Raw genomic sequence first — 121,896 nt, forward strand, 5'->3', positions numbered from 1 at the left:
CGATCTACTTTTCTTCCGCCAAGTAAGTTTAAAATAGCCAGACAGCAGGCTTAGTCAAACATATTCATATCCAAGTCTCGATAAAAATTTTGATGGTCCCATGAAATGTGTAGTAACAACGGCCATTGCAGAGTAACAATGTGAAGTTCAAAATAGAATGCATGTGTACTCACCTGATCTATCAATCGTTTAATAGGGCGGTGAAGCGATTCAATTGTTGTCTGCTCATGTAGTCTTTTCAAGAGGATAAGAGGAATGGTGGCTACTTCTGGGAAAGATATGTGGTAGCTCCATTGGGCAAAATGTGCTGATAGAACCTGGATTGCTGAAAGAACACACTCCTCTTGGAAATCTCTGGATTTCAGCATATTCTTTGGCACCTATGCAAAGAAACAATAATTAATCTAAACCATTCTCAAGATAAACAAACTTCATATCAATGCACTTGTAAGTCGTAACACATAGAAAACATTGCATAGCTACTTCATACAGTAGTAATCTGACATTTTTGTGATTTCAGAACATACACAAAAGAACATAAAAATTTCTAATTGTTATCATCCAGATTGTTCAGTACAAGTGCCGTACCTTCAATAGCGATAAGAAGTTAACCTTTGTTTTTTGTGTTTGTTCTTTTTGAGAGATCTCTCTAAATTCGAGGCAGTCAAATAGCAATGATGGAATGGGAAAGAACATCTGACTGCAAGTGGAAAGCTCATTCAGCATCTGCGCAAGCTTCAATCTTAACGGTAAGTACCGTGTGCCTGGGAATAAGTGAGCCACTCCTCTTAATACTTGAAGCACTTGAGAAAATAATGGATGGAGATTGTAATCCTTGTAGTTACAACACAGAAACCGAACCCATAGGTTCACACAATTGATATATTGCCAGTTATCTATCTTCCTAAGGTCTTCCTGCAGCCACAAGGAAACAATTGTTCATATAAAATTACCAATAGAACATATAGAAGACAACATCATGAGGCTAAACCTCAGCATGCAAAAGCTTCTGTTCTTTTAGGCCAGTGCAAAAAGGGCATGTATCTCCATAAGGGTCGTCTTGTACTACCACAACTGATCTTTAGGTAGGCTTAGGGAGAATATGCTATTGACATGTTACAGACTTTCAACAGCCAAGAAGTTGTGCCAAGGACAACATAATGAAATGTTGTGACTTGGGAACTCACCTCATCATTTTGTGCATCTAACAGCTGTAAAAATCTTATTTAACCTCTCCAGACAGGAGAGAATAAAAACTAACAGCTAGTCGAACTGGACTTAGACAGAATTCGTGTTGGCTTAATACTTCAAAAACTGTACTATTATAACTGACATCCAGACACATCTTTGGGATCTGTTTGGATGCATGGGACCTAGCCCAATCCACAGTACTTAAAAAGGACCCAAGAAGGCACCAAGACTCAGCATGGGAATGATACAATAAGAACTTGATACCCCTGGTCCAAATTACACAATGCAGATACATGTCCAGATATAAATACCTTTTCCTTTGTTTTAGAAGCCTGTCTAAGAATAGCATTCAGTTGCCCCACAGAGGTTACTGCCCTCTCACATGAGTTCTGAACATCCAGAGAATACAGCTCTACCAGACAGTTCATCAGAAAATCAATATGCTTTGTATTTCTGTCGTTCACAAGCTTGGTACTGGCAAGGTATGTATTGTAGGCTTTAATTAAGCAGAGATCCAAACAATCGGGTAACAGTGAAGCTACTTCTCGGATCATAAGAAATGCAGACAGAGACAAGCTCTGATCACCACTTGCCCACAAGCGAAATAAAATCTGCAGTGTTTGCAGAACATGACAAGTTAAAAGTGCAGCAAAAAAGGAGGAAATAATTTTACAAACAAAAAAATGAAGCTACTATTTCACATGTGGTTGTATAATAATTGAACACCATGTGAATTTTCGACCTCAAGAATTCAAGACCAACCAGCTACTATCTAAAAACTGCCACAATACCAAACATTGTAGTATATTCTTAAAGAGCTATCAAAAAATAAACATATAAATAATAACCAAATAAAGATTTCAAAACAATAATCCTTCTAAAGGTCAATCAAACCATATACAAGAAACAGATGACTAGAAGTCAAGGATCCCCTATTACCATCATACAATCATAATAATATCATAAAATAAGGTCTAGCTCTGGCCAAATGACCAGCCTTATGAAATAACACTCCTTAACATATAACAGGATCAGATGATTAAGAAACATATTTAAAGAATTCAAGCCTATTGCCATTATACAATCACAAATTCACAATTTTCATGTAATAGGATCTCGATAAAAACAGAACCATGTTTCTCCACATCTCAATGCCTCCATAGAAACAAATTAAGTGATTATCACTAATTTATTGTAAGTCTAAAATAAACATATTACCTAGTAAATAAAATTAATTCCCACAAATCATTAGACATGATTGGCTCAACTAGCTTACACGAATTCACTTTCATAAAACAATAAAATTGGCTTGACTAGCTTTATACACAAATTCCCTTCAATAACAAATGAACATGCAAAATTAGATCACAATCTCAACAAGCAAGATCATCAAAAGAGTAAAAGACAACACTACCTTGAGAAGCGTACTTGCTGTTGATGGATACGCAGAAAAAAGAACCGCTGACACTCTCAGCCGAGTCAAAACAAAGGCAAGTATTTTGTTATCAGTAAGTTGACTAAGCAGATTAAGAGAACTCCGTAAGTAGGACTTTAAGAGAGGATCAACAGTTTGCCATTTCTTTGAATTTTTCAGATTCATAATTCTCCCTTTGTTGGCATCATCCGGAATTTCCAAAAGAGCACGAAAAAGGTTGTCTGACTCAGAAAGGACAAATGTTATTATCTGATAAAACACTCTGGTATTTTGAAATCTCTGCATCGAGGGGCTATCGGAGTGAACACCATATCGACAAGCATCCCGAAAAGCATTTAGCAGATTACGTAGTGCAGGTGATTTAGGTTCCTTTGACACTAACTGGCACCATTCACTTATAGTCTTGCTTGTAAGGATCTTAGCATTTGGATAATTTCCATCATTAGAGTCATCATCATCATCCATAGCATCCATCCCATCTTCTTCATCAGAGTCCTATTGGAGATTGAAAATGAGTCACAGCAAAAGAAAAACTAATTGGTCAGATCAGGAGTAGAAAGAACAATGTAAACAGAAAAGTGCAAAAATGTATCCACATTTTAGAGCAGCTAAAGGAACAGCTATAATACTTACTTCTTTACTTCTGTAGCTCTCCAACTCTGCTTGCCACTTTTCAAGGAAGTTTGCAAACTCAGGATCCTACAAACAAGATGTCACTTAAAATCCACATTGAAATCACTAAAAGCAATGTGCATCACAAGCCTAGAAATCCATTTGACATGGCAGTGACTTCTCTTTTTTAGGAAGGGCAGTTACTTCTTTTATTTACTTCCTTTTTGGCTGTAGCAAGTAGTTTGAAGCATGTACAGCAAGTTGTAACATGAAAAACTCACTGGAATTAGTACAAATTCCCTACCAACTGAAAATAAGATAGAGAAACTATGTAATTTGTTTACTTCAATTACTAGTTTACTAAATAAATAGGACTGGAAGTTCCAGGTAGAACTGATCTAATCTAACAATTAGCTTATCTAATAACCTGGGCAGAAAATTGTATTAAAGACTATGGTACAAACAACTATTAGCTACAGCCTACAGAAACTCCGCCAAAAAATTTCTACCCACACATTTTTGTTCCAGCCCCCACTATCACTTATATGATGACGAGTTTGGTATGCTGAAAATTTATATGTAACGAGAACGAAATACAAACATGTCACCTGCTAAAGCAAGTTGTAAACTGTTCTCTATTATGAAAAAAGACTATTGATTTGCAACAAGGAGACAGGTATCCTAAAGCAGACAGCCTGCAATTGTAAGAAGAATGTTGATAATTTAAATGAGCAGATTCAGGTCTGTTGGTGAAAGGATGTTTAACCTTATCCAGCAACTTCTTCAGCTTTTTCTTTTGTTTTTTGATATCCAGATTCATATCATCGTTCTGTTTGTCCAAACCATCTTGCATGATACAATCTGCATAAAACGTTGAGATATTTAAAAACTAGCACTCTGCTACCACCCGAGCTCAATTAGTGTTACGACAGCACACACTAACCTTTGACATCATCTCCATCCTCACCGTCAGAATAGTACGGACACCCAGGGTCCTGCATATCATGAATCAAGCAACTGGCTATAAAAGCATGTAACAGCCGAGAAATGATAAATGGTGTTCATAAACTCTTTCAAGCATAATCGCCCAAACAATTGAAGATTAGGTGCTGTTGCAGCAGGAAGATGCCAAAAAGGGTAATGGCACACATAATCAGTAGACTTCGTTGTGAATAACAAGCCTGCGTACAGGATAAACAGACATACCTCTGAAAGATAGCCATCACTGTCAGATAGATCTGCGTCTATTTCAACATCATCCTCTGGAAACTCAAGGCCACTGATCAAAGCATCAGCAGCATCATTGGTGGCCCTACAGGATAAGGCATTTTGAGCTTAGTTAAGCAAAGGAAAGAATGTGTCTGATGAATGCTGGCGCAAGACATTCTCCTGATTATTGGCAAACTAGGTCGGTTTCAGATTACTATAACCTATAAGCTAAAGGTAGTGAAACCAGGACAGACCCCATGAGCCTCAACATTCAAAATTGTTAGTACTATGGTTGCTGCAGCTCAGCACTTTGGAAGCTGTCCAGAGTTGTAGAAGAGGTTAGAGAAAAAAAATGAACCTTTATGCAAAGAGACTAACTAAAAAAGTCAATTCAAACCAGTGGCATAGCTAGGGGTATTCATAGTGAATACCTATGATTTTGGACAAAAGCTCTACTATAAGTAAACTTTCAGTGTTAATACATGTATAGAGCCACATCACACACTATCCCAGCTAAGAAATCTCTATGTTTTTTTTTTACAATAAATACCCAGGTTGAGAATGCTGCCTAAGCCACTGATTCAAACGCTCACATAAGGTGGATGTATCAAGCAAAACTACTCGCACTGGAGTGTGCACTATTACAGCAGAGCATTTGAACAAGCCAAGTTACACAGAGCATGGTAAGAGAACAAGAAGATGATGATGGATTACATGGTGGAGGCATCGTCGACCCGCTGAAGCAAGTCCTCGTCTCCATCCTCCCGAGCGCCGCTCCCACCTGAAAAACGACCCGAGCAAGCTCTCAATTAGACCCCTGGCACAGCCAAGCAAGCAGGCGGAGACGAAGTTGGTCGGGCGGCACGACGTGGGGCTCACCTCTGCGGGGGCGGCGGTGGTTGAACTGGTTCCGGATCTTGCGGTTGCGCTTGGCGGCGGACTGCAGGTTCTTGCGCGCGAACTTGCGCGCCTTCTTCCCCAGCTTCTTCGCCATCGCCGCCTCCTTTGCTCTGGACGGCGGGCGACGGGTGGAAGCGGCGGCGGGGTTTAGGGTTTGGATTTCCCTTTTCTTTTTCCGCCCTCTAAGTTGTTGCTTGACCAGCTGTAGTCTGAATTGTGGGCCATTTGAATTTCAATGAGGGGCGGCCTGCGAAGGGCCTACTAGGATGGCTGGCGGCCTTACGCAACAGACGTCACGGCCCATGAGATCAGCAGGCTTTCCTAACTACTGAAGACACACACGTTTATGGGATTTTTTTTATTTTTATATTTTTTATTTTATGAATTTGCAGGCGATCCAAAAAATGGCAGAAATAGACCTCTGCCGTCGGATCAAATGGCGGTAAAGGGCTACCGCCATCTCAATCAGCGGTAAAAGAAGCTATAGCCGGGTGAAACGGCGGTAGTTTCCGCGTCCGCCACGTCAGCTGGCAAATCCGCTTACCGCCCTCTAATCCGGCGCTCGGCACACGGTTTACAGCGGCGCGTGGGACGAGGCTGTTAGCGCCGTTCCATCTGGCAGCATCCGCTTTCCGCCGGATGAGCGGGCGGTTACAGGACCCACCATTTCAAACGGCGGTAGCGGAATAGCTACCGCCGACTGATTCGGCGGTAGCTCTCCCGCGTCTTAAAAGCCGCGGAGCGGCTGTCGAGCGCACGCACGCCATTTTCTTCCGCGCCCAAAACCGAGCGAGAGAGGAGGGAGCTGAGGGAGCACTCGGGAGAGAGGAGGAAGAAAGGGAGGGACGAAAAGAGAAAGAAAGGGAGGGAGGGAAGGAGGAGAGGAGTAGGTTGGAGATTGAAGCCTAGATCTTCGCTTCGTTTGAGGTATTATTACTAATCCCCTAGTTTAGCTTAACTCCTAGTTGGTAGATGTAGTACTTGATGTAGTACTATACAAATGGTGTAGTGTTAATTAGTAGATGAAATCTAGGTGTTGATATGAGACATAGAAAAATATAGGTTAGTCGGCATAGTGGATTTAGCTTAGGTATTTCTGTTATAGTAAAATTAGTTTGTTAATTTATTTAGATAAATTTAAGATGAATATTATTCGCAATGTAAGAGTTATATTTTGTATAGGTATTGAGAATATAGGTGTGTTGAAATTATTACATTTAGTTATAATTTTTGTTCATGTCGTGCATATTTTTATATATGTTTCCGGAATGTTGGGGTGTTTAGGGTTAGTTAAATTTAGTAATATTTAGTAAATGGTCTCTGTTAATGTCGTGTATATTGATCGAGTAAAATAAAATGAATTTGTTCATATATTTAGATAATTCTAAAATTGTTGTTATTGGCAAGGCTCGAGTTAGATATGTCTATCATATGTTGAAATATAGGTGTTGTTGGAGTTAGTTAAACTAAGTACATGAAAGTAATAATATATGTTTGTGTCGTGTATATTGACAGGCATGTCGGAAAGTTTATTTTTCCAAGTGTACTACGGTCGGGGGAGGTTAGATATGATCCAGAAGGGGTAGATTTGTCTGAATTTCAGTCGTTCTACAAGCAATTACCAAAAGCAAGAGAGGACTTGGGCTTCAATATGCAACTAGCTATTTAAGGCTTTCGATCTTGATAGAGATCAAGTGGAGCTGCCTGTTATGGTTATAGTGAGGTTACGGCCTGATATAAACTTTTGGGAGTTGATGCCGCTTGAAGAAACCTAGAACTAGAGGCCTATGTAAATGGTTGTACTAAACACGATTTACCGCTGATATTGTTTGTTGAAGCGTTCTGGAAGATTGGGTCTAGCAGTCAGATGTAAGAATAAGTGGGAGGTGCTGAAATTAGAGCCGAGGAAGGTGTAGAGAGTACTGATAGGCAAAATGAAGAAGATAATGAAGATAGGGTAGAAGAAAGAGATGCAGAGGATGAAGATGCAACCCGTGAGCCAAATGGCGAGGCTAATGAGGGGGAAAACATTTCTGGGTTAGTTGAGCAGGTGGAGAGGGAAAGAGAAAAGACCAATGGTGCCATGGATGATGACTTATCGGATGAGGATGATGTTAACCCTATCCCGCGGAACTGGTGAACTTATGACCATTCCAACCTATAGGTCAATGTAGGGAAAAATGTCCCTTGGAAGTACAAGTAGAATGAGGTCTGGTGGGTGCTTTGTACCCTAGTGGGGATGAGGTGAAGGTAGCTGTGAAGTGATGGTCCACTTTATCTTTGCAACGACAGTTCAGGGTGGTGCAGAGCAACTTGATAGTGTATGATGTGTGTTATGTTAGAAAAAATTACCCGTTTAGGATGCACACATACAATGGGAAGTGGAAGGATTACTGAGAGGTGACTAGAGTTGTGGAGCACAAATGCTTGCTGGATGAATTGGAAGGACAACACCGCAACCTCACTACTGATTTTATTGCTCAATACATGTATCGTCAGATAGTGGAGAATCCTAGCAACGAGCCCAAGTCGATTGTTTGTGCGAACAGGGGAGGCAGCGGACTAGGACGGTGCCGCTGTAGCCTGTGCGGTCGTGGCTACAGTGTATCACCCGAATACTGTGGCGAGTCACGTCGAGGAGCACGGGCGCCTTTCTGCGCGCCAGAGCCGCGTCGCATTTATGGCGAGGTTGGTGGGGGCCCACGAGATCTGCGCCCTCGTCCGCTGGTCTGCGCCCGAGGCGGATCCTTGTCTTGTGGGCCCGGATGAGTCCGACCCTCTGCGCCCGGGGTCGGGCGAGGCGGAGCCTTACGGCGAAGGGTCGGGCGTATCCGACCCTAGGACCGTGGGTTGGGCAAGGCAAAATCTTGCGGCAAGGGGTCGAGCGTGTCCGACCCCGGGACCATGGGTCGGGCGAGGCGAAGTGGAATACTCTCTGCCCATGCCGAGTCGGCGGAGGTCACCGTCGCCGCAGGTGTGCCTGGGCCTTTATGATCGTTGTTTAAGGATCATAAGGAGGTCGTTAATATTTCACCCCAACAGCTTTTAAGGTTCGTCGGTGGAGACAGCGAAGACTTCCCGATCTATTGACGTAGAGCTTCCGTCGTCGCCCTCGCCGTAAGGGTTTGGGGTTAGGGCGAAGCGAGGGACCTCGAACTCGCGCAGTCCGGAAACTGGGTGGGTTCGGGTGGGTCATTAGATTTGATCTCAAAAGACTACACTAGTTTTTCGGAAAATACGGCAGCTGAGTTCTTGATGCCAAAAGGGGCGTGAGGAGAGCCCTAAGCCAACCTTCTGGGGCGTAGTGCCGCCTCGAAGAGGTTGGTGCACTTAGCAATGGTGTTGTTGATGCGATCTAGCCTCACGATTAGATCGGATGGTGTGGGTGGGTGGGTTGCCGCGAGGATGCGCGGGATCCTCTCTGAGAGAGAGATCGCCGACCTGCTAGGTAAGCGGCGTGATGATCCTCGGGTGAAGACCTTGCTCCGTCGATGTAGATCCGACGGATGCCGAGCTGGCGGCGGAGATCGAGTTGGCGATGGAGGCGGCGGAGTTGGAGTCCACCGGCATGCTCCCAAAGTGGAGCTAGATCGGGTTGGCGAGGAAGTCCTTCATATTCTCGGGGAAGATGATGCCGGGACGGGATGCCATCGAGCTCTCTGGGGAGAATCTCATGATCACCCCTACCTGGCGCGCCAACTGTCGGATTTGGTGATTGGCAGTCCACCATGGGGTTACCCAGGTGGTAGATTTGTAGGCGGGGGGATCGTAAGACCAAGAACTCGAATGGTAACATAGAAACGCAAGATTTAGATAGGTTCGGGCCTCCGAAGAGTAATACCCTATGCTCTTTGTTCTGGCGGATTGTATTGCTGATCGCAGGTGCAAAGAGTTAACATGTAGTGGGATGAGTTGAGATTTTATGCCCTCGGGAAGCATCCCTGGCCGCCTTATATAGGCTGACGACCAAGGGTTACAATCGGATATGATCTAATCCTTGTTGGTTGTTACATGGAAAGCAATCTGAGTCGCTTTACAACAAGTATTCCGTGATATCCGGACAAAATCCATTCGCCCGGCCTCCGAACTTGTGCTCCACATATCTTCATGCCTTGGCCCGTATGGCATGGTTGCGAATAATGCAATATGTTGCATGAAGTTATTATCTACATGCGTGTACGGTCAAAATCATCCAGTTTGTAGACTTGTGGACACCCCACTATACAACACAAAGGAATTTTTGAATACCACCCGTTAAAACTTTAGTACCTGTCACATCAGATGTTTGATACTAATTAGAAGTATTAAATATAGGCTAATTACAAAACTAATTGCACAGAGAGAGTCTAATTCGTGACACGAATCTATTAAACCTAATTAGTCCATGATTTGACAATGTGGTGCTACAGTAACCATTTGCTAATGATGGATTAATTAGGCTTAATAGATTCGTCTCGTGAATTAGGTCAAGAGTTCTTCAATTAGTTTTATAATTAGCTCATGTCTAGTCCTCCTAATTAGCATCCGAACATCCGATATGATACTACTAAAATTTAGCAGCTAATATCAAACACGCCGCACGCCGCATGTAATACGGTGCGTGAAGTTGTTATCTACATGCGTGTATGGTCAAAATCATCCCGTTGGTAGACTCGTGGACACGGTGGCAACTGACGTGGACGCAGCGGCGCTTCAGCTCACACGCGTGAACGCGTCGGGCGTGAGGCAAATCTATTTTCCACGTAACCCTTTGTTTGGGTCCTCTGTGATCGTCGCGCACGAGGTGGAGGTGCGGCGACGATTGCGGGTGATCGGCGGCCGGAGAGAAACACTTCCCTCCCCCTTGAACTAGCTAGATGGAACCACGGCAGCGGAAACTAGGCGACCTCCCTCCCAACTACGGTAATCTTTTGGGTACGATGTGATCTGAATCACCTGATCTGAATCCCTGCCCTACGGACTACGGCTACGGTAGCAGTTTTCCTCTTCCTGAATTGGAATCGATGCGTATGGCGCGAGGAATCAGAAGCCAGACGAGGGAGAAGGGAGCCGCTGCGATCACCTGCGGCAGGAGTTAGCCTAGGCGCTGGCGCCGTTGACGAGTGTCGCAGCCTCGCAGGGCAATCTATCTGTGGCCGTGATTCATACAGATGAGTGTTGCCGGAGAGGCTATCATTGGCCGTGCATTTCGCAGGCTCCATCATGCAGTCAGGTGATCGATCTGCGATTGCTAGCTACAAGAGCTCTACCACGCTAGCCTCCCTTGCCAATCGGTTAAAGCAAACATCATGCAGCTTGCAGCCAGGAACATACAGCATGTAGTTTTATGCACTTGATGCTCCAGCTAAATGACAGCACAAGTAATGGTTACTCCAGATGGCATTTTCCATGGAAGATACGACAGATTAACGTGTGCCAGCTACCAATTTTCTAGACTCAGAATAACCAGACCTGATTCTGACACCAGCTAGGAAAATAACTTCCACATACAACACCTCATAAACAAATATGTAATTAAATAAGTAGGCTGAACAAAATTATTATCCAAGTAACCTTCAGCGCAGAATATGTAAGTCAAACAAGACGAAGAAGAGAACACAAATTCTTTCGGCTCTGGAATTCCGATAAATATGTGAATATCAGCAACAGTTTTCAATTTCAAATGCATCATTGAACAGATACCTAAAATGCTGCAGGTGACAAAAACATCTCGATGCAATAGCAGAATAGTAGAATTGTAGAAACAAGTTGAATAGCCACCGCCATCGCCAGAAAGTATATTATTGCAAGGCTAACCACATTAATGTTCAGAGAATACCGCAAAACTGAAAAGTAAATAGTTTTGGAACATCAAACTAAATTGCGCCCAACTAATGTGGGGCTGGGAAGGAGACAAACATAATGACATTGCTAAACATAAAAGACACGCATCAGAATAAGCTACCTTACTTCATGCTTCATCTATCAAGACTCGATATCTGGATCATGGACTTCTGATCAACTGCAACCAAGGTCCATAGGAAACCAGACTCGCCACTCGCCACCAATTCTAAAGCCCGCTGAAGAAAGGCGGTGGTGGCTCGTCATCACAATCACCGCCATTGTCCTGTCTCTCAAAGAATGCATGCCGAACCAGGCTCTCCTTGAGTGTATACGGAGTAATCTTGAGATTGCGGCCGTTGCAAGGGAAACTTTCCCGCAGAGTCCCGTTCATGTCGTAGTGCAGCAGCTTCTGCTCTGGGGTGACAACCACAACCCCCTCCTCCGACATGAAGAACACGCGCCAGGACTCGTCGAAGACGAAGGTGCTGACCTCCACCTCCGGCAGCCGGACCCGGTGCTCGCAGACCCAAACGTCATTCGCATAATCCCGCAGGACCCAGAGCTCGACCATGGTGACCCGCCCGCCGCAGCTGAACATGGCGAGCTCGCCGTCCACCTCGAGCAGCGACATGTGCTCCCGTATCACAGGAGGGTCCACGAACGTGATCACCTCGGTGACCGTGTCGAACACCATTATCGCGCAGCCTTGCTTCTGCCGCGGCATCCAGTGGAGGCTGCCGTGGGCCAGGACCGGCGGGCCGAGCGGCGCTCCCCGGAACTCGTACCCGACTTTCTCCGACGGGAGGCCGATTCCCCTTCCCTTCCTGGAATCCGGCACCAGGATGTAGTAGTCCGTCGACCAGGGCCGCCAGCTGGTCCAGTTGCCCCGGTAGAAGAGGGCGCGGTACTCGCCGGTGGGCTCGTGGCGGTAGAACCCGGCGAACAACGAGGAGCGGAGGGGCGCCGGGAGGCGCGTCCACTGCTGGGTGGCCGGGTTGCAGACGTAGAAGCGGTCCTCGAAGCTGAGTAGGAGGAGGCCGTCGCAGGAGCCGTGGATGTGGAACCGGCCGCCGGTGTCGTCGAACCGGACGGTGGGGCGGAACTCGTCGGCGCGGAGGTCGAAGGCCTCGATGCAGCGGTCCATGGGGTCCGTGCCCGCGCCCGCGTCCGCCACCGCCTTGCTGCTGCTGGCGGCGCCGCGGAGGAAGGAAACGAGCAGCAGAGCCGGCTGGAGGCGGTGGTGCTCGGGCGCGAATTCGGGGTCGGAGACCATCCGGAGCCAGGCCTTGCAGACGGCGCGGCAGCGGAGGACGGAGCGGGAAGGCAGGCGGAGGAGGATGCGCCGGACGAGGTCGTCGGGGATGTACGGGGAAGCGGAGGCCGAGGCCGAGGCGACTAGCTGCCTCTTCCTCGGCCCCTCCGTGCTCTCCATGGGCGCCAACGCCGCGGTCCGGTCCTGCAAAACCTCTACAGCGTCACGGCCAAAAATGAACGCGCCGCGCTCGTGAGCGGCGAAATGGTCCCCAAATCTCGACCGATTGGGAGGAAGCCGAGGCGGCTCCGCCGATTAACCGACCAAAACCAGAAGGAAACGACACGAGATGCGGCTAGAGCGGTGTCGGGATCGAGAGGGGAATGGGTGATTCGAGCGAGCGAGCTCACCTCTGCCTCAACCTCCCTCGAAATCGTCGTCTGCTTCGTCGCCGCGGTTCTGCCAGCTCGAGACAGGGGAGCGATGCGTCTGGCAATGTATATAGCTCGCGGAGCGCCGCCTCCTGCGCGTTGGATTGTCTCGTGTGAAACCGCACGGCTCAGAGTAGCAACGCGGGGGCCTGGGTATTCTCCTTTGTTTTTTTTTCTTCCAATTTTCCCTATCAATCGTTTTTACAACTCATTCCCACCCAAACTTATTTGTTATATGATCTGTATTTTCCTTAACACGAAATTCTACCTAGTTTCAAACAAAGATGAACAAACAAGACCGTGAGAGCAATTTTGACGTGGTGGTAACTTGTGGGCGCACGACTCCATCCACTACATCCAAATCCTGATGCACGCATGGTGCTCATGCACACCACTTTTAGAAACGAATTACTCTATTTGTTCTAAATTAGAGCACATAACCAAGGGGGCGTTTGGTTCCCTTTGCTTATTTTTAGCAAGTGTCACATCAAATGTTTAGATACTAATTAGGAGTATTAAACGTAGACTATTTACAAAACCCATTACATAACTGGAGGCTAAACGGCGAGACGAACCTATTAAGCCTAATTAATCCATCATTAGCAAATGTTTACTGTAGCAACACATTGTCAAATCATGGACTAATTAGGCTTAATAGATTCGTCTCGCCGTTTAGCCTCCGCTTATGTAATGGATTTTGTAAATAGTCTACGTTTAATACTTCTAATTAGTATCTAAACATTCGATGTGACGGGTGCTTAAAAATAAGCAAAAGAACCAAACCAGGCCCAAATGTCGTTCATGTAATTCCCGATTTACGAAGTTTGACCGCAAAACTAAAACGAAGGCTGAAAAAGGAAGACCTTTTTTTGACAGAATTAAACAAATTTATTGAGTGTATTTTAGAAAGATATGCACGCAATAAATTTAATGGCTGTGTTTTAAAAATATATGCACATAATTAATAAGTAGAAGGTCTGTATTTATTATTATTTGCATATCTGTCTAAGATACAGCCAAACCAATTGTTTAATTACTCTAAATATAGATTAAGTATGTGCATATCTTTTTTTAAATGCATCCAGCAAAGTTGTTTATTATTTAAAATACAGATCTTTGACCCATTAATTATGTGCATATCTTTCTGAAATAAGGCCAGAAAATAGAACTTTTTTGAACCAAGACAAAACAAACAAACAAATTACGTGAAAAAAAAGAACTGACTTTGAAGCCCATGATGAAAAAGAAAGAAGCACAAACAGTAGAGCAATTCTAACTATCCACAAATCTGGATAGAATAAAATCATCCAGGTGGTGGTTAGAAATTTAAGGGGAAAAAAAAGGTAACATTGAAAATCATGTGTTCAAGACTTTGTTGATATCAAAACAATAAGAAAAATGGAGGGAGTGCTGACTACCGCTTTAACAACCTCGGGAATTACCATCCTAGCTAGATATACAGAAGAGCCATCCCACTCCAAGTGGCTCAATTTAAGGATAGTTTTTTGCCCCAAAATTAATCAATCTATATAACTAATTCAAGAGACAAGCGGTAATTCCATCCCTATCCTAAAATCTACTAAATCTCTAACCACATAATTTCAAGAGCAGATTCATGCTAACCTGTTCTTTAGTTCATCATGCTCAGCTGTGGAGAGATGGTCGGAGAAGTCATTAGCCTTGCGATAGTAGCACGGGGTGTTGCCTGTCGTGCGCAATAGAAGTTTGCTGATTACGCGTAGATGGTGACAGGGGTCGACGAGTGCCATAGTGCGAGTGATTATTAGTGGCAGTGGTGGAGGAAAATAGATCTAAAGGCGGAGCCATCGAAGGCGAGCAAGGGGGCAGCAGAAATGGGGGCATAAGATGTCGAAAGAGCTCGCCGGTGGGCCGCGCCGTTGTCGGGGATGGTGACCCACGAGGCACGGGGAGCCGGCGCCCACGGTGTAGACTAGGTACGAGAAGTGGCGGTAGGGGAAGATGGGTAGGGGAGTTAGGGTTAGGAAGCCTTATATTTGAAGCGGGGTCAATGTGAGCCATTGGATTGAATCGTGCGGTGATAAATTTAAGAAATTTTATGGTGGCGGCGGTTCGGTACGTGAGGGTAGGGAGGTAGGGCTAGGAAGGTAATATACTCGAAGCGGTATGAAACTATGTAATGACAGATCGATCACGTAGCAATGCAAGTTGGGCCGAGTTTGTATAGATAAAAGCGAAAGTAGAAAAGCCTACATGAACAGGCACAAATTAGGGAAACAATTTTATTTTCATGAAGCACCTAATTGAACTGGAGAAAGGGGCAACCAGAGGCTCTAAACTCTAAAGGCCGTTCAGAAATCGAGTGCTATCCTCCCCTAAAATTCTGTAGACACTCCCAAAGACCACTCCTCACGGCACCGATCACCTATGCGTTGATCAATCAAACACGGCAAGCTTCTGGTACTCCTTGCCGGCGATCGCTGCCTCCATGACAGCCTCCGGGTTCACCACGCCATCGTTCTCCAAGAACAGCTTAACCAAGTTCTTCGAGAAGCCGCTCACCATCGCGACCCCTGGCTGCGTCGATGTCACGGGCGTGGATAGCGAGTCCCGCAGGTTCCAGAACACGATCTGTGGCACCACGTCGCCGTACCCGGCTTCCTGGAACTTGCGGCAGATGGCCTCGTAGTCCGTCTCCCACCTGCTGTAAGCCGACGCCTCGTTGAACTCCATGTCGCTGAACACGAACACGGTCCTGATCATCTTCTCCCGTGCCAGCCGGGCGTCCACCGCCGTGCTGAGGATCCTGTCGAACACCCCCTGGAAGTTGGTGCTACAACCCCATTCCATTGTTCGAACGAAGCTCAGCTTCTCCTGGAGGGTGTCGCCTTTGATCTCGTGGATCTCCGGTCTCTCGCTGAACGTGATCACCCGGCCCGCCCATGGCTTCTCGCTGAGCTCCGAGATGAGCAAGCCCAGCGCGACGCACACCTCCATGGGCGTGCCGGTCATGCTCCCGGACACGTCGCAGACGGCGATGCAGTTGCTCAGCGAGCCCTTCTCGCGGAGGTCGTCGACCATGCGGCGCCACTGCAGCTCCGACACGTCGTCCTTCAGGCCGGCGTAGGCCGCGGCCGCGATCTCGTGGGGCAGCAGCGCTCCCGCCGCGATCTTGGCCTTGCCCGCCGCCACGTCCTCGAGGTACTTGCCGAAGCGCGCCTCGTCGTGCTTCTTGAACAGGGCCTTGTAGCGCCTCATAGCCACCGAGGCCACGCGGGTGTAGGGCAGGTCGGACCACCGCTGGGCGCTCATGTACACCTCAGGGAGCTCGAGGACCTTGCGCAGCGGCACCAGCACCTCGCGGCGGAGGCGGTGGAGCACCTGGTAGGAGTAGTGCTCCTCCGACAGGTCGGCGTAGTCCGGGTTGGAGTCGCGCGGGAAGAGGCGGCGGGAGACGGCCTCGCAGAGCAGCGTCGACCGGTCGAACGACGAGCCCGGCGTGGGGCACCACTTGGCGGCGAGCCCGATCTTCCTCTTCTTGCCGCCAGGGGCGAGCTGCTTGAGGTCGGAGGCGAGGAGGTCGGCAAAGAACTCGGCGATGCAGTCGAACAGGAAGCGGTAGGCGCGGTCGCCGTAGTACGTCTCCAGCGACTGCACGGCCAGCTTGGCCGCCTTCCGCACCTTTTTGGAGATGACCTTCTTCTTCGTCGCGGGCACCTCCTCCTGCGGTGGCTGTGGCGCCGCCTTCTGATCCACCTCCATCACCTCAAGCTTCTCCGCCACCTCCGTCGCCTCGGGTTTCTGCTCCACCTCCATCGCCTCCTCCGTGTCCACCGGGGCCACGGCTGCCGCCTTCCTGCTCCGCTTGGCCTTCTTGGTCTTGGTCTTGGTCTTGGAGAGCGCGGCGGTCACGTAGTCGGAGAGCGTGGGGCCTCGCGGTCGCGGGACCGTGGTGGCGGCGCGGAACTCGAGGACACGCTGCCTCCGGATGGCGAAACGCGCGAGGCGAACCTTGACGGCCCGGCGCCCCTTCTCGGCGTCGGCCCTGGCCTTGGCGACGGCGCGGACGTCGGCGCCGTGGAGGAGGCGGTAGAGCAGCTCGGGGAAGTCCTTGAGGTAGCCGAACTCGGCGAGCGCGGGGACGTTGCAGGCGAGCGTGCGCGGGTGGCGCTCGTGCACCCAGAGCGCGGCGGCGTAGAACCCGTCGCGGTCCGACTTGCCCGTGCCGCGCACGCCGCGGAGGTTGGCGACGAGCTTGAGCGCCGTGAGCGGGTCGCGCGCCCAGGCGGCGGCGACGAGATCCCGCACGCGGTAGGCCGGCGTGCCGGGAACCACCTGGAAGAAGAGGTCCAGGCAGGGGTTCCCGGAGCCGGCGTAGGTGGCGGAGCCGTTCTCGGTGAAGGCTTTGCGCGGCGCCTTGGCGGCGTCCGGCGCGTCGTCGTTGAAGCCGGCGTCGAGGAGGTCGAGGAAGGGGTGGGAGGCGGGGGCGTCGGTGTCGGTGGCCGGGCGAGCGCCGCGGATGATGGGAGGACCGAGGAGGACGGGGCCCATGGCGAGGAGTGGATGGGATCGGATCGGAGCGGTTAGGGTTTAGGGATGGATTTGACTTGATCCGGATGGATGGATCGGCAATGCGTGGCCACGCCGTCGAGTCCCTCTCGCTATATAGGAAGGACGAAGGAGCAGGAGTAGTTGCCAAGGTTGCGTTTCTTGCGGGCCTCGTACGAGCGAACCACGCGTGCGTCGGTGGAAGAAGATGAATCGCGGCCGTTGTTTGATGGCCCAGATTCGCTCAGTGCCCGTGATTAACGCGCGCAGCAGTTGGGGCATTTTGGTTAACCCTAAGTGGTTTGTTTGGATCACAAAATTACACATCAGTTTTTCTAAAACTAGGATCATGCCCGTATGCTGTACGGACAATAAAAAATTTAAAGCTAATACACTGATGTTGTTAAATTTGTTAAAACATCATTCAAATTTTAACTATCTTGTGCTCAAAGCATAAACGTGCAACTGCATGTGTGCCAACTACATCGAACTCATTGCAGCTTACAGCGCTTGTGCATGTTCCATGTTATGTTTAAGTACTGCACTTTCAGTAATGGAATAAAAACAACATGCAAACATTTCAAGGAAGAAGATGACATTCAATCTCTACATAAACACAAGGTGCGCTCAGCTTGAAGCAGACTGTCAGACAACTCTCCAAAAGAACTCCATGATTTCCACTTATGCACTCAGAAAACAGCAACAAAAAAAACCCTTTGCATCACAAGGGTGGTCCTCTCCAAGAGCTGAACCATACAAGTGATTCACCCACTACATTCTTCGAATTGAGTCTGTATTATTTGAACTTACATACTTTGCAGTCACAACATAAAATGGATAATGGATTTCATGGTATTGCAACGATAATACCGTATGCAGGTCCTTGTGTACCTTCCTGGCTGCCTGCATTGATCTCCCCTCTAATTCCAAGTTATCTGTGTGCAATACATGTAATAAAACTGCACGCAAGAACCAGGAAGAATAGAAAATAAACATTATCAGGAAATTGTGAGGGGAAAGATCACAAAAAGATTGTGACAGGACCGAGAAAAAGTTTGAAGCAGATACTATTTTGGTATTTCCCTTCCTACCCACTTTTGCCTTCTCAGAAAATTACAGAGAGGACAAATATCTAATTCATGCCCAAAAAATATGGTTACAAAGCATCAAAATAGAAAAGGTATTAACCTATTAGGAGACAAACTACCCAAACAATATGAGCACCAATGCACCATCTAAACTACAAAGCTAGTGACAATATGAAACATGTCCGGTAGGGTACTGATTGTTCACAGAATACTTAATATTGCAGAGAAACATATATTCTACTACGTCTAACAGCAAAAAAATATTAGGCAAAATAATTTTCATAAACTTACTCTATCCTGCAGTTTTGGTATAATAACAGTTCGAAGGGAATGGGCACACCCAATTCGGGATTAAATGATAACATACCTCAAAACTCTTGACAATCTTTTATGCTTGATTTTTTTCATGACCTTGCTGCTCTCTCTCCTTGCTAGCTTCTTAGTTCTTCCTTTCCAATGCTCTGTATTACACATATGAAAGCATCTAGATCGATGTTCATATTTCGCTTCGCAAAGCGGAACGAGCATTGGAACTTTTCAACAAACATAGGACTCAGACTGCATGTAGATTATTCCTCCTTTGTGTTAGTTATAAATGTTACGTTTATAAAAACAAATTCTAGAGGGTCATCTGCTCTCACCAACAGGTCATCCATGCTCAATAAATAATTACACATATGCATATCACAACCGTAAATCTGAAGTAAGCAGCGGCGAATATTAAGGAGCAACCTATCTTCAATCACTAGCAGATGAAAAATTGAGAAGGAAAGTTCCAAATGTTAATTGTAGAAAGATAAGGGTATGGTGTCATAGTAACGAGCAACCAGTATGGCCTGATCAACGAAAGGATAATATTTTAGAAGCTAAATACCAGTGTAGTAAATTACCTTCTGTGATTGCACATTGGGGTGGCCTACTCACTACTAGGGAATGTGCCATCAGTACCGGTTGGGAACCCTCTTTAGTACCGGTTTGGTACTACTAATTCGGTACTAAAGGGGGGCCTTTAGTACTGGTTGAAATAACTGGTACTAAAGAGGTATTAAAAAATTAAAAGAAAGTGAAATCCCGCCCGCCAGCCCCCGGCCTCCCGTGCCCGCCCTCCGCCGCCGCCGCCATCCCTCCCGCTCGCCGGCCCCCACCCTCCCGCGCCCATCCGCCCACCCCTGCCCTCCCACCGCCACCGGCCCCGCCATCCCTCCCGCCCGCTAGCCACCGCCCCCGCCCACCCTTCCTCCCCCCCACCCCTAGCCCCGCCCTCCCCCTGCCGCCGGCCCCGCCCCCCACCCTCCCACGCTCCCGCCGCCGCTCTCACCGCCCCAGCCCGCCCGCGCTCCCGCCGCCTCCTGCGTGAGAGAGAAGAGAGAAAGAGATAAGCGCATGAGAGAGAAGAGAGAAAGAGAAAAGCTACGGTCGAGGGAGAGGAGAGACGCAAATTAAATGTACCCGTGATGACCTTTAGTACCGGGTGGGAGCTCCACCCGGTACTAAAGGTCACCCTTTAGCTCCACGCGGTACTAATGTACCTTAGGGCCTCCACCTAGTACTAAAAGGGGTCACGGGTGGCTCCTCGGGGACTATCTGTTAGGCTCGGTACTAATGCTCATATTAGTACCGGGCTAAAATGTAACCGGTACTGAGCCTCGGGATGAATGCTCAGTTTTCCAGTAGTGACTGATCCTTCCTGCTTGCAAGTTACAGCTTATGTGCACTACCCTGATACTTGCCTATGAACAAGATAACCATAGCAGTACATTAGGCCCCCAATACTTTAGGACTCTTTGCTGATGATGCATAGAAAATAGTTCTACTCTAAATTGAGTGTCCAATGTTCTGTCCAAAAATGGGTCGGACCTGATAGAAACCAATTCAAAATTTCAGTGGCATGTCTGAAAAGGAAACCGTAAACATGGAATGGAACAAAATGACCAACACTTTAATTATTGAATATGAGAAATTTCAGGCCTGAACAAATTACGGAAAATCTAGCATGCTCGCACCCTTTTGAAATCTGATATTTCCAATGAATGGTTCGCATCCCTGAGTCATGAGTTCAAAGATGAAATAAATAATCGAAGATATTTCACTGAGAAACTCACTGGATCCAGGGAAGGCCGGCCACAGGAAGGTCGGTAGCGTTGCCTCATAAAGTCAAGCTGGATGGGGAGGTCGCCATACGTGAGGGACCAGCGATCCCAAGCTCATCCAATGTGCATTTCTACAGGTGCCTCTCCACCACCCCTCTGCATTGTCTCTGACGCAGGAACTCGGCAACTGTGGAAAGCAACTGCGTCCGCCTCCTTTGAGATGCTGAGGAGGGGACCACCGCTTCCACAGTAGAATTCCCCATTGCCGCCTCCTTCACAAGCTATAGCTATCGTTGCCGCCGCCGTCAGTTCACAATCGTCAGTTCACCATCTTCCTAGCAAACAAAAAGCAAAAAAAAACATGGTAAAAAGAATGATATCATGAATTAAGGACGCAACATGATGATCAAAGAAAGCGATCACGATAGTGCTTCAGGGAAAACACAACCACCATCAGTTGGTAGTGGTTGTTGAAGACAGAGTGATATCTGATTATCCTAGTAACCTTCCTTTGTACAAAAGCATGAGTCATATGTATAACTACATCCCTAGTGATTTTGCAGTTCTGAAAGCATGGGGCATCCACTGAAGAGAAAAATAAAAGATAAGGAAATAATCCCACCTTAGCCCTGCAGTTTCAAGAATCAAATCCCTGAGTAGAGAGAGAGGACGTTCTGGCCTTCAACTCCATATAGTTAACTTTCCCGTAAACAGGCATTAACATTGATATTAACTTGCTCAGTTTTGCCCGTATACTGAGTGTTGGAGTATAAGTGAATTGCCCATATCTCCCAGTAGCTTAAGCTTTTGGGTTAAACTGGTTGGTGCATGCAACTCAATATGGTATCAGAGCCAGAGGTCTCGAGTTCAAAGCATGACGGACGCGATTAAATAAAATAATTACAGCCAACTCCAATCTCCAGGTATGCGGCCCGAGGGAGCCTGCACGTGAGGGGAAGTGTTGGAGTATAAGTGAATTGCCCACCTCTCCCCATCAGCTTAAGCTTTTGGATTTAACTGGTTGGTGCATGCAACTCAATACTAAGGATTAGCCCCAACACAATAACATTGGAGACATCTCTCTGTGTTGAGCTAAAAAATTGTATGTGATCACAATGAGCAGCGTAATTTAAATGCATGGAGGCCAATGCAGCTTGGTCTGAACTGAAACTAATACGTGCGCAAACAACAATTCTCACAACTTCACAAACCTGTATGTATGCATCTAGTAGCATCCATCTCTTGCTTGAAGCAATGGACCAAGTGATCCTCCACAAAGGTTAGTTAGAAACAAGCAGTCATATTGTACACCGAATTGCCAGTGAAACATCTGACATGAAAGGTGAAAAGAGAAAGCTAAAATCAGGCAGATAAGTAGCTTCACTGTGTATAGAGTGCCAACGAAAGGCTCCAACCTTCTTCATCGCTTTGCTGTGATGATCAAAACCATGACCAATATAAAAATATTCTGGCAGTATGATGTTTAGTAACTCAACATAAAACTTGCTTGGACTATTCAATTAGGGAAGTTCATTGTGATAACTGACAAAGACAATACAGAACCAGCGAAGAAAATATAAAAAGCATGATCAAAGATCTGTCCATGAAACTGATCGATAAGCATATACTTCCAGGACACCTCCGGGACTAATAAGCATCTACACTAACGCCATTCGGGAAAAGGTCATATATGTCTGACCATGCAATGTGTGAGACGATAACAAGGTAGTTAGTGATTACAAGAGGATCAAGGTCTCCCAGCTTGCGACATCAAAAAAAATTTAAGGAAAAACACTCGATGGTATTTAATGATGAAAAAAATTCCAACACAGACCTAGCTTCTTCCTCACTGAAAACATGGACCTAAATTGCCCCAAATTCTATTAAGACGTGCATACATGTTTTTCATTAAGAAGAATAGAATTACAACGATGCCACTTCAGGAGAGATCCCAAAGCGCAGAGTTACAAGAACCACCACCCACGACAAGAACCACAAACACAACAGAAAAGAAAAGAAACCCACAACACCACTACACTAAACACGACCTAAGACAATCGATACTTGCAGGAGAGAAGGGCACTAAGAACACACGCACATCACCGATTGCCTAACAACTCGGAGCAAGCGGAGGCAGAGCGAGAAGGTCATGCAAGATGATGGCTCTAAGGAAGAAGTGACGCTAACACCGCCATCATCCGACTATCCACGGAGGAGCAGTCCAAGTCTTCACCTGGCGAAACTAAATGGATTTGGTGGCCGCAACAACGCCCCCAGCGGGGTAAGCTACGTTAAAGGACGCAACCGTTGTCGGCATCGACGAATGTCAGGCAAAGCTTTCGCCAAAGGCCCATAAAACCATCTCCACGTAGTAGACCGCCAAGGCCTGGGTGAGAGGCAAAGCGATGGGATGGCAGCGAGCGATCCATGGCGACGATGATGAGGAATATCTGCAGGCACCTTTGAGAAGAAGGAAGGCCCTAGACGACCATGGGCGACCAAGAGGCGACCGTGATGACCCAACGTCGATCCAAAGATGCACTAGCGAACAATGAAGGAGCACGCCACCGATGCCCAATGACCAAAATAGCTACGACCAAGCCAGTGCAACATCACCTGAAGAGGGGCGCCAGTAGATACGAGCGGTAGCACAGGCCCTAAAACTCCCACCGCCAGAGCGACCAAAGAGGGACGACGACCAAGGGCCCAGCAATAGGCACCTACACGACCAAGGATGGGTGGTGGAACAAGAGGCTCAAGGGCACCCAACGCCTACACGGGCAGAGCAACAAGCGGCAGCGGCAGCGACGATAACGGCCCCTGAGGCTCAATGATGACGACCAGCGGTGGCAACGACATCTCCTAAGTCACCCCAGCAGCCTGGCGACCCTGCGAGACGACCTCCACGGCCCCTCACGGGCGCCGCAGTAGCCCCAAGAGCCACCGGCGGATGCCAGTGACAGGGAGAGCCACCTCGGGGGAGGGGGAGGGTGCAGATCCATGCTATTGGGGGTGGATCTCCACTGGCAGGGGGCAGATCTGGCGACACTGGACCCGGCATCAACATACGCTGGCGACGGCCGGCGGCAACGAAGGTCGCAAGGGCGACCAAGCGATCGGTGGGGTGCAGTGGGAGAGGGAGAAAGGAGAGACATGTAGCGCCCGCCACCGCACACCGCCGGTGGTGAACGGCCCCCACCCGTGTCCTTCCCACGCCGCCGCACGGTGATGGCGGTGCCGGGTAGGCCCGCGCAACCAGACGACTGAGGAGGTCGATAGGCAGGTGCCCAGGCGAACGCACAACCGGGGAGGCGCGCCCACACAGCTAGCGGCGGAGTCGACAGCGACAGCAGGGTAGATCTAGGGTTGGGGAGGGGGTTTAGGGAGAAGATGGTGGGGACTGAGCTAGCCCTGCCGCCACCCTCCTCGCCGCTCGCCGGGCTTCTGGCTCATGGCTCCAGGGGTGGTGGAGGAGGGAGGGAGGGGGGCGAGCGAGGTGGCCTAGCGCCGGGGAGGCACGAAGGCCACCTGAGTTGCTCAGCTCGAGCGACACGGGGGAGAGAGATCTAAACAACTCCAAATTCCACTCAACCAAGAAAATAAAACATCGCACATCAGAGCACTCTACCAATTTGATCGTGAGTGCATAGTGTTATGCGTGGAGATGTTAAGGTGCCACCGCCATGATCCATGGGGAGCGCCCCAGATTTGTTGCCAGAGATGGATGGGTCGTCACCGATTTGTTGCTGTAGAGGGCCGTCGCCGCTGAAGGTCCCCAGGCGGCTGGCCGCCCTCCATGCCACACCGCCGCCCTACCCGAGACGTAGCCATCGCTGAAGCAGCAGTCCCCAGGGCACCCCTCGCTGAGTCCGCCCCGTTCGCGGGCGTCCGGCGTTGCTCCCGGCCTGCGTCGTGGACAACGGCTGTGGAAGCGGGGACGGCGCGCCCGTCGCACCGCCAAAGCTCCCTAGGCGGCCCTGTGGAGCAAAGCAGCCCTCTCCGCACCCTGGCCTTAGCGCTACCCACACCGAAGCGCAGCAACGGTAGGAGTCATGGATCTGTGCGGAGCATAGGGGCGAGGCAGAGTGTCGGAGAGCTGCCGAGCCGGAGCGTTCTGGGGTGCAGCGGCGGGAGGTGGTGGTGGACTCGCGAGATCTAGGCGGACAATGCCTTGTGGATCTCGAGGTGCAACGCCCGGTGGATCTCAACGTCGTGGGCAAGAGGAGGAGGCTTGGAGGGTCGTGAAGGAGGGTGCGGGCAGCTTCTGCGCCGATGAGGGTGTCGAGGAGGAGGGAGCGGACGGCTGATGGGAGGAGAAGGAAGGGCCGCTTGGATTTTGGGGAGGCGTGGAGGGCGGAGGAAGATCAGGTGTACGACTGTAATCATGCGGAGGGAGGACCACGAAGCAGGGTTCACGCGACGACCGTAAAAGTCTCCTTTTCATTATTTTTAGCTGTAGAGAAGGGAGTTTTACGAGGAGTTTTAGGAAAATCAGTTCTAGGTTGTAGAGCAACTCCAAGAGTCTACCAAAAAAATCTCCCCCAAAACTATCTATTAGGGGCTCTACTAAAAGTATTTTCTCCCAAAATCATGTCATCTCGCAGCAGATCCCCAATAATAAACTCCCCAATACTTCAAAATTGACCACGTCAGCACGTGGATCCCTTTGTTGGGCTCCAGCAGCTTCCCCCCTTCGACATTTTCTGCGCTCTCTCATTCTTTCTCTCCTGGCTCTGACTCTCTCGTGGTCCACCTCCGCCTGATGCAAGGCCCCGCCGCTGGCCGCGCCTGTTGTGCGCCCCGGTCCAGCTGCGGCTCACCGCTGCCCGACGCAAAGGTGCGCGTTCCAGGCGCAGGCCGCAGAAGGAGGAGAGGATGTGGATCTCGTTGTCCACCTTGGGTCGGCGCAGGGAGGGGCGCTTGACGGCGACGGCGCGGCCTGAGGGGAGTACGAGCTTGTAGATGGCCCCATGGCTGCCCCTCCCCATCAGCGCGGCGTCCGCAAAGTGGGATGTGGCCACCTCCAGCTCGGCATAGTCAAACCTCTCGATGGCCACCAGCGGCAGCGTGGCGGGCCTGGAGCCGCTGGAGCCCCTCAAGCGGCATGAGATGGGGAGCGGCAAGATGGCCGTGATGGAGCGGCACGTCGCCACGGACGAGTCCGCGCAGCAGGAGAGGTACCCCATTTGACTGGCGCCCAACTGTGCTTGCGTCTTGGCCGCCTGCCCCGCCGGGTGCGAGGAGTTGGGGAAGAGGGGGGATCAAGAAAAATAGACCGTTTGACGCGGGAAAGAGCAGTTCGGGGGCGATTGGGGAAGGACCGGACTCGCGGATATATGCGGGGCAATGGAGGTGTTTTTCGCGTCCGCACATTTTTACGGGAAGGATGGGGGGGCTGTTAGAGGTAAGTTTTTTTTCCCTAAATAAGGTTTTGGAGAAATTTTAAGGGAGCTTTTGAAGTTGCTCTTAGTTTGTTAGATTTGAGGTTATAGACTACGGTGTTTGGATGGAATGAGCGAGAACATCAATAATATGATTTTCCTGTGCCACCAGTGGTCATCTGTGGATCTAATGAATTAGAAAAGTATCAGTTACGAATTTTGTCATCAGTGGATCCTTTAATCATGCAAGAAAAAAAGATGGAGAATTAACAGAAGCAACACGGGAGATCAGTTTTTGCAAAAACGGGTTGTAGTTGTTTTTGTTAAAACCGACTTTTTGAGTTTTACAAAAAATTAGTTTTTCTTATTCCTAGTATTTTTCGTCTAGCCAAACATGACTTTAGGTGGTTAACCCCTAAATCTAGCTTAACTAAATCTGGTTTGATAACACTCGAGATGCAAACAACCCCTAATGACTCGTTAGATCAGGATTATTAAGCTTAATTTCCACTGCTATTTGCGGTTAAATAAATTGAGGGCGCACCGATGGTGTGCAGCAAAATGCTGGCGCCATGAGAAACGCCAAGGTGTGCTACAACCATAAGCGTGGAGGTAGACAAGGGACGACACGATGCTTTATGCTCCCTATTACCTTCTGGCGGAGGCTTGCTTTCAGCATAGGTCGTCGATCATGAGCGAACAAGGCAAGAGGTAGGATTTGCCGCAGTGCTTGCGGCGGATCATCGAACGCAGACATACAACATCGTTGGCTATGTGTTGCATATGGATTCAGTTGTTTAAGGCAAGTCTCAACCGAGGCCACCATTGTTTTCCATTCCCTAGGGGTGTGATTGGTTCTCTTCCCTGAGGAGCCTGGCTCACACCAGGGAACTAGGCCGACCGGAACCAGGTTCTGGGGATGCAAACGGGTCGTGTTTGGTTCTAGTTTCTGTTGAACCAGGCCGCGAGGATACGGTGATTGGTTGCACGTACGAACCCGAAATTCAAAAAAGAGATGCTGTTTGGTTGGTCGCGTAGAGGCGGTTACCATCACCACTTCAATTCAACCGGTGAAGTTACCAATCCTAGTGCCCGAACATAGTCAAAAGAGGAAACTACAATTTGTAACTAAACTAAAATTACTTAGACTTTGAAACTAAAACCACAATTATTACAGCTTGAACTAGGATAATTAAAGGCTCTAACAACATTAAGATATCTTTACAGTCCCAATGGGCATTCTTCATAATAGGTGTAGCTTCAAATTTTGCACCATGAAAAGCTTGCATCACTTCCTCTTTGGTCTTGTACTTCTTGTAGCATGCTCCCCTGAATCCATTCACCTGATCATGGCAAGCCTCCCAGCTGGAGTACACTCCAGTTTGATGACCAACACTGACAACGTACCAAGACATGTGTTCTAGAAAAATGGACAAAAGAAAGTATCATTGGCCTTACAAATAACCTGACAAGAACTGCTCAGATTCAGAAATGTACAACAGAAATGAACATATCATTGGCAAAGGGCAAATGTTCAGATTCAGAAACAGATGAAAATATATAGCAAAATGACAGAAATTAGCACAGATTCTGAATTAGATGAAAGCATGTAGCAAAATGATAGAAATTAGGACAGAATTCAGATAAATGAAAACAACAGGAATGAACTTATCATTTGCAAAGGGCATAACCTCAGATTCTGAATTAGTTCAAAGCTTATTGCAAAATGAAAGAAATTAGGACACAATTGAGATAAATGAAAACAACAGGAATGAACTTATCATTGGCATTGGGCATATGCTCAGATTCTGAATTAGATGAAAGCTTCTAGCAAAATGATAGAAATTAGGACACAATTGAGATAAATAAAAATAACAGAGTTGAACATATCACTGGCATTGGGCATATGCTCAAAATAACATTAGAACAACACAACAAGTAATTGCACAAATCAGGAGCCATATGCTTAGACAGGCAATGACATGAAAGCAACAAGCAACAGCAGCATCATTGGCAATGGGCATATGCTCAGAATAACATTAGAACAACACAACAAGTAACTGCACAAATTAGGAGCCATATGCTTAGTTAGGCAATGACATGAAAGCAACAAGCAACAACAGCAGCATTGGCAATGGGCATATGCTCATAATGAAAATGACAATAGAGCAACAACAACATCATTGGCAATGGGCATATGCTCAGTCATCACCAGTCAGTCATCACATCAGATAAATCAAAGTTCAGTCACTAATCAGCTACCAGGAGGCTACCAACAAAAGAGGATCAGGCTGACTGCACAAAAGAATGGAGGAGTGGACCAGGAGGCTGATGCACAAAACAAGCCACCATCTGATCAGCAGTCACTGCACAAAAGAATTGTCACCGCACAAAAGTAGGTCTCTGCATGATAAAGAGCCTCACTGCATGTAGAAGTGCTTGGCCAAGTAGGTCCTCAACCACAGGACTCTGTGAGAACCATTCATCTTGACAAAAGCAGCACCATGAGCCTTGTTGCCAAGAATATGTTCATAGGCAGCCATGAGTTCTTCATCAGTGAAACCAGGCATGAACATGATAGCATCATAGAGGTCAGGGTGCACATCCTCTACCTTGATCTGAATAATGGCATTGGCAACATTGTTGACAGCATCAGTCATCTCAGTCATCACCAAAATGTCCCCCTCACTAAGCATGGACCTCTTCCTCTTGTTGCCTGCTTCTGAACCAAGAGGACCACCAGCTTGACACTTCCCTGCCATATCATCCAGCTTGATATGGTCATTCTCTGAATCTGCAAAGTCAGAAGGGGACCCCAAAGGTTCACTGGATCCCATAGCAAATTTCCCTGTTGCCAACCCATTCCCAAAGATCACCTCCATCTGCTGGTAGATCTCAATGGGCTTGTTCAACAGTGCAGCATCCTTTGGGTGTGCCTGAAATCCAAACAAGTAACACAAGGTTAGCTTACTAAAATTTGGGTACCTTACAAACAGATGAGGTAGTTGAAAAAACTTACCTGCACATGGCCCTTGTAGTGCTCATCCTCCAAAGTGATCATGAAGTTGTCATCATCCCACAGTGCACCACTCAGTTCTCTCAGCTTGATCACCCTGACCCACCTCTGTCTCCATTTCCTCAAATGGTTGTAGACCTAAGTTCCTATGACCTCGAGCCCTGAGAACTCATTGACACTCTTGGCAACTTGGTTCAAGTGCACTTCCTTGAACCCCTTGTCAGTTCTCACACCAGTAGAGATTAGTTGACAGAAGCGGCGAAGCACAAATGCAGACATCACATTAGTCCACCTCATAGCAGCCCTGGGTTGCTGCCTGTCGGGCATGCACCCCAGGCCCACGAGTAGGCCCTGAACGGCCCACTAAGGGATGTACTCGGACATGATTAAGACAAGGGGGCTACGCAGCAATAGGCGTATCCCACTCAGACTAGTTAAGTATGCATATGGAAACTACTCGGACCACACCGAGTAGAACTCTGTAATTGTACTTGACTAGGATTCAGACTTGTAACCCTGCCCTCCCGTGTATATAAGGGCGGGCAGGGACCCCTCTCGAAGACAACAACTCCAGTTCATCTAAGATTAATACAACCAAACTCACATGACGTAGGGTATTACGCGATCTAGCGGCCGAACCTGTCTAAATCGTGTTCCTTGCGTCACCATCGACTCCTTGATTCTCGACGACCCTTACCGCATAAAAGACCACCTAGGGTACCCCCTACGTGGGTTGCCGGTCCAAAACACCGACAGCTGGCGCGCCAGGTAGGGGAGCTCGTCGAGTTTCTCAGCGTGAGCTCAATGGCACCAGTCGTCATCAAGCCTGTCTTCATCATCAAAGCAGGCGCAACGTTCATTTTTGGATCCTGGCTCTGCGTCGCCGACGACGCCGGATTGTTTCAGCGCCAAATCATCAACATCCAGGAGAAGAAATCAGTCGATTCGGCCAGGAAAAACCAAAATTTCAAAGTCAACAACCCCGAGTTCGACTACGCATCGGACTCGACCCCAGTTCGGACTAGTCGGTCCCAGTCACTTCTCAAATCAACTTCGACTCAGAAACGGTTCCCATACGGACTCCACAATGTAGCCGAAGCCTACCAAAGTTTCCTCACTCGAACTCAACTCGAACACGGGAAAAACTAAGACGGCGACTCCGACTCGGACTATCTCCCAGAGATCCCACCGACAGGACCAGCCCAAGGATTGGTAATAACTTCAACATCGCAAGGCAGATTCGTCCACTGGCCAGGAATGAGATCATCTCTCCTCGCCCGTGACTACGAGTCACGCCTTGTCACTCATATAGACAACCTCCCATACTAGGAAGGCATCCCACTCACTTCAAGCCGCGAGGAAAGTTCCACAGAAATTACAACATCAAGCTCTGGAAGCTACTACCTAGGTAGAGAAGTCTTTGTTATTAATCAAAATAACAACCCGGGTACTAGCCAACAGAGAACCCTCGGCGATTAGCACAACTCGACAATGTCTCAGAAGACGAGTCAACAGCTAACGCCCCATAAGATGAAACTTTCGATCAAAGGAACCAAAGAAGGATGCGCAATGCTACGCGGGCTGAGCGACGATAAACGCTCCCATCACAAACCTTGAAAGAGCATTTGACGCAGTACAGGCTTAAGAACACAATACTCCACTCGCAGCAATTGCCTCTATCAAACTTATATCAACACTCATACCTCGAGACAAAGACAACGAAGTCATAGCTCAACTTGCGCAGCGCGGCAACGAACTAATCGCACAACTCGCAGAGCAAGCTTATAAGCTACTCAACAAAGAATCACCAATCCCATCTGTTCCCCACATTGCAGCTCATCAAGAAGGCAGTAGAGGTGCTGCAGCTAACAACAACTTCAACAACGTAGTAAACCAACCAAGGCAACACAGCCAAGGTCCGAGTAAACACAACGCCCCAGTACTCCAGAAGGACGTTGGAGAAGTTAACTACACCAACTCCGCAAAAAGTCCTCGCCCTACTCGGAAAAATCACGAAGTATCAAATTTCAGTGATCTACAAGAAATAATCAACAGTCGGTGTGAATGAGAAGTCGACAATTACAACCACTTTCCTGCTTTCACAAGTCGGGTAATGAGGATGAGATTACCCGAGAAGTTCAAACCAACAGGAATCACCAAGTATGACGGCAAGCAAGACCCAATTCAATGGTTACGATGCTATTCGCTGACAGTCCAAGTAGCTGGGGGCAATAACGACACCAAAGTTATCCACTTTCCCATATGCATGGAACCAGCACCGTTGACATGGCTTGAGTCACTTAAGCCTAGATCAATCGATTCTTGGGCAGACTTGACAAAAGCTTTCACCAACAACTATGCCAGCTCTATGGCTAAACCGGGTAACAAGATCTACCTGAGTCAAATAAAACAGAAAGAAGGCGAAACACTACGCGACTACTTGCGACGATTCTTCGAAAACAAAGCCACTATAGTTGACATTTCAGAAACAGACGTCATCGAGTGCTTCCAGAATGGACTCTACGATCGACGAACATATCAAGACTTCGGTAGACGACGACCAGCTAATGTCAAAGACCTCAAAGTCATGGTACAACAGTGGGCAGATGAAGAAGACAAATAGCGAGAACGGTTCGGCTCTCATCGCAACCGCAAACGTGACAACAACAATGACCAGGATAGAACTCGACACAATGATACTCGAAACAACTTTTCGAGTAATCAAAATCGCAAAAGGAAACCCGACAACACCATTGCTTCCATGACTAACTCCGGAAAAAAGGGATCCCGCAAAAATGATGAAGGGCCAACCTTCACCGAGCTACTCAAAAACAGTGCCCATGGCACCCGACTAGCAAACACTCGGCAATAGACTGCTACAGCATGCGCCGAGTAATGCAAGACTTACCCGCGCCACCACCTCCTGAAGAATATAGCAAGAAAAAAGATAAGGGCAAGAACAAAGTCCACAATGACGAAGAAGAAGAAGGCGACTTCTAGACCGCCTCCAAGACAGTCAATGTTATTTTTGGCGGAATCCCAGGCACATCATCCAAGCGGGCCAGCAAACTTGTACTCAGAGAAATTATGGCCATCGAACCAACAGATCCAACACCTCTAAAATGGTCAAAAGTACCCATAACCTTCAGTCGGAAGGACCAATGGACAAAAATTTCAGAGCCAGGCCGATTCCCTCTAGTACTCGACCTCGTTGTGGCAGGATCAAAGCTGACAAAAGTACTTATCGATGGTGGAAGCGGACTCAATGTCATTTTCACCAAAACACTAAGGAAGATGTGCCTCGATGCCACGGAAATGCTCACTCCAACAGATTCACCTTTCTACGGAATCGTACCAGGAAACGCAGCTATACTGCTAGGACAAGTCGTCCTTCCAGTTACCTTTGGAACTAAGGAACACTACCGCACCGAGTACATCAGATTTGAAGTCACCAACTTCGAGACATCTTACCACGCCATACTCGGAAGGCCAGCACTAGCCAAGTTCATAGCCATACCACATTACGTTTACTTGGTACTCAAAATGCCAGAGCCCAAGGGAGAACTAACGCTACGAGGAGATCTACGATGATCTTACGAGTGTGAGCACCACCAACAGCTGCAGCCAGGCCTCTAGCAGCTGCGGCAGCCTGGCCACCAGCAGCTGGGGCAGCCTGGGCAACAGCTTGATGGATGGCAGCTTAGTCAACAACCTTAGCAGCCTCAAGTTCCTCCACCAAGTCAAATTGACTATTCACTTGTGCCATGTCCTAGTAAACATCATTGTATATTGCCCATTGCCTCTAAAAACAGTAAAACATCATTGCATATAGCTCAAAGCCTCAGGAAAATAAACAGAATGCACATATCATCATTGCATATAGCCCAAAGCCTCAGGAAAATAAACAGAATGCACATATCATCATTGCATATAGCCCAAAGCCTCGGGAAAATAAACAGAATGCACATATCATCATTGCACACTTGTCCATTGATTCTAGTTGAATTGGTTGTCTAATGTGTCAGAGTGACAAATAAACAGGAATAACACATCATCATAGCATAGTTGTCCAATACCTCAAAGTGAGAAAGAAACAGGAATAACAGATCATCATAGTATTGTTGTCCAATGCCTCAAAGTGAGAAAGAAACAGGAATAACAGATCATCATAGCATAGTTGTCCAATGCCTCAAAGTGAGAATAGGAATAACAGATCATCACAGCATTGTTGTCCAATGTCTGAAGGTACAAAAGGAACAGAAACATTACAACACCATAGCAAAGTTATCCAATGTCTATAAATGTGCATTACCCCTACTAGCCCACATTTGATTAGCCCATTCATCTCTAACAGTAGCCCAAGCTGCATTGTCATCAATAGGGACCCCATGGCCATTAACGGAATTAGGCTCCCATGTGGACTCAAGAGGAATAACCTCATCAGTGCCATACCCCAGAATCCAATTATGTAAAATGCAACAAGCAAGGACCAACTTCACTTGTGTCTTGAATGGATGAAAAGGTTTGTTGTCAATAATGCAAAATCTATTTTTTAAAGCCCCAAAAGCTCTTTCAACCGTAACACGCAGACTAGAATGCCTCAAATTGAACAGCTCCCTTGGATTGGTTGGGTAATTTCTACCACCAAACTCATTAAGATGATATCTAGTACCCCTGTAAGGAGCACTAGTAGAGAATTGGCTTTCCATGCGCCCCCTTTTGTCCCGGTTTAAAGTTGGCCCGGGATAAAAGGTTCACCAACCGGGACTAAAACTCGGTCACTGGTGGGGGACTCACCAACCGGGACCTTTTATCCCGGTTGCAAAGGCTAGTGGGAAAAAAAGACTCTGAGAGGCCTTTTATCCCAGTTTGAAACACCAACCGGGATAAAAGACCCCCCCCCTTTTTATCCCGGTTGGTGTTTCAAACCGGGATAAAAGGGTCAAGAGCCTTTTATCCCGGTTTGTAATACCAACCGGGATAAAAGGGGGTCATTTATCCCGGTTGGTCTTTCAAACCGGGATAAAAGGGTCCCCAACGAGGTGACTTGAAGGTGACTGGAGAATCTCGAACCCTTTTATCCCGGTTGGAAACACCAACCGGGATAAAAGGGTCCCCCACGAGTTAATACAAAAGGATAGCATCCCCTACATAGCCAGATGTGGTGTGTAGGTGGGATGGCAAGGAAGCTACGCGCGAGGCTGGAGGTTGTGGGTTCGAATCCCACGAACCGCGCACGCGCATATTTCGCGTGAAAAATCGCGTGACTTGTGGGGGCCCTCTTGGGAGCTCGGGATTTTTTTTTGCAGCGCCGGCCGTGGTGGCCCGTTTTATCCCGGTTGGTATTACCAACCGGGATAAAAGGGGGTCTTTTGTCCCGGTTGAGTGACCCGGGATAAAAGACTCCCCCTTTTGTCCCGGTTGGTTTATCCCGGATGGATTTTCGGGATATTTGCACCCTACCAACCGGGACTAAAGCTCAAATCTCTACTAGTGGAGGTAGGAATCCAGGACGGCATGCATATCCAGCATCTACCAGATAGAATTTTCCTAGAAAGATTACAAACAGGTATTAGTCCTAGTGTCAACTAGTTTGTAACTAGGTTTATGGAACTAATTTAATTCATTACCTTGTAGAACCCTTAACCCATCATCTCTCTCTAGTGCATCTGCTAGAATGGTGGTATCATGTGCAGAACTCTCCCAGCCAACCAACATATAAGTGAACTTCAAGTCAAAGTCCACTGCAGCTAGCACATTTTGAGTTGTATAGTGTTTCCTGCCCCTAAATGTTGATTGCATCTTAGCTGGGACTCTAGCATAGATGTGAGTGCCATCTATAGCCCCAACATAATCCTACATAAACACAACAACACTTAATTACAAAATTTTTACTCAATTATGCATTATTTGTCTCCTATGGATACTATTGTGTTACCTTGAAATATGGGTACCATCTTGAGCTGTTTGTAATCTTAAGAGGTGTCTCACTTGATGGAGCCTTAATCATCTCATGCCTAAGTTCACCAATTGCATACAACACCTTCTTGAAATGTCTACTTACTGTCTCTACAGATCTCCTCCAACTTTGATGGATAACTCTAAACCTTTGGTTATGCCCAACAACATAGAGAAACATAGCAAGTTGCTCTTCTACACTGCTATGTATGGTATCTCTAAGCAAGTCCCTGCCCCTAAGCAAATTACATAGCCTAAAGAAAGGGGCTCTTCTCATGCGAAGCATGTTCACACACTCTACATCGTTACAGTTATAAATTTTGTCCAAGTTTTTTTCCTTTCCTCATCCATAGCACTCATTGGGGCATAACTAATCTGAGTACGTGAGGTTTTAGCCATCCTAAGCCTATTCAGGAAGAATGCATACATGGCAGTCACTAGAGCAGCTGCATGAATAATAAGCATGCGTCTCTTGTCTTGAAGAGCCATCTATATGAATAACATGCAAAACAAGGGTCACTGACATGGGCAACAATGCTCAGATCAATATATAAACACATCACTGGCATGGACAATAAGGCTGAGATCAATATATAAACACATCATTGACATGGACAACAAGGCTCAGATCAATATATGAAAACATCATTGACATGGACAACATGGCTCGGATCACTATTGTAAAACATCATTGACATGGACACCAATAATAAGATCAATATAAAGACATCATTGACATGAACAACAAGGCACAAACCAATCTAAAAACATATCATTCACATGGAAAAACATGCTCAGATCCATATACACGCATCAACATCATGAACAAGTGTGCTCAGAGTATGCTGAATCGTCAAACAACACTGGTAGCCATCATTTCCACCACATAGTAAACATCGACAGCATGGTTTTAAGATAACATGCGCATCCAAAGAGGGGTAAGGGCTAGGATATTTTACCACAACAACACCAACAGGGAGAACAGCGTGTGAGACGACGGGGAACTCAGATCCGCAGCCGAACCACGAACAGATCAGCAGCGTCTGGAGGAGGGGGAGTCTGATAGGCAAACCTAGCAACCAAAAAAAGAAGTAATCACTCAGAAACAAACCAAATATCTCAGATCGGGTGCGTAAACTAAAAAATCATACATAAGATCCAGTAAAGAACTCAGATCGGGTGCTTAAACTCAAGAATCATACCTAGGAACAACCGAAGAACTCAGATCCAGTGGGGGCCTGCGTGTATCACATAAGAAATGCACCGGTCAGTGGGATTATCGAACCCTAGGGTTGCGGTTTTGACGAAATCCGAACAAAGAATGAAAAAAAAACTTGCCTTGCCCAACAGATCCGTCAACAACTCCAACCTGCAAACCAAAAAAAACCTATGAGGGTGGTAGATCAGGCCTTCGGAGATCAAAAACAACAACGAAAGGGGACAAGGGTGCAACCCTAACCTGCGAGCCGCCGGTGAAGGAACAAGTCTGCGCGAGAGGGAAGGGAAAGCGGAAGGGTCGGGGTCGCCATTTATGGCCGCGGAATGGCGCGAAATCGCCCGGTAACCCTAGCGAAGGCGCCAAAGCTTCCCGCGTGCATGCGCGGAAGCTTTTTCGCCCGCCGCGCGCTCGACTTGCACGCGCCGCCGCACCCGCGGAGCCTGGCTCTGGGGAGAAGGTCGAATCGGCCGCACCACGGGAGCCAGCATCCGAGGGTCTTTTTGCACCCGGCGAACCAGGCCCAACAACAGACCCAGGTAACCAATCACTCCTTAGTCGCACGCGGGGAGCCCGGTTCCGGGTATGTGTGAGCAACCAATCACACCCTAGGTCTACCATTCCCCTGTGCTGGGCCTGCCGTGCTGCTGTCGACCGGAGGAGGGGAGAGGAGATCCATCCGTCGCACCTCTCTTCTTCTTTCTTTCTTTTGAAAGGACCTCTCTTCTTTTTTGCTGGTAATATCTGCTTGCTTGGTTTGCTTCCATTCCATGGATGCGAGTGTGATGTCTTTTCTTTCTGGGCTAGCTAGCAGTTTATTCTATCTTTCACTGTATCAAAGTGGCCTTATCAAAGTGGCCTATGGCCCAATTAAGGTCCATATTCATCTTTAGGTTGTATACTTCTGAGCTAAAGCTATCTCCCACATATACCTTCTAAACTGGATTGTTCAAGTGTTTGTTTTTGTCCATGTTCGTCAGGTCAACCCATTCGTATTTGTTCCACTTCAATAAATGTGATGTTTTTGTATGCAAGTAGTATTAATTCATCTCTTGTGCTTCTTTATTGAGTAGCAAAAAATGAAAGAGAAACGTTAAAAGCGAAGGCCCACATAGGGTGCGATTTTCACATAATTGCTAAAGGGAAATACTGTGAGCCAATGGGCTTATCAAAGAAGGCCCGATGAAATGCCAAGTCTCTCTGTGTTAGGCCCTCCCTCTCAGGGTGCAAATTAAAGCCCACTAGCCAGGCGGACCCTAGCACAGCACCAACGGATTGTCAGAACACTAGCCATGCTGCCATGGTAGGAGAAATAGGCTTGCAAATGCATCACGACAGAATCGAACCAAGGAGATCCACTGTTGGGGAAAGGCCCGCTGAAGCGCACCAGCATTTCGTCGCGAAGCAAGAGCATTTTCGGGATTGTGTCAGTTCGTGGGTGGCGGATGGAGAACAGATAAAGGCGGACAGGAAGGAGAAAAACGGAAAAGCGACCCATGGCGGGTTAAATTCTAGAACTGATAATTTAATTTTTTTTAAAAAGAGAAAAGATGGCAAGATTTCCCAGATTATTGTGCAAATGTAGGACAGTAGGAGTCGTCCTCAGGAAGAAAATGAGGACTGGATTTCCCAGGTTGCAACGTTTTGAGGTCCGGTAGCAGGTCGATCCAGCCTCGGCCGGAGCCCCGGACCATCATGAAGGGCGATGCAAGTAAGCAGCAACGGCCGCAACCGTCGCAAAAAGCCAGCAACGAATCCCCTGCTGCCCGCCCGTCCCGGTCCCGGAGGCCGGAGTCACAAACAGGCGGCCGCACGCTTCCATGCTTGCAGCCCAAGGAAATAATCGTGCGTGACGGCCGGAACGGAAGCAGTCGCCAGTCAGTAGTCTCGTCCCTGTAGCTGAAATGCCGAAACTGAAAGGTTGGTTTCCCGGCGGCCGGGGCAGGCTGCCGCCGCTGCGCGCTCCCATCGCTGTCCGAGCAAGGCCGGCTCGCGGCCCGCCGACCAACTTGCTCGGCAAGAAGAGGAGGAGCGGGAGGAGCCGGGTTTGATTTGACTTGTGGAAGGAGTTGAATCGGGTTATCGGCGTAGGATCGACGCCAAGAGGCCGGCAGCAGGTGGAACCGATCGGTTTCGGCGGCGCGCGGAGGACGAGGGAAATTCTGCCGCCGCCGACCGCGGTCTCAGAAAAACGGATGGCGGTCAGGTGGTCTGCTCGCCGGACAGCGACAGGCGGCTCCGCTTCCAGCGGTTGTTGCGAGCGACCAAGGCATCACCGAACATCACGGCCGAGACGCCGCGTGAATGCGTGTTGCGTGGTACGGTGACGGGGCGACGCGAGACGTGAGGACGGAGTGTAGGAGTAGGACCATGCTATGGAAGAAGTTTCGGGGGGGGGGGGGGGGGGGGGGGGGGGGGGGGGGGCAACCGTGTGAGGCACGCGGATGGTACAGGCGTACAGCCAGCCGTACAGGCGAAAATAATCCAAAGGCGCAGCAGGCGGGCACACACGACACGCGCAGTTCAGACCTCCGTCCTCTGACCAGGTTGCACGACGACCGTACGGCACGGGTTCATCGGACGGACGCGCTCGTCTCCGTGCGGCCGTACGTGAGGGAGCACGCGCACGCGGCGAGGTCGATCGGCTCAGCACCCGACGCGCACGTGAACGGCGTGAACCCATCCATCGAGTGCTCCCCCGTCCCCGCATCCGCGTGGCACATTGGCCCGGGCGCATGTGCTGGAACTGGAAGTTCCCATGTGCTCTGTAGTTGGTGCCTTGGTGGCCCTACAGCTCCCAAGTTCTCGCACGCTACCATTCTCAATCAGGAAGAGCTCCGCATGAGCACGAGGCGCATGATGATGATTCCGTTTCGCGTACCAGATTTCGGCCCCGCTCTAGTCACCGGCAAGGGCGCAAGGCGGCAACGGCAGTTTAATTTGCGTGGCACGCTACTACTCAATTGCGCGAACCGCACGGCGGGCGGGCGGCATGGGCATGATCTCCGCTGTTTAGGCTTAAGCAGATACGTCATTCTCTGCAGCACACAGTTTTCGCAAGTGATTCCCTGCCTAACCAGGCTAGAACACTAGCTAAACAGTCATGGCCGACGGGGGGCCAGTGGACGAACGAACCAAATCTCACGGCATCGTAGTATCCTTCTCTACCGATTTGAGCATCAAAGAAACAGAAAAAAAGAAGAGAGGTACGGGTATGTGAGGTGCACCGTGCCGGCAATTCTTCGCGAAACCGGAGCGTTTCGCAAGCGGAAACCAGCCGCCGAACAGGGGAAAAAGCACAGTTTTCGCAAAGTGATTTCCAGCTCAACCTAGGACACTAGCCAACTATCTAGAAGCAGTCCTGACGCAATGCCAAATTCTAAACGAACCAAATCTCCGGGCCCGAGCTAGGCTTGCACTCCACCGCGTATGCGACGGCACCCCGCATCCCCACCAGCGGAAACTGGGGGGATCTCGTCAACATGAAACCGTTGCGTCGGTCGCGTGCACACGCCGGCACGCGCGGGCTCGAGTGGACGCGCACCTGCCGTCACCGCCGCCGCCGATCCTGCCGCCCACCAGCCGTTGCGCCTACCTACGCGTCCGTTGGGCGCGGCGCCCCACAAAAACGGCAACAAAAAGACATTTTTTTATTTTTATATTTTTTGATTTTGCACAAATATATAATTGGATAGAAAAATTGTAGATTTGGGCTATTGCCGCCAGCCTACCGCCGCCTCAGCCGGCGGTAAGGCGTTGACCCTGCCGGCCCATGTCATTACCGCCGGCCTAGCCGGCGGTAAGTCACTTCCGCCGCCTAGGCCGGCGGTAAGTCACTTCCGCCGCCTAGGCCGGCGGTAAGGACCCGCCCCCTGCTCCACCACGGTACGGCCAGCGCGGGGGCGATAAGGGTCCTTACCGCCGCCTGGGCCGGCGATAAGGACCCTTACCGCTGCCTGGCCCAGCGGGGGTTCCCCCTACATAACCCCCCGCAGCCAGGCCTCCAGGCCACCCAGCTCTTCTCATTCGGACCTGTTGTTTTTGAGAGGAGAACTAGAGAGGGAGAGAAGGAAGGGAAGGAGGAAAGAAAGAGAGGAAAGAAGGGGAAGAAATCTCCTAGGATTCAGGTTAGTTTTTTAATGTCGTAGTATAGTAAATCTAAAAATACATTGTGCTTTTAGATGCTAAAAATCTAGCTTAGTATGTATAGTAGATTCGGTATTTATTTCATAGTTTAGTATTTAGATCTACAGATATGCTGTGTGATTTTAGATGTTAAAAATGTAGCTTAGTTATATAGTACATTCGGTTTTCAGCTAGAAGTATTTGCTAGTATAGTTTCATGAATTTTTAATATTTTTATTATACAACCGTAGAATGCCAAGGCGTGGAAAAGCTGGTAAAGCAAGGTAATCTCAATGCACGTTATCAACCGTACGTTAACTGGTAGTCGTATGATTTAATCTTAGTTGTTTTCGGTTCTTACAACGAAAATAGTAAAGGTGGAGTGGTGTTCCGTTGACCGGAAATGCCTTCGATCGTTTGCCTCTGTCTAGTGGTGTTCCAGTGCCCATGTGCTTTTGCGGCGATCCTTGCAAGGTAGCTAAGTCCGATGAAGAGGACACGTATAGGCAGAGGTATTGGATGTGTTCCAACTTTGCATTTGAGCCTACACTTTGTCAGCGCCGCATTAACAAGATGGTGAGGAATTGATGTTGTGCAATAATTATTTTGTGCCATATGACATCTTGCATGCTTTTTTTGTTTTGTAATAAATACATTTTTTGTAGACCCCTCCACCGCTCTGTGATTTTGAGCAGTGGATTGACACTGAGATCAAGCCTGAGGACAAGGAGCACATGCAGTATATGTTGCAGTGGGCGGCAGAGAGCAAGGAGAGGATGGAGAAGAGGCTCAGAGAGGAGGCTGCAGAGAAAGAGCACAAGGAAGAGGAGGAAAGGAGGCGTCTTGCTGCGGAGAGGGAGGAGAGGGAGAGTAAGCTTGAGCGTGCACGTCGAGCGAAAGCAGCGATGGAGGAGAACCCCGATGCCCTCAGGAAGGAAAAGTGGCCTCGTTGTACTCAGTAGGCTCTGTTATTGGCTACTACTCCGTTGTGTGCGGTTGTGTCCATGTTTTATTCATGGATAATGTTGTGTACTGTTGGACCTTTTATTGTGTTGTGTTTAGGTCATGTACTCCGTTATTTGCCATATGAAACCCTTCATGAAAAATTGGACATACCATATGATTGGTAAGTCTCTTCTCGTGAAACCATCTATGTAAGCTCGATACCTCGAAGTTCCTTCAAGCGAAACAAACTCCCAAAAGTTTATGTCCGGCTATCTTTGCACTACAACCCTCACTGACACATCCGCTTGATCTCTGTCAACACCTAAATCCCTACAGAGCCACTTGCATATGCCCCCCAAGTTCTCTCTCTTGCTCTTGGAACACACATGGTGAAACAATGGAATCCACTCAAATCTACCCCTTCTGGACTATATCTAACCTCCCCCGGCCCATAGTACACTTGAATATTGACACTATCTGACATGCCTGGCAACATACATGAAACGGGCAGTCCAAATTATTCTCAGCACTATACATAAATTTACTACAATAATTATCTCAATTGAATAAACAAACAACTATGTAACACTAAACCGAGCTTACTAACTTTATCATAGACATGCACCACAACAAATAAATCTAATAATGTGACAAAAGACTATATTGTAATACCTAACAAAAAATTATAATTTACTTACTACATTTATCGCAGTTATTTACCAGAACAAACAAATCTAATATTGTTATCGAAAAACTCTATTCGAATACCTAACCAAAAAATCAGAATTTAATAACTCATTTATTCTAGCCATTTACCATAACAACTAAATCTAATAATGTTTACTCTATTTTACTGTATATGCTAAATTAGTTATACTAACTAAGCTACTTTTTCCTATCTAAAAACAGCTAAAAGTTTCTAAGTCTAGATCTACGTCCACTATTACTTCTAAGTCTAGATGTACTAATATTTCTAAATCTCAGATCCACTAATATTTCTAAATCTAGATCTAAACTATACTATAGTATACTATACTAAACTACGAGATTAAAAAAAATTACCTGCGAAAGACGGAAGAAATTCCTTCCCTCTTCCACCTCCTCTTCCTTTCTTTCTTTTTTTTTTCTTCCCTTCTCCTCCTCTCATTTCTCTATTTTTTTTTCTTCCCTCCTTTCCTCTTTCTCTTCCCTCTTCCTTCTCTAGCTTGCTGCGGGCGCGCACTGGTGCAGGGAGAGGGGAGGGGTGCGGGCGGGTTTTATTCCGTCGCCTGGGGCGGCGATTACGCCAGCTGCTGACTGTTGGCAAGGGGCCTTACCGCCGGCTGGCGGTAAGGCCCCTTCCGCCACCTGGACCGGCGGCAATAGTCTAGATCTGCAATTTTTCCATCCAACTATATATTTCTGCAAAATTGAAAAAAAATAAAAATAAAAAACATTCCAACAAAAATGGCGAGCGGCCCAGCGGTTGCGGCGACAAAATCCCGCGAGGGGCCCGTGAGGCCGTGAGTCATTCACGTGGTCTCTCCGCGGAAACGAACGAACTGGTCCTGGAAACCTATCCAAACTGCGTGCGCCCGCGACGGGACGGGGTTCCCGGGTCGGCTGTGCTTCCGCGTCAGCGCCCACGCGCCGGCCCCAGCCGTTGGTTTTTGGATTGTGCTTCTGCTTCTGGGACTTTGCGACTTGGACCCTGCCGATCTGGTGTTTTGCCGTGAGGTACCAGGGGATACGGCTTTCTTGGGGCAGAGGTTACGACCGCTTGGATGGTTTTCAACGAAGAGCGTTCTGTGGTTTAAAGCTGACTTACGAGTTACACAGGTTTGGGAACCAGCAGTTTACTTGAACGAAAAGGCAAAGTTGCCGTTAGCATGCTAGACTAGGAAATGCTATTGTCTCACTCGCCATCTTAATTCTCAAACTCCTTTTAAAACACTACAACAAAATTTGCTTGATTATTAAACATGTATATGACGCATCAAATGAAACCAAACCATGCATGCACCTTGCGCAAAACGAGTAACGGTCTTGGACAAAAGCAAACGGTATGCTCTCTGGGAACGAGTAAACAACTAACAGCATGGGTTGAAGAAGTATGCCCGAAATAGTGGATAATCAAGGGAGTGAAGTGCTAAAGCGCAGACACATTCTCTGATCCTACGTTCGCGTCAACGTTTCCCCCTCCTCCACTTTTGGCCGCTCCGCTATATATACAAGCTCCCATTGGTCAACTCCACACCATTCCAAACCATCCTAAACAACCCATCCGTGTCCACCACAAGTTTCATGGGATCGGGCCTCTCTAGCAACCACCACCGGAGAAGCAGCGCGTCGCTTCACCAGCCGCCGCCGGCGGCGGCGGCGGCGGCCCTGGTCGTCGCGGCCGACGGCTCGCTGCGGGAGTTCGCGCCGGCGTCCTCCCCCGTCTCCGCATCCGACGTCCTCAACGGCGCCGGCAGCAGCAATGCCTTCGTGTGCAGCTCCGACGCGCTCTACTTCGACGCGGACGTGCCGGCGCTCGGCGCCGACGAGCTGCTTCGCCCGGGGCAGATATACTTCGTCCTCCCCGCGGAGATGCTCGGCCGCCCGCTCTCCAGCGCCGACATGGCCGCGCTCGCCGTGCGCGCCAGCGACGCGCTGGCGGCGAGGCCGCGGGCGGCGCGTGCTGCTTCCCACAACGGGCGCGCGCGCCGCGGCGGGCTCATCACCAAGGCGCGCGTCGTGCCGGCGGCGCACCACGCGCCGGACGGCGACGAGGAGATCAACGAGAAGCTGAACCAGCGGACCCTGGGGGGATTCGAGACGGCCTCGCGGAGCCCGGCGAGAGCCGCCAAAGGATCCGTGCCGGCGGCGCGGCCGCCGATGAGGAGGGCACTCAGCACCATCATGGAGGACGCCGATTGATAAGAAAAACGGCTTGAATTGAAAGCGCGTGTAGTAACTTTCGACCATTCACGGAAAGCATAAGCCTGATTATTGATAGGTTTAGTTTTTCTTTCGATTGATCTCCCATTTTTTTTTTTTTGCATAGATAGGATGTTCAAGATACTCCACAAAGAAGATATATATGAAGAGTTTGACAGGAAACATTGTTGTTTGGTTGACCGGTGTTTGTGCATACTCGATTATAGAGTGGAATGAAATTTTGTCTGTTGACTTCGTTCTTTGTTATTTCAGTTATTATTAGTTGCATAACTTGTCAGGCCTAGGAAGAATTGCAGAGGGGAGAAAATGAACGATGTGAAGATCGGCCAAGTCACCAACCAGTTCTTTGAACTTATAGTTTGTTATTCATCATCTTTATCATAACGTCAGGTTGTTCGCGTTGGTCTAAGGCGCCAGTTTCAGGTACCGGTCTGAAAGGAGCGCATGGGTTCAAATCCTATTCTTAATATTTTCTTTTTTTTCCTCTAGTTTTGTCGATTTACCATCTGTTGCAGCGACTTTTGCGGGGTAATTTCTGTGCCCGGGACAACCGGTAATGCTAGCTTTGAATTTCTTTTTTTTTTCCCTCTAGTTTTGTCGATTTACCATCTGTTGCAGCAACTTTTGCGGGGTAATTTCTGTGCCCGGGACAACCGGTAATGCTAGGCCCTTGTTCACTTCCTACAAAACTCCCAACTTTGTCACTATGCAAAAAGAAGATTCCCCATCACATCAAACTTGCGGTACATACATGGAGTACTAAATGTAGACGAAATCAAAAACTAATTGCACAATTTTATTGTACTTTGCGAGACGAATCTTTTGAGCCTAATTAGTCAATATTTGGACAATAATTCACAAATACAAACGAAACGCTACAGTGTTGCTACAGTAATTTGGCACCTCCCAAATTCACAAAGTAAACAAGGGCTAGCTTTGAATTGTTGCATCCGACACGATGTGATTTTTGACTCATTTTTCACCTCCCTAGCTGTGAGGGCATTACTGAAAACTGAGACGCCGTCCTACAGGCACGAGCTGACCGGAGACTTGAAGCAGCGAGCATTCCGAGGTAACCCTTGACCCCAGCACATACTCATGGCATTGGCGCTGGTGTTGGGCCATGTTTAGGCCTTGTTTAGTTCCCAATTTGGGATAGGCAAAATTGGCATTTTGCTATAAATGCGCAACTGTAGCGTTTCGTTTGTATTTGGGAATTATTGTCTAAATATTGACTAATTAGGCTCAAAAGATTCGTCTCGCAAAGTACAACAAAACTATGCAATTAATTTTTGATTTCGTCTACATTTAGTACTCCATGCATGTACCGCAAGTTTGATGTGATATGGAATCTTCTTTTTGCATAGTGTCAAAGTTGGGAGTTTGGAGGGAAGTAAACATGGTGTTAGTTCGCTCCAAACTCCCAACTTTGACACTATGCAAAAAGAAGATTCCCCCATCACATCAAACTTGCGGTATATGCATGGAGTACTAAATGTAGACGAAATCAAAAACTAATTGCACAGTTTTGTTGTACTTTGCGAGACGAATATTTTAAGCTTAATTAGTCAATATTTGGACAATAATTCACAAATACAAACGAAACGCTACAGTTGCGTATTTATGGCAAAATGCCAATTTTGCCACTCCTAAATTGGGAACTAAACAAGGCCCGGTTGCTAAAGAGTTGGCTATAAAGGTCTCGATCGACAGGACGACAACTTGATCCGATTTCATTGCACTGTTACTAAGATTAGGAACTAGGTAACTGTACCGGTTGAGTTTAATGGGGATGAAACTCCTCTCAGATAGTATGATGAAATTTACCATTCTCTCTCTTCATAAAGACCTAGCCAAGTCAGCAAAAATGCTGATGTGGCATGGAAATTTAATGCCCATAAAACTTTTTATGAAACTTCCACTAAAACTGGTTTAAGCACGCGAGCCGATGACCGTCGTGTCACCTTAAACGGGAGGGAGGGGATGGCTCTCCCGCGATGGCCAAACTATCGACGAGCCCTAGCTGTGAGGTCCCTGTTCCCACGCGCGCACGGTATGCTACGCTACGTAGAACATGGACAAGGAGTCGAGAACAGCCTTGCACTGCTGAATGGAGGAGCCTCGGCGGCCTGGCTGGATGGAACTATGGAAGGTATGGTAGTGGAACAGTGGCCGTTGGCCGGGACCCCACAGAGACGAGCGCGTCAGATGGACCCTATGCGGTATGGTTAGACAGATGACGAGGACGGAGGTCTGACCTGAACCGCGCGCGTGCGTGTCCCCGACTGTTGCGCCTACTGATTGTTTCACCTGTACGGATGGGTGGGTGCACCATCCGCGAGCCGCACACACGGTTCACACCTCCGAAACTTCCATAGCATGATCCTACGTACTACCCTACGCCTCGCCTCGCAACGTACAATCTCAAAGCGGTACTCACTCCGTACCAATATAAATGCACTTATAAGATTTGAACTACTCCCTCCGTTTCAAATTAGAAATCATTTCAACTTTCTTGGAGAGATCAAAATTATAGAGAGGATCACAAAGATTTATGGTACTGAATAGATATACTATGAACATATATTTAATGAATAGATTAATGGTACTTATTTAGTATCATGAATGTTAGTACTTTATTGTATAAATTTGGTCAAACTTGAAATGTTTTGACTCTCTAAGAAAGTTGGAATGACTTATACTCCCTCCGTACCTGGAAAGGAAGTCGTCCGCCTTGACACCGTTTTCTCAAAGCATGTCGCTGAGGCCATAAGATGGACTACTTGGATGTGTTTGCCCCTGGAGAACATTTTGGCTGCCTGCTCGCCCGCTTCAATTCATGCGCTGCCCGTTCACTCGCCCGCTAATCGCTCGCCTCCCTTAATCGCGTGCACGCTCTCCTCCTTCCTCTCCCGTAGCACGCTCGCGTCCCTTTGTCTCCCGCAGCACACGCTCGCTGCTTGCTTCTAGTTAGGGTCTAGATGTTCGCGCGCCTCTCTTCCTCACTGCCCGGCTGGAGTCCGATGCCATGAAGGTCGTTCGCGCCATGGAGGAGCTGCTGGAATCAAAGGTCGCGCCAGACTCGGAGATGACAATGGACTCGGAGATGGCGTTGGATTCGGAGATGGTGCTGGACTCCGTCGAGATGGCGCCGGATTTCGTCGAGGTGGTGCCGGACTCCGTTGAGTCTCCATACGCTCGTTGCAGCACATTCCACGCCAACGACAACGATGGAGAAGCCTGCTTCCAAGCTCGCCGCCATGCTCGCAGGTGTGCCCATTGTGGTCTTCTACATGAAGACTACGATCTGACAGCATGGATATTGCATGACATGGAAAAGTTTGATTGTGAGATGTACATTCCTGATGTGGAGAAGCTTGAAATGAATGGTGAAACCATAATTCTGCCTGAGCACGTTCAAAAGAAGTTGGATGACCACATTGAGAAGATGAAGCAAGGCGCCATGGAAGATGCAAAGAAAGATCAGTAAGGTTACATGTATCATTCATTTAACCTAAGATACATGCATCTCCTAATTTGATTCTTCTAATTTGCTACATAAACTAACTTGCATCTTCTAATTTGCAAGGAGACTAGCAATGGCTTCAGCTAGCACGGAAGCTTCACATGAGATTTGCAATGGCAGCCGATCTTCTCTCTCTAGTTTTTCTTTTTGCATGTGAGGAATCTTGATGTTGTTGCATCCTTTAACCTTCATGGCTTCCTTCAAAATACTCTGAAGTGTTACAAAAATTCTGTTTGCTTTGCGCGGCGAATACTCCATGAATGCCTACAAAATATGTGTTGAAGAAATGAATCAATGAGTACATTATTTGTTCAAGAAACAATATAACAAGTGAACGATTGATCCATTTACCTGTTACACGGCTGGAACTAGATCTTTAATTATTTTTTCATCCTTCTTGTATTGAATAGACTGAATAGCTCTAAAAAACCCCAAGTCTAGAATGTTAAAATCCGGAGAATTGGGTGGTTGACAAATTAGCCGATTGTCAAACCCATCTTGCTTAGCAGCCTAAAAAAAAAAGGATCACCCACTTTTAAATGAGAAGGTGCATTATCTTGTTGTATGAAAATTGGCTTGTTCACATCTTCTCTTGGCCATTTGGCTTAAATGGCAGGCAAAACTCTATTTACCATGAAATCTATGATCACATCCCTTGTGATTGAAGTTATTGGCTTGATTACTTGCTCTCCATGAAGACGATTTTGACTTCTTCTTACAGCATTTTCATAAGTGACAAGTGGAAAACAACCAATTTTTCCATCAAAAATACGCTCTCTATTCCTAAACCTTGGCCGAGCACAAACACACAAAAACATGATCCTAGAGATGTAATTCTTGTTCTTACAAGTGCAATGTGGTAGCAAGTAGTATTTCTCAGATTTTTGAGAGAGGTAGAACCATTTTTCATCAATGAACACAAAGTCAAAAAAATCCTTAAACCTTGGATCACCAACCAAACCTTGCTCAATCATGTGAACACACCACTTCAACTGAATCTTTTTGTTAACATCAATGAGGTACGGTTTGATGCTACTAGAGCGGCGCTTAAGCAAACCTTTTTTTAAATACCTTTGTATCCTAGATTTGCTAATACCAAGTTTACTAGACACATCTTCTATGGTCATTCTTTGCTTGAGAGGAATGTTGCGCAATTGTTCCAAATCAAGAGTGACTGCCTTACGACCACATCTACTCTTCTTTTGACTACGAACCACAACCGGAATGTTATGAGCAAGTTGGTTTTTACCTCACTTCCATAAGCGCTGAACTGATCGAATTTGTACTCCAAATTGATCATCAACAATTCTTGTATCTTTCTTGCCTAGTGTCCCATTCTTGCTTGTAGCCAACAATACTTGGTACACTTGTTTTGTGACTTCTTCTGTTATGTCCTTCCTTCGATGGTTTACTTCAACGGGAGCCTCAACAACATTTCTAGTAAAACAAAAAAAAGAACATTCTTCTTGTTAACCACGGCTTACATAAAAAACAATCAAAAAAGGAATGAACAATCTGGAAAAAAAATTACTAGGTAGGTTTTGTACATAATCGAAGTCAACCGCACCATATTCATCTAGTGTGAAGTTCAAATCAAATGCTGTCAAAAAAAGGAAACAACAAACTCAGAAAATGTGGAGCTCGAAGGAAACAACAAACTCAAAGACGGAAACACATTACCACTGTCGTTGTGATCATCCAATATTAGCTCGTTGAGATCGAAGGCAAAATTGCCGTTATCATCTTCTTCTAAGCGAACATTCAGATCAAAACCACAATCTCTTGGATCAGCTATTGCATGCGGTAGATGGAAAGAGAAGAGGTGGAGAGAGGAAAGGTGGAGCACAGTATAGAAAGACACTGCTTAATCAGGCACGGTGTAACCCAAACGTCGGAGAGAAAAATGAGCCATGTCTTCGATGAACAAGATAAAAACAAGGAAGGAAGGAAGGGAACCAGGCGTTTAAGGAAGGGAACAAGCAAGGTTCCATGCGTTTAAATACAACAAGCAACGAGCACTCGAAGCGTCGGCCGTCTTGAGCACAGTGCGAGACCAAAACTTTCAAAAACCAGTGCCATCATCAAGCAAACTTGAAAACTAACACATGCAGCAAGCACTCCTAGCGTCGGGCGTCCTGAGCACAGCGCCATGCATCCTCCTCTGCGCGCTAGTTTGAAAAAATTGAAAAAAACGCATGCAACGAAAGCAGCAGCTTAGCGCGCGCCATGCGTTGCCAAAACAGTGCCATGCAATACGCCGCACTACAGGATTGACATCTCGCTGCACTAGCCGTTTGAGCTGGGGTACGTTCTCATATGAAATGCACCCGCGATCCTATTTAATACAACCACGTCTTAAACAACTTTGGGAGTAATTTGGAACGCAGGAGTGCAGGGAGGGTGGAAAGCAAGCGGTGGGAAGAAACTACAGTGTTCTAACCTTATGCTGCCGCGCCTGCGCAGGCCGGCCAGTCTGCCAGGCGCCAGGGCCCACCAATCACTCCACGACCATTGTCCTCGCGACCCACTGCGGTCAGCCAGCCTGTTCAATTCTAGCACAGGTAGCCGAGATAGCACAGGTAGCAAGAGGGCTCACGATACTGGTGCACGGGCAGGCATATGTCAGACCTGATGGTCACCTATTGTTGTGTGCGTTTAATTTGGGATTTTTTTGAATTGTAAAAATGCATTTAAAACGGGACAGAAGGAGTATCACACATTCACGCGTTCCAAAGTGTAAGCGTTATTAGTGTATGATGACTATACCTTCTGTTCACGAACCGAAAAGCGGAGAACAATCGTGCCGCCGATGTACCAAACCAGTGCCGTGCATCATCAAATGAGCTTTTTGCGGCCAAAGTGCGGTGGCCAACCGTACGCGTTCGTTCACGCCCGTCTCGACCGTGGATGTTCGGTGACACCCCCCATCAGACGGCGGCTCGACCGGAGACACGTCATTCACAAGATGAGCCGCCCGGCCCCGTCTCTGTCCGGCAAGTAGACCACCATGACCGTCCATCCATTTTTCTGAGCCCGCGGTCGGCCGCCGCGGCAGAGTCCTCCCCCCCACCCCCCGCCCGCGCGCCGCCGAAAACGATCGGTTCCACCTGCCGGCCTTTTTCCCTTGGCGTCGATCCTACGCCGATTAGTAAACCCGATTCAACTCCATCCCAAAAGTCAAATCAAACCCGGCCTCTTCCCGCAGCTCTGACCACACGCGCTCTTGTTCTTGGAGGGCAAGTTGGCCGGCGTCGCGAGCCGGCCTCGCTCCGACGACAGCGACGTGACAACGGCCGCCAGGGCTGCGGCGGCGGCTGCCTGCCCCGGCCGCCGGGAAACCAACCTGCCAGTTTCGGCCTTTCAGCGACAGGGACGAGACTGAGGCCATGTTTAGTTACTCCCAACTTCCAACTTTGACACTATGCAAAAAGAAGATTCCCCATCACATCAAACTTGCGGTACATGCATGGAGTACTAAATGTAGATGAAATTAAAAAGTAATTGCACAGTTTTGTTGTACTTTGCGAGACGAATCTTTTGAGCCTAATTAGTCAATATTTGGACAATAATTCACAAATACAAATAAAACGCTACAGTGTGCTACAGTGCTGTAACAGTAATTTGGCACCTCCCAAATTCGCCAACTAAACAAGGCCTGACTGCTTTCGTTCCGGCCGTCACGCACGAGTTATTCCCTGCCGAAGCGCGCGGCCGCCTGTTTGCGACTCCGGGGCGGGCAGCGGCGACTCGATGCTGGCCTTTGCGACAGTTGCGGCCGTTGGTGGTTACTACAGTAATTGGCCTCTGCCCGGGCAGCCGAGGACCGAGGTCACATTGAGCGAGGCTGCATCCTGGCATCCTCCATGGCCCGGGGAACCGGGCACACTGTGTATCGACCTGCGCCACCGGACCAAAAAAATGATGCAGGCCTGGTAAGGCCAGACCTCGTACGAAACCGTACGTACGTTTCCGGTTCCGGCCGACCAGGTCAGGGTCAGGGATGGAGGCGTCAACCTACTCCAGATGAAGACATAATCATCTGAGTATTAGGTACAAATTCGACAGTGTTTGAAAAAGAAATAAGCTCGTGAAATAAGCATGGCACAGACCCGCAATGAAAACTCTCACATTGTTCCTGGGCAGCGATTGAAAAGGCAGAAGGAAGATTGCCGAGTTGCTTCTTACTCACTGCTCTTCAGGTATTGTATGGTGTATATGAAGGTGAAAAATATTAGTCAAGTTTAATACTCTTCGTTCTAACAAAAGTTCAAACCTGAGCAAATTTGGCTTGGTCCGGCCTGACCACCAGGCCTGGCCTGAAAATAACCGGCACAAAGATGACCTGGTGATGCCCAACAGACGCGTAGCAAAACTCTGCTAGTGGGCTTTTGGTAGCTGGGCCAACAAATTACTATTTCATGATTTAGTACCATACCGTTTGACTAGATGAAACGTATCACACTGATAAGCTGTTCTCCGGTAGCACAGGCACACCTCGCGGTGAGTGAGGTTAGCAATCTCTCAAACCAAACTGATGTAATTGCATAGCGCTCACTACATGCTGTGCATAGCGCACACTACATGCTGTGCTTAGGCAATTGTTTTTTTTCACTTTATTGCTGCTTCATTTTTTAACTTTCATTTTTTAATTCCGAATTTAGGCATATTTATTGTTTTGTTTGGTATGGATTCTTTGAGCTAGTTTAGACAGATCTTCATAAAATCAAACGGTGTATACTCTTCTCTTTTTTGGATTGACGTGGTAATTTCTAAACTCTCTCGGCGAACGTGGTGGCTTCTTTAATACTATTGTATTAAGATAATAGAATGTGTGTTTTCAAGCTAGTTACAATATTTCAATGCACATACTTTGCTTAGTATCCATTTTATTTGCCGATTCTCCTTGAGACCTTGACATATGTGATTGCTTTTTTCAAGCTAGTAATAATATTTTAATGCACATAATTTGCGCTTACATAACATAGTACACTTGAGTTATGTAGTTGTTGAGATTATGATGAAATTGGCCCCTCTTTGACTTTAATCCTAGTTCCGCCACTGCTTGGTGGCATAGAATGTTTTTGCTACATTTGTATTTCAAAGCACCTTTGTCAAATTCCGTGTTACCATGAATTACCATGTATACCCAACAAATATGAACAAAAACAAATTTTTTTAGACTTCACCGAATCAAATTATATCTTTCAAATAACGAAAGGAGGTTTCTGTGCACGGCTTCTTGCTTTAGTAACTTTGATGAGAGGAACTCGGCTAGCATGTATGCACCCAAAAAAAGAAAAACAAAAATAGAGAAGCAAAAGATGGAGCCCAACCCGAGCGAGGGCAGCCCAACCCAACGCGCCAAGCTAAACTCTACTAGTGGGCTTTTGGTCGCTGGGCCAATAAATAACCATTTTATCATTTAGTACCATACCGTTTAATTAGATGGAGCATATTACAGTTATAAGCACTGTTCGGAGCACTGTTCTCCGAGCAGTGGTGCACCTCGCGGTGAGTGGGGTCAGCATTATCTCTAATTGAAAATGATAAAAATTACATAGTGCACATTACACTACATGTTTTGCCGAGGCCTTTTATATCATTTCATCCCGTTCGTTCCGAGGCCTTTTATATCATTTCATCCCGTTCGTTTTCCGCGGTTTGGTCCGGAATGAGGCCCGTTTCGGGTGGCTTGAAGTGGCTCGATTTGAAACTAGCCTTGCAATGAAAGTGCTATTTTTTTTGTCTGGCTTGGAAGGAAAACGGGTCTGGATTGGAATCCTCCCACACTCTTTGATTCGGATTGGAACCCTATCTCCTCACCCCCGGATTCATTCCTAGCCTAGAATGAGCGAAAGGGTCGGATCCACTGATTGGAATCCTCCCACACTCTTTGATCCGGATTGGAACCCTATCTCCTCACCCCCGGATTCATTCCTAGCCTAGAATGAGTGAAAGGGTCGGATCCACTGATTCCTAACCTGATACATAACCTGATACAGTTCCTAGCCTGTAACCGTTCATGGGCTGCCAAACCTGGCCTCAAAGAAGTTGAGTAGACAGGCCACCAAGTTTTTGATACTCTGTCCATTGGAGTATGCGATAAGTTAAAATTATACTTCCTCAGTGGCGGGATCAATCTCTCTCACGGCCCTCGTTTTAAGCAAAAGCACAAGAACAATTCTTTATTACAACAATATTTCCGTTATACAAAGGGTGGCTCCATCTTTATTGCAATAATAGTTTTGTAGTACAAAAGATAAGCTTGGATTATTGGCCAGTAGTAAGGGACTTAGAACCTTGTGTGCATCTTCTAATGAAGTAGCTGTCTACTGGTTGCTTGGGCGGCCAGGTATAAGCTAGGCTGCTAGGCTATACATGCACGCCTAATACACTGTCTTCTTAAGTAACATACAGATTTTGATTGCTCGTACATCATAGGAAATTTTGGTGGGACAGTTCCAAGTACCACTACCAACTCTCCGTGGAGATGTTTGCTCTTAAGGTATGTTCAGACCAGCTGAAGACGAGCTACAAGATTACTAGAACTGAAGCTGAGGCTTCCCAACTGTTAAACAATTTGGTATTAGGTACGAATTCGACAGTGGAGCCAACAAATAAGTTCATGAAATAAGCATCCCACAGACCCGCGATCAATCTTACAAAATTGTTATCATTAACATTGTTCCTGGGCAGCGATTGAAAAGGCAGCAGGAAGATTGCCCAATTGCTTCTTACTCACTGCTCTTCAGGTACTTTATGGTGTATATATAAAGGTGAAAAAAAAGTTAGTCAAGACCTGAGCAAATTTAGCCCGGTCCGGCCTGACCAGCCTGGCTTGAAAATAACCGACACAAAGAGGCCCGATGACATACCCAACAACGGCGTGTCGCAAAAACTCTGCTAGTGGGCTTTTGGTAGCTGGGCCAACAAATTACTATTTCATGATTTAGTACCATACCGTTTGACTAGATGAAACGTATCACACTGATAAGCTGTTCTCCGGTAGCACAGGCACACCTCGCGGTGAGTGAGGTTAGCAATCTCTCAAACCAAACTGATGTAATTGCATAGCGCTCACTACATGCTGTGCATAGCGCACACTACATGCTGTGCTTAGGCAATTGTTTTTTTTCACTTTATTGCTGCTTCATTTTTTAACTTTCATAAAACGACCGAGGCAAGGAAACCATGACCTGAAACGACAGAGAGCCGCAAATCATCGGCATTGACACATCACGCGTGTCCAAAGACAGTCCCACTGAATTTTCCAACTCGCATTCTAAATTTCTAGAGAGTATGCGGGCTTTGGTGGCACTGGCGGAGCTAAGTGGAGGCTAAGGTGGGCCATGGCCCCCCTTGCCTTGAGAAATTTCCAACGAAGTGAAAGGCAGGTCTGGTGCACGGCTATAGCTGCATGCATGCATGTGTACACCTTTTAGCTACATTTCATTACTGACTAGCAAGTTGACCTGTGCTAATAGCGCGGCTAGATTTTCTACGATATATATTTTCAATATAAATGCTCTGTTAGCACATTATTTGCTTCTTCTTATAGGGTGTTTGGATCCTAGAGCTAAAGTTTAGTTCGTGTCACATTGGATATTCGGATGCTAATTAGGAGGACTAAACATGAGCTAATTACAAAACTAATTGCAGAACCCCTAGACTAAATCGCGAGACGAATCTATTAAGCCTAATTAATCCATCATTAGCGAATGTTTACTGTAGCACCATATTGTCAAATCATGGACTAATTAGACTTAATAGATTCGTCTCGCGATTTAGCCTAGGGGTTGTGAAATTGATTTTGTAATTAGTCTATGTTTAATACTCCTAATTAGTGTCCAAACATTCGATGTGACAGGGGCTAAAATTTAGCCCGGGGATCCAAACACCCCCTTACTTGAAAACTTTGCCCTACCATGTTGTCTACTTGGCTAGCACAAATACACCTTTAAAATACATATACGCTATTTTCTTTATTTCACTGTACATTTGCATTGACCAACGAAGTATTGAGTTTTATGAAAATAGATGTGACTTGGTATTCATATCTCTATTAAATTGGTATAACTAACTTTCTTCTGTCAAATTATTTAATTAGGGGTATACAATGAATTTTTCATCCTACAACACATTATTTATATTTAGTGGATCAAAACTTATGAGATACATAGCTGTTTTGACACAACTTCCCACCCAAGAAAAGCTCTTCTAGACAATCTTTTGCAGTGAAGTATTTCTAGACTAATATCATGAAGTGGTTCTCTAAAATGAACCGAAAGACAGCAAGCTGAAAAAAGTAACTTATCATAATTAACTTCCCGTTCAGAATCACTTTATACTTAAATTTAACCTAGAGAACCATAGATAATTTTATTTAGAGGATCACTTCTCGGTACATAATCACTTCACATTGAATCAGAAATAGTAGGATCTCTATCAAACATACCTATATATTCTCTAAAGGTCAACAATATATAGCGAAACGGAGCAACTACAATCCATCAAGAGCATATATTCATATGTAAGCTCAAAGAATCAAAACAAACCTCGTAAGTCGTGACTTAATCAAGCGATGTTAGTAGCCCTTTTTTTCTATTTTGACATTTAAATTATTTTGATACAAAAAAGATAAAATTGAATTGTGCTTCCAGTCGGCTCTTTGGCAATGCTTGACTCCCCTTGTAGCATCCTCTAACGTGTTCTGATTCCTCATGCTCACCGTCTCACCGATGCATGCCTACATGTCCAATAGTTGTGGCCTTTCATGTGCTTCTTCCTTACCTGCCTTACCTCATCTTCTCAATCAAAGCAGATCAAGTGTGTGTGGGGGCGTCTGTTAGTCTGTCATCCAAACTTAACCAAGCAAGAGCGTCCGGGTGAAGCCACCTACATGCTAGAGCCCGGAGGCAAAGTTCGTACATCTGCTTGCCTTTTTCAACATGGTTTGCTTTGTCACCAACCCTGTCAAGAGCCACATCTTATTTTCCACCCATCTCCATATGTCAATGGTGCTGCTTCACTCCTGTGCATAGCGCTCACCAAGCTTTGTCATCATGAACAGGCTTAATTGAGATAACTTCATTTGCTGATTTGCGAGCCTTCTTTGTTTTGGACATATCCAACCGCGTGACCATGCGTCTTGAAGTTCTAGCTTCATTGCTTGGAGCTTGGAGAGGGTCGAGAGAGAACTTATTTGTTTTGTGGATTTTTTGGAAACTCAAAATCAACTCCATTTATCTTTCCTCTTCTAGTGTCTGTTGCAGGTCGCCGCTCCCAACAACTCGAATATCTCATGTCTCTTCTTCTCTCCTTGCTCGTAGGTTGGCCATTGCTCTTCACTCCTCCCAACCATTGTCGTCACTCTGTATATTGTCTCCCAAGATCGGGTCTTATTGCCACTTCACCATGGCCATTGTTGACGGTCCTTATAACAAAACTCAACCGTCAACTCCTATATCAAATAACTCTATAACAATCACCAAATTAGAGATAGCAGCTATATTCTAACTATTTCCACAAGCTTTGGTGAAATATTGTATACAGGAACCCATAGGTGTATAGAGGGAGAAAATGGGCTTAAATGAAGAAGAAACATACAACACGACAATCTACACAAGCCCAAGGGAAAGAAGGGTCCACATGACAAAGCAAACTAGCCAAACCGAAGGTAGGCCCAAACGTCCAGCACCTAGACCCACCTGGTGGTCCACCGGAGAAAGGCGGTTGCGAGCAGGCCTGATCTGGGTTCGGCCGAACCCCCAGTGAGCCCGCTCACACCCATCTTCCACGTGGATTCTCCCACCGCCTTCCTGAAAGTGGTTGCGGTGGTTTGGCGCGAAGCAATGTACCTGGATGTCGGTTCCTTCACAAGTGGAGGGAATAAAGGAATATTCCATGAGGATCTCCACTCTCCCAAGGCTCCCTCTCCACTATATAAAGGACCCCCTCCTCCATTCAACACACACAACACAAGAAGAAGGAGAAGAGAGAAGAGGGACTCTACCACTTAGCCTACTCTTGTAGTATAGGATAGGGAGTGTGTGAGGAGATGGAGAAGAGAAGAGCCGGACTTGTCAGCCTCACTCTACCTTGTACCTCGTTGGATACGAACCTCCTTTCGAGTAAGTATTCAAGTTCGTCTTCAAGGGTGAGCTCATTGGTAAGGCTAATCTTTTGTTGCTATTCGTTTACAGGTTCATTGTTCGCTTTTGTAGCGATTCTTCTAGTAGAGGACTCCTGATAAAGACGGATAATCCTGCGCAACGCTAGAGTAATAATTGATAACATAGACGTGGTGTCTAGGCTAGAGGTTACCTTTGTTTGCTCCATGCTCCATGGTTTAGAATAAGGTAGGCGGAAGTTGGTGACAGCCCTGTCCGTCCTTTGCAGTCCTCCCCGTTCGGGTACGGAGTAGAGCTAAAAGTCGGAGGCACTTGGCAGACCAGGTGTGAACCGGTGCCCCGAAGTAAACGCTTAGTAACCGAGTTTATCCTACCGAGAGTCTTATCCTTAGACAACCACACTACCCATACCATTCTATCTCTTATCCTTGGGTAAACTAGTTAGAAGACCTTTACACCTCCATTCCCTGAGAAATATATGATACCCTGAATACTCTCTGGGTGAAGTGCTATAGTGGTATATCCGTGCACTTACGGATTTATTCATGAACGTTAAGAAATACCAACAGCCAAGCACCGTGTCGCTACTCTTCTCTCCTCACGAGCTCCATGATTGCACCGTTGCTCTTCTGCAACGCGGTCGCGGTTGCTACTTTGCTATGGCAGCACCATCACATATCGTGATTCATGTTCGCACCGCTCCTTGGGTCTCTAGGCCATCATCGTGATTTACATTTGTGCGTCGTTGTTGATTTGAGCATGGAGACTCAACCGGAAGCAAACACTAATGCTTATTAAGGGATCTATGACTCGAGTCAATTATATATAAAATTCAGTAAACATTCTTTTGCAGGTAAAATTGCAGTAAACATTATTTATAAAGGGATAAAAGAAGCAGATGTTGCCCGGAACCTACATGACATTTTTTGTCCAAACTGAAAGGGTCCAAAGAGTAATATGTTATATCGTATATATCTATAAATATAATTTAGGCTTACCTTATTGTCTAGAATCAATTTTTTTTAAAAAAAAATGTGAATTGGTTAATGATTAAGTGTATTAGATATGCATGGAGGGTGCTGATTTTTTTCTTTTTGTTGTTCGCTGTCCCAAAAATCTCAAATTGGTTTCTTAAATCCTAATACTAATACACATAGTTGTCATCATTGGTACGTCCCCGAATGCTAACGCGAGAGTGCGAGATGTCTTGAGTTAGCACATGCATCTTCCATGTAGTTCCATATTTATTTTTTAGTTCCGAAATTATAGCTATTTACAAGCCGTATGGATTCTTTAGGTTAGTTTAAATCATTAGATCTTCATAAAATCCTAAAATCCAATGGTGTATGTCGTTTTTTAATTAACGTGGGAATTTTTAGATGCCTCGGCGAACGTGGTATCGTTTTTAATAGATGGTATAACACTATACTGATTTGGCGAAGTCTCAAAAATGAATGTGTTTGCGACCGTATATAGATAGCATTGTGGCACATGGTAAATAGCGTGTGGACATCACCTACACCGGCACAACAGCATGCTTGGTAGGCTCTTGAGTACCACGTGCTTGCCAAATTAGGTCTTCGAGATATATGGTTAACTAATAGCTGAATATAGATGGCATATATCAGTAATTTGGATCCAATCCGTATAGGAATCGTGTTCTATTTTTTTAATTCCGAATTTAGGCATATTTATTGTTTTGTTTGGTATGGATTCTTTGAGCTAGTTTAGACAGATCTTCATAAAATCAAACGGTGTATACTCTTCTCTTTTTTGGATTGACGTGGTAATTTCTAAACTCTCTCGGCGAACGTGGTGGCTTCTTTAATACTATTGTATTAAGATAATAGAATGTGTGTTTTCAAGCTAGTTACAATATTTCAATGCACATACTTTGCTTAGTATCCATTTTATTTGCCGATTCTCCTTGAGACCTTGACATATGTGATTGCTTTTTTCAAGCTAGTAATAATATTTTAATGCACATAATTTGCGCTTACATAACATAGTACACTTGAGTTATGTAGTTGTTGAGATTATGATGAAATTGGCCCCTCTTTGACTTTAATCCTAGTTCCGCCACTGCTTGGTGGCATAGAATGTTTTTGCTACATTTGTATTTCAAAGCACCTTTGTCAAATTCCGTGTTACCATGAATTACCATGTATACCCAACAAATATGAACAAAAACAAATTTTTTTAGACTTCACCGAATCAAATTATATCTTTCAAATAACGAAAGGAGGTTTCTGTGCACGGCTTCTTGCTTTAGTAACTTTGATGAGAGGAACTCGGCTAGCATGTATGCACCCAAAAAAAGAAAAACAAAAATAGAGAAGCAAAAGATGGAGCCCAACCCGAGCGAGGGCAGCCCAACCCAACGCGCCAAGCTAAACTCTACTAGTGGGCTTTTGGTCGCTGGGCCAATAAATAACCATTTTATCATTTAGTACCATACCGTTTAATTAGATGGAGCATATTACAGTTATAAGCACTGTTCGGAGCACTGTTCTCCGAGCAGTGGTGCACCTCGCGGTGAGTGGGGTCAGCATTATCTCTAATTGAAAATGATAAAAATTACATAGTGCACATTACACTACATGTTTTGCCGAGGCCTTTTATATCATTTCATCCCGTTCGTTCCGAGGCCTTTTATATCATTTCATCCCGTTCGTTTTCCGCGGTTTGGTCCGGAATGAGGCCCGTTTCGGGTGGCTTGAAGTGGCTCGATTTGAAACTAGCCTTGCAATGAAAGTGCTATTTTTTTTGTCTGGCTTGGAAGGAAAACGGGTCTGGATTGGAATCCTCCCACACTCTTTGATTCGGATTGGAACCCTATCTCCTCACCCCCGGATTCATTCCTAGCCTAGAATGAGCGAAAGGGTCGGATCCACTGATTGGAATCCTCCCACACTCTTTGATCCGGATTGGAACCCTATCTCCTCACCCCCGGATTCATTCCTAGCCTAGAATGAGTGAAAGGGTCGGATCCACTGATTCCTAACCTGATACATAACCTGATACAGTTCCTAGCCTGTAACCGTTCATGGGCTGCCAAACCTGGCCTCAAAGAAGTTGAGTAGACAGGCCACCAAGTTTTTGATACTCTGTCCATTGGAGTATGCGATAAGTTAAAATTATACTTCCTCAGTGGCGGGATCAATCTCTCTCACGGCCCTCGTTTTAAGCAAAAGCACAAGAACAATTCTTTATTACAACAATATTTCCGTTATACAAAGGGTGGCTCCATCTTTATTGCAATAATAGTTTTGTAGTACAAAAGATAAGCTTGGATTATTGGCCAGTAGTAAGGGACTTAGAACCTTGTGTGCATCTTCTAATGAAGTAGCTGTCTACTGGTTGCTTGGGCGGCCAGGTATAAGCTAGGCTGCTAGGCTATACATGCACGCCTAATACACTGTCTTCTTAAGTAACATACAGATTTTGATTGCTCGTACATCATAGGAAATTTTGGTGGGACAGTTCCAAGTACCACTACCAACTCTCCGTGGAGATGTTTGCTCTTAAGGTATGTTCAGACCAGCTGAAGACGAGCTACAAGATTACTAGAACTGAAGCTGAGGCTTCCCAACTGTTAAACAATTTGGTATTAGGTACGAATTCGACAGTGGAGCCAACAAATAAGTTCATGAAATAAGCATCCCACAGACCCGCGATCAATCTTACAAAATTGTTATCATTAACATTGTTCCTGGGCAGCGATTGAAAAGGCAGCAGGAAGATTGCCCAATTGCTTCTTACTCACTGCTCTTCAGGTACTTTATGGTGTATATATAAAGGTGAAAAAAAAGTTAGTCAAGACCTGAGCAAATTTAGCCCGGTCCGGCCTGACCAGCCTGGCTTGAAAATAACCGACACAAAGAGGCCCGATGACATACCCAACAACGGCGTGTCGCAAAAACTCTGCTAGTGGGCTTTTGGTAGCTGGGCCAACAAATTACTATTTCATGATTTAGTACCATACCGTTTGACTAGATGAAACGTATCACACTGATAAGCTGTTCTCCGGTAGCACAGGCACACCTCGCGGTGAGTGAGGTTAGCAATCTCTCAAACCAAACTGATGTAATTGCATAGCGCTCACTACATGCTGTGCATAGCGCACACTACATGCTGTGCTTAGGCAATTGTTTTTTTTCACTTTATTGCTGCTTCATTTTTTAACTTTCATAAAACGACCGAGGCAAGGAAACCATGACCTGAAACGCATTGACACATCACGCGTGTCCAAAGACAGTCCCACTGAATTTTCCAACTCGCATTCTAAATTTCTAGAGAGTATGCGGGCTTTGGTGGCACTGGCGGAGCTAAGTGGAGGCTAAGGTGGGCCATGGCCCCCCTTGCCTTGAGAAATTTCCAACGAAGTGAAAGGCAGGTCTGGTGCACGGCTATAGCTGCATGCATGCATGTGTACACCTTTTAGCTACATTTCATTACTGACTAGCAAGTTGACCTGTGCTAATAGCGCGGCTAGATTTTCTACGATATATATTTTCAATATAAATGCTCTGTTAGCACATTATTTGCTTCTTCTTATAGGGTGTTTGGATCCTAGAGCTAAAGTTTAGTTCGTGTCACATTGGATATTCGGATGCTAATTAGGAGGACTAAACATGAGCTAATTACAAAACTAATTGCAGAACCCCTAGACTAAATCGCGAGACGAATCTATTAAGCCTAATTAATCCATCATTAGCGAATGTTTACTGTAGCACCATATTGTCAAATCATGGACTAATTAGACTTAATAGATTCGTCTCGCGATTTAGCCTAGGGGTTGTGAAATTGATTTTGTAATTAGTCTATGTTTAATACTCCTAATTAGTGTCCAAACATTCGATGTGACAGGGGCTAAAATTTAGCCCGGGGATCCAAACACCCCCTTACTTGAAAACTTTGCCCTACCATGTTGTCTACTTGGCTAGCACAAATACACCTTTAAAATACATATACGCTATTTTCTTTATTTCACTGTACATTTGCATTGACCAACGAAGTATTGAGTTTTATGAAAATAGATGTGACTTGGTATTCATATCTCTATTAAATTGGTATAACTAACTTTCTTCTGTCAAATTATTTAATTAGGGGTATACAATGAATTTTTCATCCTACAACACATTATTTATATTTAGTGGATCAAAACTTATGAGATACATAGCTGTTTTGACACAACTTCCCACCCAAGAAAAGCTCTTCTAGACAATCTTTTGCAGTGAAGTATTTCTAGACTAATATCATGAAGTGGTTCTCTAAAATGAACCGAAAGACAGCAAGCTGAAAAAAGTAACTTATCATAATTAACTTCCCGTTCAGAATCACTTTATACTTAAATTTAACCTAGAGAACCATAGATAATTTTATTTAGAGGATCACTTCTCGGTACATAATCACTTCACATTGAATCAGAAATAGTAGGATCTCTATCAAACATACCTATATATTCTCTAAAGGTCAACAATATATAGCGAAACGGAGCAACTACAATCCATCAAGAGCATATATTCATATGTAAGCTCAAAGAATCAAAACAAACCTCGTAAGTCGTGACTTAATCAAGCGATGTTAGTAGCCCTTTTTTTCTATTTTGACATTTAAATTATTTTGATACAAAAAAGATAAAATTGAATTGTGCTTCCAGTCGGCTCTTTGGCAATGCTTGACTCCCCTTGTAGCATCCTCTAACGTGTTCTGATTCCTCATGCTCACCGTCTCACCGATGCATGCCTACATGTCCAATAGTTGTGGCCTTTCATGTGCTTCTTCCTTACCTGCCTTACCTCATCTTCTCAATCAAAGCAGATCAAGTGTGTGTGGGGGCGTCTGTTAGTCTGTCATCCAAACTTAACCAAGCAAGAGCGTCCGGGTGAAGCCACCTACATGCTAGAGCCCGGAGGCAAAGTTCGTACATCTGCTTGCCTTTTTCAACATGGTTTGCTTTGTCACCAACCCTGTCAAGAGCCACATCTTATTTTCCACCCATCTCCATATGTCAATGGTGCTGCTTCACTCCTGTGCATAGCGCTCACCAAGCTTTGTCATCATGAACAGGCTTAATTGAGATAACTTCATTTGCTGATTTGCGAGCCTTCTTTGTTTTGGACATATCCAACCGCGTGACCATGCGTCTTGAAGTTCTAGCTTCATTGCTTGGAGCTTGGAGAGGGTCGAGAGAGAACTTATTTGTTTTGTGGATTTTTTGGAAACTCAAAATCAACTCCATTTATCTTTCCTCTTCTAGTGTCTGTTGCAGGTCGCCGCTCCCAACAACTCGAATATCTCATGTCTCTTCTTCTCTCCTTGCTCGTAGGTTGGCCATTGCTCTTCACTCCTCCCAACCATTGTCGTCACTCTGTATATTGTCTCCCAAGATCGGGTCTTATTGCCACTTCACCATGGCCATTGTTGACGGTCCTTATAACAAAACTCAACCGTCAACTCCTATATCAAATAACTCTATAACAATCACCAAATTAGAGATAGCAGCTATATTCTAACTATTTCCACAAGCTTTGGTGAAATATTGTATACAGGAACCCATAGGTGTATAGAGGGAGAAAATGGGCTTAAATGAAGAAGAAACATACAACATGACAATCTACACAAGCCCAAGGGAAAGAAGGGTCCACATGACAAAGCAAACTAGCCAAACCGAAGGTAGGCCCAAACGTCCAGCACCTAGACCCACCTGGTGGTCCACCGGAGAAAGGCGGTTGCGAGCAGGCCTGATCTGGGTTCGGCCGAACCCCCAGTGAGCCCGCTCACACCCATCTTCCACGTGGATTCTCCCACCGCCTTCCTGAAAGTGGTTGCGGTGGTTTGGCGCGAAGCAATGTACCTGGATGTCGGTTCCTTCACAAGTGGAGGGAATAAAGGAATATTCCATGAGGATCTCCACTCTCCCAAGGCTCCCTCTCCACTATATAAAGGACCCCCTCCTCCATTCAACACACACAACACAAGAAGAAGGAGAAGAGAGAAGAGGGACTCTACCACTTAGCCTACTCTTGTAGTATAGGATAGGGAGTGTGTGAGGAGATGGAGAAGAGAAGAGCCGGACTTGTCAGCCTCACTCTACCTTGTACCTCGTTGGATACGAACCTCCTTTCGAGTAAGTATTCAAGTTCGTCTTCAAGGGTGAGCTCATTGGTAAGGCTAATCTTTTGTTGCTATTCGTTTACAGGTTCATTGTTCGCTTTTGTAGCGATTCTTCTAGTAGAGGACTCCTGATAAAGACGGATAATCCTGCGCAACGCTAGAGTAATAATTGATAACATAGACGTGGTGTCTAGGCTAGAGGTTACCTTTGTTTGCTCCATGCTCCATGGTTTAGAATAAGGTAGGCGGAAGTTGGTGACAGCCCTGTCCGTCCTTTGCAGTCCTCCCCGTTCGGGTACGGAGTAGAGCTAAAAGTCGGAGGCACTTGGCAGACCAGGTGTGAACCGGTGCCCCGAAGTAAACGCTTAGTAACCGAGTTTATCCTACCGAGAGTCTTATCCTTAGACAACCACACTACCCATACCATTCTATCTCTTATCCTTGGGTAAACTAGTTAGAAGACCTTTACACCTCCATTCCCTGAGAAATATATGATACCCTGAATACTCTCTGGGTGAAGTGCTATAGTGGTATATCCGTGCACTTACGGATTTATTCATGAACGTTAAGAAATACCAACAGCCAAGCACCGTGTCGCTACTCTTCTCTCCTCACGAGCTCCATGATTGCACCGTTGCTCTTCTGCAACGCGGTCGCGGTTGCTACTTTGCTATGGCAGCACCATCACATATCGTGATTCATGTTCGCACCGCTCCTTGGGTCTCTAGGCCATCATCGTGATTTACATTTGTGCGTCGTTGTTGATTTGAGCATGGAGACTCAACCGGAAGCAAACACTAATGCTTATTAAGGGATCTATGACTCGAGTCAATTATATATAAAATTCAGTAAACATTCTTTTGCAGGTAAAATTGCAGTAAACATTATTTATAAAGGGATAAAAGAAGCAGATGTTGCCCGGAACCTACATGACATTTTTTGTCCAAACTGAAAGGGTCCAAAGAGTAATATGTTATATCGTATATATCTATAAATATAATTTAGGCTTACCTTATTGTCTAGAATCAATTTTTTTTAAAAAAAAATGTGAATTGGTTAATGATTAAGTGTATTAGATATGCATGGAGGGTGCTGATTTTTTTCTTTTTGTTGTTCGCTGTCCCAAAAATCTCAAATTGGTTTCTTAAATCCTAATACTAATACACATAGTTGTCATCATTGGTACGTCCCCGAATGCTAACGCGAGAGTGCGAGATGTCTTGAGTTAGCACATGCATCTTCCATGTAGTTCCATATTTATTTTTTAGTTCCGAAATTATAGCTATTTACAAGCCGTATGGATTCTTTAGGTTAGTTTAAATCATTAGATCTTCATAAAATCCTAAAATCCAATGGTGTATGTCGTTTTTTAATTAACGTGGGAATTTTTAGATGCCTCGGCGAACGTGGTATCGTTTTTAATAGATGGTATAACACTATACTGATTTGGCGAAGTCTCAAAAATGAATGTGTTTGCGACCGTATATAGATAGCATTGTGGCACATGGTAAATAGCGTGTGGACATCACCTACACCGGCACAACAGCATGCTTGGTAGGCTCTTGAGTACCACGTGCTTGCCAAATTAGGTCTTCGAGATATATGGTTAACTAATAGCTGAATATAGATGGCATATATCAGTAATTTGGATCCAATCCGTATAGGAATCGTGTTCTATTTTTTTAATTCCGAATTTAGGCATATTTATTGTTTTGTTTGGTATGGATTCTTTGAGCTAGTTTAGACAGATCTTCATAAAATCAAACGGTGTATACTCTTCTCTTTTTTGGATTGACGTGGTAATTTCTAAACTCTCTCGGCGAACGTGGTGGCTTCTTTAATACTATTGTATTAAGATAATAGAATGTGTGTTTTCAAGCTAGTTACAATATTTCAATGCACATACTTTGCTTAGTATCCATTTTATTTGCCGATTCTCCTTGAGACCTTGACATATGTGATTGCTTTTTTCAAGCTAGTAATAATATTTTAATGCACATAATTTGCGCTTACATAACATAGTACACTTGAGTTATGTAGTTGTTGAGATTATGATGAAATTGGCCCCTCTTTGACTTTAATCCTAGTTCCGCCACTGCTTGGTGGCATAGAATGTTTTTGCTACATTTGTATTTCAAAGCACCTTTGTCAAATTCCGTGTTACCATGAATTACCATGTATACCCAACAAATATGAACAAAAACAAATTTTTTTAGACTTCACCGAATCAAATTATATCTTTCAAATAACGAAAGGAGGTTTCTGTGCACGGCTTCTTGCTTTAGTAACTTTGATGAGAGGAACTCGGCTAGCATGTATGCACCCAAAAAAAGAAAAACAAAAATAGAGAAGCAAAAGATGGAGCCCAACCCGAGCGAGGGCAGCCCAACCCAACGCGCCAAGCTAAACTCTACTAGTGGGCTTTTGGTCGCTGGGCCAATAAATAACCATTTTATCATTTAGTACCATACCGTTTAATTAGATGGAGCATATTACAGTTATAAGCACTGTTCGGAGCACTGTTCTCCGAGCAGTGGTACACCTCGCGGTGAGTGGGGTCAGCATTATCTCTAATTGAAAATGATAAAAATTACATAGTGCACATTACACTACATGTTTTGCCGAGGCCTTTTATATCATTTCATCCCGTTCGTTCCGAGGCCTTTTATATCATTTCATCCCGTTCGTTTTCCGCGGTTTGGTCCGGAATGAGGCCCGTTTCGGGTGGCTTGAAGTGGCTCGATTTGAAACTAGCCTTGCAATGAAAGTGCTATTTTTTTTGTCTGGCTTGGAAGGAAAACGGGTCTGGATTGGAATCCTCCCACACTCTTTGATTCGGATTGGAACCCTATCTCCTCACCCCCGGATTCATTCCTAGCCTAGAATGAGCGAAAGGGTCGGATCCACTGATTGGAATCCTCCCACACTCTTTGATCCGGATTGGAACCCTATCTCCTCACCCCCGGATTCATTCCTAGCCTAGAATGAGTGAAAGGGTCGGATCCACTGATTCCTAACCTGATACATAACCTGATACAGTTCCTAGCCTGTAACCGTTCATGGGCTGCCAAACCTGGCCTCAAAGAAGTTGAGTAGACAGGCCACCAAGTTTTTGATACTCTGTCCATTGGAGTATGCGATAAGTTAAAATTATACTTCCTCAGTGGCGGGATCAATCTCTCTCACGGCCCTCGTTTTAAGCAAAAGCACAAGAACAATTCTTTATTACAACAATATTTCCGTTATACAAAGGGTGGCTCCATCTTTATTGCAATAATAGTTTTGTAGTACAAAAGATAAGCTTGGATTATTGGCCAGTAGTAAGGGACTTAGAACCTTGTGTGCATCTTCTAATGAAGTAGCTGTCTACTGGTTGCTTGGGCGGCCAGGTATAAGCTAGGCTGCTAGGCTATACATGCACGCCTAATACACTGTCTTCTTAAGTAACATACAGATTTTGATTGCTCGTACATCATAGGAAATTTTGGTGGGACAGTTCCAAGTACCACTACCAACTCTCCGTGGAGATGTTTGCTCTTAAGGTATGTTCAGACCAGCTGAAGACGAGCTACAAGATTACTAGAACTGAAGCTGAGGCTTCCCAACTGTTAAACAATTTGGTATTAGGTACGAATTCGACAGTGGAGCCAACAAATAAGTTCATGAAATAAGCATCCCACAGACCCGCGATCAATCTTACAAAATTGTTATCATTAACATTGTTCCTGGGCAGCGATTGAAAAGGCAGCAGGAAGATTGCCCAATTGCTTCTTACTCACTGCTCTTCAGGTACTTTATGGTGTATATATAAAGGTGAAAAAAAAGTTAGTCAAGACCTGAGCAAATTTAGCCCGGTCCGGCCTGACCAGCCTGGCTTGAAAATAACCGACACAAAGAGGCCCGATGACATACCCAACAACGGCGTGTCGCAAAAACTCTGCTAGTGGGCTTTTGGTAGCTGGGCCAACAAATTACTATTTCATGATTTAGTACCATACCGTTTGACTAGATGAAACGTATCACACTGATAAGCTGTTCTCCGGTAGCACAGGCACACCTCGCGGTGAGTGAGGTTAGCAATCTCTCAAACCAAACTGATGTAATTGCATAGCGCTCACTACATGCTGTGCATAGCGCACACTACATGCTGTGCTTAGGCAATTGTTTTTTTTCACTTTATTGCTGCTTCATTTTTTAACTTTCATAAAACGACCGAGGCAAGGAAACCATGACCTGAAACGACAGAGAGCCGCAAATCATCGGCATTGACACATCACGCGTGTCCAAAGACAGTCCCACTGAATTTTCCAACTCGCATTCTAAATTTCTAGAGAGTATGCGGGCTTTGGTGGCACTGGCGGAGCTAAGTGGAGGCTAAGGTGGGCCATGGCCCCCCTTGCCTTGAGAAATTTCCAACGAAGTGAAAGGCAGGTCTGGTGCACGGCTATAGCTGCATGCATGCATGTGTACACCTTTTAGCTACATTTCATTACTGACTAGCAAGTTGACCTGTGCTAATAGCGCGGCTAGATTTTCTACGATATATATTTTCAATATAAATGCTCTGTTAGCACATTATTTGCTTCTTCTTATAGGGTGTTTGGATCCTAGAGCTAAAGTTTAGTTCGTGTCACATTGGATATTCGGATGCTAATTAGGAGGACTAAACATGAGCTAATTACAAAACTAATTGCAGAACCCCTAGACTAAATCGCGAGACGAATCTATTAAGCCTAATTAATCCATCATTAGCGAATGTTTACTGTAGCACCATATTGTCAAATCATGGACTAATTAGACTTAATAGATTCGTCTCGCGATTTAGCCTAGGGGTTGTGAAATTGATTTTGTAATTAGTCTATGTTTAATACTCCTAATTAGTGTCCAAACATTCGATGTGACAGGGGCTAAAATTTAGCCCGGGGATCCAAACACCCCCTTACTTGAAAACTTTGCCCTACCATGTTGTCTACTTGGCTAGCACAAATACACCTTTAAAATACATATACGCTATTTTCTTTATTTCACTGTACATTTGCATTGACCAACGAAGTATTGAGTTTTATGAAAATAGATGTGACTTGGTATTCATATCTCTATTAAATTGGTATAACTAACTTTCTTCTGTCAAATTATTTAATTAGGGGTATACAATGAATTTTTCATCCTACAACACATTATTTATATTTAGTGGATCAAAACTTATGAGATACATAGCTGTTTTGACACAACTTCCCACCCAAGAAAAGCTCTTCTAGACAATCTTTTGCAGTGAAGTATTTCTAGACTAATATCATGAAGTGGTTCTCTAAAATGAACCGAAAGACAGCAAGCTGAAAAAAGTAACTTATCATAATTAACTTCCCGTTCAGAATCACTTTATACTTAAATTTAACCTAGAGAACCATAGATAATTTTATTTAGAGGATCACTTCTCGGTACATAATCACTTCACATTGAATCAGAAATAGTAGGATCTCTATCAAACATACCTATATATTCTCTAAAGGTCAACAATATATAGCGAAACGGAGCAACTACAATCCATCAAGAGCATATATTCATATGTAAGCTCAAAGAATCAAAACAAACCTCGTAAGTCGTGACTTAATCAAGCGATGTTAGTAGCCCTTTTTTTCTATTTTGACATTTAAATTATTTTGATACAAAAAAGATAAAATTGAATTGTGCTTCCAGTCGGCTCTTTGGCAATGCTTGACTCCCCTTGTAGCATCCTCTAACGTGTTCTGATTCCTCATGCTCACCGTCTCACCGATGCATGCCTACATGTCCAATAGTTGTGGCCTTTCATGTGCTTCTTCCTTACCTGCCTTACCTCATCTTCTCAATCAAAGCAGATCAAGTGTGTGTGGGGGCGTCTGTTAGTCTGTCATCCAAACTTAACCAAGCAAGAGCGTCCGGGTGAAGCCACCTACATGCTAGAGCCCGGAGGCAAAGTTCGTACATCTGCTTGCCTTTTTCAACATGGTTTGCTTTGTCACCAACCCTGTCAAGAGCCACATCTTATTTTCCACCCATCTCCATATGTCAATGGTGCTGCTTCACTCCTGTGCATAGCGCTCACCAAGCTTTGTCATCATGAACAGGCTTAATTGAGATAACTTCATTTGCTGATTTGCGAGCCTTCTTTGTTTTGGACATATCCAACCGCGTGACCATGCGTCTTGAAGTTCTAGCTTCATTGCTTGGAGCTTGGAGAGGGTCGAGAGAGAACTTATTTGTTTTGTGGATTTTTTGGAAACTCAAAATCAACTCCATTTATCTTTCCTCTTCTAGTGTCTGTTGCAGGTCGCCGCTCCCAACAACTCGAATATCTCATGTCTCTTCTTCTCTCCTTGCTCGTAGGTTGGCCATTGCTCTTCACTCCTCCCAACCATTGTCGTCACTCTGTATATTGTCTCCCAAGATCGGGTCTTATTGCCACTTCACCATGGCCATTGTTGACGGTCCTTATAACAAAACTCAACCGTCAACTCCTATATCAAATAACTCTATAACAATCACCAAATTAGAGATAGCAGCTATATTCTAACTATTTCCACAAGCTTTGGTGAAATATTGTATACAGGAACCCATAGGTGTATAGAGGGAGAAAATGGGCTTAAATGAAGAAGAAACATACAACACGACAATCTACACAAGCCCAAGGGAAAGAAGGGTCCACATGACAAAGCAAACTAGCCAAACCGAAGGTAGGCCCAAACGTCCAGCACCTAGACCCACCTGGTGGTCCACCGGAGAAAGGCGGTTGCGAGCAGGCCTGATCTGGGTTCGGCCGAACCCCCAGTGAGCCCGCTCACACCCATCTTCCACGTGGATTCTCCCACCGCCTTCCTGAAAGTGGTTGCGGTGGTTTGGCGCGAAGCAATGTACCTGGATGTCGGTTCCTTCACAAGTGGAGGGAATAAAGGAATATTCCATGAGGATCTCCACTCTCCCAAGGCTCCCTCTCCACTATATAAAGGACCCCCTCCTCCATTCAACACACACAACACAAGAAGAAGGAGAAGAGAGAAGAGGGACTCTACCACTTAGCCTACTCTTGTAGTATAGGATAGGGAGTGTGTGAGGAGATGGAGAAGAGAAGAGCCGGACTTGTCAGCCTCACTCTACCTTGTACCTCGTTGGATACGAACCTCCTTTCGAGTAAGTATTCAAGTTCGTCTTCAAGGGTGAGCTCATTGGTAAGGCTAATCTTTTGTTGCTATTCGTTTACAGGTTCATTGTTCGCTTTTGTAGCGATTCTTCTAGTAGAGGACTCCTGATAAAGACGGATAATCCTGCGCAACGCTAGAGTAATAATTGATAACATAGACGTGGTGTCTAGGCTAGAGGTTACCTTTGTTTGCTCCATGCTCCATGGTTTAGAATAAGGTAGGCGGAAGTTGGTGACAGCCCTGTCCGTCCTTTGCAGTCCTCCCCGTTCGGGTACGGAGTAGAGCTAAAAGTCGGAGGCACTTGGCAGACCAGGTGTGAACCGGTGCCCCGAAGTAAACGCTTAGTAACCGAGTTTATCCTACCGAGAGTCTTATCCTTAGACAACCACACTACCCATACCATTCTATCTCTTATCCTTGGGTAAACTAGTTAGAAGACCTTTACACCTCCATTCCCTGAGAAATATATGATACCCTGAATACTCTCTGGGTGAAGTGCTATAGTGGTATATCCGTGCACTTACGGATTTATTCATGAACGTTAAGAAATACCAACAGCCAAGCACCGTGTCGCTACTCTTCTCTCCTCACGAGCTCCATGATTGCACCGTTGCTCTTCTGCAACGCGGTCGCGGTTGCTACTTTGCTATGGCAGCACCATCACATATCGTGATTCATGTTCGCACCGCTCCTTGGGTCTCTAGGCCATCATCGTGATTTACATTTGTGCGTCGTTGTTGATTTGAGCATGGAGACTCAACCGGAAGCAAACACTAATGCTTATTAAGGGATCTATGACTCGAGTCAATTATATATAAAATTCAGTAAACATTCTTTTGCAGGTAAAATTGCAGTAAACATTATTTATAAAGGGATAAAAGAAGCAGATGTTGCCCGGAACCTACATGACATTTTTTGTCCAAACTGAAAGGGTCCAAAGAGTAATATGTTATATCGTATATATCTATAAATATAATTTAGGCTTACCTTATTGTCTAGAATCAATTTTTTTTAAAAAAAAATGTGAATTGGTTAATGATTAAGTGTATTAGATATGCATGGAGGGTGCTGATTTTTTTCTTTTTGTTGTTCGCTGTCCCAAAAATCTCAAATTGGTTTCTTAAATCCTAATACTAATACACATAGTTGTCATCATTGGTACGTCCCCGAATGCTAACGCGAGAGTGCGAGATGTCTTGAGTTAGCACATGCATCTTCCATGTAGTTCCATATTTATTTTTTAGTTCCGAAATTATAGCTATTTACAAGCCGTATGGATTCTTTAGGTTAGTTTAAATCATTAGATCTTCATAAAATCCTAAAATCCAATGGTGTATGTCGTTTTTTAATTAACGTGGGAATTTTTAGATGCCTCGGCGAACGTGGTATCGTTTTTAATAGATGGTATAACACTATACTGATTTGGCGAAGTCTCAAAAATGAATGTGTTTGCGACCGTATATAGATAGCATTGTGGCACATGGTAAATAGCGTGTGGACATCACCTACACCGGCACAACAGCATGCTTGGTAGGCTCTTGAGTACCACGTGCTTGCCAAATTAGGTCTTCGAGATATATGGTTAACTAATAGCTGAATATAGATGGCATATATCAGTAATTTGGATCCAATCCGTATAGGAATCGTGTTCTATTTTTTTAATTCCGAATTTAGGCATATTTATTGTTTTGTTTGGTATGGATTCTTTGAGCTAGTTTAGACAGATCTTCATAAAATCAAACGGTGTATACTCTTCTCTTTTTTGGATTGACGTGGTAATTTCTAAACTCTCTCGGCGAACGTGGTGGCTTCTTTAATACTATTGTATTAAGATAATAGAATGTGTGTTTTCAAGCTAGTTACAATATTTCAATGCACATACTTTGCTTAGTATCCATTTTATTTGCCGATTCTCCTTGAGACCTTGACATATGTGATTGCTTTTTTCAAGCTAGTAATAATATTTTAATGCACATAATTTGCGCTTACATAACATAGTACACTTGAGTTATGTAGTTGTTGAGATTATGATGAAATTGGCCCCTCTTTGACTTTAATCCTAGTTCCGCCACTGCTTGGTGGCATAGAATGTTTTTGCTACATTTGTATTTCAAAGCACCTTTGTCCAATTCCGTGTTACCATGAATTACCATGTATACCCAACAAATATGAACAAAAACAAATTTTTTTAGACTTCACCGAATCAAATTATATCTTTCAAATAACGAAAGGAGGTTTCTGTGCACGGCTTCTTGCTTTAGTAACTTTGATGAGAGGAACTCGGCTAGCATGTATGCACCCAAAAAAAGAAAAACAAAAATAGAGAAGCAAAAGATGGAGCCCAACCCGAGCGAGGGCAGCCCAACCCAACGCGCCAAGCTAAACTCTACTAGTGGGCTTTTGGTCGCTGGGCCAATAAATAACCATTTTATCATTTAGTACCATACCGTTTAATTAGATGGAGCATATTACAGTTATAAGCACTGTTCGGAGCACTGTTCTCCGAGCAGTGGTACACCTCGCGGTGAGTGGGGTCAGCATTATCTCTAATTGAAAATGATAAAAATTACATAGTGCACATTACACTACATGTTTTGCCGAGGCCTTTTATATCATTTCATCCCGTTCGTTCCGAGGCCTTTTATATCATTTCATCCCGTTCGTTTTCCGCGGTTTGGTCCGGAATGAGGCCCGTTTCGGGTGGCTTGAAGTGGCTCGATTTGAAACTAGCCTTGCAATGAAAGTGCTATTTTTTTTGTCTGGCTTGGAAGGAAAACGGGTCTGGATTGGAATCCTCCCACACTCTTTGATTCGGATTGGAACCCTATCTCCTCACCCCCGGATTCATTCCTAGCCTAGAATGAGCGAAAGGGTCGGATCCACTGATTGGAATCCTCCCACACTCTTTGATCCGGATTGGAACCCTATCTCCTCACCTCCGGATTCATTCCTAGCCTAGAATGAGTGAAAGGGTCGGATCCACTGATTCCTAACCTGATACATAACCTGATACAGTTCCTAGCCTGTAACCGTTCATGGGCTGCCAAACCTGGCCTCAAAGAAGTTGAGTAGACAGGCCACCAAGTTTTTGATACTCTGTCCATTGGAGTATGCGATAAGTTAAAATTATACTTCCTCAGTGGCGGGATCAATCTCTCTCACGGCCCTCGTTTTAAGCAAAAGCACAAGAACAATTCTTTATTACAACAATATTTCCGTTATACAAAGGGTGGCTCCATCTTTATTGCAATAATAGTTTTGTAGTACAAAAGATAAGCTTGGATTATTGGCCAGTAGTAAGGGACTTAGAACCTTGTGTGCATCTTCTAATGAAGTAGCTGTCTACTGGTTGCTTGGGCGGCCAGGTATAAGCTAGGCTGCTAGGCTATACATGCACGCCTAATACACTGTCTTCTTAAGTAACATACAGATTTTGATTGCTCGTACATCATAGGAAATTTTGGTGGGACAGTTCCAAGTACCACTACCAACTCTCCGTGGAGATGTTTGCTCTTAAGGTATGTTCAGACCAGCTGAAGACGAGCTACAAGATTACTAGAACTGAAGCTGAGGCTTCCCAACTGTTAAACAATTTGGTATTAGGTACGAATTCGACAGTGGAGCCAACAAATAAGTTCATGAAATAAGCATCCCACAGACCCGCGATCAATCTTACAAAATTGTTATCATTAACATTGTTCCTGGGCAGCGATTGAAAAGGCAGCAGGAAGATTGCCCAATTGCTTCTTACTCACTGCTCTTCAGGTACTTTATGGTGTATATATAAAGGTGAAAAAAAAGTTAGTCAAGACCTGAGCAAATTTAGCCCGGTCCGGCCTGACCAGCCTGGCTTGAAAATAACCGACACAAAGAGGCCCGATGACATACCCAACAACGGCGTGTCGCAAAAACTCTGCTAGTGGGCTTTTGGTAGCTGGGCCAACAAATTACTATTTCATGATTTAGTACCATACCGTTTGACTAGATGAAACGTATCACACTGATAAGCTGTTCTCCGGTAGCACAGGCACACCTCGCGGTGAGTGAGGTTAGCAATCTCTCAAACCAAACTGATGTAATTGCATAGCGCTCACTACATGCTGTGCATAGCGCACACTACATGCTGTGCTTAGGCAATTGTTTTTTTTCACTTTATTGCTGCTTCATTTTTTAACTTTCATAAAACGACCGAGGCAAGGAAACCATGACCTGAAACGACAGAGAGCCGCAAATCATCGGCATTGACACATCACGCGTGTCCAAAGACAGTCCCACTGAATTTTCCAACTCGCATTCTAAATTTCTAGAGAGTATGCGGGCTTTGGTGGCACTGGCGGAGCTAAGTGGAGGCTAAGTTGGGCCATGGCCCCCCTTGCCTTGAGAAATTTCCAACGAAGTGAAAGACAGGTCTGGTGCACGGCTATAGCTGCATGCATGCATGTGTACACCTTTTAGCTACATTTCATTACTGACTAGCAAGTTGACCTGTGCTAATAGCGCGGCTAGATTTTCTACGATATATATTTTCAATATAAATGCTCTGTTAGCACATTATTTGCTTCTTCTTATAGGGTGTTTGGATCCTACAGCTAAAGTTTAGTTCGTGTCACATTGGATATTCGGATGCTAATTAGGAGGACTAAACATGAGCTAATTACAAAACTAATTGCAGAACCCCTAGACTAAATCGCGAGACGAATCTATTAAGCCTAATTAATCCATCATTAGCGAATGTTTACTGTAGCACCATATTGTCAAATCATGGACTAATTAGACTTAATAGATTCGTCTCGCGATTTAGCCTAGGGGTTGTGAAATTGATTTTGTAATTAGTCTATGTTTAATACTCCTAATTAGTGTCCAAACATTCGATGTGACAGGGGCTAAAATTTAGCCCGGGGATCCAAACACCCCCTTACTTGAAAACTTTGCCCTACCATGTTGTCTACTTGGCTAGCACAAATACACCTTTAAAATACATATACGCTATTTTCTTTATTTCACTGTACATTTGCATTGACCAACGAAGTATTGAGTTTTATGAAAATAGATGTGACTTGGTATTCATATCTCTATTAAATTGGTATAACTAACTTTCTTCTGTCAAATTATTTAATTAGGGGTATACAATGAATTTTTCATCCTACAACACATTATTTATATTTAGGGGATCAAAACTTATGAGATACATAGCTGTTTTGACACAACTTCCCACCCAAGAAAAGCTCTTCTAGACAATCTTTTGCAGTGAAGTATTTCTAGACTAATATCATGAAGTGGTTCTCTAAAATGAACCGAAAGACAGCAAGCTGAAAAAAGTAACTTATCATAATTAACTTCCCGTTCAGAATCACTTTATACTTAAATTTAACCTAGAGAACCATAGATAATTTTATTTAGAGGATCACTTCTCGGTACATAATCACTTCACATTGAATCAGAAATAGTAGGATCTCTATCAAACATACCTATATATTCTCTAAAGGTCAACAATATATAGCGAAACGGAGCAACTACAATCCATCAAGAGCATATATTCATATGTAAGCTCAAAGAATCAAAACAAACCTCGTAAGTCGTGACTTAATCAAGCGATGTTAGTAGCCCTTTTTTTCTATTTTGACATTTAAATTATTTTGATACAAAAAAGATAAAATTGAATTGTGCTTCCAGTCGGCTCTTTGGCAATGCTTGACTCCCCTTGTTCCTGGGCAGCGATTGAAAAGGCAGCAGGAAGATTGCCCAATTGCTTCTTACTCACTGCTCTTCAGGTACTTTATGGTGTATATATAAAGGTGAAAAAAAAGTTAGTCAAGACCTGAGCAAATTTAGCCCGGTCCGGCCTGACCAGCCTGGCTTGAAAATAACCGACACAAAGAGGCCCGATGACATACCCAACAACGGCGTGTCGCAAAAACTCTGCTAGTGGGCTTTTGGTAGCTGGGCCAACAAATTACTATTTCATGATTTAGTACCATACCGTTTGACTAGATGAAACGTATCACACTGATAAGCTGTTCTCCGGTAGCACAGGCACACCTCGCGGTGAGTGGGGTTAGCAATCTCTCAAACCAAACTGATGTAATTGCATAGCGCACACTACATGCTTGTGCCGAAGCCATTTTTTTCCACTTTATTGCTGTTTTTTTTGGCTTTCCTAAAACGACCATGGAGGCAACCATGACCTGAAACGACAGAAAATCGTAAATCATCGACTCATTACGCATGTCCAAACTTCAAAGACAATCCCACTGAACCTTCCAAGTCGCATTCTAAATTTCCTAAAGATGGTACGAAGGTTTGGTGGCATAGAATGTTTTTTTGGTACATTCGTATTTCGAAGCGCCTTTGTAAAATTACCCAAAAAAATAAATGAACAGAAATTAACTTTTTAGACATCACCGAATCAAACCATATGTTTCGAAATAACGAAAGGATATTCTGTACACGGCTTCTTGTTTCAGTAACTTTGAGAGGAACTCGGCTAGACTTGTGTGAACCCAACAAAAGAAAATAAAAAAGAAGCAAAAGAGAGCCCCATGAAACTGTGAGAGTGTGAGGGCTCCGTGGGCAGCCCAGCCCAACGCGCCAAGCAAAACTTACTAGTGGGCTTTTGGTCGCTGGGCCAATAAATAACAGTTTTACCATTTAGTACCATACCGTTTAATTAGATGGAGCAAATCACAGTGATAAGCTGTTCTCCGGCAGCGGTGGCACACCTCGCGGTGAGCGGGGTCAGCAATCTCTCAAACTGAAATTGAGGAAAATTGCAAGTGCACACTAGATGTTGTGCGAAGGCCTTTTTTATTTTTCCCTCGACTTTATTGATGCTTCCCTTTTGGCTTCCTTCCCTAATGGGGATCACCGGATACGAGGACAATTTGATTGATCCGTCACAACAGTCCTGCATGCATGCAAAGGCCGGGGGACGGGTTGCAATTTCAGATAAGTTTACTAGACAATTATGCTTCATGAGCGACCAACTCTCAGTGGCGATGTTTGGTACGTTCAGACCAGCTGAACGAGCTAAGCCGAGGCTTCCCAACAGTGAAACAATTCTTGCATGGTGCTGATCATTGCACTCAAACAAATGATCACTGCATTTCTTAGTTTATGAGGGCACTGACAAGTCACAACTTCGATCACCAAAAGAATTTACAAGTGCAAATGGCTGCTGAAGTGTGCTAGTAGCAATGCATGTCAAACCAGGTACTTTCAATCTCTTGTAATTACAGAGCACAACACAAGCACCCAGATAACAAATATTCTAGAGTGAATAAAGTGCACGTGCAACTGAAAATGGCCCGTTTCAGTAGATGTAATATTATCCTTTAATTTGAGAGCTGAAACCACCCCTGGCTTGTTATTACTGGTCTTTGATCAGCTCATCGCTGGTTCTCCCTCCTACGGGCATAGCGGGTCCTGTCATTGTACCTAGGTCTATCTGCAGTTCTCTGTGGCACTGGTTCAACCCTCCTCTGCCTCTCCGGGGGCCTCTGAACAATCTCACCGTTAACAAAGAGCTCAGCTGAAAGATAAAAAGATCAGGAGGTTAATAAATTTTCCAAGAGTAACAATCAACAAGGATAAATCACAGCATGCAAAGTACTAACAACCAATGTGAAACATGAATGTGTTAATGTTACATCTCCACTGATCCACAACTCCATTGCTATGGAGAGCAGAACCAATAGAGAGAATTGCTTTAAGTCCATTAGCATTCAAAACAAGACATTGCCAAAATGACTACCTTACTTTGCCAAGATGGACTAAACGAGATAAGCAACAACTCAGCAAAATATGTGGACCACATTTAACACAAGGTTCAACAACAACTATTACTCACAAATCCAAGTAACATTGTCTTTCATAATAATTGTTCATTGCATTGCTTCATCCCTACTGATCTGTGCCCCATTTCATTTTAAGGTGCAGAACCATTAGAGAGACACTTGTTGTTAGTCCATTAGCATTCAAAGCAAGACATTGCTTATTAAGCTCCATGCTTTGCCAAGATGGACTGCAAGATCAGCATGCTTAAGAAAGGTCACTGGTTGTGCGACCAAAGACAAACAGATAAAAGCCTAAAATGATAAAGACATGGTGAAAATGAAAACAGATATTTCATCCCTACTGATCTGTGCCCCATTTTATTGAGGTGCAGAACCGTTAGAGAGACCATTGTTATTAGTCCATTAGCATTCAAAGCAAGACATTGCTGACTAAGCTCCATGCTTTGCCAAGATGGACTAGAAGACCAGCATGATTAAGAATGGTCACTGGATGAACTACCAAAGACAAAACAATAAAAGCCTAAAAATGACGAAGACTTGGTGAAAATGAAAAACAAAAATGTTTCATCCCTACTGATCTGTGCCCCATTTTATTGAGGTGCAGAACCGTTAAGAGAGAAAACTGTTATTAGTCCATTAGCATTCAAAGCAAGACATTGCCAACTAGGCATCACGCTTTGCCAAGATGGACTAGATGATTAGCATGGTTAAAACTATAGTATCTGGTTCCATTACTGAAGAAAAAAAATATAGAAGCATCTAGCAAAAACGTGATAGTAATGTCTCATCCCTACTGATCTGAGCCCCATTTCATTGAGGTGCAGAACCGTTAGAGAGACAATTGGTATTAGTCCATTAGCATTCAAAGCTGGGCATTGCCTGGTGAGGCTTCACAGCTTTGCCAAGATGGACTAGAATATCAATGGCATAGGATTAGGCCTCTCATGACATAGTACTGAAATGTATACCATAACAGTAGCTGGTGAAAGGATAAAAGACGTGTATGCGCTTCAAAAGCTACACTAAATATACTACAGAGAACCTACCATCTAAAGTCAGACATAAACAATGAAACAGTGAATCCTAACCAAAAACCATATCAACAGCGGAAGAGAAGAAAGCTACCTCCATAGTCCTTGTACTCAGGATCAACATACGAATCCGGGAGCACAAAGAGAACACCAGGGAGCCCTGTAGCGCACACACCACAAAACAACACGGCATCAGATACAGGTCAAAATTCAAATTTAACCAAAGGGCAGTAAAGTGACACGTGACGGAGCATAGATCGAACGAACCCTCGAGCTTGTTGGACGTCTCCTCATCGATCTCGCACCCGAACCCGAAGTAGCGCTCGCACGAGACGTTGTAGATCTTCCTCTTCGCCTCCTCCTCGCTGCGCCAGAGAAAAAACATCGTCAGATTACTTCCCAAAACCCAACCCACTCCTCTGTTTAAAGGCGGGGTTACATGGTAGCACGCGCCGTACCTTCCGAGGACCTTGGCGAGCGTCTGGACGTAGCAGTCGATCATCTGCTGCTTGTTGGCGCCCTCCCCGCCGGGCTTGTCCATGACGATGAGCCAGTGCTCGTAGTCGCAGCCGGGGAACAGCGGCGCCATCTCGGTGGGCGCGCGGTCCCCGCCCCCGCCGCCGGACCGCATCGGGGAGTACCCGTCCCCGCCCGGCCGACGCGCCATCCCGCGAGGGAAGCCGAGGCGGGAGGCCGCCGCGACGGCGGCTGAGCGCAGCAGCATGGACTGCTCGGCGGAAGCCGCCCCCGCCGCAGGCGCGCGGCGGAGGAGCGAGGAGAGGGAGGAGGAGGCGCGGCTGGAGAGGAGCCTCCGCGCGGCGGCGGCGGCCATGGTTGTTAAACCCTAGCGGCGCTGCGGGAGTGGGAGCTGGGGGAATGGGGGATGCGAGGTCTGTTCCGGTGTGGAAGGCGGATTTGAAGGTGCGTGGCGGTGAGGTTTGGGCCCGTTGGGATTACGTTTCCATGGGCCTGTAATTGGGCTTCATGGGCCGGATGGGGCACGAGCGAAGCCCAGTTGGCAACAATACTGAGCCCAAAAGGCGGTGTGGCACCCGTGCATTCTTTTCTGATGACGATTTCTAACGCCGAGGAGCTCTTCCTGCCGAAAAGGTTGTCCGGCCGCGCCGAGCTGTCAGGCCGGACGGCGACGCGAGCGGCTCCGGCGGCTGACTGCTCCGCCAAGGCACCTTTTTCACGGTCACGGCCACTTCCCTTCCCCGCCGCCGTCATGCACGGTATCCTCTCTGCTGGGCACGGACGAAGCGCGCGCCGTGCGCGTGACTTGTTACTCCAGGCAGGGCAGCGATGTGTTGCTGCTCGCCCGTACCTGTTCGCAGGTTGGGAGTTGGGACTTTGGGAGGATCGTTGGGTTCGTTGGTGGTTAATTTGTTGCAATGTTGCCCATCCATTTTTACCGTTGTTTATCACACCATCTATACTCCGAGTTAGTAGGTTTCACATCCACTTTATTTGAATTCTTAACTCAGTATACATACGAAAGCAAGACGTGATTTCGTCAATTTTAAGATTTACCAGTCCAACCTCTCGAAATGCTCAGACGGGATGGTTTTACTAGGGTGAGTATGCGTGCACGCATGTAAACCTCCGCATGTATTGTGATTAAAGAATACGAGCACCATATCAAGTTGGAAATTCAAACCTAGGTGAACATATTTTACTGAAAAATATAACCTGACTTGTAACATTGTAGGAGAATAAAGAAATATAAATTAGTGAATTATTTCTACATATAAAATATATTGTAAGAATTATTTTTGTGTTAATTTGGCCCTTAGGGCGAGTTGGTTTCATGCAAATGCCTTAGCCGGAGTGATTAAGGCATAAAATTAAGTACTACACTACCAATTCAGGCAAATATATATGCAAACTTGGTACTTGTATTTTTAATTTCATTTCAGTACAACACATATTAGCGCAGCCTATTAATATTGGTTCAATCGACCACAAACATCAGGTAGGAGTGAGCCGGGCTCACCTCGTCAGGGAAACAAACGCCCCCTAAACTGAGAGTTCATACTCTGGCTGCGAGAGAGATGCGCAAAGGGACTAGGGACCCATAAAATTGCCCAGCAAGTTCTGCCCCGACGAGCCTCGCATTTCGGTCCTTGTCACCGATGCAACGTTGCGATCCCATCATTTCTCCGGCCAGTCCTCTCGAGGGTGGCCCAACTGGACTGGCCGGGTACCTTTCTTGATGGAAGCAAAACACACGGCCTTCTTCACACCAAACCAATGCCGTAGCAGCTTACTACCATTCATCTATGTGTTGTTGTAACCTTGTGTGTGAGAGACAGAGCAGCAGTAGTAGCAGACCTTTGTGCCATGCCTCACCGAACCAATGCCGTTGCAGGAATGGACGACGTGACAGCGGCGCATACCGGCAACGCTGTTCCGAATTCAGAGTCGTCTTGTTAATGTTCTAGGCTTCTATTCCACCATCGTTTTCTTCCCGTTCAGTACCCGCTCCATAGATGATAAGATGTGACATGGAGTACTAGATGACGGATACCTGCCTACCATCACTCTATCAGAAGCAGGACCGGTTCGATCATGCCACAAAACAGGGCTGAAGAAATTAAACAGCATTTAATCTGTTTTCAGTCATGAATTTACAGAGATTTTTGCAAATCCCAATTAAGTTACTACATACACACCACAAGGCATCAATTATTTCTCCCCCTTTCTTCCTTTTTCTCTCAAGTACAGAAACACACACACACACACACACATATACACTGTGTATACATATTATTAAGCCCCTAAACAGGAGATTAAGATTAAAAAACAAAAACTTTTAGCTTCACACCACAACGCTAATAAACGCGTTGGGTGGTGGAGAGGCAAGCAGCCAGACACTACAAACCGAGACAAATACATGATGATGCTTATTCCCTTTTTCACATATCAATCTCGATTGCTACTACACTACCCAAGCTAGCTAAAATTCAAACCCTACCTATGTTTCTATCTCCTTTTCAGATTATGTCTACACATACTTGACAAACTTTGTCAATATATTGGCATGTACAGATGATATCTTTCGTCTACATTATTGTGTATGCTTGTATACACAGCTATATGTAACAGGGGCTATACCTAGCTGTATCTGGTGACCTACCACCCAGTAGCTGATTTTTGGATCACTTCACTCCTCAGACCTGACTGATGAGCGACACGCATTGTGCAAGCTGAAGAGTGAAGTGCAGGCTGATGATGTGTGCGTTGCACTTGCACCGGGTGTGTCTGCTAGCTAACCGTAGAAGGGGGCGCGGTGGGGGATGCCCTTCCTCCTGGACGGCCGGCACCGGTTGATCGGCGGCGTGCCCGGCGTGATCGGCCTCCCGTTGTTGGACCTGCTGCCTTCGTCGTCGGACCACCGGATCCCCGGCCGGTCGAAGCGGCCGAGGTCGAACCCGGCCATCCTCCGGGGCTTCTTGGGGCTGAACGAGTCGTCGGAGCCGGACCCGTCGTCGCCGGAGCCCTGCCCACGCTTCGGCCGAATGGCGAACGTCAGACTCGGGTCCCACTGCATCCCTCCCAGCTGAAAATCACACACACGGCAGGAACAGGCCATTCGTCGATCAGCGAATCATTGCAGGTGGTTTAATCAAGACACTAGAAATGAGACTGATTAGCGGAATAATGAAATTTGGCTCTGCATTTTCCACGGCCACAAGAGTAGCTGTCGAAGGGAATCGGTGAAGTGAGCTGATGAGGACGTGTGGAAAATTAAAAGAAGAGGAAAGGAAGCTAAGCCCTCCATGATGGAGCGTATTGTTATCCATGGATCTGTCGTCATTGCACTATGTGCAAACATGGAGCACATCAACTCCTTGTCCAACTGACGTCGATTAGCTTTCCTGCTCTTTCTAGAGCTTGCAAATTAAATCACATAATGACCTCCTCTAGTTCTGAAAAGACAGTCTCAAAACCAACAGGCAGCATTGCATATGCCTAGCCAATGGTTTCGCACTGAAATAGACATCACCAGTATTCCTCTCTCTATGAATGTGGTCCGCTTCGGATGCAAAAAAGCAAATCACCTATTTTTAATTTGCAGGAAAGAATGCAGTTCACAACGAGAGATATTATGGGTAATTCAGGTGTTTCATGACCTAATTAACCCTTACCATCAGACTAAAACACACTCTTTTCTCTTTGGTAAACCAGCAGATACCACTAAGATTTGCAAGAATCAACAAAACCATACTTGTGATAGCTATATTTGCACCCCAAACCCGACAAACAAACAAGGTGATTTGGTAGAACATCACTTCCAAAGAAAGTCAACTTTATCCGGATAACGCACACTCTTTCCATCCTTTCTAAGTGATAGGGGGTTAACTATATAACCTATTCTTCTTAAAAGAAAAAGGGAAACGAAAAAGAAGTGCATTCTTGATGGAAGATCCTGAGTAGCTGATGTCTCAAGTCTACCTACTCCCCTGAAAGCAGCTTTATTCTAAACTAGAACAGTGAGAGCTCCAACTCCTAGGGCAACTTTATACATAGTGTGCCTAGTGCAAAAATCAGATAGATTAATAGTTTACTAAGGCAAGCTTAGTTTCTTGCTTGCTACATTTGGGTAAGATGCCATTGTTAATTTTTTTTGCAGGGATTGTGATTTGAGCCTGAGTGTGTTGCCTACATTCTTGCAAGTGATCCATGTATGGTCTGGCCTCTATTTGAAGCACCATTCTTGATGGAAATGGGCTATAGAATGGGAGGCATGTGGACCCATTTTGGCTGCATTGAACGGCTGTGCACGTAACAACGCACCCAGATTTCAAAGGACAATAATTGAGACAATATCCGTAGAATGTCACAGGAAAAAGAAAAACCCTAGAAAACCAAACTTACCATGCACATATGGCATGGTGAGGGGGCAAACCTTTTGAAATGCAAGAATTTTGCAGAAAAACAAGTTCTCACTAGAATCTCAATAAGAAGCTCTGGAGTTTGCAGACGGTTCCAAAATGTGATCATAAGCGCTACCTTTTTCTGGAGGGACCACAACTGTTTGGAGCCTGGGGGACTTTATTAGTTCCTAACATAATAAGTCTATATGCTACGAGAAAGCTACTGGTTGTACCTTCCTCAGCACAAATTAATGTATAGTATCAAAGAAGTTACTCTAAATTAATTGTTTTTCTTCTCGCCTTAACGAAAAATGAGAAAGTTTTCTTAGGGCTCCTGATGAACCTTAAGAAGTGCTCCATGATGTGGACTTTTGTGTAGGAGCTCTGCATTGTCACAGCCAATTCTTGTGTTTCTGAATGATCCCTCTTGCACTAAACTTTGCACCGAATTGGCTGCCTGCACAACTAAAATGTGCGCCACGCCACGTCGCAAACCACCAATGTGCATTCGTGATTGAGGCAGGCAGGAGGCCCAGGTTATTCCTCTCAAGGCCGGCAGGCCAATGCAGGTTGCCATCGCCCATTCGGTGGTTACCCGCCCATGCCGGGAGGCGGGAGCCATAGAAAAATGGAGCTCGGCAAACCTGATGCCTGGCAACCCTTCCCTTTCCGCGGTGGGATTCGGCAGCTTTCCCCCCACAGGTGGACGCGCGCGAGCTGCCCTTGCTGTGCCCCCTAATGTCCCTGGCCTCCACGCCCAGCCTCAGACAAAAACGACGCTACTTGCCCTACAGTCTTTTAGAGAGAGGAGAGAGAGAGAGGGAGAGAGGGAAAGGTAGAGAGAGAGGATAGAGATAGAGAGAGGAACAGAAAAGAAAGAACCAAGGGAACCTGGCTGCTGGAAGGGAGAAGGAAGAGAAGAGAGAAAGGAAGAAGAAGATGGGGCGGGAAGGGGTTCGGCGCTCACCTTGCAGCCGAGGGAGCAGAAGCGGAACGAGTCCGGGAGGCTCCGGCAGCAGATCTCGCAGGTGTTGGTGACGCCCTTGCCGGGCCTGGCCTGCGGCCGGCCGTTGAGGAACACGATCTTGGCGCTGTTGATCACGTACGTCTGCACGTGCGAGATGTCGATCAGCTTCCCCACCTCCGACACCCGGATCACGTTGTGGTACGACGACCGCCGTATCTGCAGCATGGCGACAACATGCGCTTCGGTCAGCGGCGGCGGCCGGCCGGCAGCAAAGAAGAAGAAGAAAAAGGAGAAGAAAGGGGATCGAATATAATTCATTTGCTGGCTGATTGATCGATCGCTGACCTGGACGACGTGGTGGTCGCGGTGGGCCGGGAGGCAGTAGGCGCAGAGGGCGTCGCCGGTGCAGCCGAGGCAGAAGAGGTTGCACTCGTTCTTGCTCAGCTCCGGGTGCATCCGGCACGGCACGAAGAAGCTCGTGCCCAGCAGCGGCCGCAGCCACGGCGGGCCCAGGTCCTCCTCCGACCGCACCATCGGGCTCGGGCTCGCCGCCACGCTCACCATCACCTGCACCAAACAAGACGCATCATCATCTCCGCCCATGAATGAACACACACAACAGCCACACCATCATCGCCATCGCCGTCGTCTCCTCCAAATAATCAAATGCAAGTCTATACACAGCTACACCTAGACTTCATCATCAGCTCAATCTACCATTCGCATCGATCTACACCTGCGCAAAATACACTTGCAAGCATCGATCTACTCAATCGCAAAAGAAGAAGAAGAGGAGGAGGAGGAAGAAGAAGAAGAAGAAAAAGAAGAAAGGAATTTTACCATTGGTATAAGGTCCTCCAGAGCTACTGCTAGCCGAGATGTCTCTGTATATCCTCTAGCAAGCTATCTCGGTGCAACGAACTCGGCGCCTGCTGCAGATTGCAAAAGGCATCAAGGAAAGGGAAGCAACCGGCCAAGGAAGATGAATGCAGGAGGCCGAGATAAACCTTCCACGATGTGACGGAAAGCAGGGGCCCCGGCCGGGGGCGGCGGTTAATAACAGTATCAACGGATTATCGCCGCCTATCGATCGTTACCTGCTTCGCAGGGTAGAAGGAGCGAGCGAGAGGAAGACGAATTCAGCGGCCGGATCGATAAGGGAGGAGAGGACGACGGCTGGACGGGGAGGTGAGGAGGGGATTCGCTCGCCGATTCGGGGCTTCTGGAAATCCAAGAATTCTCGGCGGTATCGTGTGAAGTAGAGAGTATATATCGCAGCAAGGAAAGCGAAAATTTTTATATATATAATATATATATACACACGCATATATGTAGCGATATATATGATATATATAATATCTTTTTTTCCTCTTCTTTCTTGAAAGGGGGAGAGAGATGGGAACGAAGGAGGAAGAAAAATGCGGATGCAACGGTGGAGGCCGATGTAAGGCGGTTTGGTTTGCATAGGAGACGTGTCGACGGCTCTTTCCTGCGATAGCTAAAGCTCCCCCAAAAAATCCTTTTCCCGGCTGCACGCCCATCCTTTGACGTAATTGCTCAATTCTCCAACCGATTCCTTTGGTTTCATCATAAATTAAAATTATTCTCCAGCGGGCATACATTGATGGGACGAAATCCTTGTCCTAATAGGCAATTCATTATTCCGACAATGTGATTTATGTAATTTATTACTACTATCGATATATATAGCAGCAATTTATATCTAGGCGCGTATGCAGACCTTTGACGTTAGTGTATGCATATATGTCAAGTACAGGAGGGTTCGTTTTGTAATATGAGATTCTTTTACGGTACGGACAGGAAGAAGAGAGAAATCGAGAAGCAAGCCGGAGAAAAAGAAGAGGGAAGGGGATTCCCACGCCGAGCAATATAGACCGTCCGATAGGGACTTGGCTTGTGGAAGATGGCTACCCGGAAGTGATGAAGACCCTAGTGCTTGATGACGGCCGCCGTCTGCTTGATCTTACCTTTCTTTTCCAAAAATAATACGAGTGAGCTCTTTTCTTCTATCTTTTTCCTAGCATGGCCCTAAACATGAACTCCTCCGGATAATCTCTGTCTATTTGTTTAATCACCATGATAATGATACCATTTGTGCAGTGGCCCCTTGGGCCCCAAGTCATGGTCATCAAGTGGATGGATGTGCGGTAACCAGGCCTATTTCTAACATGTACTCAACATGTGTACCGCCAAATATAAGTACTTGATAGGACTATGCTACGGTTGTTCTAGAACAAAGCACGTGCTAGCCTGCTGATATAGTTTCAAACCCCCCGTGCATGGTTCATATCATTCCACACAACTTTTGTGCCAACAATTGTAATCAAACAAGTTATTTGAATTAAGTTTTTTTAAAAAAAATTGTAAAGGACGATCCATTACTCATGTTTGTACATGGTACAAGATCATGCATTCATATGACTTTGTATTTTTGTACTTGCAAGATTTTTCTCCACGGATGAATCAAATGACTTGGCGATTTTGTGCTGCACATACCATTTTTCATTATTCACCTCCTCTTCCTTCCTTTTCTTTTTGGTTTTGGTGTGCTAGGCTAACTACTTGACTAAGATATATTAATGCCATTTTGTCGCTAAATACATATCCGCACCATCTGTTTCAAAAAGAATATTATATCAACGAAGAATATAAGTTATAGCTTATTATCTTACCAAATTTGCCGCACTTCGGCACAATCTTCTTGAATAAACTACTTTTGCACAACTAGTAACTTATCATGACCGATGAAAGCCTTGTATACATAACTTACTATTAAACATAGAAAGTTCCACTAACCCAGAACTTATTCCTGATGCTCTACACTTGTTTGTTTTTGGATATGAATCGCAAAAGCTCGTATGAAAGTTATCAACTAGCCGATCACCATTCTAAAGTTTCAGCAAAAGACAACCGAACCATGCAAGGCCGCTTTGCAAGTTGCTCAGTAAAAGCTTTGCAAATTCGGTGTGTACCTATAGCAGCATATCAGAAAGCAAAGAAGAGAAGGAGATTTTTCCACGCACGCGCTGTGTCAAAATCTGTCACGAACTTGGAATCTCACCGCAGCCTCTCTTTTCTTTTTTCCCGTTGTCAGCCAAGCAAGAGACGAAGGTTAAGGAGCAGGGGATCTCCCTCCGGTGTGTCAGGCAGAAGAGGCCGAAACTGGAAAGGCCTACTTGTAACCTGTCCCTCCTTTCACAGCCATCTATCTGCCGATCACTCTATCCTCAGCAGCCATGATGCTCTCTCTCTCTTCTCTCTCTCTCTCTCTCCCTCCTCTGTCTTTTCTGCTGGATTTTTTTTTCTTCTTCTTGGGCTGCTAGGGCTTAGGCTTTCTGCTCAAGTTATCCCTGAAGTTTTCTTTTGGGTTTCTTGTATTATTTTCGCCCATCTCTTTCTGACCTATGCTATATCTTTGACGTCATGAGGATGGACAGCGATCATCTGTTTGTTGTGTTTCGTCCTTTGTTTGTAGCTGCAGTACTCCCCTGCGGCGCGTAGAATGATCGGCAATCAAGTTGGGCATGGTTCCTTCCTTCGTTCCAAAATCGATGAAGTATCTGGAACTTTAGATTGTGTTGCTGGGTGCGGATTGCATCGACCCTCCTGCTGATCGATCTCTAGATGCTCTTGCGACTTCAATACTACCCCATATATTCTTAAATATCTGGTGTACACAGTATCAAGCAAATTAGTCCACTAATTAACTTGTTTAAAAAATCATACATTTAAAGTTGGAGTTAGTATTTTGTAGCGGTGATATGTAGACACCAATGTCTTAATATCTTTCACCAAGTAGAACAACCTGCACTCTGTCGTTAATACATGAGTCAATTTCAAGTGGTATTTGGCGTGTCTACAAAAACTTTGTCAGATGAAACATCATTTAAAAAAAAACTTATGCTGGTATGTGCTAGCATTCGCTTGTCTGCTGCTAAATGGCATGCAGAGGCCGGAATATAAGCAATTCGTTTTCCAAGGCAAAATGAAAGAACGAAAAGGCCGGATAAGTTATGCAGTCTTCTTCTTGACGGGCACTATTTTGGGTGTTGGGTTTTACGCCTTTGCCCCAAGTACACGATGGAGACGAAAAGGACCGTACCTTGGCCCTGCTGTTCCTCGACGGGCATCCTCCGGCCGGAAGGCGAAAGCGATGAACCGTCAGCTCGCTCGGAGGCGAAGAAGCATCAGGATACGCATCGCGTTGGGGGGGGGGGGGGGGGGGGGGGGGGGGGGGGGGGGGGGGGCGCATCGATCCGACGCGCCTTTTGATCCGGGGCACCGCGCTTCACCCGTTAACTCCCCGGAAAGTAACGCGTATCCGCCGGCCGGCGTCTATCTCCTCTCGGATTAGTCGTGACCGCCGAGTTAATCCCTCTGCTTTCCGCTGATGAACGAAGAAGCCACACGGCCACACCCCACTCCAGGCTCTGAAAGAGACTAACAGCGACATGGATGGGCCGTTGTTGGGCCGGTAATGTGGGAACTGGCACGAGGCAGCAGGCCCAGAGGAGATGTAGTTTGCAAGTGTGTGTGACTGCGACGGCTGCGGAGAGAGCGTCGTCTCTGAAAAGGAAAGGTGATGAGCACATAGAGGAGTGACGATGAGAGCGACCCCCCTTTTTTTCCTTCCTTTTTTCCAAGGAAATACACGTTCAATTTAACAGAAAGGGAGGAGAGAAGAACGAGCAATTTTTCTTCGGAGGAGGAAGGCTCACGGCAATAATGCCGGCCAATTACTCTGAACTTGCCACCTTGTCAGCGTCTCTACCAAGCTTGAGCCTCTGCCAGCAGGTATATCGAAACAAAAATCTCATCTCCAACTCCAAGAGGTCAACACAGAGAGCGAAGAATTTCGCAACCCCAGCTTATCCAGAAGAGACGGGAAGCCTTTTTGCTGTCGTTGCGATCCAGGTCGCCAAGGCAAGGCCGTAGTCATGGAAGGAAGCGTTAGCCCGGCACCTCGCCTACCTGACAGCGATGTGCCCATGGCTATGTGTGTGTCAGGCTACTAATGACAAGCCCTGCTGGCCATTAAAATAGCTTCGATAAGAATGATTCACCTTTGGCAGAGATGATTATCACCAGCACTGCATGCGTGATTGCGTCACAGATGACTGTTTCACAATTACTTGTTTACTTCTGAAAATGTTCTAACGAGTTGAATTGGGATACGTTGAATGCATCTCTCTGGATGATAGTGATGGTCCAAACTGTCTGAACAAGAAACCACCTTAATTAGCGACCAAGTATCATGTCTGCTAATGTGCATGAAGTCACCAGCAGAGTCGGCTTAATTACCAGGGGCCTAGGTTAAATCTAAGATTGGTTTATACATTTTTTTTGTGTGATGTGGCACCTGAGCCGTCTCTGCTGAAACCGGAAGGGATGGCTTTTCACCAACCTGCGGCAGTGCCCTAAAAAGGGGGAGGTACCAGGAGGCTGAATGCTCTCTCCTGCACAGCCTAACAGACCAATAGGCAATCATCGCTATTTCAGTCATTCCCCAAAAAAGAGGAAACAAACGTGCTTACAGTAGGGATGGCAATTCTACCTGTGAGTTTGGTATCCGATTGGTGATGATATAGGTACGAATTCTTGCCCGCGGTCGAGGGTATTCTCGCGGGTGAGCATTTGCCCGCGGATGAATTCTCCACCCGCACCTTGCCCGACCCGTTGCCATCCCTAGCTTGTAGCAAACATGCATGTGCAATGGCATCGTCACCCTGAGTTGGATGCTGTTGCATGGTTCAGTTCAGTGCAACACATGCATGAATCGCTGGGACTTCCTCGGAGTAGAATAACCTTATATCCTAGAGGCCGGATCTAGAGAAGCAAATATGGATTTCACATGATCTCGTGTACTGCGCATTATTGGCACTCCGATGAGTTCCTGAATCCATAGTGTCAGATGCATCCTTGTTCGCCAAAATTTCTTTTTTAAACAATAAGCCAGCAACAACAACAACAAGAAGAAAAACCATTTCTTGCCCGTAGCAACCCTGTATTACTCTTGTTTGGACAGAAAGAAAGAGCAAAGAAACGATTTGAGCCCAAGCCACCCTTTTCCAAACGAGTCTGTCACCGTAATCAACTGCCATGCCGTGACCTTTCTGCAGATCACTGACAATCAACTGATTAACTGAACAGTTCCTGGACCTGAAAGTCTCTGACTCTCTGAGCCACTCTTACGCTTACGCAAGCGCAAAACTGCCGTGTCTTCTGGAAGCTTCCCACGCACCACATCCACAAGTCCACAACAACGGCTTCCGGGCCGTCCGGCGTGCGGCACCCGGCGGAGCCCACGGCGGTCACAAGCGGCCTGTGCCGCAGGGTCCTTGTCGCTCTTTTTTTTTCTTTTTCTTTTTGGCGAACGGAGAAACAAATCTTTTCCTCCGCTGGGGAGAACAGCGAAAAGCCTGGAACCGAATCCAGCGGCGCCGGGTGGGCATCGTGCTTTAATCCTTCTTTTTATGGTATTATACAAATTTGGGTATGTTTACGAGCACAGAAGAATCTCTCGGTAGATGAATGTACAGAAGAAGAGGCTTTTGGTTCCCACTCCAGGGCTCCAGGCCTGATGCTACCGTAGAAAACAAGGGCTTTGTTTGGATGTTTGCATTGCAGCATGGGGAAAGGGGAATAGCTGAGCTGGGATGGCATTTATCTGTGCCCACTGCCCACCTGGCTGGCCATCCTGCTGCCAGTATTCTGGGCACTGACAAAGGTGGCAACAGTACAATTTCATCTCTAGCACCATGTTGCAGAGGCTCTACTACTTGCTTCAATTTCTGCTTTGTCGACCGAGCATTACTGTGCATAAATCTCAAATGGGAAACTACTGCAGGAGAGTATTAGGCCATTTAACGTGGGGTTCGCCACAGCCACATGTGTGTGTCATTCTCACTAGTCGTTAGGAGCATAGGCCTCTTTTTCTCCAACAAGTTAGGAGCATCCACTTCTGCATCCTCAAATGACGAAGACAGTTCCAAAACAATTTCCAATCTCCCACACAGAGAGAATGACATTATAACTGAATAACAAAGGTGAAAATCCAGCAAGTTGGAGCAGGAAAAAAATCTATTTGTGATTGACAGGACACTAACTAGTACTGATAATCCGCCGTTAAAACGTTGAAGCGACATGGAACCGCTGTGACACAACGTTTGAGTTGATCTGATTATCTGAAAACCCATGCTAGTCACCCTTAACATCTCAACAAATCTGGCATGGGGCATTTGGCCCACCAGGCAATGAGCAGGGACATCAAGGAATGCCATGACAAGGAAGGCAGCAGCAGCTGGAGAGTGGAGACAACTCCAGCATGCCACGGCCTCATGCAAAATTTTTTTTGAATAATTCCACGGCCTCATGCAATGCAACGGGCCATCCACGCCAACCTTCCCCAATCATATGACCACTACAATCCATGCCACCACGCCCTACTCTCCCCTAGCTGCAGGACTTTATGGCCCCAAGAATTTCAAAATCACCTTCTAGGCTTCTACAGATTATTCCAGAATGTGGCAAAAAGAACAGCTGATCTCCAATGAAATGAGCAGTTAAAAATAATGTCATTTCTACATTGTTGTTGCAACAAAGTTCTGAATGATCAGAAGAAGAGTTGCAACTTCCCTCTTTCTGTTTCAGAGACATTATACACAGGTAAAGATTAGCTTCTCATGGAATTTTTTCACATTGGGTCAGAACCAGAGAAGAGAGTACAATGTACTAGTATATGATTGAGCAATGAAACAATGGAATTTACACGGACGACATATATGTTTACAAAGACCTCACCTTTTGCCACAAATCAGGATCACAGGGCGATTACTGGTACACAATCTGCCACTCCCTTGAGGTTGCAGCTTCGCTTTCCTTGCATCTCTGTCAGCTCAGATAGCCCCAAACCATAGGCAACCGTTTGCTTCATATAACATCCGGAAGACAGAAACGCCGGCACCAAGTGCCCAAGTCTCATGAATGGCTGACAGCAATACATCCTGTACATCAGCTCTTAATCTTTGTGGTCACTGTCATAGTCTTACATCGCCAATGGTCTCCCTCTCGAATTCGCGCACGGCGTTGGCGACACGCTTCATGCTGTCGTCGTAGTACCAGGGCGTCTTCTCGGACCACGTCAGGCCACCCTTGGGTGGAATAGGCACAAACTCGCGGCAAACCTCGTCGAGGACGTTGATGGTGTTGTGGTAGTGGTAGTACCGGATGAGGTGCTCCGTCTTGTGTGTGGTGTTGCCGATAACGTTCTCAGACATGTGCACACCTGTGGCGTAGGCATTCTTGGCCTGAATCGCGTACTTCCGGTCCCTCCTCACCCCGGTGATTGAATTTCGGAAAACCAGCTTCTCAAATCCCCATTGGCTGCAGAGGTTTCCAGTAAGAAGAATGAGTCTGTCAGAAATAATCATAGCCAAATGTAACAGAAGTGATGCAACTAAGACTGCAAGAAGGACAAATGTAGGCTACAGCAGTTAAAGATGCGGCTAGATTACTGAATTGGTGACTCAGAATTATGTAATTTGACTTGTCTGTTCTCTGGATCTCTGGGAACATATACTGGACATGGAAAATGAAGCCGCATTGCATAGATCGGCCTCTGAATTGCTTGTATGAGAATGACATTGCAAGAATGCAGCAACTTCAGAAGCAATTTCACAACCAATTGAGCCCTTTAGTCAATCAGAATGACCAAAAGAAGCTACATTGCAATTCCATATTCGAATTCGACAATTTAAGTTAAAATAGCCAGTTTGGGTAAAGAAGAATGCCACCTACTTGGAATAGTCGGCCTCCGGGTCGTCGACGCACAACCTGCTCGACATCGGGTTCTGCTCGATGGTGAACTGCGTGTACGGTTCGAGCTCGGCGAGGACGTCCTCAAGCTTACGGCCGTCAGGCAGGAAGATGTACTCGTCGACGTCGAAGAAGAAGGTCCACTTGGCGGCGTGCCGGTACCGGTGCAGGCAGTCGTTGACGACGAGGAACTGGTTGTAGTACCAGCCGTCGTACTCCGCCTGCGCGCGCACGTCCTGCAGCGTGGCCCTGCCGGCGCGCACCCAGGGCTCGAGCGCGGCGCGCACGGCGGGGCCGACCCCGCCGGCGTCGTGGAAGACGAAGTGGGACCGGTCGCCGAAGAAGCGCGCGTGGTACGCCATCCACTCCCGCACCCGCGCCGCGCTGAGGTCGCCGTAGAGCGAGGATCCGCAGTAGAGGTAGTCGTAGCGGTGCGGCGCTCCCGGCCGGAACGCGGCCTCGTCGTAGGCGCCGGGCGCCTCCTCGAGCGCGACGATGCGCTCGTGCGGGGAGAACGGGGAGCGGGAGGGCCCGCCGTGGTGCGCGTAGAGGACGAGCCTGCCGCCGGCGTTGTCCGCGTTGGGGACGCGCGGGAACGTGCAGTTGACGACGACCACCGTGTAGACGCGGCCGTAGCCCCAGTCCGGGAGCATGTGGTACGTCCTGGCGGCGCGCATCGGCTCCGGCGGCGAGGAGGCGTTGGTGTTGGAGGGGATGGTGGGCTCCCACTCGCACCGGAACCAGGGCTTGCCGTAGACGTGCGTGGGCTTGGACGCCAGCCCGACGACGGCGAAGGTGTAGGGCCCGCCGCGGTAGGCGCCCATCTGCACGAACAGCGCCGCCGCGCTGCCGACGGCGCGGAACTCCCGGCGCTCGGGGCCGGGCGGCGGCGGCGGGAGCGAGGAGGAGGAGGCGGTGTAGTTGGGGGTGGAGGAGGAAGATGAGGACTTCTTGGCGTGGACGGCGAGCGCGCGGGGGAGGGTGCCGGCGGCCGCCTGCGCGCAGGCGGCGGGGAACGGGGAGGCGAGGAGGGAGTGGTAGGGCCGGAGCTGCCAGGCGGCGGCGAGGAGCGTGAGCACGGTGAGCGCGGCGAGGAATGGCTTGACGTCGAAGCAGAGCAGCGCGGGCGCCGCCGCGCCCGGCGCAATGCCGCCGCCGGCAGCGTCCTTCCGCATTGCGCCGCCGCCGCGCGCGGGGCTGGGTGGCTGGCGGCTGCGAGTGGGAATGGGACTATGGGAGAGTGTGAGGATGGAGGGGGAGGCAGCAGCGGTGTGACCGGGACTACGCGAGGTGGTTCTCCATTGGTGGGTGGCGGATTAATTAGCCGCCGCTTTTGGCTTTTTCTCTCGACGAACGGAAAGCTTCCGGGCCCCAACCGAGGCCGGGGCGGATTGATGGCTGGCTGACCGTGGGCTCTCGCCGCCTCGGGCCGGGAGCCCCGGCCCCGGGGTTACCCCTTTTGGTCCGTGGAATGTTTTCTCGCTCGGCCTTCTCTTTCTTGTAACCAAAATGGAAGCTCAAGCACAAGGTCAGCAGTGTCGACTGGACGATTAGTGCGTGTTCACACGCCGGTACACCACCGTTAGTTGGGCGTTCACAGGGATGGCGGCGGTTGAAACCTTGTGACGTGCCCCGTCGTGGTGCGGCCTAACGAACCCTTTTAGGCAAGGAGCAAGCGCAGCAAGCACGGCGTCGTCCTGCCTGCGTCGCATAGATCGGGGCAGGCTAATCAACGCTTTGTTTTTCGGCGCCAGCCACAGTGGCGGCAATTTAAGGATAGACCGCACTGGACAGGCACACGCCACTGTACTGCACCGCGTGGCCGGTTCGAGACATTGGCGCTCCGCTCACAGGCCACAGCTCCTTTCTCCGTTTTGTTTTTCCGGATGTGCTGGCCACAGTTCAAGTGATGGCATGCACTGTGAGTCATGGCCCATTCAGTTCCAGTCAGCAGAGACATGAGGCATCCCATCCAGGTCGTCGCTCACCGACTGGGTCGTGCCCTCGTGGGTCTAGCTCAACAACGGCCGTGCAAGGCAACACCAACAGAGCGCACGAGATGGAATTCATTGGGAAGCAACGCAGACGCCAACCCACAGCAACGAGGCACTACGGGACACAGGTGGTATGCCGAGTGCCAGGGGCACTCGGCGAAACTTAAAATACTCTCGGCTACAAATTCGTCGAGTATTACACTCGGCATCTGGCACACGGTAAAATTTCCGTCGGCAAAGTAACTTTGCCGAGTGTTTTTTATCGGGCACTCGGCAAAAGCTTCGCCGAGTGCCCAGAAAACACTCGGCAAACTATTTTTCGAAAAAAATAAAAAAAAAATAGCACGCCGACACCGTCGGCCGTACCACCAACACCGTCGCCACCATCCACACCGCCGCCACTGCCTCCCGCCGCCACGCCATGAACCCCGCCGCTGCCAACACCAGCTCGCCACCCCCACGCCCCCACACTAGCCACCACAACACGCCCCCGCCAGCCACCACCACACGGCGCTGCTTTGCTCCAGCTAGGCGCCGTCGGAGCCTCGACCGCACCGCCGATGGAGCCCTGGTGGTGGTGTAGGAGGCCGCCGCCGCTCCCGGACAGTTCCGCGGCGTCCCTCGGTGGGCTCCGGACGGCCGAGACAGAGTCCGCCGTGACGGAGGGGAGGGGCGTCGCGGGGAAGCAGATCCGGGGGGCGGGGAAGGAGGTAGGCGTCGGCGCTGGCCAAGACGGAGCGGCGCCGCTGGGAGGGAGCAGCCGAAGGGAGGTAAGGGGTCAGGAGGGAGGGGATCGGTGAGTGTGTGTGTGTGTGTGTGTTTGGGGGGGGGTTGTGTCAGGAGGGAGGGCGCTGGGCGTGAGGGGTCGTGAGGGGCGCCGCGTGATGGGCCACGTCGGTTAAAAAAAATGTTCGCTGAGTGCCGCTGATTTGGGGCACTCGACAACCCCTTGTTTGCCGTGTGTCCAAATAAAAACACTCGGCAACTCCTTTTTTGCCAAGTGTTTTTTATTTGACACTCATCAAATCCTTGATTCGCCGAGTGTTTTTGTTTTTGCCGAGTGTTTTTAGCTCGGCACTCGGTAAAGAGCTTGTTTGCCGAGTGTCCGTAAAAAAATACTCGGCAAAGAAAAAACACTCGGCAATTTGAGGTTTCCGTAGTGAGAGAGGGGTGCACGCGGCGGGCCACGCGTGGTGCTGACTTATATGCTCCATTTGGAAAAAATCTATATCGGATGGTTTTTTAAAATTTAGGTGGACTTATTTGGATTCCTAGATTCCAAAATCAACCTTAGGAGCCCATGGAATTTAAGATAGAATCTAACCCGTTTGGAGGAGCTTCGAGTTTTAAATTTTGGATGATGAAAATCTAGCCTAATCCAAACGGACCCTCAGCCTGGTGCCGGCCCAAACGTGGAAACCAGCCGTGCGCCCACGCGTCTCCCTCGTAGTCAGGCCTGGTTTGGTTACTTTGCTTATTTTTAAGCACCCGTCACATCGAATGTTTAGACACTAATTAGGAGTATTAAACGTAGACTATTTACAAAACCGATTACATAAGTGGAGGCTAAACGGCGAGACGAATCTATTAAGCCTAATTAGTCCATGATTTGACAATGTGTTGCTACAGTAAACATTTGCTAATGATGGATTAATTAGGCTTAATAGATTCGTCTCGCCGTTTAGCCTCCACTTATGTAATGGGTTTTGTAAATAGTCTACATTTAATACCCCTATTAGTATCTAAACATTTGATGTGACACGTGCTTAAAAATAAGCAAAGGAACCAAAACAGGCCCTCAGTCATCCCGGAGTCCGGGGCCCGGGCCATGCCGGGCGCCGGGCGGGCGTAGCGACCACTCAGTCCTTTCTCCCGCGATCTCGTCTCGTCGTCTCGTGCGCTGGCCGCTGCTGCTGCTGGTGCGCTGGACGTTTTACCGGCGAAATAAAGAGAACGATTTTGTGACGAATGGTGCGGCATGTGCTAGCTTTTCTTTCCTTTTTCCTGGCTCCATCGTCGGCCTTCCCTCATTTTTGGAATCAAGGGACAGTATAGAGTGAGCGGGTGTTGTACAGCCACGCTGACCGCGTATACCGGAGAAAAGAATAGGAGAAAACTGTAAGCTGCCGAACATAACCCAGCTCTAGCTGAGCTGAATGCCTGCAAATAGTTGTTGCCCAATCAAGCCAATCAGCTCTAGCGGCGCGCACGGCGGGCCACGCGTACTCCTAAGTCACTGGTGCCGCCCCAAACGTGGATGCCTTGATCGTTTGCCTAATATTGAGTGTTGTCTCTGTTTTAAATTGTAGATCATTTTATTTTCTAAAATACATTATATTTAAAAAATCAAAACAATCTACAATTTGAAACGAACATACCGCTAACGCTCGGTTTGAGCTTCAACTTTTTTTAGTTATAATTATAGCTTTCCTGCATGTAGTTTTAAAGAGTTAACGACTTCTTCGACTACTCGATCGGCTCTCACAGAGGGCAGAGCGCAGGACAGTCGTGGAGGCAATATCTCATTTAAAGCTAGAAAAAACTACCGATTCTTTCTTAATGTTTAAAATATTAAATGTTCTACGATTTTGCATAGCCCCGTCACCCTTCTTCCCCTTCTCCCTCGTCTGCTCCACGCCGCACGGGCTCGTTCGCTCCTGGCCAGGCCGTCGTCCAGGTGCTGGCCCGCCGCCGTGCCTCCTCCGCTCGGCCGCCGTCGACCGTCCCACCCTCCACGCCGACGCCCGGGCCCAGCCGCGCCTCCCCCGTTCCTCCTCGTCGCCGCGGGGGGCGGCCGCGCCCCTCCCCGCCGCTCTATTCCGGCCGCGGCGGCCGTCCCCGCCCCTCCCCACGCCCGCCGATGGTCCCCTCGCGCCGCCGCCGGGGAGCGCCAGCTCTTCCTCGAGTTCGCGCCGGGCGGCTCCCTCCACGGCTCATCCCCGTCCACGGCTCGTCAGATGGGTCGTGCCACCGTGCGCCGAGCTCGTCGTGAGCCATGGCGCGCGGCGCCACTGACAGGGAAGAAGAAGCAGGACAGGTCCCCAGCAACGATCGCGTCGCGTGGCGGTGCGAGGCTGCGAGCTCGCCACCGACGGGGACCGGGGACGCCGTGGCCACGCACGGCGCCGACTCATGTGAGCTCGCGTGGAGGTCCGGCGGGTCGTTGACGGCTCCCGACCAGCTGGTGTACACCGGATATCACTAACACAGGCATGGTCGTCGAAAGCCAAGCAGACCCTCAACCACTCAGAGTTTGAGCAGCCTCCAATTAGCAACCGGAAGCAGGGAAGCACTGAATCCACGGCTCAACTCCGATCCTGGAGGCCTCAATTCAATCCCAAGAGCTCGTAGCTTCGCGGACACGAACCGAATCAAGCAGAGCTAACCCAGTAATTAACTCGAGATCCAGATGCAGCCGCAATGGGCGGGGCGCAATTAAATCTCCAGTGCGCGAATTCGGCATCGGGGAATCCGCGGGATTAAGATGATGAGAACGCGCACAAGGGGGTTGCTCCTCCTGCTTTTTTTTTATTCACCTCTGTTGGGTGGTTTGGATTTCGGATGCATGAGGAGAGGAGGGAGAACGGGAGGAGAGGCGTACGGTGGCAAAATCGTCTTTTAGCAGTGTATTTAATGATCCCGGATGTTAAGCAACGAAAGTGTGTCAAATAGAGAATTTAAAATTCAAAAAAAGAACGAGCAGTTATTCCGGTGTCAAATAGTGAATTGCCTCGACTAAGGCCCTGTTTGGGAGGAAGGGGCTAAAGTTTAGCCCTGGGCTAAAATTTAGCCCTCTCAAATAGAGTGCTAAATTTTAGCACTGTGGGGTGTTTGGATAGGAGGTTAAACTTTAGCACTTTGATTGCCAAAAGACTTTTTTACCCTCATTCATCTCCTCTCCTCTACCCCTCCACAACTCCTTCCTTGTCAGCTCCAATCGAGCAAGCACGGCAGCTACCTCCTCGGCGTGGCCGTTCTCGCTCCTGAACTATTTCAAGATCCATCTCCCAAAGGTAAAATCAAAGGAGGCAAAGGCCACGTACTTCGAATTTGATGAACGTTGTGCTAACATTTGCCATGGTCTGACGTGTTTGCTTGAGCAGTTCTTCCCTGAGCTTGGGCGGGTGATGCTCCTCGACGACGACGTCGTGGTGCGCAAGGACTTGACCGGGCTGTGGGAGCAGGACCTCGACGGGAACGTCATCGGCCGGCGCGGAGGCCACGGGGGCGGGCGAGCGGAGGCGGTGGGGACGGGCAGGGCCGGGCGCGGAGGCGGCGGGCGAGCGGAGGTCGCGGGGGCAGGCGGGGCCGGCCGGAGGCGGCGGGGCCGGGTGGGGTCGGGCGCGGAGGCGGCGGGGGCGGGCGGGGCCGGCGGTGGCGGCGTTCGGGCGGAGGTGGCGGGGCCGGGCGCGGAGGCGGCGGGGCCGGGCAGGGTCGGGCGCGGAGGCGGCGGGGGCGGGCGGGGCCGGCGGCGGTGGCGGCATTCGGGCGAAGGAGTGGGGAGAGAGAGAGAGTGAGGGGAGGAGAGAGAGGGGAGGGGGGCAGGGGGGAAAGTGGTAGAGGGGGACCACTTTTTAATCCATTTAGTCCATTTTAGCTACCCCCAAGTGACTAAATGATTAGTGGGGGGCTAAAGTTTAGCCCACCAAATTTAGCCCACCTGTTTGGGAAGCTTGGGGGCTAAAATGAGCTAAAGTGGGGGTGCTAAACTTTAGCCCCCTCTTCCAAAGGGGACCTAATAAAGCTACTTGCTATCCCCCTCCACTAAAGCTAGTAAGACCTTGGAGGCCAGGACACTCCAAGCGCCTAAAGCTGCTGCTGGTACTGATATGTTCTCTTTTATGATCACATTAATGGTCATTAATCAACGTTATAGAGTAACTAGGCGTACTGTTACATCAACCAAACCTAGGACGAAGGCAAATTAAGTACCTTTTAGTGAAACTTAAGTGTGACTGACTTTATCAGCAACAAATCATGGACATTTTGGGGGTCTTCTGGGTGCCGGAGTTGTACTTCCCATTTTTTTTTAAGGGACATCAGTACAAATCACAAAAACTGTGAGCTGCTAACTTTATTACTCCATCCGTTCCAAATTGAAAGATATTCTATTTATATTGTATGTCTAGATGTATAATAATATTTATGAACCTAGAAAAATCAAAACGATCTACAATTTAAAACTCCAAATTGATAGATACTCTATTTACATTGCATGTCTAGATGTATAATAATATTTATGAACCTAGAAAAACTAAAACGATCTACAATTTAAAACGAAAAGAGTAACACTTTAGCAGTGATTCGCCGCTGCAAGAGTACGGGCAGGCTTTAGTGCCGCTTAACATCGGATCAACTCACTTCAACTGCACATTAACACGTCTACTCCTCTCCGTTCTCACGCAGCTTGGAAGGTACGTGCAGTGGTTCACCGCCAGCACAACCACAGAGTGGTTAGGTGATGAGTTCGTGTCAATGGCCACGGACAAGATGCAGGGAGGAATGGGTTCGATTCGATGGAAATGAACCAGCAGATGGCTCCTCCGAGCCGCCTCTCAGACAGCACGGAACTACATACGGGGAAGGCCCCCTGATAGTCTGATTCTAGCTTGGCATGCGTACTAGTAATCCGATATCTTTTTCCAACTAAGAGAGCTGCGAAGCACGATGCAGTCAGAAAACATGAGAAAGCAGGAACAGTTGTGGGAGAAAACCGGCAACAGACGGACCAAAACATCAACAGGAAGAGCCTAGAGACGACCACGCTGACAAAAATGAAAAGAGAGGGGAATAAGCACTTACCCGACCTCATGTACTCGGACTGCCACCCAGTTACCACCAAAATTTGAAACGCGCAGCTGAAAAGCACGGTCACACTGAAAGTTGGAAACGCGCAGCTGAAAAGCATAGTTCTCTTAACAGGTGCACACGGGAAAACGTACCAAAATGTAAGTCTATTCAGCCTGTGTCAATATCTACAATGTCAGCACTATCTTCTCCCTTTTTCCATTCCTTTTTTACTAACATATATCTCCCTAAACATTGCTTTACTATACTAATCAGTAATCACCAAAGAATGAGAAGAAAGGAGTACCTAATGAAAGAATACCACTACGCTAACACTGTGAAAAAGAAAATCTAAACTTCCTAAACTGCATGTTCTATTTCTCATTCACATTCCAAGCCACAGACCTCTAGAACCGGGCCATCAAACTTTACGGTGAACGGATTTACACGGACCCACAAAAGAGAGAATATGGCTGCTAATAGCACCGAGAATACAACAATGATGGTCGGCACCCTGTCCTGCTTGCCCATCACGCCCTTGAGGAACGGGTGGAGATGGAGGATAACCCAGAAGGAGAAGAACAGCTTGCCGAGCAGCGGACCCCAGGATTCGTATCCATCCGTGATTGCCTTGGATACACCGGCCAAGATTCCGACGACATTGAGCAAGAGCAATGTCATTGGAGGAACCAATAGCCAGGTCCACTTGAACTCATACAGCTCCGAGAAGTCATTCGTGTCGCCTCCCTTCAGAGTAACCCTGAACTTTGTGTCTACACCGCCAAGAACTTTAAGAAGCCCTTGGCACAGGGCAAAGAGATGCGAGGAGACACCACCAATAACCCAAAACTGCTCATTTCTCCACCAATCATCTATGCGGACTCCACCCCACTGCATCTCAAGGATGCTGGTAGCTGCTATGGAGACAAATAGAGCTATGAACAATATGCTCGAATAGATATTCATCTGTAAAAGGAAAGGAGAAAAAAAGTATCATCATTTATAACCTACTAGTAGAAACAAGAATAGAGTAGAATAGAGTGGTAATATTGTTCTGTTCAGTACCTCAGGCACCATAAACTTCCCTGATAAGAGGCAAAATGCTGGCAAAGCACAGTAAATTATCAGCGGAATTGATGTCCATGGATATATGACAGAGTTGATATATGACAATCTCTCCAATGGTTTCAGACCACATCGATACCCATACCATATAGGGCAGTGCTTGCTAAGAAAGATCTCCACAGAACCAAGTGCCCATCTTAGAACTTGATGGAGACGGTCAGTAAGATTGATAGGAGCTGATCCCTTGAATGCTGGTCTCCTTGGCATGCAGTAAACAGATCGCCAACCATGGCAATGCATCTTGAAGCCTGTGAGGATATCCTCCGTGACAGATCCGTAAATCCAACCAACCTAGATATATATTTTGAGTTAGCTAAGGAATTTTTGGATGTTAGGTAGCAATTTTATTTTATTTCTAGGACACAACACAACTGCAATAGTCTGATACGAAAAATTACATAGAAAAGGAAAAAAAATGACAGGACGGGCCAAAGTTACCTCTTTCCCCCATTGTGTCTTATTCTCGTACCCGCAACTTAGCACATGGATGCAATCATCAAGACTTTTGAGCATGTCAAAGCGACAACCTTCACCATTCTCTAGCAATGTCGAAGCCAAAAATGCATGTGACTGCCCAAATCTCTTCTCAAACTTTTCTTGAGGCACCAGAGCTGCATTTTCTCCGCCTATTTCTTATGAGATATGGGAATCAATCTCCATAAATACTTTAGAGAACATAAATGTAAAAAAAGAAAAAAGGGAACAGAATCAACTCACCAGTTACTTCCAAAGGATGTACTTGCTTAGATGCATCCCTGCATTTCATTTTCTTTTGGTTTTCTTGCTTTTTCTTAGCTTTCAAACATTTTCTTTTTGATCCACAGCACAAGCAGCATGACATAGGCCAGCAGTTGCATGTCTTGCTGGGAGGCTTTGTTGCAGTTGGGGCATCATATCCATACAAAGCATGCCTTCTGAAAACACAACCTGTCCCGACATATATTGGTCCTTGGATCCCATCAAGACCTTTCATATTAATCTGTATGGAAAAGTAGACAGAAACATGCTCAGAATATCAGCTTCTGTATCTTCCAGATAAAGTTAGGATGAATTCATACCATACTTACATCAAAAAACACAACATTGTGGTTTGAATATCTATCGTGTCGATCAATGCCATCAAATCTCTGTGGAAACTGAACGTAACAAATTTTCTCTCCCAAAACTGGGTCCATTAGGAAACACATTGCCTCCCGTAGTGCTTTGCTATTGTTCATGTAGTGGTCACAATCCACATTCAGGACAAAAGGTGCATTTGAGAGAACTGCTGACGTTCGCAGCTAAAAAAAAGATCAGATTGTTAGTTGGAGGAAGCAACTGATAGAGCAACCTCATATGAATGGTCTTTCTCAAAGGAAAGACATGTGTAGAACACTATACATTACCAATGCATTCAAGGCACCGGCCTTTTTATGGTGATCATATCCAGGCCTTTTCTCTCGAGAAACATAAATCAACCAAGGCAACTTATTTCCAGCATCATCCATGACACAATCATGGCCAGTGATGACCTGGTGACAACATCACAACAAATATAAGAAGAGTAATTTAATATTACACAATAAAATAACAGGGATCATGTTTGGTAAAAAAATTTCGGTAATGCTACAGAACAGACGTCCGGATTTTTTTTTAAAAACGGACGGCTCAACGTATGTTCCAATAGTTAGACATCAATGTTGCAATTATTGTTTCCGCATGTTTCATAGTGAATGTTGCATGAAACATAGGGTTCATGTTGCGGCGGGAATTTTCTATCCTAGAGTCGAACGACATAGTCATTTTTTCGCATTTTTTCAATGTTGCAACTATACATTTTTTATGTTGCAGATGCTTTGTTTTGATGTTGCAACGGAGCGTTAGACGTCCGGGCGCAAGCAGGGCCGTAAAATTTTTTGCTATGGAAATTCAAGGCTCCAAAAAGTTTGGCAAGAAAGAAACATAACAAAGTGCATCAAGAAATAAAAATGGAAAGTAAATGCAGTTCTAAAAAGATGCCTGTTAGAGACAAATAGAGCACCCAACCTGAACCATTCCGGCATGGTCTCGAACATTATTTCCATGCCACGGACCTCCTTCTGGCAGGGACCATCCTCCCTCGGGAACTTTATGTGAATTAGCAACCACCGCATTTATACGAACCTTAAATTCTTCATATTCTCTCTGTATGAAAACCAAAATGCAGGTTAAATAGTCTAAATTAGTTGCAAAAACAACATTATAAAGGTTGCATAGACAAAGTGCAGCAAGTGCCTGTCACAAGAATGCTTGTACATAAATTGTCATTGTCAGTAGCAGAACAGACAACATAAAAGTAAGCTTGCATCATTTGATATTCATACTCTTGCAAATCTCAATGTTTCCTGTTCATTAGCACGCATATGGATGTACTGATGATGTGCATGATGTTAAGTAGAGTCTCATCTTAGCAAGGGCCCAGTGAGTCAGAACAAAAAAAAAGCCTACTGAACAAGTCCAAATAGTCTTGCTTCCTAGTCTGTCATATGAACTAACCTTCATTGCCCGACGTTCTCGAACAAACTCCGGATGAACTTTTTCTCTTAGATAGTCAATTTTCTGAGCAAAATACCATTCAGGAGCCCGAGGCTCAATTTTGTGCTTCTTACAGAAAGGGACCCACTTTCGTGCAAATAGACATGTTTCCGTAAGTGCTTCAAAAGTAAGCATTTCAGCTCCATCATCCGACACATAGCAACAAACTTTATCAACAGGATAGTCCACAGCCAATATGGACAAAACTGTGTTTGCAGTGATTAAAGGAGGTTCCTTCATCGGATCAACTGTACTGACAAATATATCAATTGGGGCCAGCTCTGATGGTTTTCCTTCCTTCTCGTACCTAAGGGAGCGAAGGGGCAAACTTTTACAAATTAGATAAAGTGTAATTGCTTCTATGACTATATCTGAAGTTTAGATAAGTAATGACTATATATGAAGTTTAGATAGATAATTTACCTTAATGATAATCGATCTAAGTATGTTTCTCTTTTTATTGGGTACCACTTGGGAAATTGGTCCAAAATCCATGAAAAAGCAAACCAAATTTCACAGATAACTGAAGTCAACCACAACCAGTAAGCATCATGAACAGGATTCAGAATCCGATAATGGAAAAATAAGGCAAGAATGGCCAGCCGCAAAATGATTACAATCCTGTAAGGGTTTATTTTGCTAGATGGAATAGGCAACTTCCTTGATAGTTGTTGCTTGCTTTCAGCACACCTAGAATGTATTAGACACTCGTCAGAAAGAAAACAAGTATTTTTTTTTTGAAAAGACTAGCACAACATTATACACTCTTCTGCGGTTGCTGATGTTACTAATACAGTATACGCTCACCTGGGAGTATCGCGATCGCTGTCAAAATCATTCAGGTCAGATCCTTCACCATCAGATGAAACTTTTTGCATTTTGTGCTGTTGCTTTCTTTTCCACTCAACTCTGTTCTTCCAGGCGACAGATCCATAGCCGTAAAGAGCCAGGTCTCTATTGGGATTTATTGGTCTTGTTCTTACTAAGAAGGCGAGAAAGTGTAAGATATTGATGTAGGACAGGAAAATTAAAGCAAGGCTAGTTGAAAGGGAAGCATACAAGGATTACATCGCATAATCTCTCCAGTGTTAGGGTGCACAACAAGAGCATGATGATTTGTTGGAGTTCCTACATGCTGCAAAAGCAAGCACAGACTTCAGTACCTGTATAACTAGAATCAGTGGCAGACAGTTTGGGATTTCAAGGTTCATTACCTCTTCGTAGAAATGGACACTTGCTCCACTATTTGTAATACTGACACTATCGATGTCCCATGAGTTGATGGAGCTTTCTGCAACTGAGACACGGTATGGATGCACTGTACTTGATCTTCCAGCTATACTGGAAGCAAACTCACTCTCAATGTCATCTGAACCTTCTTCTTCCTCATCTCCATGGACTCGAGGACTACCTAACAGATGCAACACTCTTTTACTTTCTCAAATTGGATAATAACAAAGATGACAAACTCAGACAAGGTCAAGGAGCAAAAGGCACACCTTTGTGGCGTTTGTACCGGGTCTTGCACCGAGGGCATACTTGTGAGCCCTCCTGACGCTCATACTCATAACAAGTACGGCAAACAGGGAAAGCACACTCATTGCATGCGACGAAATACTCATTTTCTTCTTGTAGTATGTCAATATCATCTCCGCATATCTGACAGATGTAGTCTGGACAGCCTTGTGAAGATCCTTGCTGCAACGCCATGACATCAACACGAATAGAAGTAAAGTGAGAACTTCAGGAAAGCCTGATTACAAAATATGGTTTGCTGGCCATATGCAACTATGCAAGACCTTAGTAGCCTACACACTAACATGTTCAAGTGACAAAAACAGGTAAAATTAAATCAATATGAAATGCAGTAAAACAATGCTGCTGCTCCATTTCTTTCACCCCTGGCATTTTCCCCCACAATATTACAAACAGCTAAAACATCCACACCCTAAGCGAAATTTACTGTAACAGGAAAGAGAATGCCAAATTAACATGGTGACAACAAGAAAAATGTATTACAGTCAATACAAAACATGGAAAAGCTAAATTAGCTCAACGGGCGCGCTGGAGGAAAAAAAAATAGCCCACAATTCAAATCCAGCGAAGTTATTCTCCATATAATGATAGAAATTCGTGTTCGAATTGACGCGAACAACCCGCATATCGGCATATACTCTGGAAACAGGCCAAAATACGGTAAAAAATAAGTTCCTCGGCACAACGGCAGGAGGCCTACCTTGGAGAAATCGTCGACGTTGAGGACGACGAACTCGCGCCGGGAGCCCGCGACGAGGAATCCGAGCCCTCCAGCGTCCATCCGTCCGACGCGGCCCCGCCCCCGCCTCCGCCTCTACGCCAGCACTGCCCAACCAACCGAGCTCGGTCCCCGTCTTCGCGCCAGCCCCAAATTAGCACCCCTCACCCGAGAAACCCGCGCCGCCGCAGGCGCACCGCGCGTCAAACCCCACCTCTCCTTCCTCTCCAGCGCCTCGCACCCGCAAATGGCAAATCCGCACCTCCGCGAGAATCTCTCCCGCTCTCCCCAACGATCGCCGCGCCGGGTCCATCGGCACCTCCACCACCCGACTTCCCCGCGTCCGCCTCCGCCCCCATTCTTCTTCTACCGCGTCCTCCTCCGCGCCCTCGGACTCTCGTCGCCCCGCACGCAACCCCTTTTCCAGTCCCACAACCATATGCAATACGCCAATGCGGCAGCCGTGGAGGATGCCCGAGCTTGGCCATGGACCACGCGCATACAGCTCTACTGGTCTACCTCTCCTCTGCTGTGGCATATCGGCGACGATGGTAATCGGAAGGGGAGACGCTCGGCGGGCGGTGGCCGGTGGCCGCCTGATTGATAGATGGGGAGAGAATGGCGAAGATAGGTTGATGAAAAGAGTAGATGGGCCGGTTTTGGGCCTTCCCGTCCTCTACCGGCCGTTTCGGCCCAAGACACCTTCGGCTTCGGGCGTCGGTTGTTCGGGCGGCACATCGGCGAAGGGGCGTGCGGCGACGAGGTGGACGGCGGCGGCGGCTTTGCGACGGAGTGAGGGGACAGGTAAGTCCGACCTCCAGCGATCTCTGCATTCCTCAGAGTACTTCCTTCATTGGGGAGACCAAGTTTTGGTGCTAGGAGGTAGGAGCAATCCTGCATGCTGCACCGGCTGGAGTTCAGGAGTAATCTGTCGGATCCGTGATTATTCATTAGGAGCAGGATCCTGGTTGGATGAAGCCTGGGGTGTTAATTCCATGATGTCGTTAAATTCAGCAACTCCTTGCTTTTAGGCACGAAATAAATGGTAGGGATCGATCCACAAATCTTACACAAATCATCATGAAAAAAAAATCCTGTTCTGGAGGTGGTTGCATTCTAGCCAACACATTTACAAATCAAATGCCACTAATACAAATTGATTGCGGTTAGCTTTTCATCTAATCAGTTCTACCTCTTTACACTGTAGTTGTAGCCTAAATCTAGCAACCTCTTTCAAGTACCTGACTAGTTGATCAACTCAAATCAAGCCTTGTCAGAAGTTTGAACTTTCACTACCAAGGGCATCGTCAGATGAGCACCTCTTCCGTTTCCATGCCAAGATAAAGAGCCGAAAACATAACCTCGAGGAGGCACATTCACATGGAAGCTAACTGTGAAAGTCTTCTTTGCACCGTAGTTCTCAAAGTTTAAAACTTCTGGTGTCACTGTTACGTTGATGCCTCGAGGAGCAGACACCACAGCACGGTAAATGCTCCTTGGATTGCCCACATTTGTCATAGTTCGAGTAACTGAGTAGCTCCTCTTCAGGTGTGGTATGGTAATTGATGGGTAGTTCAGAGCAGTAGCAGAAGAGGAGGTTCTGTGGGTGCAGGTACCGTTGTCTCCGGTTATTAGATGCAAGGAGTGGTCGTCATGGCTTATAGCACATAAGAATGACCTGTAATCTTCAGGTTGTGCATCAAATATGACCCCTGGGTTCAGAGCTTTGATGGGATCCATGAAACCCGAGCCGAAGTCGAAGGGGGTTGCAGCCTTTCCATCAGGGTCCGTGGCTATGGTTCTTCTTTTCTTATCCAGTACAGTTGCTGCAAATGATATTCATCAGATTGGTTGTAGCACTAGTTTATCTTCTGAATCTGGTTATCCAGTGATACCTGTTGTCATGATTGCTGATTTGATGGCTGAAGGATTCCATGATGGATATACACTTTTGACTAGTGCCGCTATTCCTGTGACATGAGGACATGCCATGGAAGTTCCTGATAGAATATTGAAGTGCATGTTCTTCTTAGCAGGAGACCAAGCTGCCAAGATGTTCAGCCCAGGAGCAGCGACATCCGGCTACAAAATGCATACATGGAGAAGAAAGTAATGAATATGTCAGTCAATTTATCACCTAGGTTCGTCTATCCAGCAGTTTAGTACTGGTTACCTTGAGAATCTCAGGTGTTAATGAACTTGGACCTCTTGAAGAGAATGCTGCTACCCGTGGTCCATATCTCAACCTTATGATCGTCTTTGCTGGCAAGATCTTTGTACTGGCATGCCTGCAAAATTAATTTTAGAGAAAAGACTGGCATACTAATAAATTGCACTTTCTATAGTAAGCGTTAACAACCTCGTACTCTTGATGTAAGAAAGAATTTTGTCACCCATTTCTTTCCCAACAGCAGTTCCAGGAACAGCAAAGTGAGTAGCAACATGATCCCCCATCTCATCAATGAGAATCATCCCAGCTGCACCAGCTTCCTTAACAATCATACTCGTTGATAGGCGAGATTCAGAGGAGCCTCCAGTACGGCGGCAAATAAGAATCTTTCCTCTGGCCTTGGTCCTATTTAAAGAGCTGTCCAGACAAAAGCTAACAGCAAAGGCCACAAAAAATTCAGTTTGTTCATAATCTAAGTCAAGATTTTCGTTCAAGATTGTTCTTTGCTTTACCTGGATTGGTAGGGGGTGAAATAGCCCGCATTGGCTTCTGAAGCCGGAATAGTTCTAACAGAAGTTTTCATGTGGTACGTACTCAAGCTCTCACCCTTTGCATCAAGACAACAATGTTCAGAAGGTATTCTTAAGATTGCATAAGAAATAAAGATTGAAGGTGGCATTTAAGAATGAAAATTACCATTATGAAGGTGCCATTTTCCAGTCTGATATATGAGACAAAGGATCTATCGGTTGTTCCTGCAGCTACTGTGAGCATCCATGGTGCAAGGTTAGTTGCTGAGCCCTGTCTCCCAGCATTCCCTGCAGAAGAAACAACCAGTATTCCATTGCTTGTTGCATGGAATGAGCCGATGGATATGGCATCCCTGAAATAGTCATCCTGAGGATAGTCTGGGCCTAGAGACACAGATATAATGTCAACACCATCTCTGATGGCATCATCAAATGCTGCAAGAATGTCGACATCGTAACATCCAGAATCCCAGCAGGCCTTATAGGCAGCAATCCTTGACATGGGAGCTCCTCCCCGGCCTCCTCCTGTGCCCAAACCTCCATAATTCATGTTTCTGACAAATCTTCCAGCTGCTATTGAGGCAGTATGGCTGCCATGCCCTGAGCTATCTCTTGGAGATATGAATTTGATGGCGTTTTTACTTGAATCGCCCTCTTCTGTTTGGTATCCATTGAGGTAATACCTACCTCCTATGATCTTCCTATCGTATCAGGGTAGATGGGTGAGTTCAGAAGATCAATACTGGATATTGTGGGTTAATTTTGAAGCGTGTACCTGTTACAGGTGAAATTAGATGGTGAATTTGCCTCTCCTCTTTGGCATTGCCCTCTCCATCTTTTAGGAATTGGAGGCATCCCATGATCACTGAAACTAGGGGATTCTGGCCAAATTCCTGGGAAGGTACATACACTTGCATAAATAAACGGCTAGCTAACATCTCATGATTTTGACAGAAATGATTCTGTCAATCTGATGGCATCCTTTTTGTTTCTACCATTATGGCCAAACAATCATTTGATGTGTAAGTTGAGCATGACAGCACAAACATCATTTTGTAGGAAAATATGCATGCTTGTTCGGCATAGAAACAAATTCTATTGCAAGTTGCAATACTGATATGTCTTGTCAGTTTGTAGGCTAGCATACAACTGGAATTATTGATGGAAGAGAATGTTTTTGGTGCAGTGATGCTTACAATGGAAAGAACACAACAAATATTCACACTGACCTAAAGATGTCGATGCAATTTGAACTGAGCATGCTATTGCAGTTCTACTCACCTGTGTCAATGAACCCAACAATGACATTCTCCTGGTTCTTGGTAGACAATCCAGGGACCTCACCCTCTGCATTGGTGGACAAGCCCATGAAATCCCACGAATGGGTGGTGTGCAGTCTCCTCTTTGTGTTTGGGAACACCGAGAAGACACCAGGCATCTCTGAAGGAATGAACATCAGATTTAGATTTTCGGCATCACAGCCATATCACCCAGTGGACTCACTTACTATAGTGCTGCATGCATATTCCTAAAGGTAAAAGCCAAGTGTGGCGAAATTACCGGCTAATTTCATGGCTTGTTCTTTGTTCAGTTTGGCCGCGAATCCTTGGAAACCGCTGCTGTAAGTGTAGACATGCGATGCCTGTGCCTTCTCCAAGCTGTGGAGAGAGACGAAGCAACCAGTCAAGCTTATAACTCCACTGGAAGCTAGAGTGATATCGACAGCTAAGGAATGGATATGATTTTTTTTCCACGGACCTTCCATCGTGAACAGCAGCCAGCATCTGGTAGTGAAGCCTCCTGGTGTCGTGTTGAAGATCACTGTCGCCCTGCAACCCCTTGCCCATGTAAACCACATACACCTGAAGTTGACATCCATTTGGAAAGGGTTACACCATGGGAAGACCTCAAGAACTCATGAAGAGACCGGCATAGAAGAGTTAGCAAGCATGGAGACAATCCAATGAAGCAATGGAGTGCATCGGAGTAGGCAAAACAGACCTGAGAACCAGAACAGCAGTGGAGGTCACCTAGTAGCACCAGAAAGGGCACGAGGAAGAACACGGCTCTGCCGGGAGAAGAAGCCATCACAAACTCGCAGACGCACACAGGTGCGCAGATACGAAGGCAAAGGGAAGGACTGCGGTTTGGATGGCAAGTGTATAGGACCAGTTTTGTATGGAAGCAGCAACTTCCTGAAACTGCTGCCAACTTACTGGATGCCTGTCAGCATAAAAGCTTGAGATCTCTAAATGCTTTGTACAGGAATCCCGGAGGAATGGGTGTCCGTTAACTGCGCTTTTCCTCGTCCCTGCCACTCGCAGTTGTGGACAAGATGGCAACAAGTTTACATAAATGAAGTCAAGGGTGTTGAAAGCGTCATGATGCGGTATGGGTCTATGGGAACCATGGAGGCTTAGCTACTGAGAGCATGACAAATAGGGTATCCGATCTTGGGGATACATGAACATGTAGAATGGCTGCTTTCGTAGATATACCTGTAGATATGGGGTATAATAGTATATATCCAATCTTGGCTGTGCCTACTGCCTATACAGAAAAATAAAGGGATACAAGGAGTATCTTTCTGTCAGACTTGGATCTGTTTTTACCTTCACTTTTGTAAGAGAAATTAACTGTAACTTATGGTACATGCTTTATTTTAACCTGTGTATACATCTAGTCAAGTTAACAGTATTATACACTGATACAATATACACTGCAGAGGGTACTCATGGTTGCTTTAGTATCCTGTATGTATAAAACACAGTGCAGCATCAAATCCAACCCCAACGGGCACGGTTCCTTTCTGATAAAGCGCGGATGCCTCTCAAGACGACGTCTCTATCCGTCTAGGAACAGTGTGTCCACCTCTATCTGGGTGCCGGTAGCCAAGCCACGCACTTGGCCATGGATGGGCACTTGTGCCAGCGACCAAAGGTAGCACCTCCTCTTTTTACCTTTGCCGTGACGGCACCTTTCACTGCTAGCTTGTTTTTTAACCAGGTAACCGTTATTTTATTTCTTTCTTTATTTACTCGTTGCGGCCACGGGCCACGTCAGGGTGCAAAGGCAAGTGGCAGCTGAGCCGATCATCGTGTGATCGCATCGCACCATGGTAAAACTTTGCGCGCAGATTTCCTGCGTGCTCAACCTGAGGAACAGAACCCCTCTGGGCTCCTGATTTGTCAGCTTAAAGCTCAACAAAGCTCTCGACTCTCACTCTATGATTAATTAATCCAACCCAAGCAGCCTAATCCCGTACCAGAGGCACGTATGTATGAGGCTCTATTTGAACTCTTTGGCTGCTTTACTGAGTGCACGCCACGGCGGCCGGCTTGCTTTACCGCTTAGCCCTGTGTGGGTTTCACCTTTCACGATGGTCACACACGCTTGGCGCTGTGAAAACTGAAAAACCAACGGTCCGCCGCCAGCACAATATCCTTTGCGACCGGAGAAGAAGGGTCGCTCAGATCCAAGGTAAGCATAGAGCCATCGAAGCTTAGCACGCAGAACAATCCGTCGTTCTTGTTGTAGAGAGCGTCGCGGTAGCCGCTGTCCCATTTGAGAGTTTGGGTCGGTGATCTGAGTCCACTTATCGTCGCCGATGTGGGCAAAGGATATCTGACCATCCGGTCGGTGCAGGAGCAGGACGATGCGGTCCCTCACCTTGGAGGGGCTGCAGGACATGGCCACCTTGTAGTACAAGAACAGGCGCAGCTTCTGTGCCGGGTACCGAACCGGGTCGTCGGGGTCCTCGCCCTCCTGGACGCTGTATTCGAGACTCCCCTGTTCATCCACAGAGCTCTCGACATGGTAGAGCGCCATGACGGGCGGGAGCGCGACCTGCGCGCCCGTCAGGGGGTTGACGAGGTGGAGGTTGGACGCCTCGTCGGCTGCGGCGAGCCAGCCGTGCGAGGACCCGACCAGCGCGCGGCTGCCCAGCGGCGGGTCCGGCAGGCGGACCTTGAACGCCTTGCCGCCGCTCGAGGGGCTGTAGAGCGTGGCGTCGCTGGCGTCGCCGTTGTCGCGAGCCGAGTAGAGGAGGCATGGTGCCGCGTCCGTGATGGGGATGCGGACGCGGCGGACGTCGGAGTAGGCGGCGTACCAGGAGGAGCAGACGGTGCCGGCGCGGAACAGGTCAGGGATGTCCAGCGCCCGCATCACCGTCGCCACCATCTCCTGGGGAAGGCCCGCCCAATCCGGGTACAACGTCGCCATGGTATGCGCCCAGGGCCGGGCGCGAGCCGCCGGCGGCGGATTATTTTGTGGGTGGATCGAGGAGCTCAACCTACCCCCTAGGCTACCTCGAAAGGGGATTGGGAAAAAAATCCGTGCTTTGGTGGAACTCATCGGCCGGCGCCGCCGCTGCCGTTACTGGATTTACTAGAGTCGGGGGCGCGCCGCTGGCGCGCCAATTTTACGTGCCTGCTGAGAATCCATCATACTACTAATGACACAGTAACTACTCCTAATCAATAGTTATGTTACTACTAATGACACAATTAGTAACTAATCAATAGTTATGTACTACAAATGCTAATGACCGTCCGGTTTGAGGTGGTATTTGAAATTGAACAATTATGGGGGTGGCTTTGCTCAGGAGAAACACAGTGGCCACATCGGATCGGCTTCAGTTCATATAACTTGCATGAAAATTTTGTAACAGGTTGAACAATGCAAGGATGTGCGATTGTCGCGGAGATCGACGATCTCTTTTTCTAAACAGAACAACCACGAATCAAGCCCTGTTCAAGGTAGCCATTGTGTGAATCAAGTGCAAATGTGAGGGTCACTTTTACCTGTAGTAAAATATCTACTGCATCTGCATGGACCAAACTGAAGCATATCTACTTTAGCTTCAAAAATGAAATGTCACTGCGTAAGTGACAGATTACCTTATGTTGGTTCATGATCAAAAGCCCTAATGAACAAAAAAATATTTTTTATCCTCACTGGTTGGACTGCATGTCATCTAAAAGACCAAAACATTATTAGGTCTGTATGCAAAGTCAGCACCACTTGAATAGGCAATTCACAAAAAACTGTTGCTGCTTCTTTGTTCGAGTCATTTGCCAAAACATGAGCAAATCTTCTAGCTTGCTGTCATTGTGGCTAAAGTTGACAAATCACTGCCTAAAATATGTTTTAGCAGTTCTGCAAGGTATATAAGTAACACTAGGGGGATACAAACTTTCAACATACTGTACAGTTAACAATTTAGCCCCAATAAAAAAAATTCAAAGATCAGTTTCTGAAGGGGCACAATGTCTTTTGATTGTGCTTTTGCTGCAGCCTGGAGTAGCTTGATATGTGATCCCATAGATTTTTGTCTGCTTGGTTGCATCCAAACATCAAGAATGAGCAGCACAAACTGTAACTATACAGTTTTGTTAGTCACTTTACAATAAGGAAACAAGCACTATTAAACATTAAAAGACTAGATTACCTACAGCATTTCTGAAGTAACTGTGAAGCAGCCAACTACAAATGAAAACAAACAATGTATTTAAATAGTGCCCTGAAGATTGAGACTTACAAAAATTCAGATAACAGAATTCTAATATCGTAGCATCAAAGGAGCAGTGAAGTATAGTAGCATAAATGAAAGCAAGATAAAATTAAAGTAGTTTATTTTTCCTATATTTGAAGCAAATGTAATTGCGTATATGATTCTAAAATAGGAAGAAATTGGTCCAGTTGGTTAAATACATATCTCACTTAACTTGAACCAGGAATATTCTTTCTCATAATGTACTAAGAAATGATGAAACCAACTCATGAGCTATATTGGCGCAAAAAATTACCTCTCTTGGAAAATAGGGGAAATAGTACCAGACCACAATGCCAATATTAACAGCATGCTCCTACTGTCCAGAAGTCCCTGACCTCTCGTAATAGTATGCTCGTCTAGTTCAGCTTCACATATCAAATTGGATACCTGCACAGAAGATTGGAGAAAATATGCACTTAATGGCTGACTTCTACAGAAACAGGAACAATGAATGGACAGGTGCAAGCTGCAACCTTAGTCAAAGACATTTCTTAATAACAGAGCAAAAATAGATTATGAAAGCGTCATAGAACAAACTGTAGACTGCTCCTAACAATCATGTTGCACCTTGTAGGAGGGAATTCGTGAATAGATTTCAACCCTGAAATTGAAGATTAATAACCGGATAGACTGTTGCCACTTCCTGCTGCAACAGATGAAGACCAATAATTCCACATCATGTATTCATTTCAAAAATCCTCACCTAATTGGATTGCAAGTAAACAAAGCAAATTTCAATATTTTTGCAATAGAATTAACAAAACTGTACAGAGCTTGCAATTCCTCCACTGTGGTTAAGGATTGCAGTAAGGTAATCAGCAAACCTTCCGTAGAGAATATGCCAATTGCATGATTCCCTATAAGCATCTTATTTTAATGCGATTGACTTGTAATTAAAATTTGAGCAGAAACAAGCTATGGTGGTCTAGGCACAGCTTCCCCCCTCCCCCGCAACAGTTTTAATGATATAAAAGTATAAGCTGAAAAACACAATAGTTTTATTACGGAGAACTGATGACTCAACAACCTTAACTGAACTCCTGGAAGATATATTTCAGATCTATTGTCACATGAAGCTTAGCTCAAGAGGCTGTTTGATACTAGGTGCTAAACTTTAGCGGTGTCACATCGAATGTTCGGATGCTAATTAGGAGGACTAAACATGAGTTAATTATAAAACTAATTACAGGATCCCTGTGCTAATTCGCGAGACGAATCTATTAAGCCTAATTAATCCATCATTAGCAAATGGTTACTGTAGCACCACATTGTCAAATCATGGACTAATTAGGCTTAATAGATTCGTCTCACTAATTAGACTCCATCTGTGCAATTAGTTTTGTAATTAGCATATATTTAATACTCTTAATTAGCATCAAACATCCAATGTGATAGGTGCAGAAGTATCCAAACGGGCCGAAGAGTATCTGTACTGCAAACCTGCATTGCTCTAGAACGGAAGATAGAGCCCACCAGAGGCTCAGCTTCTCCTCTCTTCTCTTCCGTCTCCAGCGGCCGGCACGGCCCTCCACCACTGCCCCCGCACCGCCCCATCGCGCCGTCTGCCCTCGCAGCCGCTGGGGTCTCGGCCGTCGCCGCGGCTGCCCCGCCGCACCCTCCCCTCCTCTTTCTCCACTCGCGGCTTTCGCCGCCTTACCACCCCACCCACCCAACGCCGCCGCCGCTCCGCCCACCACTAACCAATGCAACTCACTGCCCCCGCCGCCAACCCCGCCCATCCGGTTGTCTCCCGCCGCCCCGGCCGGCGGCTCCTGCCTCCGACCCTCGCCGCCGTCTCGCCCGCCACCACCGTCGGGCAAACCGACCGCCCGAGGTTCTTGCAGTGCTGCAGGGGAACTCGTCGATCTTCATTCTCCAGCCCAAGAAGGATGCCAGACATGCCTAACCGACCAGTTTCTAGCGGTGGAGATTAGAGACCATCTAGAGGCGTTGAGGCTAGGCTAGGCTAAGGCTAAGGCTCCATAGTTTCCCGTTGATTGCCGCTCGTCAGTCGTCACGGAGCGGAATGTACATCGATCACCGCTAGTCCTGCGCGTCACGGGCCTCTATCCTCTGCATGCCTACCTGCACCATAGTCCACAGGATGATTACAACATGAGCATTTTGAAGTCCATGCAGGACATCCTACTTTATTCCTTGGCTAGCGGTCGGCTAATCAAATCGGTGAGCTCGTGGTTACGTCTTCAGTCAGTCGTCACTGAAGCTCCGGCGCATGCACATGCCCTCTGCGCCAAAAAGGAAAGACCGGTGCAAACTGCAATACCATCCTAGAATTCCAAGGAGGAACGTATTAAGTTTGCAAAAGGATCAGCTAGTCTATCTATCTAAACTCTAAACAATCCACATTATATGATTATATCCGTTTCCGTTGGACTCTTCACACAGAGCTGCTGCTAGTTCACTCTCCCCCGACAATCCAACAAGACAACAGCCAAAACCATCGCCACCTGGCTAAAACCAGTTAAAACTGGCTCCATGTGGATAGTTCCGGTAGTGGAAAACCTACCGTAGTGTGCACCTCGCGGCTCGCGTTTCAGCCCCTGATTGTTTTTTCTTAGATTCAATCATCTAGCTTGTCTACAATGAGATCCACAATCCAATAATTCGCACTCTCTACCTAGCTAGGTTTTTTTTTTCAGCTCTCTGATCCAACTTGCATTAAAGTCAGCACACAGACAACAATCCTACCCACTCAAATTCAGGTAGGACATGATTGTCTGGTCTCTTTACACCCTTGGATTCTATAATTAAGGGTCAGTTTGGTGGAGCTTCTCGTAGCTCCAGCTCCTAACAAATTACTAAAATTACTGTAATTACCGTAGCAACATTGTTCACCGGAGCTTCTTTTATCTTTCCTCTCCCTCCCTCTCACAATTGGCGGAGGACCGGGTCCTCTGCCACTCCTGCCAGCTACAGTAGCCGGAGCCCCTAAAAACCTCACCAAACTGATCCTAAGATTGTGTAATCCATGATCTATAGGCTACATTTCACAAATCACAACATCTAGATCAAACATACAAGCACTTAGACACCTAACCCCAAAATGAATTACTCCGCATTTATATTTCGTTAGGAATTTTTTTAAAATAAATTTTGTTAGGAGGATTAAATCGGCAAAGTTACTTGTTATATTGTGTCGATCACTTTTCATATTTCTACGCGGGCACCCGCACCCTCATCTACCGGTCATGAAAAGCTAGAGCAAGGCATTTGGTTAATACAGTGAAATCGGTTCGGTTAAAACGGTCATGAAGAATTTCGGATACGACGAAGTGGCCACCGAATTTGCAACAAGAAAAATTAAAAACCAGCCAAAATCAGTTTCGGTTAAACTAGCTCAGTAGTTAACCTGTTAACCACATTACAGACTGAAACACCTCCACTGGAAACCAATCGACAAGGCTGAAATTGAGCCAATTTATGCTGAAATTGAGCCGTGGGCCTCCCTGGAAGTCCTAGTAGGAAGAAAACGGCTAAAAAAACACAATGATATGGCCAGGGCAGAGCATCCATCCATCAGTCATGCATGCTGCTGCTGCATTTCCGGCTCTCGGTCACACTCACCCGGACACAGGCATGGCATGACCACACCTGAAATCGGGTGCGGTTACGCATCGTTGTCGTCGAGCGACAGAACAGCCGATGTCACCTTCTATTGCTGGTCTCTAGCTTGATTGGTGGGACGTGTGATGATTATTGAGTGAAAGAATGGAGTGGAGTAATGGTGGGACGTGTGATGATTATTGAGTGAAAGAATGGAGTGGAGTAACAACTCATTAGAGTTGGTCATGTCATCCACGTGCAAGAGCATCCGAAAACTAAAAAAATCATAACTCTTGAACCGGACCTTCAAATTAAATTTCGATTGTACCATTAAATTTTTTATAACAAAATCTTTATTAAAATAAGACCCCACTTGATTATGTTCGGAGAATATTTAAAAAAAATATTTTTTAGATATGGATTAATTAGTTATGACTACTGCGAACAAATGCTTGAACACCACGAACAAATAACTATTTTCTACGAATAAAAAATTAAACATATTTTTTAGTTCATATATTTTGTTTGATGTGTATGATTGTTTTGTTCCATGAATTTGTATAATTTGTTCCATGTGTATATGTCTCATAGAATATGCAATCTTGATTAAAAAAATATGAATTAAAAAGTTCGTCCAAATATAGTCAAGTGGGATCTTGTTGTAAAATTTTTATTGTCAGAAATCCAATGGTGCAATCAGAATTTAATTTTGATGCTCGATGTAAGATTTATATTTTTTAAGTTCCTAACGGTTTCCATGTGGGATGACATCATCAGTTTTATCT

The 121,896-nt window shown here is 46.4% G+C and overlaps 11 protein-coding genes and 1 long non-coding RNA gene across 22 annotated transcripts in view; 1 reads left to right on the plus strand and 11 right to left on the minus strand.

Annotated features, from left to right (window-relative positions):
* The window catches only part of LOC117853056 (protein REBELOTE), a 6,274-nt gene extending 734 nt beyond the window's left edge, over positions 1-5,540 (minus strand). Inside the window, exons 1-10 of the mRNA XM_034735413.2 lie at positions 5,327-5,540; positions 5,162-5,228; positions 4,445-4,550; positions 4,182-4,233; positions 4,005-4,099; positions 3,260-3,325; positions 2,606-3,121; positions 1,503-1,802; positions 589-915; positions 174-380 (exon numbers count right to left, since the gene is read on the minus strand). Of these exons, the coding sequence (XP_034591304.1) occupies positions 174-380; positions 589-915; positions 1,503-1,802; positions 2,606-3,121; positions 3,260-3,325; positions 4,005-4,099; positions 4,182-4,233; positions 4,445-4,550; positions 5,162-5,228; positions 5,327-5,441 (1,851 nt within the window). The 5' untranslated portion in view covers positions 5,442-5,540. The remainder of the gene's footprint in view (positions 1-173; positions 381-588; positions 916-1,502; positions 1,803-2,605; positions 3,122-3,259; positions 3,326-4,004; positions 4,100-4,181; positions 4,234-4,444; positions 4,551-5,161; positions 5,229-5,326) is intronic.
* Positions 5,541-11,095: 5,555 nt separating this feature from the next.
* LOC117851994 (F-box protein At1g30790) lies at positions 11,096-12,957 on the minus strand. Its single transcript, XM_034733913.2, has 2 exons — positions 12,833-12,957; positions 11,096-12,626 (listed from the first exon to the last, which is right to left on the minus strand). Exon 2 carries the CDS (start codon positions 12,600-12,602, stop codon positions 11,397-11,399), a length of 1,206 nt encoding a protein of 401 aa, XP_034589804.1. The 5' UTR covers positions 12,603-12,626; positions 12,833-12,957; the 3' UTR covers positions 11,096-11,396.
* A 2,131-nt stretch (positions 12,958-15,088) lies between these two features.
* Positions 15,089-17,450, minus strand: LOC117853902 (uncharacterized). Its single transcript, XM_034736183.2, has one exon. It carries the CDS (start codon positions 17,381-17,383, stop codon positions 15,269-15,271), a length of 2,115 nt encoding a protein of 704 aa, XP_034592074.1. The 5' UTR covers positions 17,384-17,450; the 3' UTR covers positions 15,089-15,268.
* Positions 17,451-28,359: 10,909 nt separating this feature from the next.
* LOC140222653 (uncharacterized) lies at positions 28,360-29,282 on the minus strand. Its single transcript, XM_072293476.1, has 3 exons — positions 29,109-29,282; positions 28,959-29,063; positions 28,360-28,875 (listed from the first exon to the last, which is right to left on the minus strand). Exons 1-3 carry the CDS (start codon positions 29,280-29,282, stop codon positions 28,360-28,362), a joined length of 795 nt encoding a protein of 264 aa, XP_072149577.1.
* A 14,140-nt stretch (positions 29,283-43,422) lies between these two features.
* Positions 43,423-44,356, plus strand: LOC117853154 (uncharacterized). Its single transcript, XM_034735528.2, has one exon. The coding sequence runs from the start codon at positions 43,483-43,485 to the stop codon at positions 44,098-44,100; it is 618 nt and encodes a 205-aa protein (XP_034591419.1). The 5' UTR covers positions 43,423-43,482; the 3' UTR covers positions 44,101-44,356.
* A 34,794-nt stretch (positions 44,357-79,150) lies between these two features.
* LOC117854263 (multiple organellar RNA editing factor 2, chloroplastic) lies at positions 79,151-81,788 on the minus strand. The gene is made up of 4 exons (XM_034736564.2): positions 81,357-81,788; positions 81,166-81,263; positions 80,993-81,058; positions 79,151-79,602 (listed from the first exon to the last, which is right to left on the minus strand). Exons 1-4 carry the CDS (start codon positions 81,728-81,730, stop codon positions 79,460-79,462), a joined length of 681 nt encoding a protein of 226 aa, XP_034592455.1. The 5' UTR covers positions 81,731-81,788; the 3' UTR covers positions 79,151-79,459.
* A 1,698-nt stretch (positions 81,789-83,486) lies between these two features.
* Positions 83,487-87,984, minus strand: LOC117852893 (protein RGF1 INDUCIBLE TRANSCRIPTION FACTOR 1). Of its 4 annotated transcripts, none has more exons than XM_034735185.2 (5): positions 87,843-87,984; positions 87,586-87,677; positions 87,091-87,312; positions 86,746-86,961; positions 83,487-84,460 (listed from the first exon to the last, which is right to left on the minus strand). In XM_034735185.2, the coding sequence occupies exons 2-5, from the start codon at positions 87,586-87,588 to the stop codon at positions 84,170-84,172; spliced, it is 732 nt and encodes a 243-aa protein (XP_034591076.1). In that variant the 5' UTR covers positions 87,589-87,677; positions 87,843-87,984; the 3' UTR covers positions 83,487-84,169. The 4 variants fall into 4 exon arrangements, with proteins under 4 accessions (XP_034591076.1, XP_034591077.1, XP_034591075.1 ...); XM_034735186.2 differs by having other exon boundaries at positions 87,586-87,674; positions 87,843-87,983; XM_034735184.2 differs by having other exon boundaries at positions 87,753-87,894.
* Positions 87,985-94,311: 6,327 nt separating this feature from the next.
* Positions 94,312-97,949, minus strand: LOC117851483 (galactan beta-1,4-galactosyltransferase GALS1). The gene is made up of 2 exons (XM_034733307.2): positions 95,563-97,949; positions 94,312-95,148 (listed from the first exon to the last, which is right to left on the minus strand). The coding sequence occupies exons 1-2, from the start codon at positions 96,753-96,755 to the stop codon at positions 94,803-94,805; spliced, it is 1,539 nt and encodes a 512-aa protein (XP_034589198.1). The 5' UTR covers positions 96,756-97,949; the 3' UTR covers positions 94,312-94,802.
* Positions 97,950-103,513: 5,564 nt separating this feature from the next.
* On the minus strand, positions 103,514-109,893 carry LOC117852808 (cellulose synthase A catalytic subunit 5 [UDP-forming]). Of its 6 annotated transcripts, none has more exons than XM_034735082.2 (14): positions 109,276-109,893; positions 108,539-108,737; positions 108,254-108,450; positions 108,108-108,174; positions 107,847-108,021; positions 107,463-107,729; positions 107,001-107,346; positions 106,512-106,649; positions 105,872-105,997; positions 105,554-105,766; positions 105,204-105,465; positions 104,925-105,118; positions 104,427-104,777; positions 103,514-104,327 (listed from the first exon to the last, which is right to left on the minus strand). In XM_034735082.2, exons 1-14 carry the CDS (start codon positions 109,354-109,356, stop codon positions 103,743-103,745), a joined length of 3,201 nt encoding a protein of 1,066 aa, XP_034590973.1. In that variant the 5' UTR covers positions 109,357-109,893; the 3' UTR covers positions 103,514-103,742. The 6 variants fall into 6 exon arrangements, with proteins under 6 accessions (XP_034590973.1, XP_034590974.1, XP_034590972.1 ...); XM_034735083.2 differs by having other exon boundaries at positions 104,925-105,097; positions 108,099-108,174; XM_034735081.2 differs by having other exon boundaries at positions 104,925-105,112; positions 108,099-108,174.
* Positions 109,894-110,374: 481 nt separating this feature from the next.
* On the minus strand, positions 110,375-114,381 carry LOC117852809 (subtilisin-like serine-protease S). Of its 2 annotated transcripts, XM_034735087.2 has the most exons (11): positions 113,995-114,381; positions 113,752-113,855; positions 113,554-113,651; positions 113,275-113,433; positions 112,769-112,886; positions 112,160-112,694; positions 111,976-112,070; positions 111,653-111,895; positions 111,467-111,581; positions 111,189-111,375; positions 110,375-111,119 (listed from the first exon to the last, which is right to left on the minus strand). In XM_034735087.2, the coding sequence occupies exons 1-11, from the start codon at positions 114,079-114,081 to the stop codon at positions 110,557-110,559; spliced, it is 2,304 nt and encodes a 767-aa protein (XP_034590978.1). In that variant the 5' UTR covers positions 114,082-114,381; the 3' UTR covers positions 110,375-110,556. The 2 variants fall into 2 exon arrangements, with proteins under 2 accessions (XP_034590978.1, XP_072149351.1); XM_072293250.1 differs by having other exon boundaries at positions 113,554-114,381.
* Positions 114,382-114,566: 185 nt separating this feature from the next.
* LOC117853639 (probable F-box protein At4g22165) lies at positions 114,567-116,214 on the minus strand. Its single transcript, XM_072293478.1, is given in 2 exon segments — positions 114,567-115,559; positions 115,561-116,214. Coding segments are annotated over 2 exon segments (837 nt in total). The 3' UTR covers positions 114,567-115,376.
* An 862-nt stretch (positions 116,215-117,076) lies between these two features.
* On the minus strand, positions 117,077-119,091 carry LOC117853272 (uncharacterized). 2 transcript variants are annotated; one of them, XR_011897953.1, is made up of 3 exons: positions 117,801-119,091; positions 117,443-117,477; positions 117,077-117,367 (listed from the first exon to the last, which is right to left on the minus strand). It is a non-coding gene; the product is annotated as an uncharacterized lncRNA (long non-coding RNA). The 2 variants fall into 2 exon arrangements; XR_011897952.1 differs by having other exon boundaries at positions 117,077-117,477.
* Positions 119,092-121,896: the final 2,805 nt, after the last annotated feature.

This window comes from Setaria viridis, chromosome 4 (assembly GCF_005286985.2).
Source record: "Setaria viridis chromosome 4, Setaria_viridis_v4.0, whole genome shotgun sequence".
NCBI classification, from domain to species: domain Eukaryota; kingdom Viridiplantae; phylum Streptophyta; class Magnoliopsida; order Poales; family Poaceae; genus Setaria; species Setaria viridis.

Bases quoted from the DNA above. Each gene is read 5' to 3' on its own strand.
- LOC117852893 (XM_034735185.2), bottom strand. The intron at 86,962-87,090 runs GTCAGCGATCGA...GCCATGCTGCAG, and splicing joins GCGACCACCACGTCGTCCAG to ATACGGCGGTCGTCGTACCA. The intron at 84,461-86,745 runs GTGAGCGCCGAA...TGTGATTTTCAG, and splicing joins TCTGCTCCCTCGGCTGCAAG to CTGGGAGGGATGCAGTGGGA.
- LOC117851994 (XM_034733913.2), bottom strand. From the start codon at position 12,602: ATGGAGAGCACGGAGGGGCCGAGGAAGAGGCAGCTAGTCGCCTCGGCC.
- LOC117852809 (XM_072293250.1), bottom strand. From the start codon at position 113,872: ATGGATGTCAACTTCAGGTGTATGTGGTTTACATGGGCAAGGGGTTGC. The intron at 112,887-113,274 runs GTGAGTAGAACT...GTACCTTCCCAG, and splicing joins TGTTGGGTTCATTGACACAG to GAATTTGGCCAGAATCCCCT. The intron at 112,071-112,159 runs GTAATTTTCATT...CTTGATGCAAAG, and splicing joins AAAATGGCACCTTCATAATG to GGTGAGAGCTTGAGTACGTA.
- LOC117854263 (XM_034736564.2), bottom strand. From the start codon at position 81,730: ATGGCCGCCGCCGCCGCGCGGAGGCTCCTCTCCAGCCGCGCCTCCTCC. The intron at 81,059-81,165 runs GTTCGTTCGATC...TGTGCGCTACAG, and splicing joins GACGTCCAACAAGCTCGAGG to GGCTCCCTGGTGTTCTCTTT. The intron at 79,603-80,992 runs GTAGCTTTCTTC...TTTATCTTTCAG, and splicing joins TGAGTACAAGGACTATGGAG to CTGAGCTCTTTGTTAACGGT.
- LOC117851483 (XM_034733307.2), bottom strand. From the start codon at position 96,755: ATGCGGAAGGACGCTGCCGGCGGCGGCATTGCGCCGGGCGCGGCGGCG. The intron at 95,149-95,562 runs GTAGGTGGCATT...AAACCTCTGCAG, and splicing joins CCGGAGGCCGACTATTCCAA to CCAATGGGGATTTGAGAAGC.
- LOC140222653 (XM_072293476.1), bottom strand. From the start codon at position 29,282: ATGCCCGACAGGCAGCAACCCAGGGCTGCTATGAGGTGGACTAATGTG. The intron at 29,064-29,108 runs GTCATAGGAACT...AAATGGAGACAG, and splicing joins ATGAGTTCTCAGGGCTCGAG to AGGTGGGTCAGGGTGATCAA. The intron at 28,876-28,958 runs GTAAGTTTTTTC...TTTGGATTTCAG, and splicing joins ACTACAAGGGCCATGTGCAG to GCACACCCAAAGGATGCTGC.
- LOC117852808 (XM_034735080.2), bottom strand. From the start codon at position 109,356: ATGGACGCTGGAGGGCTCGGATTCCTCGTCGCGGGCTCCCGGCGCGAG. The intron at 106,650-107,000 runs GTTAGTTCATAT...GTTTTCATACAG, and splicing joins GAGAACGTCGGGCAATGAAG to AGAGAATATGAAGAATTTAA. The intron at 104,778-104,924 runs GTAACTTTGGCC...ATATATATCTAG, and splicing joins AGACACAATGGGGGAAAGAG to GTTGGTTGGATTTACGGATC.
- LOC117853154 (XM_034735528.2), top strand. From the start codon at position 43,483: ATGGGATCGGGCCTCTCTAGCAACCACCACCGGAGAAGCAGCGCGTCG.
- LOC117853902 (XM_034736183.2), bottom strand. From the start codon at position 17,383: ATGGGCCCCGTCCTCCTCGGTCCTCCCATCATCCGCGGCGCTCGCCCG.